Consider the following 129,324-nt stretch of genomic DNA (forward strand, 5'->3'; position numbering starts at 1 on the left):
CCAGATATTGGGGTACTATTTTCTTCCTATACCCAAGTTTTTTTTTTCAGCTCTGCTTGGCTGTTTTCTTTTCGGTATAGACATCATAAAGGCTATGTCTACACGAGCCCTCGCCTTTCAAAAGGGGGATGCTAATGAGACACTTCAGCAGATGCTAATGAGCAGCCACCATGAATATGCAGTGCCTCATTAGCATAATGGCAGCCATGGTGATTCAAAAGTGCTGCTTTGAAGTCACAAGCCGCCCATGTAGACGGGGGCCTTTCGAAAGGAACCCCCAGTCTTTGAAAGCCCCTTATTCCTATTTGGTTTTAGGAATAAGGGGCTTTCAAAGACTGGAAGGGTCCTTTTGAAAGGCCCCCAACTACACAGGTGGCGCATAATTCACAAGCGGCGCTTTCGAATTGCTGTGCCCGCCTTTATGCTAATGAGGTGCTGCATACTCATGGAAACGGCTCATTAGCATCTGCCAAAGTGTCTTATTAGCATCCCCCTTTCGGAAGGTGGGGACTAGTGTAGACACAGCCAAACAATCATAGATGTTGACACAGATCTGGAAATAAATTTTGTCAGTTAATTTATGCTCTGTCTGCTGGTTGAATACTGCTGCAATAAGACAGAATAATATAAACCTAGCTTTTAAAACTGCCTGATTAAAGTGCACAAATGAATGGGCAGCTGTACACTGATATGCCATCTATTCGGAAATTCATAAGAGTCTCTTAGCCAAAAGTTTTGAACAACTGTCCCTCTTACATTTCTCTGATCACTTTTTTTACTCACGTACTTAAAAAATAGAATGCAGACTATTAAAACAAATTTAAGGTAGATCAAATTTTGAACTTAATCTACCTGACATAAGTGTCTTTTAGAAATCAAGAAGTTTTTAAAATACAACTTTATTTCATCCTCACTTTCTTGTGGCTTCATTTGTTGACATTTTACTGTAATAGAAGACTTTGACAAATGAAAGTAGGGCATATGTGAACTGCTTATTTTATATGCTATATATTTAATATGGCACAGCATATTAAATATATCTGGGGTCTTCTGGTATGAAATTCTAAAGAGAAAATATAAAGGCTTGCATTTTAAAATATTTAAAAGTTAGATTACATTTGGTTTCACAATCTGTATGCACTCAATAATGTGAAAACAAATTAGAATTACTAATAAATATTTCCAATGACATGCAAAGTCTACAGGAATAATAGGTGAGAATAATCAACACTACATATTTTCTCTTCCTCTAGAGCAAAAACAGTATAAACCCAAATAATTTAATTTTTCATCACAAAGTTTTAGTTACCTCTATAGCAAATTTAGTATCTTACAGCACAATGTATTGTACACCTTATGTTCCAATTACAAAACAATTTGAGATTTTAGAACATTGTTAATAACTATGACTGCAAGTACTCTGTCAAAACTATCTTCATGAAAAAGAGTCACAGTGTCCTCTACCATTTAAAATCTTGCTATGTTGACATCTGTCTTAATAAAGTATGACAGGATTACCCAAGCTTGTCCAAATTTAAAAACAATAATGCCTCATGTGAGAATATAATTACTAAATTCAGAAATGAAACACTGCTCTAATACACCACTACATTAAAGCAATATATTATTCATTTGCTGAGGCACTTTTGCTCATACATTCACCATGTTGGTAAAATAACATTCTAATCACTTGACTGTAGATCTTTTTGTAATTAGGCCTACAGGCAATACCACAGTATTCTTGGTAAATTTAATGAATTGGGTAAGAAATAAAAAATGTAAAATAGTAGCTTGATTCATGATTGTATCAGTGGAATACGTATAATCCAAGTTCCTCATCTATATACCACCAATTTGAAGTTGTATCATTGTTATATGCAAACAATATAAAAGTCATTAAACTATATCTGATTGGGAAACTAAGCACTTATTCTCTATTTTTCTTCTATTTTCTTTTCTTGAAAAAAGCAACATCAACACAAATACACTGATTAATTCAGCAATCTGCAAAATGTGTTGGAATGGAAGGACAGGGACATCTCTCTAGTTAATGCTGAACAGTTTAACTTTACATTATACTAAGTTGGCAACATCCACTGCTGTAAATGCAGCTAGGTTTGTTTCAACAACCCTTTTTATAAAAAGGATAACATATCCATGAGCTTGAATAGTAAAACCAGCTGAGAACTGCTAATGCACATGTCTTCTTTTTCACGCTCTCCTAACTTCAGAAGTTTGGGTTTCATACACAGCATGGTGAAGAATTTAATTTATTCATATCTGACTTTTTTCTTCATGTCTACTTGGCTAAATGTTACATCACAAAGACACCTCTCCAATAACAATTTTAAATGCTCATTAAATCTTGAGGTAGACTGATTTCCAACAAAGCTCTTCTATACCTTGATTCTTTCATGACCAACTTCCTTTTGGACCCTTCTCCTCGGAAAAATCTTTCGTTTTAATGCTATTAGCTAAAAGATTAAAAAAAAATCATATTTATTTCTCCCAAGCATCAAAGGAGAACACAGGTTATCAAACTTTCTTTCCACAAACCCATGACCATTTCACAGCGATTAAGTATAAAAGATTATACCCTCCCATTTTTCCATTACACAAGATGAAAGCAGCAGTTACTCCACTTCTTTTCTATTAGACTTAGGAGTGTCTATAACGTTTGTCAATGTTACAGTATTGTTGACCCAGACAATACAGTGAGTGAATATCTTCCAATCCTGATCTATTTACTAAGTCTCAAAGGGCATATTTAAACTAGCTTAATAAAATAACTTGACAATTTAAAGAGGATTCTCACAAAGCTGTCTATTCTTGAATATAAAATTTAGAGCTTGTGTCTTTGCAATAATCACTTTATCATACCTTCTAAACCAATATTTTGTACTGAAGGTGTTTCCAAGGTGTTTAGGTGTTTCCATCTAAAAAAAATCTACAGTTGGAAGAGTTGGGGAGGAGCAGCACACACAAAAGTTGCAGGTGATTTTTTTAATAAGACTAAATAAAAATATTATGGACAAGCTTTCAAAAAAAAAAATCACACTCTCCTCACCAGATCATGGAAAGAGTGAACAAGAATAATGTAACAGCACAGTAGAGATATGCATGAAAAAATACTAGACTACAGACAAAAAGAAAAAAAAACTGACACTATCATAGAAATATTTTTTTCAAAAGGAAAACAACAGGAAAACAATTTTCAGTGATATGATAAGTCTGTTATCTATGGTTCTGATGCCACAAACAACATGTGATTAGCTTCACTGATTATTTTTTAGTTTAACACATAAAACAATTCTCATGGTTAAGTGTCTGCAGAACTGGAGATTTTCTTATGGAGCCCAGTCCAAAAGCCACTGAAGTCAACAGGTGTCTTTCCAATGACCTATTAAATAGGCTTTAAATCTGATTATTTCTGCCCTAACTTGGATGGTATCTGGACCAGCTAATTAGTATTTATTCAAATTTTCCTAGTATTGTCTTCGCTTTTGATGGATAAAAATATTTATAGACCAAGATTTTCAAAAGTGACTAGTAATTTCAAGGACGCAAACTGAGACACCTTAAATGGACCTGATTGTCCAAAGGTGCTCAGCACCCACCCTTTAAAAGTAAGGATCCATTAAGGAATCACAAGTCAGTCACCCAAAAAAGGAGGATTCCTATAATCACAAATCACTTCTGAAAACTTTGGTCATGGTGCCCTCCTTCTTTCTTGTTCCATACTTCTTTACTAATTTTTTTTTGTATGCCATGAACAGCTATTGCTCAAAACCCTTAAAATATTCAATTTATTTTATGGAGATGGCACTGTTTACTATTATAGTTATATATCTGAGTGAAATTATAACAGTTACCTGTTCAGCAAAAAATGAGATGACTGTAAACACAATCAATGTCACTAAAACACAATGGGTCCAAAATTTTAACTTGTCTCTGTATGCTCTCCTGTACAAAGAGAAACAGAATTGTAATGTTAGTACCTTTGCACTGACATATTATTGAGTTCCTAACATTCCATGGAGTAAACATACCCAACATGAAGAGGGAAAATATGCACTACTGTTTAATACTGTACTACTATATAACTTTGTTTAAAAGAGCAAAATGCTTATTTGTAAATGTACATCATAAGATCTGCACATATTTATCATAACAGCTCCTCTTTGGTTGCAGTGAACTGCTTTAGTAGCATGCTGGAACTGCTCTTGGGACCAGTCCTTGGTGTATCGCTTCAAATGTAAGGTCACTGTGTTTAAAAATAATTTAAATGCACGTGTAGCTAGAACTGGCTTTCTAACAGAATTTAGTCATGATAGTCTTCAACACTATGTTGTCTGAATGTACAAAAGGGTCACATGTAAGGCCTGCCACAAGGAAGCTGGGAGAGAGCAGGAGGGTGGAAGGCCCTTGGGGGACAGTTGCAAAGCCTGCCCTGCAGTCACTCCTCAACAGCTGCTCCAGTCAGGTGGGGCTGGTTGGTTGGGGCTTCCCACTTCAGGCACTTGCAATCTCCAACGTTATCATGTTTCTCGGGTTTGACCCAGCCTATTAGGACAACAGCAGGGTGGGCCAAGTGCGCGTAAATGTTGCTGCAATTCTGCATGCTCGTTTGCAATGCCATTCTCACAAACGGTCCAGGCTAAGCCAAATCTGAGCAGCATTTCCTTAGAGGCTGCTACATCCCAAGTGGGAAGTCAAGCCCAGCCCAGTCTCACTAGACAGGTGCTGCATCTGATGAAGTGAGTCTGTGCTCACGAAAGCTCATGCTCAAAACTTTTCTGTTAGTCTATAAGGTGCCACAGGACCCTTCGTTGCTGTTACAGATCCAGACTAACACGGCTACCCCTCCGATACTTGATAGTATGCACCTTGTATTTATTTAGTACTTTTTAGTCCTTACTTCTTCAATGTGTCTATTATATATCATGAGTAAAAAATATTTAATAATCCTGACGTTTTTGCACTAAAGCTATTTACAGGGTCACAACAGATCATCAAATTTACAAACAGATCCTAAGTCCTGAAAGACTGAAAAACACCACTTTAACCTGTCTACATTAGTACAAATGTTTGGAAAGAATACACTTTTAAAGCCACCACAGAGCTAAGGCCTGACTGGTCTCATCCAAAACCATCCCACAATTTGCCCCCTTCCATCTAGTCACTTCTTTCAAACAAATGTGACCGTGCAACTAACCTCCTTTTCCAGCAGCTATTACAACATATACCAACTACCTGGTTCTACTGCAGCTCAGGTCCCCTCTTCCCACAAACTTTCCAGTTCCTGGTGGGATTTCTCTCACACCAACCTTTCTTCCTTGGATGGAAAAATTTACCTAGCATCCCAGTGCATTCTCCATCACTGAGTTTTCAGGTCAAGATTTGATGCTCTTCCAAAAGATCTGCTCAAGGAATTATTTTAGGGAAGTTCTCGGACATGTGTTATACAGGAGGTAAAACTGATGATCACAGTGACCCCTTCCAGCCTTGGAATCTAGGAGCATATGCCCCCTATCACTTCTGCTCTTTCTTTTCCCCTTCTTCTGTGAAAATCTCCTCAGGCTGCCGATAGGAGGAGAGTGAGCTCTTCCTGCAGCAGCTCTAGTTTGCTGGTCTGTCTCAGTAGGCATACAAGTTGGGCAGCAGTCAATTAGAGGGTGCTCCGCTAGGGAAGGACCAAATTTGCCAGACGAATGGAGCTTCTTGCATCATCATCAGATCGGGCTCCAGCCTCAGGCAAAATCTTGTCACTCACGAAAAGTCATGAGCATTTTTAACTATTTATCTTTTGTGGGTATTTTATAATTTCCAGGTCTCATTTGAAAATAAACTTTAGACCAAGTCAGTACATTCTTTATTTGACCTTGTCTATTAATTAAAAAGTAAAGTTTAGCCTATGGCTGTTATCTGAAGGTTCAAAAAATCACTTAATGAGAAGATGTAATGTTAGTGCAACAAATATTCCTAAAAGAGAATATTCGTAAACATCTGGAGAAACAGCACTAGTACTGATACACTGACTTAGATGCTGAGACAACACCATAGTTCACATAAAATGTGGAAGAAAATCTGTAAAATTTACCATTCCTGAAGCTCATGCATATGTAGGAAGCGGTTCCGATATTCTCTTGGCAGCTCAAACTGAGATGGTATGGGAAACATTGATTCATAAAAATCCCTAAGCACTGCCTTCACTGTCTGAGCATCCTTATGTTTGTGGTCAATGTTGTCATTTAGGCAAACAAATTTTCTAGAAAAAGGAAGAATCCATGTTAACTTTGTTATTTTAGTAAACAAAATATCCTATTTGCAAAATGCATTTTGGTGGCTATACATATACTTAGATACAGATATCAGAACTCCTTATTCTTACACTATCTGATTCATCTTTCAGATGTTACAAGTCAAGGCATTCCCATCCTCTGCACACAGAGGATGGTAATGTGTCCTGTTACCTAACAACATATTATAGCTGCATCTGTCCTGTACCATGTGCCTATATTCACCTCTGCCCTCTAACGCAGTGGTGTTCAACAGAAACTGACCGGATCACCACAGCCCACCACCCGCTACCCCCAGCCAGGTGCCAACCACCCCCTCCTGATTACTCACTGGAGCTGTGTGGCAGGAGCCTCGGTGCCAGCCGTGCCAGACCCCGAGCCCATGTGCTAGCAGCTTCAGCCTGAGCCCTCCTGAGCTGCCGCACCAACCACCTAAGCCACTGCACCAGCCGCCTGAGCTCCCCAAGCTGCCTGAGCCCCTGTGCCAGCCACCTAAGTCCTCCGAGCCCCACCCCAAGCCAGCTGCCCAAGCCCCTAAGCTGCCACACTAGCAACCCAAGTCCCTAAGTCGCTGAGCCAGCCACCCGAGCCCCTGCGCCAGCCTCCCAAGCCATCCCTTCCCCCCGAGCCGTCCCAGGACTTAAGCGAGCCACAGGAGGAGCCACCTCCACCACCACCGCCATGATTGTCCCACCAAGTGGTGGGGGCGCATGTATGGAGGGGTGGAGGATGCTCCACATGTGCTGCTCTAACAAGTTGCATTCACCACATTGCCCTGTCCAATTCGCCACATGTGAATGGATAGCATATTGGACACCAAGGATCTAATGTAATTAATGGCAGATGTTTAAGAATGAGTCATCTCATAGCCCCTGTTGATTATAAACATCACAGAGAACAGAAGCCACACATTATGACACCAGCAAGACAGTTTCTTGAGTCACATTATTCTCTCAGTATCATAGGTGACACACTGAGTTCAACTTTCTTAGGTGCCATGGTACAATACTAACAATTTAAGCATTTATATTGCCTTTTTTCCCAGAGGCTCTTGGGTGAAACAATGGAAAGTAACAGTTGTACTGTGGGTAGAATTTGCCCTGAATAACCTGTACTGGTGATGACATATAACCCAGACAGAACATAACTTGACTTGCAGATCCCAGGCTGAGCTTACAGGTTTGGTAGTCAAAAACCCCCAAACTTTTATCAGTAAACCCTGTTGTTTAACAACTCATTTCTCTTACCAACAGAAATTGATCCAATAAAAGATACTACCCCACCCACCCTGTCTCTGGAATTTATAAGAAAATAAGCAATGAACCAGGAGATCCCCACAATCCCACTTGCACAGAGTCCAAATACAAAGATATTGAAACCTACATAGTGCAATTTGCTTGTAACTGAAGAAGCATACAGTGTGCCAGACAGCTGTGTACTTTTGCCACTCTGAGGTGGTGTTTGGTAGCAAAATGCCCTTTCATACATAAAGGCAAGGTTATGTGCTCTATTTATACTGCAAGACAAAAGAGCCTTACTTTTTCCCCAGAGAAAGAAATTATATCTGGTAACATGTGTCTTGTAACTGTTAACCTTTGTGAAGAAATGGGCTCAGTCAACTGCTGTGTGGTGTAAAATGTCCTTTCAAAGGGCAAAGAAATCTATTTTTCATGTATTTAGCACCTGGCCTTCCACAAGATCTCAAAATGGTTCACAAGCAATCTACATAAAGCTTCACTAGCACATGCTGTTCTCTCTGGGGTGAAGGACCAAAACAACAGTGTGCAGGAGTGGTATTTTGTCTAAGATTGAGGCAAATCAAATGGATATTTTCAAGGACAAGGAGTGCTGTGGCACATTATAGACTAACAGATATTTTGAAGCATAAGCTTTTGTGGGCAAAGACTCGCTTCATCAGATGCATGAGTGGGGGGTACATTTCAGAGAGGTGTTTAAAGAGCGGGGTCCTAGTAAATGGGAGGGCCAGAGCTCAGCTGAAACCCCTCTGAAACCACCCCCCCCCACTCATGCATCTGACGAAGTGGGTCTTTGCCCACAAAAGCTTATGCTCCAAAATATCTATTAGTCTATAAGGTGCCACAGCACTCCTTGTTGTTCTTGAAGATACAGACTAACATGGCTACCTCTCTGATACAAATGGATATTTAATATCCAACAAGAATAGAAAACACTTCTGTTCTCAAGGTTTTGTCCAACAGATTTTCGGACAGCAAACAATGACATTTTATACATTTTCCTCACAAGATGGAAGGACTAGTTCAATTCCTTCAGGATTTGACCTGCATGTCTAACAGGTCTGGGTATTTCAAAACTGATGCCTATACTGCAACACTCTTCTTTACCTGAAACACTTTGTAAAACCTATTACAGGTTGAACCGCTCTAATCCAGCACCCTCGAGACCTGAACGATGCTGGAGGAGAGAATTTGCCAGACCATGGAAGGTCAATATTGTCTAGCAGCATTATTATTTCCACTGATTACTGGGCTCTTAAGAGTACATCGAGGAATAAAATACAGCTGAAGAACAGCACAGAACACTCAGAGCCAGGACTGGTGGCTGTAAACAAACTTTATGGGACAATGGGAAAGTTGGCCACACCCATGACAAGTGGTCATCCAGCTAACTAAAATCATGCCAGGTTACGGATGTCACCAGATGAGAGAGTTACAGATTAGAAAGGTTCAACCTGTTCATGGACTAGTAAATTAGCAAATAATAATACTCTAAAGTCATTATCAGATGAAAAGCACTAAATAAGGCTCTACAAACCTGGGTAAGTGTCATCAAATCCTACACAAGCAAAGCAGGACAGGGAGAAATTAAGTGCCTTGCCCAAGCTCCCATAATGCTTTAGACTCTGCACCTCCTGTTCTGACTCATAATTCCATCTACAAGTTACCCCAGAAGCATAAGAGAAAAGGAGGAACTCTAGGTTAAGGTTCAACATTGCTATTTGCTTTCCACTCTTTGCAGAGTCAACTATAATTGAAGGTGCATCTAAACAATGAATGGTAACCCCCAAAAGTGAGTCCCAGAGCATAGGTTCACAGGGCATTATATGGTGCTACAAACAGTCGAGCAGGCTAGAGTTTGGGCTCTGTAGCCAGTCTTCCCCTTTATGCTTCAGAATCCAAGCTCCAGCCTGAGCTTCAACATCTAAACCGCTATTTGTAGCACCACAACAAAAGGCCATGTCCATCAAGCAGGGCTCTGAGACTCATTGCTACAAGCCATATAGAAATATCCTGTGGGGGTGGACAGATACAAAGTTAGCAGTGGTGAGTGAAAAAATCAGATAACAAGATGCAAGCTATTCTCCACAACCACAGGAAAGTTCTTCACAATTTTCACTACGTTTTTCAGAATAGTCAACACTTCTAGTTCATTGCAAATATGAAAACTATGTAGCAGAAAAAGTATTGAATGACAGTAAATTGCAGTGCTAATGACAGAATAGCTTTTATGATTAAGACTACAAGCTGATGTTTAAAAAATAAGTTTTATTCACAACTGCCTTACATCCTAATAAATAGTAGTAAAAGCATACTTTAAAAAAAAGATGTTTGAAACTGTCTCAAGGGAAAGTAATCAATCTCAAAACATAAAAAAATAAATGCATACCTGGGATTTTTCCTTATGTCATCTAGCTGGCCAACTACATGAGAAACGTTGGTCCGGATCATTTTGAAAGCAATTTCTTCTTCTCCCATGATTTCAAATCTTAGTATTATTAAAATAAATTTTAGATTAGCATAATAGTCAGTCAGACTGTACAAACATGACATTCTATAATGTCGTATCGCTGCACTACTCTACATCTGAATGTCCTTTTCTCCTGCTCAACAGTAGTTTAAAATTTGACTAACATCTGTCTCAATATATTTACTCAAGGAAGCTAATTTACTACAACGGGTGCTTTTCTACAGAATCTTATTTCTGTACTAACAAAAAAAAAAGTTAAACTACTGGACAATTAAGACCTGAATTCTCATACTCTCATTAGTAAACTACTAGTGTCAGGAAGAATGTTAATGAGATTTCCTGTAAACTATGTAGGTCTTCATTACTTACAATGCATGCTTTACAGTAGACAAGATACGCACTCTTGATTTGCACGTATCTCAGGTTACCATGACTTTGAGAGGTGGGAAGCTGGTGCCTCGCTCCAGGCTGCCAGGCACCAGCTCCCCGCCACTCAGAGGAGCAGGGAAACTGACCAGCTAACGCACTGGTCAGTTTTCGGCCCCTGTCAAGGGCGGCAACTGAGAGTCAGGGGACAGCGCTAGTCAGTTTCCCAGCTCCTGCCAGTAGAGGGGAGATGGGAGACAGACTGCCCCCAGGTTCCCAGCTCCCCACAATCTGGGAGCCAGGAAACTCAGCAGCGCTCCCACCAGTAGAGAAGAGCTAGGAGACAGGCTGGCGCCTGGTTCCTGGCTACTCCCAAGTTGCACAAAATTTGAGTTACGCGAGGTTGCCCAGGAACGCAACCTTCGCATAACTCGGGGTCTAGTGTATTATGTTTGCTTCATATTTCTTTACGCCACCAATCTCTCTTTATCCCTCCCTCCCTCTCTCCCCTGCACCTTCACTTCTTTTGGACTTTCAGAGCAGTAAGAAAAAAAAAAGTATTATGATTAATTCCCACAAAGACGCAGACTTCTGCTTAACTTGACAAACTGTGATTAGGTCCACTGCCTTCAGTAAAAATACTCTCAGTGTGTAAAAGTGCAGAAGTCTTCACCAGATGAGGACCATACAATTAAATGAAATAAATTACAAATATCAACAAAGTTGTATATACGGTCTCAGAGATAAATTTAGATGCTAAATGGGCCTTTGATGCCCCATTTAATGGTCCCACAAAAACTGCCATTCCTTTTTTCATGATGCTGTAGCCAGACAGCCAGCCCCCTCTCAGACCAGCATTGCTGGGAACACAAGGGAGCCAAAACAACAGGGCACTTAACATAAATTCCAGCACAGCCTTTGAAGCTGTGAGAAGCACAGGTGTGCTGCTACAATGTGCCTCTGGGAACATATACAACGATTAGGCTCACAGCAGACAGAGAAGCTGTGACAGACATGGCTCTTAGCCCCTACTAAATAACGTGATGCACACACACCCACATCCTAGGTGGGAAAATATTTACCCTAATAAAAGAATGTCCAGTAGTCGAAACTTATTGTTTCTCTCCCTTGCAAGTGTAAACTACTCTTGCGAGAGCTGGCGTCGCCCAGACAGACCAGCCCCAATTTGGCATAAGAAAGGAGAAAGAGAATAAAGGAGTACAGAGGTATAAGTATGGGACCTACAGCACCATGATTTTTGAGTGCTTTTCACTATCTATCTGCTGGTCAGATAAGTGACAGCCTCCCAAGGCTTCTGCAGCTAAGAGGGTCCCTGAGCCTTGTCCCTTATTCGTCTTTCCGCGGAATTGAGTGACCGATCCTGGCTTGGCACCGCTGGAATCGAGAGATGCAAGGAGGGTAAGAAGCACCCACACCTGATCTCCTATCTTTAGTGTACACATATTTTGAAATAGAGCTCTATACTTTGTTGTCTTTCTTTGGGATTGTGGCTTCAGCTTTGTAACTTGTTTGTGTGTGTAACATCTATACATTTAAATAAGTAGGCACTAGCAATTTTGTAACCACATGATTAGAATCTAGTTTAATAAATTTTTGGTAACCATTTGTGCATAAGCCTAACTTGTTTCTCTGGTTTACTGTAAAGCAGCCAACACAATTAAAGAACCTCAGCCATTTTGGCTATAAAGCCTGGCCATTAGGTGAGAGTACTAAGAGCCTAGCGTTGAGTTGTGCCGCCTCCACGGGGCAAACTCTTGGGGCGCCTGTCAGTCAATCCTGACTGCCCACTGCGAAGGAGCTCTGAGCTCTAGCAGTTAAAGTCACGGGTGTGGAAAGGCTCTTAGTGCTGCCATTGGGGCACCTGTCAGTCAGCGTTGACTGCCCACTGCGAAGGAGCTCTGAGCTCTAGCAGTTAAAGTCACGGGTGGTTAGGACCTTGGGGCATCCGTCAGCCTAGCCCGGGCTGCCCGCCGCGAAGGGACAGTGCGTCCTAGCGGTTAAAGTCACGGATGGTATAAAGCGGGCATAGCTGGCACCTCACCAAACATCCTTGGCCATCGGCTAACAGATGCCCACTAAGGTTGGTAAACACTTCAGGCTAACCACTAGCATCTCGTCATTTAAATGCCTCCTGAAAAATTCCCCCTTTTAACAACACCCACAATAGATTCTGCTAGATCCTGTGGCCACTTAAATAATGGGAGGCAGGTTTCACTGACCTCACAGACTTCCCTTCAAGTCTGTAACCATCTAGCTCATCTGGCATATGTGGCATTGGGGAAATGAGATCATGAGATCCATCCTGGCTGAAGGGACACCAAAGAGACTAAATAGGCTGTGTGGCTAGTCATTTTACCTGCCTACTAGATCTGAAGAGCTCAGACAGATTCCCAGCTCACCCCCAGCAGAACGACAATGACCGCTCTCTAAACCAAGAGAGGAATTCCATGCTCAATTCACCTACTTCCTTGCAGGAAATGCACAAAACTTCGTGGGCTGTAGCAGTTCTCCTTTCCCATGGAGGAAGGGAGAGAGATGAGACCACTTTAAGGGGATCTCAGATGAACATCTACCATATGCAAAGTAAAGGAAAATCCCTTCTGCACCCTTTTATGCTCTGCCTCACTATCAGTCTGTGCAGCATGTGGTCAATTTACACAGCCATCTGGAACTAATATACTCCTTAAAGCTATATATAAGGTCAGGATTTGGCATTGAGGTGAAATAATGACTATGCTCTGAAATACATGTAGCATGAAAAAAGCTTTGGCTTCCAAATAGTTGATTATCACTGAAATTAAAAAAAAAATTTTTGGGGGGTAATAAAACATAAGTAGTTATCTCAGCAAAGCACTAAATTCCTAAAAGCCTAGTGCCACAAAAAATGAAATCTAAAAAGCAACCAATATATAAAAACTGGAGCACGAACACTTTAAAGCTTGATTGCCAGGAAAAAGTTATATGCCATAACCAAAATACCAAAGAGAAAGACTCAGGCCAGGTCTACACTAGATCTGAAAGTCTATTTCCAACATGCAATTCTAGCTACAGCAACTGCATAACTAGAATCGATGAACCAGAAATCAACTTTTGTGACTGTCTTCACTAAGGAAGGTCGATGGACGCATTTTTCCCGTTGACTTCCCTTACTCCTTGTGATAGCAAGGAATACAAGGGTTGAATGCTGACCTCAGACAGATCAATTTCACGTGTCTTTACCAGACACGCAAAATCGAACTCTGGAAGATCAATCCTGACTGGGTTGATCTTCACAGAAGTGTAGACAAGCCCTTAGAGAGCCTCATATGCTTTCCCAGAAGTATCTGAAAGATATGATTAAATGGGTGGCCATAACCCCACTCTGCCCACTTGCTCTCTTCTTCTCTTTCCCCCACCTCTGAAATTTGCTTCTGTTCTTTACCTTATTCAAAAAAAAAAAAAAAAAACAAACCTTCAATTTCTCTGTACATAAAATAAGGATAAAGCAGAATAAGATTTAAAACTAACTGGACTTTTATAAACAAATACTGCCTGTTTGTAAACTGCCTTCTAAAAACATTAGTTATTTTGAACATTCATAATACAGTTCATTAAATATTTCAGTATAGTGAAGGTTAAGTAGCAAATGATCAACATATTATTAGATGTTTGTGTATAATTTCTGGTTTCATTTGTGTGTGTATAATTATTAATTCTGTTTTTTCACTAGTCTAGTTCTGTTTATCTACCACTAATACCACTGGATAAAATTTATCATGTACAATGTAGTCTATGATTAACTATGCATTTTCATCCTTTATCTTATTACTGCATGCTTACAAATATTGTAAAACAATTATAAAAATTAAAATAGTATACTTAACCTGTATTTGTTTTTGTCCTTGTATGCCTTACGAATTCTGTCAGTCACAGGTTTACAATTAGTTACTAGATTTTTAGTCACTGGAGGCTGTAATGAAATACAACCTGGGTAAACAACATCCTTACATAATTGCACTAATTATCTTTCTCCTAGAAAGAAATGCATTATAAAAAGAACAGCATTCTACAGTCTTTTGAGAAATGCATAAAACTTTGCTCCTAGGATGAAAAGCAATAAAGAATATTTATTGCTATGTATTGTGAGAAACAACCAGTTTGCTGTGGCAAAAGAAGGGAACTTACTGAGTTCTAATATTACTATTTGTTATACAGTAACAATCATTTTACCTGGCACTTCACCAACCAGCAAGCTCAATAAACTGGCATTTTTGATCTGCATAGGAAGTCCAGTTTCCAATATATTTGGTGAGGGGCCAGCAGGGAGCTGCAATATGGGAGGGGCTGTGGGACACACTCCTGAATGGTGTTTGGATCCGGAAGAGGGCTTGGGACAGGGGTTGAGTTCTAGGAGATACCTGGGGGGATAGGATCGGGGGCAGGGCATTTACCTCCAGTAGCCCCCATAGTGGCTCCCTATCCCTGCTATTGCTGGTGCAGATGTGTCCAGGCAACTCTGGACACATGCTGACTCTGTTTCTCAGCCCACTGTCCAGGAAAGGCAGCCAAAGGGAGCTGTGGAGACAGCACTTGCAGACAGAGGCAGCATGGCTGCTTGCAGCTCAGCTACTTGGCCAAGCTTCCACCAGGAATAGCAGGGACGGGGAACTGCGTGAGGAGAACACCAGAGAGGAGCAACCCCTCAACCAGCATCTCCAACCATTCTTGAACTCCCTGCTGGCCTCTCCCAGTTCTGTCCCCCACAGGCTTGCCGTGATCCTGCCGTGTACTCCACACCCCTCCCTCTTAATGAACCAGCATTTTTAATTTACCAGTGAAGTAATATGGATTACAATGGGTTGACCCCAAGTCTTGTGAAGAAAACTACCAAGAATCAGCTCCTTTAGGGCAGACTGGTCCTCTTTGTATTCAAGTTCATATTTATCAGTGGAGATATTACTCTGTGCTCCATGATTTGCTATATCAAGTTAAATTCTGAGTACAATGTACTGCAAAGTGTTGGTTTGAATCTACAAAACATTAAGGCCCCAATATTAAAAAGCAATAATGTAAATTTTTCAAACGTAACCAAATGACTTAGCAGAATGAAGGTTTATCTAAATTACAGTAGACCCTCGATTTATGCAAGGGTTACGGTCCCACGCACCCTCACGTAACCCAAATTTCACGTAACTGGGGGGGGGGCATTTTTTCCCCTGTGGCAGAATGCATGTTCTGCAGCCAGGGAAGCACCAGGAACACCTGGAGCTCCTTTTCAAACTATAAGGCCTGATGTTGGGGATGGGGGGGCAGTTGGGGAGGGTTAAGCCTGGTGGTGGGTTGGAGCCGTGGGAGGGGGGTTAATACTGGGGTGGGAGGTTGAACTGGAGCCATGCACGGAGGGTTTGAACCAGGGCCGGGAGCACCCGTAGCTGCCACTTTTCTGAGGCTCCAGGATGAAAGTGCCTGCAGCTGCCACTTCCCAGGACTCTGGGCCGAGAGCGCCCGGGACTCCGGGCTGAGAGCAGCCGGGGCTGCCACTTCCACGGGGCCTCACTGCAACCAGGAGGAGCTGCCCCCCTCCCCCCCGATGGGGAGTGAGCCAGAACCGTGCACGGGTGGTGAGCAGAGTGGGGTGTGGGGGCCAGCGGACTGAACTAGGGCTGTAAAGGTTGGAGCCAGGGCTGCGGAGGTTGAAGCCAAGGCCGCGGAGGTGGTGAGGAAGGGGCTGGAGCCCAAGCCCTTTGTGCCGCACCAGGGGCTGGAGCCCGAGCCCCATATGGGCCTGCAGTGTGCCACGGGCTGGGAGCCTCCTGTATGGGTTCCGACTGAGCGGGGACCACAGGAGGGGGCTGATCCTGGAGGGAGACAGGGGAATAAGGGGGTTTTAGCCTGAGCCTGCTGAGCTCAGATTAAAGCTTTCTCTCTACCTTTTAGTCCTCCTGGCTGCCCACAGTGGCAGGTAGCTACATGAGCTAAAAGCCTTCCCCCCTACCTTCCCAAGGTGGTGCGTAGTGCCGCTCTGGAAAGGCAGAGGGACGGGGCTCTTACCCTGCCTAGCTGTCTACAGCTGTGGGAAGATAGTCAGGCTGACAGACACGTCTTCAGGTTGTGTGAAACTCGCGTTAAAGCGAGTTTCATGCAACCTGAAAGCACATAAAGCGAGTGTTTGCTGTACAAAGTTTTTGCCAGAACAGTTACATCAGTCAAGGGGTGAACAGGTGTGACCGTTGTCCCGCATAGCTGTGCCAGAAAAAGCCTCTTGTATAGTCCACATTACACTGGCAAAATACAATTTTACTGGTATACAGACTGAACCTCTCTAAACCATAGATGTTCCTATGCTAGAAAGACCCAGAGGCTGGTAGTCTGGTGGCAATGAGTCTGATAGGCCCAGGTAGTGGCAGCAGGGGCTGAGCGTGGCCAGTGTTAGCAGGGATAATCCAGCAGGACGGAGCCAGGGTGAGGGCCCAAAATTGACCTTCCCTGATTCAGTAAAATCCCTGGTTCAGGACACCGATGCCACACCAGGGAGGTTCAACCTGTATCACATTCAACTCAGGGGGTATGGAATAAACTATACTGGCAGAAGATGAGTTCCCAGTAGGAGCAATTTACCATTATAGTATACCAGTATATCTAACCCCCAGAAGCACTCCTAGAGTAGACATGGCACAAGTTCCATTTTTAAAAGTGGTAGAGGACCCAGAAGCCTAAACAACATTAAGAGTCAATCAGTTACTAAAAGGCATCACAATTATGTGGAAAACAGATCAAGACCAGAAACAAAGAGTTGATCTCTTCACTGAATAGGAGACAGATGAAGACTTGCTTAGATAAACAAGGATAGTATAGTACATACTGCCCCTTGGGTTCAATATGCTGAACTACATGTCAAGTTTTGAAAAAGGACAACCTTAGTAATCCCACATGTATGAAAATCTGCATCATTTACATTTATGAAGAATGTTTCTTGACCTTAATAATTAGAGGTGTGGCTTATAATAGGTTTATATTAAACAGAATACTGAAATCTGCATATATGCTACATTTTGGGAATTCTTAAAATTGTGCAGGGAAAACACCATGTTCAGTAGACACAAGGTCAGGAAATGAGACAAAATGTACATCTTTTTAGATAAATATACTTTTACCAGATTAGGATCATAATAAGCTTCCTGAGTTGGAGGAATTACATCAATCTGAGTGATGTTGGCAGGAAGTGCTTTAGAGCAATTTATCAGCATTTGCTCCAGACCTGTCAAATCCTATCAGAAGAAAAAAAGAAACAAAACCATAACTTTTTTTAATCACTATCTGAGTTCTACAATTATACTGTATTTCTTCTGTATTCAGGATGTTTAAAAGTACCTTAAAAATAATAGCTACAAAACACACTCATCTATTTCTGCACAAAATCAAGTACCTCCCAAGTAGGTTGTTATTCAGCAAGGTATTAAGTATGTATAGTACCATTAAAGTCAACAGATGCAAAATCGGGAGCACATAGGCACAACCAAGCAAAGGAAATGCCCTATCAATTTAAACCTCAATAAAATTGCACTACTGATAATTTAATGTAAATTTCAAATTTGAAATGATATATTTATTTAATAATGTAAAGGAAAGGAGCAGGGAAGAATGGCACTAGCCTAGAACGCACAAGACCTCGTCTTAGCTATGTCACTGACTTCCTTCATGATCGCTGGGGCAAGTCACTTAACTAGTCTGTGCCTCAGTTCCCAATTTGTAAAGTGGAGATAACATAAACTGTCTCATTGTCTCTGTCTTTAGAACAAAAACCCCTCAGAGACTGCCTTTTTAGTTTGTACGTTGGCCAGCACAATGAAGCACTAGGCTTTTGATTGCTATGATACTATAAATATTTATTTATTACATGACTTCTTTGCTCTCACCACTTCACTTAGCTTGTCTATTTAAGTGTAAGCTCTTCCAGGCAGGGACTCACTCTTACTATGCATACACACTGAGCCTTGGACAATGGGGCCAGTCCTGGTGGTTCTGACCTTTATGCAGTACCATAATATAAACGAATAATAAATTATTTAACATTTTATTTTACAAAATCTTCATTTCTTGAACTCAAAAAAAACAGATTGCTTTTCTATTACAGCTAAAACATCAGCAGTAGTTTGCCTGAATGTTATAAAAAAAAAGTAGTATGAATTAAACTTCCATTGTATGTTTAAGATTTAAGAAATGCCTTCTATTACAGTGTTTGCTTTCTCTTGTGATAATGATCATATTGAATGTTACAGTTAAAGTAACAAAAAATGGTTTCTGAAGAAAACGTACCTGCAAACTTAAGGGCAGTTCGTGTATTCTTGTAGCTAATGTGCGAATCTCTCGGTCAGACAAAATGCCTGACTGATCTGTATCAACTTCATCAAAAACCTGGGAAATATTAAGTGGCTGAACCGCACTCATGAGATAATAGAAATATGAAAATGCAAACTGCATATCTTCCGAGTGTCTCACTTTGTGAAATGAGGTCTTGTCAAACTCCTCAGGAAACCTGTCCAGACACAATACAAATTAATTAATTTATTACTTTGGCACCTTAAAGTGAAACATACCTTACAGAAAAAAGTACCTCATCTGCAGTTCAAAAAGTTCTCCAAAAGACTGTTGTTCTAATGATGAAAAAATTCTCTCTAGCCTCTGCCCCTCAAAATACAAGTTTAATGAGCAGTCTGTCATCAACACATAGCAAGAGCATAGAATTACAACAGCTCTGGAGTTTTACCGTATTTCAAACAGTGGCATACTCACATATCTTGTAGTTCTTGCATAACAATGCGGTCGATCATGTGAGGCATATGAGCAGGGACTTTCCGAGATGTAAATCCAAATTTGGTGTTTAGAAGTTTATTTACATATCGGAGGGAATCAGCAAATGTATCTTTCAGCTGCCTGCCAATTAGTTTACCATCAGTAAAGTATGAGATCTGCTTAACTAATGCCTCTTCTTCCTAACAAAATGATAGGCATACATCATGGTTACATTACTAGAGATCCTTACATACATGCAAGCTCATAATTCGAATCAAGTACTAAGCTCTTTTCAATGTTTGTAAAACTGTAAGAAATGTTAAATATTATTGCTCAGATAGTTTTCTTAATAATTGTAATTTTATGCCTGAAACCTCACTTTTCTTAAAACTCTCAAGCACCAACAGGAAATGACATATGGAACCTCATTTATTTGTTACATTTTAAAAGGAAAATTAACTGTAGAAAGCTACTATTTGTTGTAATCTTGCATTCTCTTTCATTGCTATGCAGGCACAATTAACAAAACTGGCCTTCTGGAGCATGAACATTCCTCCTACATAGAATCCAATCAAAGATTAAGTTTAAAGAGTTAAAATATCTTACATTTTAAACGGAGCACCTCTACCACCTGAAAGCCATTAGGAGCCACCTCAGCCATATGACTCTGTGTGTTCCACCTTCCTCCATTCCAGAGACTCCCAAAACAAAAAATTTTGGCTGGACATCTGGCAGAGTGTTTCCTCCCAATCTGTTGCTATAAGCTTTTGTTGGCATAATACAATAGTAACTTATAGAACTAATTTAAATATTTCCTTGCTGAATTGTCCCAGTGCATAACAACCAAAACACAAAACTGACTAAATCCAACTAGAGAGAAAAAGTGAACTTCAACTGTTCTTTCATCACCAATGGAGACCGGCAGAAAGTAAACAAACAGTGAACATAATTAAAAGTTTAAAAAAAAACCCAAAACACCAGATTTTAAAAAATCTTGGTTTTCATAATTCCAGAGTTGTCACATAGGCAAAAAATGTTTCCCTATGATTTTCCCCTTAACAGTGTTCCACTAAGTCAAACATAAAGCAAAGATGACAAATTTTCTGAAGTGATATATTCTGTGTTATGCAGTTAGGATACTCACATCAAGAAGATCTTGGAAATACTTATTTTTTTCCCATGGCAAAAAGCCTTGATCACTTCCAGTGTAATATTGCAGTCTCCTTCCTGGCAACACTTTGCCATCTGCTGTATCTCTGTTGGCATGCTGGTTGTTCATTTCTATTCCCCCTTTACTCTCTTTCACAGCCCCCACATCTCCAATGTCTTTAGACTTAAGGTTTTGTTTTGGTATGAGAGCACTCAGTATTCTCTCTCTAGATCCATTTTTATTTCCCATGTTCTGGATTACAGGCACAGATTCTGAAACTGATTTTAGTAGGAACTGACCGTTTATGTTCATTGCCACAACAGAACTCTTTACAGCTACTGACTTTGAAGAAATTGCTTCATGTTTTTTTGTTGCAGCCTCTGTTTTGCCACCAATTAAACCTTTATAAGGGTTGTGCCAACTGGTAAGGTTCTTTTGTTCCGTGACATCATCATAGGCATCTTTCCTTTCAATGCCTGGCATTTTCTTAGTTTTTGTTCCCATAGGTAACATTTGGAAAGATCTTAGCAGAGCAGCCTTTGATAGATTATAACCCTTAAGAGTGATATCACCATTTTCTAGCTTTAAATCCAGGTTCCACAGAGCCAACTGAACATCCTCAGGAAGGAAAGACACATTTATTGGTGGCAAAACTATATCTTCAAGAAAACTCTCCTTTGTGTTATTTGGACGTTTTCTGACTCTTGGAAAACGTTTTTCTTCAGGAATATCCTCAAATATAACTTCATCTTCTGATACTAATGGTGTAGTTTTAATGGAAGTGTCCAATTTCTGGATGGAAGTTGTGTTCAATGCTGGTTCCTCTCTAGTATCAACCTCAACAGCTATCTGCATTTTAAATTCTTCATCATTTTTATTTTGAAATGTAAGATTAAAATAGATGACTGTTGCATTCATTCCACTATGCATCACCAGATGAATAGTTTTCCACTTGTTGGCAACAGAAGCATGACGTATAATTGGATTATCACTATAGGCACCCTCAATTCCCTTCTTGGCTATTTCAGCAAAGCTGAAATAGGGCAGGTATTCACCTTTTGGAATAATGTAATGGGTTTGATTCTGCTGGAGAGTCACCTTGTACAACTCGTCAAAGTGATCTGGAAAAACAAAAACAAAAAATAACTTATCTGTCACTTTTCTTCAATCCCTCGTTTTAAGCAATAAGATAATCAGCAGAGAGCGAGCTCAAAAATAATTACAGTAACTGCCAGTATTTCCAGTCATGTATCCTAACAATGGATCACCATAACATATTTCAATTTCACACATTACCAGTTTTCCTCATTTATTTCAAACTACAGATGATAACTAATATCCCCAAATTATGATTTCACCACCGTCTAATGAATAGTTTCACATTTGTCTGGATAAACTATACTGCTTTAGTGTATCTTGGCTTTAGCATATCAAAGCCAAAATGAACTTCTTCCTTTCTCCCACAACATCTGCATCACTGCAGACAAGTCTGTTATCCTCCTACTGTGCTATGCTGATGTCTTACTGTACTCCTCTCACTGTCTCCATGATCTACATTCAAGCTCTCATCAACTTCTGATGCTTCTGTCCTTTTTGCTCTGTCCCTACAACAAAAACCTTTTAGGCCTCCCTTTGTCTCAGCTCAGCCCCTCACCACTTACCTAAAAAGCTGATGGTCACATCTTCCACTTAACTACTATATGGCTATGATCTGAAGAAGTGGGTCTGTCCCACAAAAGCTCATCACCTAATAAATTATTTTGTTAGTCTTTAAAGTGCTGCTAGACTGCTTTTTTGTTTTGATACTATAACCATGTCACTCCGCTCTTTGAACTGGACCATTAGTTTCATCTGGTCTTTAATATCAAATTCTAATTTCTTGAATGAATGCTTAAGACTTTACATACCTTCACACTACCAACATCTCTATGCTCTTATTTCTTTGTACTGTTGTGTACTGCCTGAACTCCTCCCAAGCTCTTTTTGTATCTCACTCCCATTCTCACCTTCGTATTCTTTTCCATGCGATCCCTTATACTGGTAACTCACTCCTTCTAATGTCCCTGACATTTTTTCTGTTTTCAAATGATTCCTTAAAATATACTGGCAAGCCTTTCTATACTAGGTCAGAATTAAGTATCTATAAAAGCCTCACTGAGATTAGGTGTTCATATCTGGATACATGATGCTCGTGTGTCTATGCTGAATTTTCTAAATTAAAATGTAAGCTTTTTGAGGCAAAGAACTTTATCCTCTGGGTTCTATACAGCACCAAACTCGGTCTACTCTTAGATAAATTCAGCCCAAAACACTCACTGAAGTTTGGACTGATTCATGAAACAACCACCCACAAACATTTTCCCAAACTGGTAATATATTCAAGAGCTCTTTTCCCTCAGTTCTACAATGTATCTTAACATGGGACCTCACTACAGGTTGAAACCCTCTAATCCCGAATTCCCTTATCCAGCAACATCCATAACCCAGCATGATTTTATTTAGCCAGACTGTTGTTTATAGTAAACAGTCCTAGCTCTCAGTATTCTGTGCTGTTATTTAGCTATAATGTCTTCTAAGAGCCCAGTAAGCAGTGGAAGCGTAAGTAATGTGATATATTGACCTCCTGCGGTCTAGCAAAATTCTCTCATTCAGCTCCGGTCACGTCCCAGGGGTGCTGGATGAGAGAGGTTCAACATATAGCAGAACAGTAATGTACAGATCTGAAGAAGAAAAAAATGTCAAATATGTACTTTACATACCTTGCCCACAGTCACCAGCATCAAATCCACAAGAGAGGACATTGCATGCTTGGTCACAGAATTTATCTGCCAGCCAGGAATTGGCACAGCCCTGATTACAGTAAGAGACTCCATTGATTCCAGCACCAAACTGCCAGGGGGGCCCATTCGCCACTCCTCCACCTCCACCACCACCAGCAACATAGCGACTACCTCCACTGTTCCCTAAAGAAGGGTGGGGATTGAGGGGAAAGATCCATTAAAACCCTTACTTCTGACATGGATTATTCTCTGCTTCTATTGTAAACTTCCTTTGTTAAGGATAGTTTGTTAAAAAAAATTACTCTTACATACTAACAACAAATCTTAACAGTAGGGTGATTGCTAACTCATCGCATATAAGCTACTGTGAAACCTACCCCATGTTAACTTCACCTTGGATAGGAAACACCTGGGCTTAAGAAGACCAATTTCAATATTGGTAATATTACCAATATTTATTTGTCCACATTCCAATTGAAGACAAATTTATGGTGGGCATCTGATTTTTGCTACTCTGTTGCTGGTTGCCTTTGATGAGTTTTCAGGTACTTAGCACAATTAAAATATAGTTCCGTGCTGTAAAATGCCTTGTTTTCAGGATGATCTATATTTTTGTATCATGGATTTTCAGAGATTGTTTCCTCCATTCACAAACAACCATTTTTTATTCTTCTTGTAAGTACCTGTTCTGCACAAACAGCATGGGAAGTGAGATTAAAGCTGAACTCTTTCCTTCTCACACATCACTAGTAACAAGTATGACTCAAACAGTAAATCCTCTTGGGAGAGCCCAAGAGAGTCAAGACAGGACTCAACTCATGACTACACTAGGGACAAGCCCTTTAGAAGCTGTCTGCCACATCCACTGTAGTTTGTAAGGATGTTTTTGCCACTACCTTGCCTTCACTAATGAAGGACTGAAACGGGGTTCTGTCCTTGATGGGAGTTCAGTCCTTAACATCTGCCAGCCCAGATAAGCTGTTAAAATCACGTTTTGCTCACAAAGCCTAAGAGTTAGAAATATGAAATTGCAGGATCATAGGAGAGAATACTTTACTTTACAAAAGGTCCAACACACAGAAACCTTGCCAGCCAGAGTGTTGTGACTTTGCTCTTTAGATGACTGCCTGACCCACCAGCAAGTTTGGGAATTGGCTGCATGGAAAAAAAAATCATCTCTTTTGGCTTGGACAATATAGCGCCAATCAATTCTCTTATGTGTGGAAATACAGGAAGCTGCGTATGCCACACTACTGTGACTGGCTCCATGACAGCTTCACTCATCAGGTGTGCCACTTCACTAGGCCCGGCTGGTTGCAGAATCTCAAGAAGCTGGTGTTGGGAATCTGGACCTCATCCAGTGGCATCTAACAATCATCTGCTAATCTCTACAGTCAGGTACTACTTATAGCTGTCTAAGGAAAATGGAGCAATCACTTAATCCAGAGACAAGAATGAGATCCCTGTGGGTAGATGTTACTAACTATTTCCCCCTGCTATTACTCGTCTAACAAATCTGGCAGATACCATGTGGGAGAGATACAGTAGAACTTTTGGACAGATACTGAACATATGCCCTACATGTTCCACAGGCACCAACAGGCCCAATAGGAGTGGTCAACAACCTGAAAGACCACCACCATATCAGATACCAGCAGTCTCTAAGACAAGTGTGTCTGGCTCCCCTGCATTTGGTGTCAGGACTCAGCCAAATCAGAGACTTGCTCTTGTTCGACTCATAAGAGCATTTATACTGGAAGGTGAACACTCTTGCCTGTGTATTGGAACAAAGAAGGTTCCTGTGTTAACAGGGTAGTTTCATCTTCTAGTGCAGCAACATCTCTCACAAGGACTGGGTCTGAGAGAAGAGAGCTAAGGATAAGGGAAGAAGAGATCCTCTAGCAAGATTTAAGTGTCTATACATGTCAATGTTCAGGGCATTCCTACAGTCAGGAACAGTATTTCCAACATGTCCCAAGATGTTGAGGGCAGAACATTCTCCCAAGGGTGGACAGATACTGCCAAAGAGTCAGGTCCAACTTTCTGAGATTGAGCTGGAGGATGCCAGTCTTCACGTTTAGGTGCTGGAGTTAGCAATGGGACTGATGGATTGTTTTTCTTCTGCTATACTCTCTTGCCTGGGAGTCATAAGCAGGTCTGAACCTTAGAATCTGTGGGCAACTACCCACCCGACCCAGATGGAGTCGAAGGTTCCCTCCTTTAGGAAAAGACACACATGAGGATGTGTCCTTGTATCCTTGAGTGCATTTTACTCTCATGCAAAGCCCTGGATGATGATTTCTTGAGCTTGGCAACTCCAGGCCCTATACTCAAGCTCATATGCACAGAGGCACTGCTTGTCAGTTGAGGCCAATGTGCTGATAACCTCTGCAATAGCTCTGGGTACTGCTAATCCCTGGCCTGAATTAGCAGAAGGTTTTATGGCCTTCTCCATAAATTCACAAGCTTCATAAGATCACAGGGGAAAACAGCAGCAAATTCAGAACATTGCAGAAAGATGTATCTTACCCAAACAGCATTAGTTAGTGATCACTGTTCATCGAGAAAGAGCAAGAGCAAGAAACACAATTTTTAAACGCTGTGACTCTGCATATAGTTCCACATTGAGGGAAAAGATTCCCCTTATGGGAAAAATAAAGCTATTTTAACTATACAAAACTCTAACTTCACTAAATATGAAAACTATTTACGATATCTATTTGCATGCTTATAAGAAAGAAGCTGGAGAAATCTGTGCACACACAGGGTTCCAACTCAGGCCATGTAGTAGTAAGTAGAGAGACATGGATCCGCACTGCCTTTTACAATCTCACTCTGGAGTACACAGAGGACTACTGTGAACGTGTGGGCCAAAAGTCAATGCTTGTTAAGAATCTCCAGACTCAGGAGCCTGGTGCTTACAAAAAGATGAATAAATAGAATAAAATTATATTTTAAAACACTTAAAAGACGTTCGAGAAACCACTGCAACAAGAACACCTAGAATTTTTATAAAATACACAAAGGAAAAGTTCATCTTCATTCAAATGTTGTGTGTACTTATCCATGGCCCAAAACTTAAAAACAAAATTTCCCTTTCAAGAAAATGCACCAAAAGATCTTGTGTGTATTAGTACTCACTTACATAGCAGAGAAAAACAGTTCTTTCCACTGAAAGACTTACAAGTGAAATTCTGTACCCTATGTTTGGTGCGGGAAGTAAAGTTAGATGATCACAGAAGACTTTTCCAGTCTTATATAATTCTGTGAAAAACTTAAAATCACCTTCATAAAACTAAGTATCTGACAGGAAAAGACGTTGAAGGGGAAATATGTTCTCTGATGTGTTCACATCTGAAAAATATTAGCGTTCTACATGGATATCAAGACAGAGAATGCTCTAACTGTACCCTAAGTTTCACCACATCAAAGACATGATTACCTGCTAACTTCACACTGGACAGTAATTGTCCAAAACATGGATATTTGTTGAACACAAATATTCATCAAGACCAGGCTTGAGAAGGTTGTCTAAAACATAGCCAGAGCATGTTCTAGCAAGTCATTAAAACATCAAAACAAATCTGACACAGAAGTATGAATAATTGTCTTAGTAAAGGAATGAATGACAGAGTACGTAAAATTGAACAATCTAATAATATATCACACAGTACACTTAGTATTAACTACTCCGACAAACTATTCATACCTGAAATCAAAGCTCCTTCTAATTTTTCCAATCCATATGTGGAATAAATTTTGTTATATGCACTGAAGCATGTGCACATATGCACCATCAATAGAAACATATGCTGCTAGCTGTGGGTGCTCTGCTAATCAGCTGAGCTGCATTTCAATCACTTTTTGGTGGCTGCCTAAGTGCAAAGATTACTAGGAACACTGCCTGAAATCCAATTTTAATTTCAAACAAAACTATTTTACTGATTCCATGACATTGGAGGGAATACACAGGTATTAAAAGTATGTAAAATGCCATTATTCATCCTTAACCTTCCCTTAAAATGTGACTCTGGTCAGAAGAATGATTTTGAATCTGATACCTTGCTACTACAATACCTCTTTTCCCTATATATTTTCTGAGTGATGTGTGCTTTGTTCAAGTGGAAAACCAACATTTTTACTACCATCACACAAAGAGGCAGTACCCATTAAGGCTCAAAAAACTTCCATCTCATCTAGTTAGATCTGACACACACAGCAACATTTCGTTGTGTACATCTTAATTTGCAGCATCAATTATTTCCCATATAATGAAGTTTATCTTTGTATCTGTAAGCGAGACCAATTTATTTCTATTAAAAAGGAACTGATCATATATACAAGACTATCCATGAGTTACATAATTTTTGTGAGGAAAATAGGTCAATTAATTAGTTTTTCCATTTAATTCTAAATTATCTTACCAGTGCAATCCCTTCCATCCCAATCGCATGCTGAATTATTACAGGCCTTATCACAGTAGCCATCTTTTATCCATGAGCCAGGACAACCTTCAGCACAGTTTGGCACAGGCCATGTCAAGTATACCTACAGGAGTCATGTTACAAATTGGTTTTTCAGTCAAATAAGCAGATTTAACAGGTAGCTATGCATAGTGCTTTACATGCTCAAATACATTTACTAACAATAGTTAATTCTTAACTCCTATGAGGTTGGTAACTATTATCCCCTTTTACAGGTCTGGGAAACTAAGTTTCAGGTGGCCAGACAGTCAACTGATTAAAGCGCCGAGAGCAGCACACAGGGCTTCCCGACTCTCAGCCCTGGACTCATTCCCACGAAAAATATTTTTATGAAGAGTTAAACAGTGTTTAGACAATTAACAAAAGTAGCCTAAAATAACTGATTCAGGTCATGTCAGCTGACCCAAAAGCTTCCTGGTGCTGACTATCAGTCACACATGTGACAAACAGATAAAGAACTAAGATACCAGTCATTAAGCATTTTACAATCTATGAGCTAAATGTTTCCAAGAATGTCTGACGTGACACAGTGTAGAACAAAATATATTTAGCTTACAGAGTATTAAAAATTTAGCACTTTTCTATTCAAACCTTCCCCCATGCCTTCATCCCCACTCAAACCAAGCTGAAACAACTACTGATGAGATTTCATGAAAGAAAACTTCATTTGACTCCAGGGCTATGTCTACACTAGCCAAAAACTTCAAAATGGCCATGCAAATGGCCATTTCGAAGTTTACTAATGAAGTGCTGAAATATGCATTCAGCGCTTCATTAGCATGAGGGCGGCTGCAGCACTTCGAAATTGACACGGCTCACCGCCGCATGGATCGTCCAGACGGGGCTCCTTTTCAAAAGGACCCCGCCTACTTCGAAGTCCCCTTATCCCTATGAGCAGATGGGAATAAGGGGACTTCGAAGTAGGTGGGGTCCTTCTGAAAAGGAGCCCGGTCTGGACGAGCTGCACAGCGGCGAACCGCGTCAATTTCGAAGTGCTGCGACCACCTGCATGCTAATGAAGTGCTGAATATGTATTTCAGCGCTTCATTAGTAAACTTCAAAATGACCATTTGCATGGCCATTTCGAAGTTTCTGGCTAGCATAGACGCAGCCCAGGTGATCAGGAAACCTGAAAAAAACAGTAATAAAATGAAGAACTGTATGACAGCGCTTGTTGGAGACCTCAGCTGACTATATGACTGTTTACCCATCTTAAAGGCTACTGAAGCAGTTGTTTCTGCTAGTCAACAGCTGGTTTTTAATCACCCATTGTAATTCCCATTGTTCCTTGATACCACGTTACTAATCACAAAATATGCCAGAGTTCATGATTTTATGTCAGTGTAAGGCCCATCCACATTAGACTTTGAGAAGCCACCCCTACTGATGCAGCACTACACCGACATGATGGTGTGAACACTAACAAAAGCATGATTTAAATAGCTATCCATGTTTTTTAACCACAATCGCATAAAGACCTGCTCTGCCAAGGATAAAATAATACAAGGCAAATGAGATTTTTTACTCTTTACAGAAATACTTCTCATAATGCTACCAGCTGCATCAATGATACTGGAAGGGCCTGACCATATGGACACTTAGGCTACACTGGCCCCTCCCTTTCGAAAGGGGCATACAAACACGGCGGACTGAAAACGTAAATGAGGTGCTCATTTGAATAACTAGCAACTCATTTGCAAAATGGTGGCCACTCACCATTGCAGAAAAGCTTTTGAAATGCAAAACAGCCGTGTAGACAGAGTTCCCTTCGAAAGGAAGTCCCGTTTTCGAAAGCACCCTCTTCCTGAAAAAAATTACAAAGAAGGATGTGTTCAAAGGCAAGGCTTCCTTTCCAAGGAATCCCATCTACACGGCTGTTTTGCATTTGGAAAGCAGCTCTTCCCGAACAGTGAGTGTCTGCCATTATGTAAATGAGACAGTGAATATGCAAATTAGTGCCTCATTTGAATTTTGATCCACCGTATTTGCATGCCCCTTTCGAAAGGGAAGGGCGAATGTAGACATAGCCTTAGTGTACAACAAGCTACGGTGTGAACATGCAGTTCACTGGCCTACCATACATACCTTGACCACACACTGGAAGTTCCATAGTGCACTCTGATCTACTGCTGTTTCAAGCAGTAGGTCAAAGTACACTATGGAACTTTCAATGCATGGCAGCAGTAGCCACACAGCCGATCAGTATACAGCAGGCTAGTGAGCTGTATAATCACCCTCTGGCTTGCCATGCACGATGCCTCCATGAGGATGAGTGCTAGCAGTATCATAGTCTTAATGGCTAGAGCGCTGGGCTGGAAGTTGTAAGACCTGAATTTTAACAGTGTTTTGCCCTAAATTACTGTGTGACTGAGGGCAAGTCATTTCATCTTTCTCTGAAGTGTTTCCTGCCCATCCCTTGTCTTAGACTGCAAAGTCCTCAGTGCAGGGCTGTCTCTTGTACGTTTTTGTACTCGCATAATGGGACTCCCAGTCAAAGTTGGAGCCTCCAGATCATATTATTATAATATTAATAAAGAATAATACATGTAAACTAAAATGCTCCCATTAAAAGACATTACTATGGATGAAACCATTTTAGCTACTATTATGTTTAAACATTGTTGCTAATGCATTTTTAGGCTATAAACCACTACAAATTCATGAGCCGTGGTATATGAATTGGTTAGTAACTCGACACAAAGGCACCAACAGCACTATGTGTTTAAAGAGGAACTAGTTACCAGTACACCTAAACAGAGATTCAGGAGTTCTGTCTCAGGGTTATCAGGGGACATCTAAATCTACTGTATCGTATATCAAATGTTTCCCAGGAAACATAAGGAATAAGCAAGCAAAAAATGTTAACTCCTACCCCCTTTCAATGTTTATTTTTGTGAAAAAGAGCAAAGCAACATAGAAGCAATTATCTCTTACTGTCATACTTGAGGTACAGACAGTGGGCCTTCATTCAGTGCAATGACTACTTCCAAACAATCCTCGGCAAGTTTTAGTCTTTAATAATTTATTTAGATGCCATCAGCTTTCTTAAAAAGCTTCTTTAAAAAAAAAGCTGGGATCTATTATTTCCATGAGAGAGGTGGGTGTCTTTACAATCTCTCATGTTATTCCAAAGAAATAAAATAGGTTGCAGCTCTTTGGACAGGCAGGAGCAATGAAATGAATTAAATTCAGGGTACCTTCTAAGAATCCGTATGAGAAGTACCTTCAGTAATGGAAAAGGAGCTGCTCTGCAGTATTTTATTACTGTACAGTAGAACCTCAGTTACAGACACCTTGGGAATGGAGGCTGACTGTAAACCTGAAATGGTATGCCACCCTGAATGAGGCGTTATAGACTTCGGCTACAGGAGAGCTGAAGCTGGAGTTATGGGAGGGAGGTGGAATCAGGGCCCCACGCATGGGGAGTGCCAGGGAAAAGTCTCCTGACAGGCAGCTGAGATCTTCTGTCCCCAGCATGAACCAGGGCTCAGGGCTTTAGACCTGAAGGGAGTGACAAGGATCAGGGCTTCAGCCCTAAGGCAATGCTCCCAGTATTGGCAGGGGGAGGACAGGGCTTTAGTCATCAGAGGTAGCACTGGGACTGAAACCAAAGCTCCCTTCCTAACTAAAGCCCTGAGTCCCGGCACTTCCTCTGGTCCAAATCTGTGAGCCCCTGTACTCTCAAATGTCAGAGCACCCCTCTCCACCCTAGAGACTTGACCCTCAGCTCCACTGCCCAGGACAGCAGCCCCAACCCACCCCCCATGGCTGAAGCCTTGAGGAAGCACATTATTTGTTTTTTGGACTTCCTGTTTCCTATCTTTGAGTTTCTGCTGTATGTTGATCTGGTTCTTCCAACATGTAATGTAAGAATACATTGGTTTAGTTTAACAGATAACTGAAAAACAGACAAGTACACAAAAAAGAAAAATATGGCTCCAGAGAAGCCAACTTTTGGCAAACACTGATGTAGATGACAATTATCAGCAAAGTTAATAATACTGAGTACCAGAATTAGTAGCTCTGATGATAAATTGCCAAACACAGATGTTCTTAGGGAACAGCAGGACTTTTAAAAAAGAATTTTCTTAGAGGGCAGGTGCGGGGAGCTGTTTGGCAGAAATATATTGTGATACAAGCATCTGTTGGAGACTTCTAAGAAGTTAGGCCTGCCTGGGTTACCAGCAGGGGATGACAAATACTAGATGCTTTAATCCGTCTTTTGTAAATGCTTTGTTCCTATTGTTAAACCAATACTTATGAGCCTTGTGGATATGGGAGAAGCGGTAAATGTGGTATACTCAGACTTTAGTAAACCTTCTGATATGGTCTCACATGATATTCTTATCAAAAAACTAGGCAAATACAATTTAGATGAGGCTACTATAAGGTGGGTGCATAACTGGCTGTATAACCATATTCAGAGAGTAGTTCTTAATGGTTCTCAATCCTGCTGGAAAAGTATAACAAGTGGGGTTCCGCAGGGGTCTGTTTTAGGACAGGTTCTGTTCAATATCTTCATCAACGATTTAGATATTGGCATAGAAAAGAGAATTTACTCACCGTAGTAACGATGGTTCTTCGAGACGTGTCCCTGTGGGTGCTCCACAATAGGTGTCGGGCTCGCCCAGCGCCGCAGATCGGAAATCTTCCAGCAGTTTCTCCTAGATCGCACATGCGCCAGTGCGCGCCACTCCCTTGCGCGTCCCTGGCCACGTGCGCGATCTGGTCCCCGCCACTTCCTTGACCAACCGCCTCGGATGCTCCTGAAAGACACTAGACAGAGATCCGAAGCGGGGAGGATGGGCGGGTGGTGGAGCACCCACGGGGACACATCTCGAAGAACCATCGTTACTACAGTGAGTAACTTCTCTTTCTTCACCGAGTATCCCCGTGGGTGCTCCACAATAGGTGACTACCCAGCAGTAACCCAAGAAAGGAGGTGGGTAATCGGTTTATGTGCAGCTTGCCCCCGAAAGGACTGCTGTCGAGAGGCAGGTATCCTCTTGGAATACCTGATGTAGGGCATAATGCTTGGCGAAGGTGTCATAGGATGACCAGGTCGCCGCTCTACAGATGTCCTTCAACGCGATGCCCTTAAAGAAGGCTGTTGACGTCGCCACTGCCCTGGTGGAGTGAGCCCTGGGCGGGGTCAGTAAAGGAGTCTTTCGAAGCTCGTAGCACATTTTTATACAGGACACAATGTGCTTTGAGATTCTCTGTGAAGAGAGACCTTCTCCTTTTGACCTGGGAGCAAGACAGACTAGAAGCCTGTCCGTTTCCTGGAAGGACTTAGTTCTGTCTATGTAGAAGGCCAACGCCCTCCTCACATCCAGGAGATGCAGGCTTGCTTGAGTTGTGAGGCTTCGGGTAAAACGAGGGTAAAACTATTGGTTCGTCAAGATGGAACTCTGAAGAAACTTTTGGAACAAAGGCTGGGTGCAGCCGAAAGGTTACCACCTCCTTTGAGAATACTGTGCAGGGCAGCATTGCCATAACTGCTGCGAGCTCACTCACCCTGCGAGCTGACGTAATTGCAAGGAGGAAGGTTGTTTTTATCGTAAGGAGACGTAGGGGAACCATGGCTAATGGTTCAAAAGGTGGACCCGTGAGTGTGCTGAGCACCAAGTCCAGGTTCCACGATGGCGGAAGCGGTTTCCGAGGGGAGTACAGGTTTACCAACCCCTTCAAGAACCTGGTAACGATAGGATGGGCAAATACCGTGGGCCCCTCCTCTGTATGCCGAAAGGCTGATATAGCGGCAAGGTGGACTTTTAGTGAGGATAAGGAAAGTCCGCCCCTCTTGAGGTCCAATAAGTATTCAAGTATTATTGGTATAGGAACGTCAAGGGGAGCTAACTGCTTGGCGGAACACCAGGCTGTGAATCGAGTCCATTTCTGCTTATAAGTCTTCCTGGTGGCGGTCCTTCGGCTACTTTCCAGGACTTGTTGTACTCCCTCCGTGCATGTACTTTCTAAGGAGCTGAGCCATGGATTAGCCATGCTTGTAGGTGGAGACTCTGAGGGTTCGGGCGCACTATGGACCCCTGGGCCTGCGTGAGTAGGTCCGGCGCCACCGGTAGAGGGAGCGGTGGGCGGTCTGACATGCACAGAAGCAAGGGAAACCACTGCTGCCGATCCCACGTTGGGACTACTAGTATCATGCGAGCTCTCTCCCTTCTGGCTTTCTGCAAGACCTTGTGGATAAGCGCTGCGGGGGGAAAGCGTAAAGTAGGGGGCCCTTCCATGGAATCATGAATGCGTCCCCCAGGGACCCCCGCCCCACTCCTGCTCTGGAGCAGTACTAAGGACACTTCTTGTTGTGCTGGGTGGCAAACAGATCGATCTGGGGAAACCCCCATGTATGAAAGATCGGTCGTAGCAGATCGGAGCGGATCTGCCATTCGTGCATGAGTGCGAAGCGCCTGCTCAGCTGATCTGCTTTCACATTGTGAGCGCCCGGCAAGTACGAGGCTTTCAACGTTATGTTGTTGGCGATGCACCAGTTCCACAGTCAGACCGCTTCCGCACATAGGGCACGGGATCGGGCTCCTCCTTGTCGATTTATGTAAAACATAGTGGAGGTATTGTCTGTATTGATCCCGACTACTTTGCCACATATGTGGTCTCGGAAATGCTTGCAGGCGTTGAACACTGCTCTGAGCTCCAGTATGTTTATGTGCAGTGACTGTTCCGCAGGGGACCATAGCCCTTGCGTCACCTTGTCGCCAATGTGCGCTCCCCATCCTATGTGGGAGGCATCGGTAGTCAGAAAAATAGAAATTTGTGGTTGGTGAAAGGGCACCCCTGCTAGCAAGTTCTTGGGGTTTACCCACCATGCCAGGGATCTGCGCACCTCTGTCGTGGGCGACACCACCCTGTGAACAGTGTGGGATGCCGGTTTGTAGATGCTCGCCAGCTAATGCTGCATGCTTCGCATGTGCAATCTGGCATTCTGTACCACAAATGTTGCTGCCGCCATATGGCCCAGCAGCTGTAAGCACGTTAAGACCGGCACCATGGGGCTGTATGTAATGACTTGCACCAGCGAACTGATGGCGCAAAAGCGGGCGTCGAGTAGGTACACCCTTGCTGTGATAGAGTTTATGCGCGCCCCTATGAACTCTATGTCCTGTGTGGGGTCGGTCTTTGACTTTGCGAGGTTGATGACTAGGCCCAGTGAAGAAAACGTGTCCGCTGTGACGCGTATCATGCATAGGACCTCTGCCTTCGAGGCCCCTTTCAATAGGCAGTCATCCAGGTATGGAAATATGAATACCCCGTCTGTGCAAGTAGGCTCACACCACTGCCAAGGTTTTGGTAAAGACTCTGGGGGCCGAGGAGAGGCCGAACGGAAGAACCCTGTACTGGAAGCGTTCCTTGCCAACCATGAAGCAGAGGAAGCGCCTGTGTGCTGGGTGGATCATTATATGAAAGTAAGCATCTTGTAAGTCGAGGGCTGCAAACCAATCTCCATCGTCCAGTGCCATGAGTATGGAGGCAACTGTAATCATCCGAAAACGTTGCTTGTGCAAGTAGCGGTTGAGGCCCCGAAGATCTAAGATGGGCCTCCAGACTCCTGTTTTCTTCTCTGTGAGGAAGTAGTGTGAATAAAACCCTTTCCCCTGGAATTGTTCCGGCACTCTTTCCACTGCCCCTATGAACATAAGGTGGTCCACCTCCTGTTTGAGCCTCGCCTCGTGCGTAGCGTCCCGGAGGTGGGGCCTGGAGGGAGGCTTCGTCGGTGGGAGCAACTGGAAGGGGATCGCGTAACCCGTGGCTATGATCTCCAGCACCCATTTGTCTGTCGTGATCTTTTGCCATTGGGAGTGGAACGGTCTGAGGCAATGATGGAACATGAGATGAGAGTGGCATTGAGCGATGGTAGTGATAGTGCAGCCCTTGACATGCCTGTCAAGCTTGTTGCCTTTGGGCCTGTCCCGAGGGTGTACGACTTTGTTGGGAACGTAGCCTGGGAGTTCTGTACTGTTGCTGCTGTTGATGTCGCCCTTGGTCGTAGCCCCGCTGATACTGCGCACGCTGTGGTTGGTACAGGTAGTGTCTTTGATGAGGGTAATATTTTTTCTTCCTATATGGAAGGGTATAAATACCCAGGGTTCTAAGTGTAGCTCTTGAGTCCTTACTGGAGTGGAGGACCGAGTTGGTTGAGTCTGCAAACAACTTTTGCTTGTCAAAGGGAAGATCCACGATCTTCGCCTGTAGATCCCTCGGGATGCCCAATGTCTGGAGCCAGGATTCTCTACGCATGACCACTGCTGTAGCCGTTGAGCGTGCCGCCGTATCTGCCACATCCAGGGCAATCTGGACTCCCGTCCTCGAAGCTGCGTAGACCTCTTGCACAATTGCCTTTAACACTGGCTTCTTATCTTCCGGAAGTGAATCCATGAGAGAAGTAAGCCTGGAGTAATTATCAAAGTTATGGTTCTCTAGGTGTGCCGCATAATTTGCCATTCTCAATAGCAGCGTGGAAGAGGAATATACCTTCCTGCCGAACAGCTCTAGCTTCTTGATATCTTTGTCCGATCCCCCCGATTTGTACTGAGAAGCCTTTGACCTCTGCTGGGACGATTCGAACACCAACGAGTTCGGTTGTGGGTGACTGAAGAGGAACTCCATGCCCTTTGCTGGGACGAAGTATTTCTTACCCGCTCTCTTGTTCATAGGCGGAACGGAGGCCGGAGTCTGCCATATGGTAGTGGCTGACTCCATAATGGCTTCGTCCGGCGGAATAGCAATTTTGGATGAAGCTGGGGGTCTCAAATTTTTCAGGAGTTTGTGATGTTTCTCCTGCACTTCTGCTGTTTGAATGCCTTGCGTGAAAGCCACCCTTTTAAACAGCTCCTGAAACTGTTTAAGGTCATCCGGGGGCCACAGACACCCCAGGCCATGGCCTCATCTGGGGAGGATGAGGAGGAACCACTAGGGTACACCTCCCTCGAACTCTCAGGTTCCTGCGGCCGATGGTACACCTGCTCGCTGGAGGATTGCGAAGGAAAGTCTCGGGGTTCTAAAATTAAGTCCCCTTGAGATAACTGAGCTTCCATCCCCGAACGGGAGTGCCCATGGGGGTATTGGATGGCCGGGGGGGACCTGCCCCTGGGCGTAGGCCTGGGGTGTCTGTGTCCAGCATGATAAGAATGACCATGGCAGCACAGGCACGGGTCTGGGGACGGAGATCTGGACCACTCTCGGGGCGTGTACCCCCGATGTCTGGGAGAGCGAGACCTCCGCGTGACACAGATAGCGGTGACACTGGTTTGTGATAGCACTCCAATGGATCCAATCCCAGAAAGGGTGAAGGTGGCCCAAGCCATGGTGACATTGGTTGGAGGAACGGAGAAGGAGGTTCTGGATAGGCCGGTGGAGACCCAGGCCTTCTGGGCGGCGTGTGCAGCACAGGGGGAGGGCTTGTTGTTAGCAGCAGCGCAGCCCTGTCCGGAGAAGGGCTGCGGTGCCAGGCTTTTGCTTTTGCCTTTCCCCTCCCCTGCGGGGCTGGCACCGCCCCCTCCCATGCCGGGGATCACAGCCCCACTGTCGGCGCTGCGCTCGGCCCGCTCAGCTGCGGTGCTGCGCAGATAACGTCCTCTGGTGCCTGCAGGCTCCGTGCCTGTTGGCCCTGCACCGTTGGTGCTGCGGGGATCGGTGCCACCTGTGGCGGTGCCGCCGGTTCCGGTGCTTGCCTGGCCGACGCTCTAGGCGCCACGCATGCTGGCTGTTTCATAATCGGAGGCTCAGCCTCTGCCATGCGCGCTGCCGTGGTGCCGCTTGCCTGAGTGTGCGGCTGGGTGCTGTGTGCTCCGCCCGTCCCGCTCGCTGAAACCGCCGGCAGGGATCGAGCTGGGGAGAGCTTCCTCCGTTTTTGCACCGAGGGGGACAGAGAAGCTGCCTTCCTCTTGTGGAACCCAGAGGGCCCTTCCGATTGCCTCTCCGGCATGTCTGGCTGGAGGGCCTTATCAAACAAGAGCATTTTAAGACGCATTTCTCCGTCTTTCCTGGCCCTGGCTGTGAGCTTAGCACAGTGGGAACACTTCTGGGTAACGTGTGATTCCCCCAGGCATCGGATGCATTCACTATGCCCATCGGAGGCCGGCATAGCTTCATGGCAGGACTCACACTTTTTAAAGCCTGAAGAAGCCATCACAGTGAGTCTTTTACTGTTAATAGGGTACTTAGCACCTAATCCGTGCCTGTTTCCCCGAATCGCGGACACCGGCCTGCAGGGCAGCGGGCGGCCTACTGGCCTTCATGTCCACTCTTCTTCTCCACTCCTCTCTCTCTTTTTTTTTTTTTGTATTCTCTTTGTCCTTTTTTTTTTTTTTTTTTTTTTTGAAAAAAAGAAACAACAATTTACACAAGGAACACTGTCTAATCTGACTCTGGCCATAGCCTGAGCGGATTCCGTCTGCAGCCGATGGCAGCTGAGAAGGAACTGGCGGGGACCGGATCACGCACGTGGCCGGGGATGCGCAAGGGAGCAGCGCGCACCGGCGCATGCGCAATCCAGGAGAAACTGCTGGAAGATTTCCGATCTGCGGCGCCAGGCGAGCCCGACACCTATTGTGGAGCACCCACGGGGACACTCGATGAAGAAGTACACTTATTAAGTTTGCAGATGATTCCAAGGTGGGAGCGGTTGCAACTGCTTTGGGGAATAGGGTCATAATTCAAAATGATCTGAACAAATTGGAGAAATGGTCTGAGGTAAACAAGACGAAGCTTAATAAGGACAAATGCAAAGTGCTCCACTTGAAAAGGAACAATCAGTTTCACACATACAGAATGGGGAGAGACTGTCTACGAATGACTACAGCAGAAAGGGATCTAGGGTTATAGTGGACCACAAGCTAAATATGAGTCACCAGTGTGATGCTGTTACAAAAAAAGCAAACATGATTCTAGGATGCATTAACAGGTGTGTTGTGAACAAGACACGAGAAGTCATTTTTCTGCTCTACTCTGCGCTGGTTAGGCCTCAGCTGGAGCATTGCGTCCAGTTCTGGGCACCGCAGTTCAAGAAAGATGTGGAGAAATTGGAGAGGGTCCAGAAAAGAGCAACAAGAATGATTAAAGGTCTAGAGAATATGACCTATGAAGAAAGGCTGAAAGGATTGGGCTTGTTTAGTTTGGAAAAGAGAAGATTGAGGGGTGACATCATAGCTGTTTTCAGGTATCTAAAAGGGTGTCATAAGGAGGAGTGAGAAAACTTGTACTTTTTGGCCTCTGAGGATAGAACAAGAGGCAATGGACTTAAACTGCAACAAGAGAGGTTTAGGTTGGACATTAGGAAAAAGTTCCTAACTGTCAGGGTGGTCAAACAGTGGAATAAATTGCCAAGGGAGGTTGTGGAATCTCCATCACTGCAGATATTTAAGGACAGGTTAGATAGATGTCTGTCAGGGATGGTTTAGACAGTACTTGGTCCCGCCATTGGGGTGGGAGGCTGGACTCCATGGCCTCTCGAGGTCCTAGTATTCTGTGATTCTATTATTATGTTTTAGAGAGGATGTTTGTGTCTCTGAACTCACTGTCTCTGAGCCATTGGTCTCTCACTCTCAGACAAGTCTGCTGCGTAAACATGGCTCACATAGAAGGTGCTTTATGACAGCCCAGTCTAAGAGTGGGAGATTACAGAATTCCACCCAAGGCAAGGTAAAGATAAGATGCCTGACAGCTGGGGGTGGTGTGGGGACTCAGAGACCCAAAAGGTGATAAAGGTGCAACTAGTTCAGTAATTGCGACACCTATATAAACACACATGCAAAGATACGGAAAACAATGTTCTCTGCTACCAACTGCCTAAATTTTAATAATAAATATAGGTTGAAACTCTCATCCAGCAACATCCTTGACCTGGCAGTACTACAGACGTTGCTGGACCAGAGAACATCTGGACAAGAGGTCCACCGCTAGCAGGGATCCCCGCTAGCGGCCCGAGCAGGGAGCCACATCAGGGAGCACCTGGGAGGAGCCCAGCCAGGGTTGGGAGCCCAACTGCGGGGAGTCCAGCTGGCATTTCTGAAGTGGCCAGATGGGCAGGGGAGCCAAGATGGGACAGGGAGCCCTGCAAGCAGCCAGTTTGGGGAGCCCAGCTGGGGCACAGAGAGCCCTGACCCCCCAGCCCAATGTTAGAGAGCCCCGGCAAAAGTGGAAACCGCCCCCCCCCCCCCGCCCCCCCAGACAGCCAGGGAGCTAGCGATGGCCAGGAGGAGGGCCCAGCCAGCCCTGGTCTGGAAAAATCCCCTCATTTGGGACCACTCAGGTCCTAACGGTGCTGGACGAGGGAGATACAACATGTATCTTAAATCTTCTGGACTAGAATTTCTTCACTTTATATCACATTACTGCAAAAATGTTTCTGGACTATCTAATCAAGCTTTTTACCTGGTGACTTACCTTTTGACCCTTAGAGTGACTGTAAAAATCATCAGGCCATACATCCTTCCCAAACATAACATCATCATTTAGGTAAATGAATTTCTGGGAAAGGCCAGTAATACGATGAATGTGACTTTCAATGGCTGGCGAGCTAAAAGTAGGCAAGTGACTCAAATTCTGAAATATATCCTACCCCCCCAAAAATAAATAAGAAGTTAAATATTTCTTAAAAAATAATTAATCTGTCAGAAACATCAGATAATGCTTTTTACCTACTCAATGTAAAAACGAATTTAGACATGAAAAGTAAAACAAAAAATGAGAGAACGATCCAAGGACAGAGGAAATAAATAGGTTGAAAGTAGAGAAGAATTAAGTTTTACCCTCTTCTCTCCATATAGCTAACAAACCTAGAAAATTTAAAGCTCCACTATTGTTCAGAGCTTGAACATGCTACGATACCAAAGTATGTCAGAATTATTTAATCAACATCACTGTTGTTTTCTGTTGCTATTTATTTGTTTAGCAGCTCTGAAGGAACTATTAAGCCAATTTTAAAAGACAAATAATAGCTTTTTGGGTATTTATTATTTCCCATATCAATAATACTAGCGTATCCTGTCTTAATGCATTGTGTCTGTTATTGTCTTTCCAGTGAGCCTAATAAATTCTTTATGGATTATGATTCAAACAGCATTTGCTTTTCCTCATTTTTTTTAATAAACAGACTTCATAAGAACCTTAGAGACAGGACATTTAGTTGAAACCTCTGGCTACTTGAAAACAAAAAGTAAGTTAAAAGTTTGATATACCTTCGTCTTGAGAACCAACCATATGGAATGTAAAATGTAATATGCTTTAATAAAACAGAAAAAATATTAACATGGTTCATTCTACTTTTGTGATAGAATGGAAGATTTACGCAGTGGGGGTGGGGGGAGAGATGCATCTAAAATCATTATGCAATTCTTTAGAGAGCTTTACCTGATGAGTTACTATAGTTAGCCGAGGGTTATCCAGGTTAAGCCAGGATGGAATCTGCCCATTAGTGACAATGAAAATGTGTCGAACCCAAGGGGCATGCCTCTCTATTGATCGCAGGGAATATCTCAGCTCTTCATTATCTTCAAAACGGCTGGCTGAAATATCCTCATCCTGTTTTGACTGTGAAAAGAATTAGACCTATATTTATACTTAATTAGAGAGTTGAGGATCCATTTCTACTCAGGTTTATGCACTAAAGCGAGACACAGCACATAGTCTCAGTGACGTCAATGGGATACCTTACTGTGAGATGATTAAGCACGCGTCAGTGGCTGCAGGACAAGAACTTTGTCTCATAAAGAGTGAGTATAATGAAAAAATATACCATTGTTCCTTTATAAACAGTCAGGTTTCACTAAAATACAAAGATGGCATCACTGACATCAGCTGCCAAAGACTACTAGGTATCAATAGTATGTCCATGGATCAGAATAGGGGACATTCATTTATTTGAATAATGTGGCTCTTCTTCTTCAAGGTCTGAGAGATCAATTTTCTTGGCTTATGATTAGCTATATTATTCTCTTGATCTCACACTCCCTCATGTGGTGAAGTGACTCAAAGCCGCACTGTATTTCAAGTCCTTTATGCTTTGCAACATTAACTTACAGAAGGCATATTAACTATTCTAATATTAATAATATTAATATCTAATATTCTACTGTATTAGATACTGCCTACAAATACTTGTTATCCTAATGACTTGCTTCAATTGCCTTAAACAATACATACTTTATAGAAGTCAATTTAAAAAAAAACTGGGTTATTCTGTGTTAAAAACACCCAAGAAAAATATTTAATGAACAAAACTGGCACACAGGTCTCATCAAGTAAACAAATAATTCAATATTTTCATGTTAAAAAGACTTCACTCAGATCATAGCCACATTTTTAAGTTTATTAAGTACATTATGTGGTAAAGTCAATATTGCAACATATTTAATCCTTCCTCCCCAAAAACACAAGCAAACAAAACCTATGTTAAAAGGCAATTAATTTTGAATAAAGAAAATCCCTATCCTCATCATCTTTGGAAGAAATGTTCAGTTAAGGTATCTTTTTTAATGTATCTTAACTTGAATGATTACAACTTTCAATGCAGAATCTTCCACCCAGCAATGGGTTCAATACATCTGCATTACCAAACTATGTACACCTCATTCTCCATAATCATACTGGAGCTCAAAATCTTAACTCCTACTTCAACAATACCAATATACATCCCTCTGAGACATCCACATACCAACAAATTGAATAATGCATTGTTTTTCCATGAGGCAGTGAAGTCTGAGTTAAGGTTCTACGTTATAGCGAGAAAATATAAACTGTTCCTTGAAGCCAATCAAAAGTCAAGTTCACATTATTCAATTTTAATTATGTTTTAGTTGTTCATTGGTTACAGCATAAGAAAAAGAATTCAGACTACTTGCATCAGCTGTGTCTGTGTATAGTGATTTGCTATAATGCAAAAAGGCATTGAAACAAAAATTGACCTGATTTACTTCTAAACTTACTTTTAAAATAGAAGTTTCCGCACTTCATTTAACATAATTTTGATAAAAAATTGGCTATGTCATTTCTTCTGAAGCAGAAGACAGTTCTTTTTTACTGAAGTATTCTAGTTAAACAAAAAGGGACAACATTTTGAAAGCCTTTTAGATGAGATGCCATTAATATTTTGGCATTATTCTCAGCTGTGGTGTTGTTATAATTTTTTTTTAAATACCACAAGGACTAAAATGTATGTTGGTTAAAGTAAATATTTTTCCATCATGACAAATAAAGTGCTTGTCTGAAATCAGTCACTTCTGAGACATGACACTTTTGTCATACTAAACTAATCTGATTAGTTTGCAGACTATTTTATTAAAATAAGTATAGAATGGCAAACATTTTTTATTTTGTGGTTCTGAAAGATAATTTACGATCCTGTCCCTCCATACTTCTTTCCAGCTTTTAAAACTGGGAAGTTATTTTCACACAGGATGAACAGAAGATTCCTAATAAGCCTGTAATTTTGAAAGAAATCCTTGTTCTTTAACTGTATTTATTTAACCTTACTCCTTGAAAATTCTGATAGTATGGTCTCTATGCTCTTTAGTGAGATTTACCTACCTGGCTGATTGCACTGAGATCCCACAGTAAATAAGCAGGATTAAGTGTCAATTCTTTTCCATCTATAGTCATGTTCTTCTTAGCTTGCTTGTTCAATTCTTGGAAACCCTTGGGGTTATTTAGTTGCAAGAGGGCGACACTGGCTTCAGAATAAAGCTGTAACTATACAAGCAGAGAAACAATCTTTCATTTCTGGCATGTATCCACAGAAGAGAAAGCTCTCCCTTGGTAAATTTATTCTTTGTTTTTGTTGTTGTATTTCGCAGGCTAAGAAAGCCTGAATGATGAAAATTACATTGGAAGCCACGAACAGCAAAGGGCACCCAGCATGGTAAATAAAAACTGACATGGACTGCTTCAAAAAGAGGAACAGAAACACAATGCCGAGACTCTGACCTTTATTCAATAACACAATACTCAAAAATTCACTGCATCTAATGTTATTGTTTCCACCTAAGTTTCTCTTATTACATTGCAATCCAGCAGCCATGTATCTGTGCCTGTGTTAGAAATGCTTCATTATTATATTAAATAAGGCATTTTAGTTTCCCCACAATGAAATACATATTTTCCTTAAATATCAATTTTGTTTAGAATTAAAGAAACTACCTTTTTCTAAAGTAACACCTTTCTGAGGACAGAAAGGCATTGATTCAGCTATGCCTGTAACATGAGGTTCTTAGAATGATTTAAGGATCAACTTGTGATCTAGAAATTTGAGATACAAAAGGCTTTACAACTAATCCATTAGAGGGTCTCTGAGTCCACAACCGTGGTTGCCAATCTGCTGCTAAGGTCATTTGTTACAGAGGAACTGTTTGATCTGTTAGCTGTTTTTATCTCTTGCCACTAGTTATTCTATCTATCAGATTTCATAATGTGCAGGATGAGAAGGGGCTTACACTAGATGCTATATCTGACACCAAATGTGGCTTGCAAAGGGCAAGAGACTGGTATGGTTTGATAAAAGTAAAACCACTCAAATTAAATTTTATAAGGATTTATTTGCATATTGTCCTGTGATAAGATTCAAACAAGTTTAAAATTCACAGTTGTGTGCCAGTTTTCTACAAGCATAGTGTATATATTTCAAAGCTGTACTGAAAATTTAACAGCAGCAAATGTGTCATAAATCCCTTCGTGCTGTGCAAAAAAAAAAAAAAAGTTAGTGCTAATAAAAACTGTTGCGGATTAATGCATATATTTTTAGCTGGCTGAGATTTGTAAAAGTATTTTATTACTGTATATAATACCACATCAAGATAAAAAAAAAAATTAAACCATCCCACCAGATTTTTATAGGTTATTTAACTCATACTACTTTTTAATTTTTGATTAAATCTGACCTTTTCTGTCCCTTTTAAGACAACACTGATCACAGTGTTAGCACCCCATCCCTTAGCAATCAAACAAGCCCAGCTGTCCTGCCTGACATTTTAAAGCTGTCAATGGTTTGACTCATGCTATTTGATCACTTTCAATCTGACGCATGAGGTTTGCCATTAGAAAAATCTGATAAATTTCAGACCTTCCAGGGAATCATTTGAACATACTGATGAGAGGGTGGCTTCTGTAGATGTATGGATGAGGAATAGTTACGGTCTGCACAGCAAGCAATCACCAAAAATACCGATATGAAATGCTACAGATTGTAATGCTACCATTAGTGGACATGTGCTTTATTTAGGAATACTTCAACGTCATACAGTCACTGAGAATCAAATATCTAGTACATGACATGAACTGCTGAGATTCCTGTTCCACCCACTCCAAAAGGGTTTTTAAAAATATTTAATTTCTATTTGACTTGACACTACCATCTACAAAACTGGGTCAGGTATTAGAATCTGCTTCCTAGCTAGATTTGCTACCAACAGTTTCCTTTTTTCATCAGTATAGCTTTTGTGTTCTAGTTGCTACGCTGCGACAATCCAAATGAAGGTGACAAACTGTGGAGCGAAACACAGTGGAAAGAGATAAGGAATATGGCTACATGAAAAGGCAGCAGCTCAATTTGGGCATGTGGCCATGTAGGGGAGTGTAAGATTTTTCTCTTTAATGTAGCGATTCTAAAAGCTTTTAAATAAAATACCAAAAAAATGCTTAAAAGACATTTGTGTGTATTTATAGATCTACATCACATACAGGCCAAACAATCTCTTGCAAACAAAGTACCAGAGATAGGTTCTCTCAACAGATTTTTAAAAATGCAAGGTCACTTTTGGGGCTATCGACTATGACTAGTAAATTACTTATTTGGCAAACATGCAAACCAGAAAATCTCAAGGCAGTGCTGTATATTCTGCAGTTCTGATACAACAGCTTGAGTTCTGCATTCTCCCTCTCCTCCTCCAGCAGGAGTCAGAAGCATTGTGCTCACTTTCCTCTGTAGCAATCCACTCTGTCCAGTGCAAGAAGTTGGGTGAATAAACTGCAACAGGAGCAGAGTCCAAGTCTCCTATATCAAGAGCACTGGGGCAACAAGATCTGAAGTAGGAAGAAGGGGATCCCAGAAATACCCACACACCCCATCACAGACATATGCTATGCTAAAAGCAAGTTATAAACTCCATTTTTGCCAAATCTTGGCTACGTCTACACTAGCCCCAAACTTCGAAATGGCCACGCAAATGGCCATTTCGAAGTTTACTAATGAAGCGCGGAAATGCATATTCAGCGCTTCATTAGCATGCGGGCGGCCGCGGCACTTCGAAATTGACGCGCCTCGCCGCCGCGCGGCTCGTCCCGACGGGGCTCCTTTTCGAAAGGACCCCACCTACTTCGAAGTCCCCTTATTCCTATGGGAATAATTTGAACATTTTGGCATTTGAATATTTTGGCATTCCTATGGGAATAAGGGGACTTCGAAGTAGGTGGGGTCCTTTCGAAAAGGAGCCCCGTCGGGACGAGCCGCGCGGCGGCGAGGTGCGTCAATTTCGAAGTGCCGCGGCCGCCCGCATGCTAATGAAGCGCTGAATATGCATTTCCGCGCTTCATTAGTAAACTTCGAAATGGCCATTTGCGTGGCCATTTCGAAGTTTGGGGCTAGTGTAGACACGGCCCTTGTCAACATGAATGCCACCGCCTCTAACCAATGCATAGTCTTCCTTTGACTGGAAGTGTAGGCCAATGGGTTCCTTTGAGAGCTAACAACAATGCTGTTCCATAATTTTGCCCATGTCATCAGAGTCAGTCACTCAGCTATGAAGTAGCCAGATTTCAAGTGTTTTCACTCTGAATGTAGGGAGAATAGCAGAAAGCGAAGTAAGACACGGCTGGACATGACAGTGTTCCCATTGCCTTCTGTATCAGCATTTAGATATGCACATGTTGCAAATCCTGGTATGGTATGGTTGCTACTCACACCCCCATGTGCCCACTGACACAAACATCATTATCTTTATCCCCTCTCCTAAGGTAATGCCATTAAAAGCCATAACACAGCACTTAAATGCCCACAGGATTTGCACAGCATGTGTGTAGGCAGTGGACCATATACAGATTTATTCACAATTGTTTTTCATTGACAAAGTTGATTGATTTTGCTCTATTGTTTTCAAGAAAATAATTATTTTAGTAACTTATTCAATATCAAGAACACAAAGAGAATACTAAAGGATGGAGTTTTGAGATATCAGGTAAAAAGCTGAAGCTTTATGAAAAGCCTCCTTTCTCCAAAATGTTCACTAGTTATTTAAAATAAATAAGTACTAACAAAGCAAAATAACACCCAGAGTTTTAAATTCTTTCCACTCTCCATCACACAAATCAGTCCTCTTTACTCTCCTGTTCATTTGATTAGTTCCCATGTCACCATAATCTGTTCTAGGCCAGACAATACCAAGCCCAGTTTGTTTCCTTTGCAGGTGGCCTTTAAGAAACCAGGTTACTGAGTAAAAGGTGAAGCCTGAATGATAAAGAGCAGGAGCTCCATCTCGTGGCTGAATACATCCGTTTCAGCTGTAAGTGTAACAGTACAATTTGTTGAATATTAAAGCACGCTTACAAGAACATGTTCAGCGCAGCAAAACAAATGTGCTCAGTTAGCACATTAACAGCTGCAGTGGACCAATAAATTTCAAGATCATTACAACACTGATATCGTAAATATATAAATGTCACAAACAATTACCCATGTGCTTTCACGTCCCAAACATTTTTACAAATTACATAAGAAAAAATAAAATATTAATGTACCAGAATTCTTAAAAATTTAAATACACACTGTAAAATGTCCATCATTGTTTGTAGTATGAATGTGTCATCTCTCATCCTGGACTATAAGCTCTTTAAGTCCGATATCATTTTTTTTGTGTTATACAGAAATGCAGTGCCTAGTTTAAGGTGGCCTAGTCCTTGAGTGGGATCATTAGGCACTGCTACAACACAAATAAGGTTACGTAAACACTACTAAATTATGTTGGCCTATATTAGATCATCTTACAGCCACTGCAGTAATTACTGTGGTGGTTTATGTCTATACTATCCTTCATGGGTGAGTGGTACATGTCCTTGCCAGGAGTACTTCCACTGACCTAACATGGGAAGAGTCCTCTCTTAGCTTCCCCCTACCTGTTGCCCACCAAGAGAGGATGGAAGCTGCTCAGGGCTTCTCATCCCCTGTTCACTAACAGGAGTGGAGCAAAGTTGCCTGGGGCTTCTTGGCTGCCCATTGCCCATCAGGGTGAGAGGAAAGACGAGCAGCTTTGTCAATATCATGGCTCACTGAGCTGTGAAATTAAGAAGGCTCCCCTGCTCCAGGAAGAGAGCAGGCAGGAGACCCCACAGCTTCTTGTCCCAACTTCCAGCTGGGATTGGGGTCCAACGTGCCCCGTCTTCCAGCTGGAATCCAAGTCCAAAGCCATCCCAGGCTAAAGTGAAGCAGAAAGTAGAAGGTAGTTAGTAAGAAAACAATGGCATCAAACATATGTCCTGTTAGCTACACTGTATGTCACCTAACCCCCTCATCCCAGTTCCTCTTACCAGAAATCCTGAAGGCCCAAATTGTCCACACTCAACCCCTTGCTAGTCTCTATTCCATATAGTAATTCCTCCTTCTCTGCTGTCCAGCCCACACCAGAGATATAGGATTGAATGTGAGAGAGGAAAAAGAAAAAGAGCACGCAATTCAGACAAATGCATTTTAATCATGGTTTAAAATGTGAGGCAGGACTCCTGGGAAGGAAAGAAGAAAGGGTCCTCACATCCCATCCTCCCCTTGCAGTCTTGCCAGGACTTCACATGAACAATGCCAGTCTTCCAGTCAAATTTAGATACATAGGCACAAAGGAACAGTTCTGTCAGAGACCAGATTGCTGTGAACATGTCCAGGAGAAGCTGACACAGCCAGTACTTCCATTTTTTAATACCAAAAAGCTAGCAACCTAACCTCCATAGCTCAGCCAGCCATTAAACACTCAATTGTGGAAGATCAGTCTTTTGAAAGAAATTACCTGAAGCACTATCCTGAGGTACTTCATAAGACAGAAACAGAAATGGAAGAAAATAAACTTAAGAGAAGGGGAGAGAAAGCTGATGACTATCAGCGATAGTCATAGTGTAAGTCTGAAGGTCATACACTGAAGTTTTAGCATCAAACTGGCCAGAAGATCTCTCTGTAAAAAGAATTTCAAAGCAATGTAATCAAACTACTCCCCCGCACAGGCTCTTACCAGTTTTATTTTAGAAGCCAAGTTCTCTGGTAGTTTTGCTCTTAGCTGATTTGTCTCTTTGAACGTAGTTGAAAATCCACTAAGGAAAGCCAAATCTTGCATTAATACTAAACCTGGTACTTCTTTGTCTGTGGTCTACAAGAACAATACAATTTAGTTAATTCCTTTTATTTTTAAATTATGGTGACTCATTTATTCAGTCAACTCTAAAATTTTTCCAGATGAGAGAACTAATATTGACCCCTACACCAAATCTACAAACTAGAACTCAAGTTATTTTAAAAACTCTCTCTCACACTGCAACACTGAAGTTTAGACTAACAGTGGAAGAAATACCCTACGGACCTGATGGGTGTCAAAGGAGAGAATGTGTCAGATCACAGGAGGTCAATATTGTCTAGCACATTACCAACACTTCCAGTGTTTATGTGGCTCTTAGAAGACATTTAGGGGTAAATTAGAGCTAAACAACAGCACAGAACACTGAAAGTGATGACTGATGGCTATACACAAACTTTATGGGACCACAGAAAACTTGGGCACGCTCATAATAGGTGGTCATCCACCTAACTAAAATCATGCCAGATTACAGATGTTGCCAGATGAGTGTTCCGGATTAAAGAGATTCAATCGGTATATACACACCTAACAGTTTAATGAACAGACTTATGTAATTAGTTTAAACCTTAAACAAACATACCAAATAACCTCGCCATACTGTCTGTTTGCTGCTTTCTTTTAACATTGCAGAATGGGCATCTTCAGCTGGAATAAACAAATGATCACCATGTTAGCACATTCTATTAATTAAATTAAGATCTTGCAAATTAAAACTTAAAATGTGACAAAAAAGTGAATGAGTCACAGAGCCACAAGTTGTCTGCAATACTTACAAATTATTGGCAAGGCAGTGACAACTTGCTTGCACTACACATTAAGACAATGGTACCAAAACTTTTTATGCCCAAGATCATTTCTGGAATTTAAGGGGAACCCAAGATCTACCCAGTCTCTTCTCCAAGGCTCCAGTCCTTCTCATAGCCTCACTCTCATCCCACTCGCCCTCCATTGCTCACTGTCCTGCACCCTAACTCATTTTTACTGGGCTGGAGCAGGGGGGTGGGGGTCAGGAGAGAGGACTGGGGTTGTGGTTCTGAGAGGAGACTCAGGGCAGGGTGTGGAGTGCGGGCTCTGGGAGTGGGCTCAGAGCTAGGTATGTAGGAGGTGATACCAGATGTGGACTCTGGGAGGAGTTCAGAGGTGGAGTTTGGGGTGCTGGTTCTAGTAGGGGGCAAGGTGAGCAGGGGTGCAAAAAGGACATGTTGGCTCTGGAAGGGGCTCTGGTTTGTGGTGCAAACTCCCACAGGGTAGCACTTACTGCCAGGGATTCCAGGTTAGCAGCACAGAGAGGCTGAGGCCAAGAGGACCAGCAGAACTGCCAGGGCCTGAGCAAGGTGTGGGGGGATGACTCTGCACTCCCAGAAGGGGCAGAAGCTTGGACAGAAGGGAAGGGACCTGGAGACAGCCTGCTTTCAGCACCACCTGTACCATCCTGCAGCCCACCCTCAGAGCTGCGTTGGGCACATCATGTTCCTCTCCAGTCCTCAGCACTACTCAGACCATTCCACAGAGAGCTCTGGTGGCATTTTAAAGGGCATAGGGCTCTACCTGCCACAGCCACAGCAGTAGTGGTGGTGGCTGGGGCCCCCAGCCCTCCTCCTCTCTTCCTCCCCTCCTTCCCCTCTTCCCCACCCCTACCCCAACTCCTTGACAGCAGGCCTGGATGAGGCAGGCTACCCTGACTGCCCCAGCCCCAAACTATAATCCTGCACTGAGACAAATGTGTACCCATGGATAGACAGTGGTATCTGCTGATTCACACTAAGGCTAAAGAAAAAAAAACATGGGGCTGAGGCTGCCAGGAGCCAGCGCCTCGCACTGGCAGCTTCTCAGAGCCTTGCTGGTGTACTACCACCACCCCCAGTCCTGCTGCCAGTGGGTCTACATAATCCCCTCACAGGAGGTGCAGCTGGCAGATGATGTGGGACAATACAGAGGATACCAATGTCTTCCTGTGGGTAGGCAGACATTTGTATCAATGCAAGGCTCTCCTTGTCACTCCTAGAAGGGCCAATCGGCCACTGTGGCTCCGGGATGGGGGCACGTGGCTCCTTGTGCTTTCCCTCTCTGTTGGTATTGCCTCCATCAGCTGCCAATGGTCAGTTTCCCGTTCCTAGCCAATAGGAGCTGCATTAGGGCAGGGGGTGCATACACCCTGCCAAATGCTGCTTGACCAGTCAATCACGATCAACTGTTGGGTAACCACTGGATTAAGATGAAAAAGTTGGACCTGCTCTGGAAATCTATATAAATGCTACGTAACTAGATACTGCTAGTTCTAAGGTAAAGAATATTAATTTCTGGCAAGTATTTAATTTCCTGTTGTACAATATTAGCAATAACATTTAGCACAATGTACTCAAAAAGGTCTTCTAGGGCTTATTCTCCTTTATCTAAAAAATCAGTTCTCTAAGACTATAAGTAAAATATTGAAAATGTTGCCAAAATACAGCTATTTACGTGTAAAGTAACTGGTAACGTTACCTGTAATGAATAACTAATTTTAGCAGTGATATAATCCTTTTCAGCAAAGTATCCCAAAAAAAGCTTTATAGCTAAGTCTGGGAAAGTAATACTATTTATAGAGGCGTAACTTAAGGAAAAGGGGTTAAATGATTTGCCAAGGTTAAGCAGAAGTTAAACAGCAGAGAAAGACAGAGCACAGGAAACTGCATTCACAGTACTGTACAAGACAACATCAGCTGAACAAATGGCTGGAGTCTGACACTTATTTTTAAAAAAGTATCTGAATGTAAGGTTTGGCTACTAGCATAACAATGTACCTTGCATTCAGTTGGCAGCGCAACAAAGGAGATACTTCTAATGTATTGCATAATGGTCCAACATGCTCTGCTCCTAAGCATCCACAACTGTCTGGAGTTGGAAGAGGACTATGTTTTACAGGAGACAGTTTATTTTCCCCAGAGTAAGGGTCAGCAGAGTATACACCAGTGGCTCTCAACCTTTCCAGAATACGATATTCCTTTCATGAGTCTGATTTGTTTTTCACCTCACTTACAAAACACTTGCTTAACCTTGGCAAACCAGCAATTACAAAAGTGTCAACACACTACTACTGAAAAATTGATCACTTTCTCATTTTTACTATATAAATCAACTGCAATATAAATATGGTTCTTACACTTCAGTGAATAGTACACTGACTAATATAAACAAGTCATTGTCTGTCTGAAATTTTAGTTTGTTCCAACTTTGCTAGTGCTCTTCATGTAGCCTGTTGAAAAATGAGGCAAATACATAGGTGGGTTGACTTCTTCCCCACCCCCTAGAAAACAACTATGCAGGTACAGATACTCATGGGTGAAAGCCACTGACATACATAATAGTAATCTATTTGTACAAGTGTCTGAGGAAGTCTGTTTTTAAGAATTCCACATGAACCTCAATGAAATATTCCATTAACAACATAGTTACGTCAGCTTTGTCAATATGGCCTTTTTCCCCTTCAACTTTATTAAATGCAGTCTATTAGCTCAGTGGTTAAAACGCTGGCCTTTTAAACCCTGGGTTGTGAGTTCAATCGTTGAGGACACCTTTCAAGGTTCTAGGGCAGGTTAGATTGGGGGGAAAAAAAATCTTTCAGGGACAGCGATAAGCCCTGCTGTGAGTGCAGGGGATTGGACTCCATGACCTCTCAAGGTCCCTTCCAGCTCCAAGATATGTATCTATGCATTTGTTTATTGTAGTGCCCGCTACTTATTGTATGGTAGTTTCCAGACAGACAAGAAGGAACAGTCCACCAGTAGAGAGATGATGCTGCAAAACAAGAAGGTAGGCTGAGACAGGAAGGAATATTGACAAGCCATGCAATCTTCTTGGTCAGTCTGCATACAGCAGGATGCAAAACCAGGTATGGTGGTATTCACCACAAGAACTGGATAAGGAAGAGGAAGCTACTCATTTTGTGCAGTAATGATGGTTCTGCGAGATGTGTGTACCCAGGGGTGCTCAACTTTGGGTGTCAGTGCATCCTTGCACCGGCACACAGAGATTCTTCTATAGCCATGGTTTCTTGCACCGCACATGTGCAGCAACGCCTCATTGTGCTATGCGGCGCACATACAGCACAGATCCCTCCATTCCTCCTCTATCCCAGCAAATAGAGCAGGATGCTGTAAAGCAGAGGAAGGCAGGAAGGACATCAAGCACCCGCAGGGACCCACACCATGAAGAACACTTACGATTGCACACGGTGGGTAACTATTACTACGTCTTTATCCTCATCTTCTTCGAGCAGTGTCCCTGTGGGTGCTCCACTCTGGGTGACTATAAAGCAGTAGTCACACATTGGAGGTGCGCTTGGAGCCCAGTAATGATTACAGTCAGTGGAACTTCTTGACCCATTTGAATGGAGGAAGCAACCGAAAATGGAAGAGCGTAGCACAGTACAAAAGGTATTGCTCGAAGACCACGTTGCCACCTTGCATATGTCCATAAAGGGTACGTTCTTGAGAAAGGCAGTGGTGGAAGACACAGCTCTAGTAAAATGAGAGGTGATGGCACCTGGAAGGTCTTTCCAGTGAACAGAATAGCAGGTGTGCATGCACATGGAGATCCACTTGGACAGCCATTGAGATGAGATGGAATGGTCCCTGGAGCATTCCACAAAGGAGAGAAAGAGCCTAGGAGACTTGTGCCAAGGCTTCCCACAATCTATGCAGAAGGCTAATGCCTGATGAACGTCCAGATTGTGCCACGCCGTGTTCACAGAATCAGAGTTCGGCTTTGAGAAAAATGCAGGTAAGTGGATAGGCTCATTAACATGAAATGGAGAGGGAACCTTAGGTAGGCACTTAGGATGAGGGTGAAGCATGTCAGAGGATGTACTGACAGGAAGGTAGTTCTGCAGACCCATCAAAAAACATTTGGTGATAGGATGGGCGAGAAAGGAGATTCTACCTTCTGCTTGGTGGAACACCACCAAAGCTCTGGTGTGTTCCCTGACAGTGCTGAAAGCTAGGCCCAACTCATACAGGTGCAACAGGTAGTCAAAGAGGACAGGAAGGGGTGCAGTGTGAGGAGGCGTAGGATGATTTGTGTCCAACCACTGGGAGAACCTCACCCATTTGTAGAGGTAAGACTTGCGAGTGGTCTTCCATCTACTATTAACAGGAACTCACTTCACCCCCTCAGAGCATGTGATCTCAACATCCTAGAGCCAGGGAGGAGCCATGCATCAAGACAGTCTGAGTGGATCGGGGTGAACAGCGCTGCTGAAGTCCTAAGACAGAAGGTTACAACAGGGAGAAAAAAGATATGGATCCAAAATAGACAGCCTATAGAGGTAAGGATACCAAGTTTGTATCTGCCACACTGGGGCTATCAGTATGAGGCGACCCCACGCCAGTCTGACCTCAACCAGAAGCTTGTGAATCAAGGGACGGAAAGCAAACATGTAGAGGAGGGGAGGGTCCCATTAGATGGAGAAAGCGCCCCCGAGGGAATGCTTCCACCAACCAGCTCTGGAGCATTACTGATGACACTTTCTGTTGACCCAGGCTGCAAACAGATTTATGCAAGGCTGTCTCCAAAATTAGAACACATGACTGAGGGTCACTGTGTTTATCTCCCATTCGTGATGAGCACTGAACGAGCAACTGAGGGCACCCATGGTCATGTTCACTGCTCCCAGGGAAGTAGGTAGCTATCAGAGTGATGCAGTGCTGAAGGCACCAAGTCCACAGTTTTACAGCGTCTGTGCACAGGGATGGAGACCATACCCTGCCCTGTTGGTTGATGCAGTACATGCAGGTGACATCTGTCAGGATATTGACAGTCCTGCATGTGAGGTGCAGTCAGAAATGTTGGCAAGTGTGGAGGACCACCCTGAGCTTTAGCAGATTTATGTGGAGCACTTGTTCCATGAAGGACCACTTGCCCTGGGCTGTAATGGAACCCAAATGAGCCCCCCACCTGATAAGGGAGGCATCCATAGCAAGGGTAACAGACGGGGGCAGCTGGTGAAACAGCATCCCAGATAGAGAACATTGTCTGGATTCGTCTACCACTAGAGGGAGGTGAGAGTGCATGGTGGAACAGCTACTGACTTCGACAACAGGTCTACGGCCAGGGCGTAGCATGGGGCCAGCCAGGATAGGAAGCACCATATGTGAACTCTAGTCAGCTTGACCATGTACATGGTAGCCACCACGTGTCCCAGAAGCTTTAAGCAAACATGTACTGTGACAGTGGGGAACAATCACACCACCATAATGAGGTCGCAAAGACCTTGGAATATGTGAAAAGGGAGAGTGAACCTGGATATGGTAGCCTTTATGTGGGCCCCAACAAACTCTAGAGTCCAAGTGGACTTTTCGTAGTTTATGTGAAAGCTGAGGCTGAGCAGAAGGTCCATGGTAACTCAGACCATGCTAAATCCCTCCTGCAACAAAGGTCCCTTTATAAGGCAATCACCAAAGTAATGGAAGATAATGCCTCCGAGACAATGCAGATGGGCAGCCACGACCAAGAGTCTTGAAGCACACCCTCGGCATGGCTGAAAGAATCTAGTATTGATAATGATGGGACTCAACAATGAAACGTAGGAAACGTCTGTCCACCGGATGGATCATGATATGGAAATAGGCGTCATGTAGGCAGAGAGCCAAGAGACAGTCATGTTTTGTCCAGTGCTGAATAATGGTTGTCAACCATTTTGAAACATTGATAGAGGATGTATTTGTTGAGCCTCCAGAGGTTGAGGATGGACCTCCACCCCCCACTTCTTTTTCTGAGTTAGGAAGCACGTGGAGTACAACCTCCAGCCTTGAAATTCTGCTGGGAACAGCTCAACAGCGCCCAGATGCAGGAGATGCTATACCTCTTGATCGAGCAGATTCTCATGAGAAGGCTCTCTGAAGAGGGACAGGGTAGAAGACCGAGTAGAGGTAGTAGAAGGGAATGGGATAGCATACCCCAGGACCACTCGTCCTCGGACCCACACGTCTGATGTAATGGCAGCCCAGTGATGGAAAAAGGGGCAGAGGCAGTGGTAGAACTGCTGGCGACCAGGCTATGAGTTGGCCAGAGTGGGAAGCTCTCTCAGACTCCCGACCAAACCATCAAAACTGCTGCTTAGGCCACTGACGGTGGGATGCCATGGACTACTGGTGCTGTTGAGGATGGGCTAGTGCTGCTGGGGTATGTACCTCTGTCAGTTGACATACTGCTGTGGTTGCCATCGGAACTGCTCCCACGGTCTCCGGTAGGAAAAGTACAGCCCATTTGAATGTAGGGGTGGGTACATTTCCAAAGAGAGTGGAATGTAGGACCTCATCATTTTTCTCAGCGAACAGGTGACATTGGTCAAACAGAAGGTCCTCCACTTTCTTTTGAAGGTATCTGGGGACCCCTGAGGGTTAGAGCCACGAAGCGTCCCTCATGACCCTGCAGTGTCTGCCATGCCCATAGCAAAATGGAGCACCGTACGAGCAACAGCATTCCCCTCCTGGATAACATTTGTGAGAGCCGGGTGCTGCTGCTCTGGCAAGGATGGGACCACCTCCTGGAGTTTTGAGTAGTTTGAATGATTGAATGGCCACATAGTTGGCTGCCTACAGGAGGGTCCCTGAGGACTAAACTTTACATCCCATAATGTCCCTTCTTTCTTTATTGGACTTGTCTTGCAGGGTGCAGCAAAACAACTTGGAATTTTTGTAAACTGCATCAATCATGAGCAAGTTGAGATGTGGATGAGTGAACAAGCAGTCTGCATCCTTGAAGGTGACAAAATACTTCTTGTCCGCCCATTCGTCTGTGGGGGCAGTGGACACCGGGGTCTGCCAGATTAGGTCTGTGGGGGTCCATAATGGCTTCATCCATGTGCAGCATGATTCTCAAGTACATGGGTCACTGCAGAACAGAAAGAAGTCTATACTATTTGACCTGTACCTCCTGCAGGTCCTTTTCTTGAACCAATGCCACCCATTTGAAGAGCTCTTAAAAAGTCCAGGAGTTGTCTGTCAGGGAAGGTGACATGGAGATCACTGCATCATAAGAGGCAAAGAAAGAGTGGTGTACTAGGGACCTTTCCTCACCCTCAGACAGGGAGTCTTTGGCCTCTGACCACTAAAACAGGGAATATGTCGCCAACATCATGGGTTGCAGTGAAACAGAATGGCCCCTGGACATGGTTGATAGAGCCAACGGAGGATGGGACTGATGCAACCTCTACTCCCAAGGGGACCAGCGTGGAGCAGGTTCTTGAGGGGATGGGTAATGGTGCGCAAACCAGGGTGGTGGCAGCAGTGGGTAGGCCAGCATTGGCGCCACATCCTCCCAGATGGAATGTGTGGGACTAGAGTGCTATGACGACAAGACATTCTGATGATCAGAACCACCCACTCCAGTGGTGGGTGGCCTGGCATGAAAAGAAGAATCCCTGAACGGTAAATAATTTGGATAAAGGCCAGCTCAGCATGTGACACTAGTACCAAGAAAAATACCATTTTTCCTTCTTTTGATTAAAACCACAAACAAAGCATTCTTACCTTCCTTAGGACTGTCAAAAACAACTACTGTCACATTGGTAGAAGGATTTTTTGGTTTTGCTACAAAGAATATATTGTTAGCAGCTTGTAAAAAAGGATGACTTGACTGCAGGTCCTTCAAAGTGATGTTGGCAGGTACAGCAGGGTCTAAGATGAGCATTGGCACTTTAATGCAGTGTGTCAGTAAACACTCCAGTTGCTTCTCACTAGAACAAAATATTAAATGTATATTTAATGCCAACAGACAATTGACATATAGTTAATATTTGGGAGACATCATATACAGAAGTCAGCATTAGCAGCATTTCTTTCAATACTTCTGTTGCTGTTTTTGTAAAATCTGATCATTTCTACAACTGTAAGGGACTTTCCATTTAGGGAGAAGGAAAGAGGGTTGTTTTCCTAAACAAAGGCAAGAAAAGAAATCTTACTGCTATTATTTTAACTCATCCACATTATTGCTGGACTCATCTCACCACCACCACCACAAGACACGCCCCCAAAAAAAAATCTTAAAAATTCCTGTATACCATGGTAACATTTGTAAAGACTGTAACACTTAACATCCCCCCACACCTCACCCCCCTCCTTCAGTCCTATTTGATTTGTCAGTTTTTATTGCAGGTGGTTTGGTTTGGTTTGGTTTGGTTTGGTTTGGGGTTTTTTTTTTTTTGGTCCTCTGCACTTATAAATGTCAGTCTGCATTGAAAATTAGATTGATCTGAAGAAGTGGGTCTATGCCACGAAAACTCATCACTGAATAAGTCATTCTGTTAGTCTTTAAAGTGCTACATTTCTGCTGCTTTGTTTTGTTGGAGTACAAACTGACACGGCTACCTCTCTGTTACTGAAAAATGCAGCTTTCCAAACAGCTTATGAGAAATCTGGCCTGTAATATAGACTTTAACATCCAGATTTGCCATCCTGAAATGAAGAATGCTGGAGGAGTGACCTTGATAAGTATCATTTGTTCAGAGTATCAACTTTCCAGCCTCAAACTTCTGAAACATTGAATCAAGTTCATATTAGAAAGGCCATTCTTACTGGGAAACGGACAAGCTTAAAATCTTCATACAAGCAGGTACTGGTCACGAAGGACTGAACATACCACATACACTGAAAAATCAATTTCAATCAAAAATGTAAGCTTACTTCATTTTTTAGGTTGAAAAAGTTTACCTTTTCTTAGGCGGTTCTGTTGTATTTTTTCCAAGCATTTCCCTAAAGAAACAAGCAAACAAAAAAGATTACATTAAATTACACACAGTCAATTATAAAGAATTTGGGCATTCAGACATCTGGGCACAGAATGTCTTGGGAAACTGAATCACTTCCATAACAGAACACTCCACTCCAGTGGACACTGAGGAGAATTTATTTGCAGAAAAAGGAAACGTGGTCTTGTGAGTCAGGCATATGACAGGGACTCAGGCGATATGAGTGCTGTATCTGATTATGCTATAGCCTTCCTTTGGGAGCTGTAGTAAGGCCTTCAATTTACATGGTTTAGTCTCTCCATCTATAAAACTGAAATACACTAAACTCTTTCATATCTGGCAGCCCCATGACCAGGAGGTTGCCAGATACTCAAACCTTCTGGATAATAGAGAGGTATACCTACCTATTCATAACACTAAAAAAAAAAACCAAGATTAGCTATTAAGAAACAAACAAAAATGTATGCAAAATAGTATGTAGGCAAGAACAGTAGTATTGTAAACTGTAACCTCATACTGTATTTGCTGTATTTGTATTTACTTTCATTATACTGTACCTATGGAAAACGTAACTAAAATTTACTTATGGTTAAAATGCAGATTATTTGAGAGTTCCAGATGATAGAATGCTGAATATGAAAGTTTATTGTATTAATATTTGCTTACCTCACACTGGTACTGTGAAGCTAAGTTCATTAATGTTTGTAAAACACAATTCATTCTTGGAAGGAAAAACAAGGAAGACAGATATGCAAAAATTGTGAGGTTAGCAGAGCCAAGATGGTGCCTGCATTTGGAAAGCAACCAGCACATTTTGTCTAGTATTTCTATGTAAACAATAATAAGTACGATTAATAAAATAACACCACATGCACACTGAATTTCACTTGCCAATTGGATCATTATAACAGCTTAGCTACAGACTATAAGATATAAAAATGGATTAAAATATCACCTTTTATTTACTTTTTTTGTTGCTGCTTTTAATTAACACTGTACACTGTAACAGCTTGAATAACAGAATGAGATCATTTTTAGGAAGTGAACAGATTAGGGTAAAAGCCTAAAGCGTTGCTCACCAAGAACTGAATCAACTGTTTTAGGACAATATCCAAATAACCTGCAGCAGCATATGTTCTACGAATAGTAGGTTGCTTAGGATTTGAAGTTTGGGTAATTTTATAACAATATAGTAACGTTTATATAATTACCTCCAGAACAAGTTAATTCCTAAAAAAGAGAAGCCTTGAATTTTGCAATACACTCATTCCTCACTATACGAGCACAATTGGTTCCTAACTTTTTGCTTGTAGTTGAAAATTTGTAAGAGGGACAATAATTCCTACTAAAAATCAAGTAAAAGTCTCTGATTGCTTCCAAGTGCTCGGAGTGGCAGCAGGTGGCGCTGCTTTTGAAAGGTAAGTGAACCTGGCGTTGTGGGGGATTAAAGGTTGGGAGCAGTTTGGGGACATGAGTGGGAGGGAGGGTTAAAACAAGGTGGCGGGTTGGGTCCGTGGGGGCTGGGGGTGGGGTTCAGGCTGCTGGAGGTTGGGTCTGTGGGGCCTGCGGGGGGCGGGGGGTTAAGGCTGCACTAGTATGGGTGCACGGGGCCAGCGGGGGGTTAAGTTTTGGCAGTTTGGGTGTGGGGGGGTTAAGTTTTGGTGGTTCGGGTGTGCAGGGGCCTGCAGGAGGTTTAAGTTGAGGTGGTTCAGGTATGCGGGGACTGGCGGGGGAGTTAAATTTTGGTGGTTCGAGTGTGTGGGGAGCTGGTGAGGGGGTTTAAATTGTGGCGGTTCAGGTGCATGGGGGCGGTGGGGGGGTTAAGTTGCGGCGGTTTGGAGGTGTGGGAGTGGTACGGGGTTTTAAGTTGTGGCAGTTCAGATGTGTGGGGGTGGAGGTGGTTTAAGTTGTGGCGGTTCAGGTGCGTGGGGGCGGTGGGGGGGTTAAGTTGCAGCGGTTCGGGTGCGTGGGGTGGGAGGGGTTTAAGTTGTGGAAGTTCAGGTGAATGGGGTGGGGGGGTTAAGCTGCAGCGGTTCAGGTGCGTGGGCGTGGGGGAGGTTTAAGTTGTGACGGTTCAGGTGCACGGTGTGGGGGGGGTTTAAGTTGCGGCGGTTCGAGTGCGTGGGGGTGGGGGGGTTAAGCTGCAGCGGTTCAGGTGCGTGGGTGTGGGGGGAGGTTTAAGTTGTGATGGTTCAGGTGCACGGTGTGGGGGGGGTTTAAGTTGCGGCGGTTCGAGTGCGTGGGGGTGGGGGGGGTTAAGTTGCAGCGGTTCAGGTGCGTGGGAGTGGGGGGGGTTAAATTGCACCAGTTCAGGTGCACAGGGCAGTGGGGGGTTTAAGTTGCGGTGGTTCAGGTGCGTGGGGGTGGGGAGGGCTTAAGTTGTTGCAGTTCAGGTGCGTGGGGGTGGGGGGCTTAAGTTGCAGCGGTTCAGGTGCGTGGGGGTGGGGGGGTTAAATTGCACCAGTTCGGGTGCATGGGGGGGTTTAAGTTGTGGCAGTTCAGGTACATGGGGTGGAGGGGGTTTAAGTTGCAGCAGTTCAGGTGTGTGGGGTGGTTTAAGTTGTGGCAGTTCAGGTACATGGGGTGGAGGGGGTTTAAGTTGTGGCGGTTCGGGTGCATGGGGGCAGTGGGGGATTTAAGCTGCGGCAGTTCGGGTGCGTGGGGGTGGGGGTGGGTTTAAGTTGTTGCGGTTTGGGTGTATGGGGGTGGGGTGGGGTTTAAGTTGAGGCAGTTTGGGTGCACAGGGGCCGGCAGAAGGTTTAGGTTTCAACGGTTCAGGTGTGCAGGGGCCAGTGGGGGGTTTAGGTTTGGGCGGTTTGGGTGCGTGGGGCCAGCGGGCGGGTTTAGGTTTGGGCAGTTTGGTGTCTGTGGGGCTGGTGGGGTGGGGGGTCAGGCTGCGGCGTGTTGGAGCCACGGGGAGGGGGGTAAGTCTCATATTAGCAGGGGGAGTTCACTCGTCCAGTGAACAAAAGGTAGGTGTGTGTGTCCCTTGCTTAAGCGAGTACTCATAAATAAAGTACTTGTTTAATGAGGGATGCGTGTACACTCATTCCTCACTATATGCGCGCAATTGGTTCCCAACTTTCTGCTCGCAGGTGTAAAGAGGGACACTAAATTCCCACTAAAACACATGTAAAAGTCTCTGATTGATTGCAAGTGCTCCGAATTTGGCGAAGGAGTGGCAGCATGTGGTGCTGCTTTTCAAAGGTCAGTGAACTTTGGGTTTAGGGATTGGGGGGTGGGGTTGGAGAGGGTTAAAGGCTGAGGGCAGTTTGGGGCCATCAGCGGGAGGGAGGGTTAAAACCTGGTGGTGGGTTGGGTCTGTGGGGCAGACACGGCGCGTTAAGACTGCAGTGGTTTGGGTCCGTGGGGCGGGCGGGGGGTTCAAGCTGCTGCACGTTGGGTCTGTAGGACGGGCGGGTGGGGTGTTTAGGCTGCAGTAGGTTGCATCTGCGGGCTGCAGGGAGAGGTCAGGCTGTGGGGGGTTGGGGCTACAGGGCTGACAGGGGGGTTCAGGCTGCTGCAAGTTGGGTCCATGGGTTAAGGCTGCAGTAGGTTGTATCTGCAGGCCATGGGGAGGGGTCAAGCTGTGGGGGGTTGGAGCTGCAGGGCCGACGAGGGGGTCAGGCTGCAGAGGGTTTGGGCTGCGGAGGTGGCAGGTTGGAGCCACGGAGTCAGTGGGGGGTGGGGAGAAATCAGGCTGTGGCAGGTTGGAGCTATGGAGCTGGGGGCGTGGGGTCAGGCTGCAGCAGATTAGAGCTGCGGAGCCGGGGGAGGCGGAGGGGAGGAGTCAGGCTGCAGTGGGTTGGGGCTGCGGAGCTGGTGGGCTATTCAGGCTGCAGCAAGTTGGAGCCACAGAGCCAGCAGGGGGTAGGGGTCAGGCTGTGGCAGGTTGCTGCCGCAGAGCCAGCAGGGGTTGGGGGTCAGGCGGCAGCAGGTGGGAGCTGCAGAGCCAGCGGGGGTTGGGGGTCAGGCTGCGGCAGGTGGGAGCCACAAAGCCAGTGGTGGTTGGAGGTCAGCCTGCGGCAGGTTGAGCCGTGGAGCTGGCGGGGGTGGGGGTGGGGCATCAGGCTGCAGTGGGTTGGAGCCGTGGGGAGGGAGGGTAAGGCTCCTATTAGCCAGGGGAGTTCACTCATCTAGTGAACAAAGGTAGGTATATATGTACCTTTTTTTAGCGAGTATTCATAAGTAAAGTACTCAATTAACAAGGGATGAGTGTACATATTTTCGCAGTTCCCTTGCTGTGTAAAGCTAAACTCATTTATTTTAGATCTTCAACTGAAGCATATCCTCCTTTGCGTAGTCTTGGCTTTTATGATACTCAGAACCAACCTTTCAAAGAGACACTCAAGCACAGGTTTTAATGAAAGGTTCTACCAAGTCCAAATAAAAAGAAATATTTAATTATGCTTTCAAAAAGTTGGGCATAAATAAGACTTGCCTCCTATTTAGAAACTCTTTCACAAAGTTGTGAAACCAAACCAGAATTAGTTATTTGCAGAGAGCCTTTTGTGCATGGCACTTTAACCCCAAAAGGTCATAATAAATTAGCATTTTCTTTGATGCCTGAATAGTCAGCTGTTCACTGCTGGAAGGAATTATGAAGGAAGTTCATTTTGATGAAGGCCAAGTGTAAAAGAACAAGGAAATGAACCTGACAAGTCTTAGGCTGGCTATCCATACACAGTAACATGAAAAAAGGAAAAAAGAAAATGAATAGTATCCAATAAGCATTACCGCAGCCAGCTAGAAAACGGTGTTACATCTCCATTCAACAGATTCTTACCTCATTATTTTCTGTTCTTCCTCCATCTGTTCTCTCACCTGTTGCAATTCTTTGATCAACTCAACATCTGTGCCATTCACCCAGGTGTACACAACATCAATTGGCATGGGCAAACAAAGTCTACATAAACCACAAGAAAGAGCAGTGTATCTTGTTTATAAATGCATGATAGTATCACGGATTACCTTGTGATACAAAATACAGTTGAAACTATGGCTATGTCTCCCAAGAGAAGTCTGCCACATCAGGAGCCTTCTGCTCACATCCTAGTCAGACCAAGAAGGATGTGATGTGTCAGCAGAGGGGGTTTTCCTGACATTTGGCCCCATGTGAATGGGCCAAATGCCAGGAAAGCCTCTCCCGACAGAAGTGTGGGCAGAAGATACATAACGCTTCTAATAAGACAATACTGCAGAAATAAAACTACGACAAAGTGATCTTCTGCATCTAATTTAACTAGTGCTCAAAATGTTTGTTGCATTACACAAGTGAGCGATTTAACATATTCAGATTTCACTCCAACTTTTATTCAATGACTTTGAGTAACTTCCTGTAAAAATAAGCATCTTTCAAATTTTTTCATACAAAGATCCAAGCACAGTCTTAGTACACAGACTATTCAAATGAGGACAAAACAGTCTGAAATATAGAGCCAATTTTAAATCGCACCTTTATTATTGATAAATTATATAGAACAAGAGAAAAGCTCAGACAAGGGATGAAATTCTGGTGCCACTAACTGAAACATGAATAGGAGTTTATTCCAGGGCTGGGTCTACATTTGCCCCCAACTTCGAAGGGGGCATGTTAATCAGGGCCACAGGAGATTACTAATAAAGTGCAACACTGCAGTGAACATGAAGCACTTCATTAGGCTAATTTTCCCCTGCGGCAGCTTCAAAAATTCAAACTTCGAAGTGTCAGCATGCGTGTAACCATAGGCACTTCGAAGTCCCCACGCCACTTTGAAGTCCCTTTACTCTTCCGTATGCTAGCATATTTGAAGTTTGAAGCTTCAAAGCTGCCACAGGGGGAGATTAGCCTAATGAAGTGCTGTGTATTCACTGCTGCACTTCATTAGTAATTTCCTGTGGCCCTGACTAACATGCCCACTTTCAAAGTTGGAGGCAAGTGTAGACAAGCCCCAGGAGTCTCACTTGGGGATCAACACTGGGTTTAATTAACCAACAACTACAGCAGTGTCCACAATATAGACTCTAGATAACAGTGGCCAAATTCATCTTTAGTCCAATAACTATTTCTTGAGTTGCACTCCCATAAGGCATCTGGAGAGATTTCAGACCTTCTAGCAAACTTGGTTCAGAAGCAACAATAGCGGTTCAGAAACAACAACAGCAGTTCAGAATAAATGACAGTAAACCCTCGATTTAACAGACTAATGGGGGGAAGGGAAGTCCACTAATGCCAAAAGTTCATTGTATCCAAATGCGTATATACTGTATGATGATGCACTCACCTTCCAGCCCATCACTCACTCCTGTCCTCTGCCTCACCTTCCCCTCACCCCTCCTGCCCCATTCGTATCATCACAGGTCCTAACCACATCAACCACACCATCGGGGGCTCTTTCACCTGAATTAATATAATATATACCATCATGTGCAGCAATGCCCCACTGCAATATATGTTAACCAAACTGGACAGTCTCTATGTAAAAGAATAAATGGACACAAATCAGATATCAGGAACAGTAACATACAAAACCCTGTAGAACACTTCAATCTCCCTGGACACTCAGTAACAGATTTAAAAGTAGCAGTCCTTCAACAAAAAAAACTTCAAAAACAGACTCCAAAGAGAAACTGCAGAGGTGCAATTCATTTGCAAATTTGATACCATCAACCAAAGATTAAACAGAGACTGGGAGTGGCTGGCCAATTACAAAAGCAGTTTCTTCCGTCTTGATGTTCACACCTCCACATTAGCTACCGATAATGGGCCACATCCTCCTTGACTGAACAGACCTGGTTTCTCCTCTCTTGATATTCACACCTCCACATCAACTGCTGATAATGGGCCACATCCTCCGTGACTGACCCAACCTTGTCAACTCGGGCCCTCCTCTTGACGGGGACTCCCTCCTTTTCATAACCACACATATCTAAACCCGCCTCTGGAACCCCTACTCATGCATCTGATGAAGCGGATCTTCGCCCACAAAAGCTTATGCTCCAAAATATTTGTTAGTCTATAAGGTGCCATAGGACTTCTTGTTGTTTTTGAAGATACAGACTAACTCAGCTAGCCCTCTGACACTTGCTGTTTTTGAAGATACAGACTAACTTGGCTACCCCATGCAACTATTCTACCACAGTTATTTGTGCTTTTGTTACCTTTAGAATAGCTTACCATAATGCACTCTGCAAGAGCTACTCCTGAACCACACAAAGAAAGCTCTATTTTTGGGAAAATACACATTTTCACTCTGCAGTGTACCACATGGAGTATATTTCACCTTTGTTTCATAGAATTACACTGGCTTCTGCTATAATTATTAATAGGTATCATTTAAAATATTTTTGACCAATCAGATCTGTCAATGGTTATAGAATTTAGGTAACAAGAGCTTTTTTGTGGATTATCTGTCTGGATGAAGCAGGTCTTTGCCCACAAAAGCTTATGCTTCAAAATATCTGTTAGTCTATAACGTACCACAGGACTTCTTGTTGTTTTTGAAGATGCACATTAACCCCTCTGATAAATGTCTATATCCTGGGAGTTTTAAGCAGAAGGGCCTTGACTCTGGAATTTGTTTTCCTCCTTAGTCCAACAAAGGCCAAGTATGTTGACTTTCTGGGTGTAGTGGAAGGCCTATTAACTTACTCTTCTTTTTGAGGAGCTGAGTTGAAAAATAAATAATCTCAACTCCAATTGAGTGCCAATTTTGACTGTTACATTGTATTGTTTTTAAATGATCATTAATACTAGATATTAATAGATCACATCAAAAGTAGAGTATAGACATATTTAAAATGTGCTTATTTCAGTCACATAATTTTAAATAAAACTAAGCAAAGAAACATTTTATGATTACATATATTTGGCTCTAAAAATATTATGTCTTGGTTATAATGCTGGTTTGACAAATTTGTTCACCAGTGACAGGATAAAACAATGCAGCAGATTAGAAAAATATCAACACAATTTCACTTAACTGTTTATATGTGCATAATCTAAATGTTGTTCTTAAAATTGTTTCCAAGCTCTCATCTATAGGTATTTTTATAACAATTCTGTTTAAAACTAACATTGCTTTGGGATTGTTACTAGCAAACCCTAATAAAATTATGCATCTTACAGAGGTTATACATAATACAGCACAGTGATTAACTATCACTGGAATTTTTCAATAGCATTGAGAAAATTTGTTCTTCAGTTTTTTTCTTAATTTTTAGTAATTACTGCATTCAAAAATAACATACTCTTACCTCTTCAAGGACATGCTATTGTATTATTTCACTTTAAATTTATAAGAGAAAAAAAAAAAGTTACTTCAGCATTTTCCCTCCTCAAAGGCTCAATATAAGTCTCTCCAGCTCTACACCTGCATTCCTTTTTCGAAAGAGGCACACAAATAAGGGAAATCGAAAATTCAAACAAGGTGCAGATTTACATATCAAGCACCTCATTTGCATAGTCTTTCAAAAGAAAAGCAGTATAGATGCAGCTTTTTCTAAAGTAAACCCCATATTTGAAAGAACCCTTTTCCCCATTTTTTTAAAATGGGAAGAAGAGTTCTTTCAAAGATGGAGTTTACTTTTGAAAGATCCACGTCTACACTGCTTTTCTTTTTTTGAAAGAATATGCAAACAAGGCACCAGATAATTTGCATTTCTATTTCCCTTATTTGCATGCCTCTTTTGAAAGAGGAATGCAAGTGTAGACACAGCCTCCATGAGGCGTGAAGTTAGAAAAAATTAAAATCTTTTTGCTTTCAAATTCCAATGTTTTCTTTTTTCATACAGACTGATGGATTCGCTCTCTGTTCCAGACACCACAGAAAGAAACTAGTAATCCCCTCTCCCATAAATGGAATTCTATAACATCTTTCTGCATAAAGAGGATTAACTTATACATGTGAAATTTGAGAGATTTCCAGACAATAATACTATTGCCTTATTTTTAACAAAGTGCTATTTTTACCATATCTTCCCTCACTTTCCCTGCCCCGCCCCACCCCCCACCACACACAGTGGCAGCACTTCCTGGTTGCAAACATAGAACATTGAGAGTTGGATCTTGTTTGACCAGGAAAGAGGAGCCAATAGCTCTGAGAGGGCACTTAACTGCAGCTATGGAAATTCATCGCTTCTTCCACAGGCAGTCCAGAATCTGCCAGGCTCACTTCCTACAACTGGTTCTATCTTTGTGTGCAGAGGCTCAGAGAGTAGATAAGAGCTCTGTTAATCACCATTACCTTCTTACGTGGTCTTATTACAATCCCTACCTCTTCTTCCCATCTCCTGTCCCCTTCCACATCAGCTTTCCAATTTTTCCCCTCTTTTTGGGCCCAGATGACAACTTTGCTATTCCATTGCCTAGTTCCAGAACCCCGTTCTGTTCTTTTATGGCCCCCCATCTCCTGCATCTTTTTCCCTCCCCAGCTTCACTTAGTTTCTTCTTCCTTCACATCTATTCTCACATGCAAGACCAAAGCAGCAAGTATTTAAGATTAATAATGAGAGGAGGAAGCTGACCTGATGAACAGTTTCAAGATAAGCATTACCCGTCACATGAAAAGAAGACAAAGAGAAGGCAGTGAGGAGGTATTCAGGCTAATGTGTCTCATGCAAATGCTGAAAGATAACATAATGGAGAGGAAAGAAAAGCTGCAATGTTGATCTTTAAAGGAAAGAACAAGGCATTTTCTTCATCCTTATAAATATTGAATACCATTTCTTATTAATGATAAAATCACCAATTTTTATAATCACTTACAATATAAATATTTATACTGGGTTTTTAACCATAAGTATGTGTCCCTATGTGGGCTTTTTTTTTGTGCCTGTACTGAGTACCGGTACCTCAGCAGCCCCAGCCCAGCACTGTGTACGTATATAGATTATATACTATGTATAAATACATTCCTATGCATACGAGTCAAATTTCAATCCCCCCTCCACACCCAATTTCTTGTTGACCCCTCCTTTTCATTCAGTTTCATTTCAAAGCATAGGCACAGAAAGGCTAATAAGTATCAAAATCAGAACTCCTCCAGCTACAGATTACGTAAAAGACTCATTATCTCTGTAACACCTCACCAAAAGGTGCCACCAGCTCCACAATGATTCAGTTTATGTGGCAAGAATATCACTTTAATCATATTCCCACAGTTAGAAAAAGTAGAATTGAACTACCATAGGTGACAAATGCAAGAAAAATACATTCCTAAACTGAAGTTATTTCTGATATGCCAAGTCCAGGAGAACTCCAAGATGTGGTGGTCAAGTGTGTAAAGATCTCCTGACAAACAACCCAATACTCCACACCCCCTTCTGATCACACTGAATAAAGCAAGTACAAAGACCAGAAAATGAACTCAACATATTGAGCACGTCTGGTGTTTACAACGAAAATTTTAGGACTTGCCCAATCAAGAGTTCCACTCATTCATGGATCCTTCAAGTGCAAGAGCGACAAAAGTCTATACAAGGAAGCATTTCCTGAAGAACCAAAGCAGAAAAGAATTAGGCTGAACATGGCAAAACAGAAAACTAATTATATCTACATAACAGTGCTGAGATCTGCATACCCTTTTTGGAAAGGCTCCACTGTTTTATCTAAATCCCTGCACCTGACTCCACAGCAACACACATTTTAGAAATGGGTAGGGACAGATAGGCCAACAGCTCCGCTGCATAGTTCTGCAGAAACATTTCAGCTCTAAACTAACAATGATTATCAACTATATGTTGAACCTCTCTAGTCCGGCACTCTTGGGACCGGTGTTGAATGAGAGAATTTGCTGGACCACGGGAGATCAATATTGTCTGGCAGCGTTGCCAACACTTGCACTGCTTACTGGTCTCTTAGAAGACATTTAGGGGTAAATTACAGCTAAATAACAGCACAGAGCATTGAGAGACAGGACTGATGGCTGTAAACTAACTTCACGGGACCATGGGAAACTTGGCCTCATTCATGATAAGTGGTCATCTGCTAACTAAAAGCATGCCAGATTACAAATGTTGCCGGACTAGAGAGGTTAAACCTGCATAAGAGCGACAGAAGTGTCCACTTTCATCTAGCTACTGATATTTTTGAGGGTGGGGAGGAAAGCAGAAGCAGTAGGTGATCAAAATCACAACAACAAAAAGCAATCTTGCACTAGCAGGGGGACAGACTACATGACCTAACTATTCCCCTCCCAACCCACGACTAATTTATATGGTCTTATGAACCAATAATTTTTAACTTGTCTTCAGCATCTGGTTTTCAGTAAGGGCCTCTTTTTACAGAAAGTTTCCAGCTGAGTTTACTGAGGTTAAAAGAAACCAAACTAACCCTAAGCAGCTCCCCCCACATCAGAGTAGGCTTATGGGCTGATTTCCTGAACAGTAAACCCCATGATTATTCAAAATGTGAAATACAACACCACAAGAAGCCTCCTGAGAGTTCTCACAAATGAAGAATAACTATTCATATGACTCAGGCTTGACTATGATGTGACCAGCTTCTGTGATTTAAAGTTATTCAGTTTAAAAGGTCCTCTTTCTCAATGCCTTGTGACATTTTCCACTTAATAAGGATTGCCATATAAGATAAAGGAAAAATTACATTATATGGAAAACACAACTTCCTGAGATATCAAAATAAACCACACTGCCACGTTACTTATATTTATATGTACGGACTTTAATATGGAAAACTGGTCACTTTTCTCATCTGTAATGCTAAAAAGAACTATTTTGTTCAGTCCAGACTGAAGTGCTAATGCAGTGTAAACATTGCTAGTAAACAAGTTTAAAATCTGAGTTCTCATGAATACATAATACATGAAGCATAAAATCAAATACGATTTTAGTACAGACTGTGAAAACTTGTAGGAGGAAAATAAAACATACAGTTACACAGCATGTTACTGCATCTTAAACATGTTACTGCATCTTAAACACATAGCAGCTAACTAGGCAACACTGTAACCACCAAAAGCATAATGCTTACCTATTCTGAAATGATTTGCCAGCAATGTTGTCTCTATAAGAATCAAAGAGAACATGATACTGGTCTCGACTCCACTCCAGGACAACCTACAAAGAAAGAAAACTTGGAGTCACATTCTTTTTAAATTACAGCTATAATTTACTTCTTTTCATTCAACTCCTTTATTATTTTAAGATAGATAGATATGTATGTCAATATACACAAGCTGGAAATTAACCAAAGTAAAAATGTAACATTTAGCCTACAAAGACAGATAAAAATGAAAACCAGGACACACAAAGGGGAAATGCCCATAGACTGTAATTCAACTAGGAGGCCTAAGGATTGCAATACTAGGTCAGACCAACGGTCTATCATTCTAGTCCATTACCCTAGTTCTGACAGTGACAAAAACACAACAGTTGATAACTAAGGAACAACGTGCCAGAAAGGTAAATTTACAGCTAACTCCACCAGTTACAAGTTGGCATTTATTCTGAAGGATAAAAGTTTATATCTCTTCTGAAAAAACATAAATAAATAATCCATGCATCTGACGAATCAGGTTCCAGCCCATGAAATCTTATGCCCAAGTATATTTGTCTGTCTGTAAGATGCCACAGGACTCTTCTGTTTATGTGCAAACAGTCTAACACAGCCAGCTCTCTAATAAATATCTTTTTTCATATTACCGCATGAAACTCTGCCCGCATTAAAGTCTGCAGACATTCCTCTTTTTCCCCTTACTATATTCCTAGATGAATAATATACACCCTTTCTGCCCAATCACATTAACACCACTGAGTGATCACAATATGCTGAAAAGCCCCACTCAGATGCAGGCTAGCATTAGAAGCTGTGTTAGCTGAATCTTAGATGGGGCTTTATTTTTTTCACCATTGTTAAACTGAGTAGAACTAAAAAGACATGCAAAACATGATGGGGTTTTTTGGTCAAATCAGGGTCTTATAGTTTACAGGTACTCTTAGTACTACACTCATCCCTCACTCTACGAGTGCAATTGGTTCCAAAGCTTGCGCTCATAGGTGCAAACTTGTAAGAGGGACACTAAATTCTCATTAAAATACACATAAAAGTCTCTGATTTGTTCTTAGAGCTCAGCGAAGGAGTGGCAGCAAGTGGTGCTGCTTTTGAAAAGTAGGTGACCCTTGGGTTAGGGGGCTGGAAAAGGTTAAAGGCTGGGGGCAGTTTGGGGCCATGAGTAGGAGGGAGGGTTAAAACCTGGTGGCTGATTGGGTCCGTGGGGGGTTCAGACTGCTGAAGGTTGAGTGTGTGGTCCAGCTGGGAGTGGGGTCAGGCTGCGGCAGGTTAGGTCTACCAGGCTGGCAGGGAGGAGAGGAGGGGAGTCAGGCTGCTGAGGGGCTGGCTTAGGTGCAGGCGTGAGGCTGCTGCGGGGCCGGCAGAGGGTGCATCAGGCCGCCGAGGAGCCAGCAAGAGGGGGGAGATCAGGTCACCGCAGGGCCAGCGGGGTGGTGGTGGGGGGGGCACGCGTCAGGCTGGTGTGGGGCCAGCGGGGAGCGTAAGGCTGCAGCAGGGCCAGTCTGCAGGCCTGCACGGGTATTAAGGCTGCTACAGGTTGGGGCCGCGAGGCTGGCAGCAGGGGTCAAGCTGCTGTGGGGCCAAGGGGTGGGGGCAGGCTGCTGCGGGTTGGGGTTGTAAGGCGGGGGGAGGTCAGGCTGCGGGAGGTTGGAACAGCAGGGAGGGGGTAAGGCTCGTATTAGCAGGGGAGGAGTTTACTCGTAGAGTGAACAAAGGTAAGCAAACATGTCCCTCGTTTAAGCACGTACTCGTCAGTAAAGTACTCGTTTAAAGAGGGATGATCGTATTACATTGAACTAAATGCACTGGGATGGAGCGCTGGTGTTCAGAAGCGTTGATTCTTCACACCCGCAAATGGAGTAGTTATGTCCACCTAAGTTGTATGTTTAGACCAAGTCTTACTCCTTTTGGTTATCTTTCCCCCATAAGACACACACTAAAAATATGCTGTTCCTCATAGTGAGCCCATTAATTCAGAGTTCAGGGTGGTAACACCTTCATCCGAATGAAAACAGAATCTAAAGTTTTGCAAGATTCGCTTATTTACTCTTACACAGGACATGCTAAGATTCTAATTCATTTATAAAATCTAAATTTAGTAAACAGAGATCAAATCCAGACTAATACTCAAGCAACTGAAACAGCCAAGAACTAATGCTGTGTTTCTCAGAGTGACTGGTAATTTATATGTTGTGTACCAATCAGCACATTTGCAGCCATATTCACAAGTTATCTGTAATAAAGAAAACCAATCACAATTTTTCAAAATTATGCTAGTTTACTGGTTTACAGACTTCTTAATTAACCCATCTGTTTGTTGTTTTACTTTAAAAAGCTTGTTTTATGTATGAAGTGCAAGCATTCCCCTTCTCCATCACTAAAATTAAGCAAGCAGGCCTGTAGCACCTTAAAGACTAACAATTTTATTAATTAGGTAAAGAGCTTTTGTGAGTAAGTCCCACTTCTTCAGGTAATCTTCAGAAAATCTTGTGGGACTGTGTTTAAAGCCTTACACCAAAACCAATATAAATAACACCTACCACTTTCCTTATCTACTTAGCCCACTATGATGTCAAAGAAGGAATTTATGTTGATTCTGCATGATTTGTTCCTGCCAAATCCATGCTGGCAATTACTTCTAAACACATTCATTCTTAATAATGTGTTCTAGTATATTTCCAAGTACTCAAGTTAGACTGAGTGGTTTATAACTCCCCAAGTCCTCTTTATTCCCCTTTTTAGAGACAGATACTATGTTTGGCCTTCTCCAGCTCGCTGGGACTTCACGCATACTTCAGAAGTTCTTGAAAATAATTGCTAACTGTTCTGAGATTGCTTCAGCTACGTTCCGTAACTACCTCAGTGCAAACTTCAGCAGGCCCTGCCAACTTGAATATACCTGTCAATATTTTTAGCTTATTCTTTCCCTTGTCTGGTTTGTGGTCCTTTCCTCTGTGTTGTCTATGTTAACTGTGTTCAGTATCTGGTCACAATTTACCTATTTAGGGAAAAATTAAGCAAAATGGGCATTAAATACATGCTTGATATCAGTTCTTTTCCCACCTATGCTTTCCTTAGTCATGCTCCCAAAGTATTTTCTTACTGCTTTTTTGCTAGGTGTAACCCATTTTGTGCCTTAGCCTTTCTCATTTTGTCCTTGATAGCTTGGACTAGTCTTTTGTACTTCATCTTACCAATTTGTCCATGTTTCACTTTTCATAGAATACTTTTTTTGAGTTTCAGTTTCATCAAGAGCTCCTGATGGAGCCATGTTGTCCTCTTTTTATTCTTCCTATCAGATCAATTTGCTGTTGAAATTTTAATGCAGTCTCTTTAAGAAACTTCAAACTCTCTTGCAATCCTTTCCCCCTTAGATTTTCTCCCTATGGGACTTCACCTACCAGTCGTCAGGGTTTACTAAATAATTATCACAAAAGGAGATTATTTCCTTCCCCCATGAACATTTACTTTTTATATAACATAATACTTTATGTGAATTATTCACCAGGCTGATTGTCACTTAAATGGTTGCTTTTTCTTTGCATTACAAAAGAAACTACTATATATAAAAAACTATATAACACAGTCACTCTAACTCAGGGACCCATCCATGCAACAAACCTCGTTGCCAGCTCCGCCCACATATCTACACCAGCAGCACCATTTCAGGACCTAACCAGATCAGCCACACCATCGTGGGTTCATTCAGCTGTACATCTACCAATATAATTTATGCCATCACGTGCCAGCAATACCCCTCTGCTATATACATCGGACAAACTGGACAGTATCTACGTAAAAGAATAAACGCACACAAATCAGATATCAGAAATGCAATATACAAAAACCTGTAGGAGAGCACTTCAATCTCCCAGGCCACACAGTAGCAGACTTAAAAGTAGCTATCCTACAGCAAAGAAATTTCAGGACCAGACTCCAAAGAGAAATTTCTGAGCTACAATTCACCTGCAAATTCAACGCCCTCAGCTCAGGTTTAAACAAAGACTGTGAATGGCTGGCTAAATACAAAAGCAGCTTCCCCTCCCTTGGTGTTCACACCTCCAGATCAACTGCTGGTAGTAAGCCTCACCCTTGCTGACTGAGCTAACCTTGTTATCCCCACCCTTGCTCTGGCTTATTTATACCTGGCCCTGCAGATTTCCAAGACCAGCATCTGATGAAGTGAGTCTGTGCTCATGAAAGCTCATGCTCAAAACTTTTCTGTTAGTCTATAAGGTACCACAGGACCCTTCGTTGCTGTTGCTATATAACTTATTTCTCCATGTTAGCATTCACAGAATACACCTTTTTTAAAGCCACCTCCACAATGAGCATCATCATTCACCCACCAAAGTCAACAAGGAGCTTTCTATTGACTTAGATAAGTGCAGAACTGGACCTTACATGGGCCTACCACAAGCACACACAAAAAACATCCACATTCTTCAAAAAAGGCTCTTCGCAACCACAAATATGTGATGCAGTCTCCCACAATATTCTTGCCCTTAAGTTAAGGAAGTATGGATTGGATACATGGACTGTAAAATGGATAGAAAACTGGCTTCACAGACAGGCCCAACGGGTAGTGGTCAATGGGTCAGTGTCTGGTTGGTAGTCGGTTTTAAATGGAGTGTCCCAAGGATCAGTTCTAGGGCCAGTACTGTTCAACATCTTTATTAATGACATGGATGAGGGGATGGATTGCACCCTCAGCAAATGTGCAGATGACAGACACTAAGGTAGGGGAGTCAGGTAGATATATTGGAGGGTAGGGATACAGTCCACAGTGACCTAGACAAATTGGAGGATTGGGACAAAAGAAATGTGATGAGGTTCAACAAGGACAAGTGCAGAGTCCTGCACTTGGGACAGAATAATCCCAAGCACCATTACAGGCTGGGGACCGACTGGCTAAGTAGTAGTGCAGCAGAAAAGGACCTGGAGATTACAGTGAATGAGAGGCCGGATATGTTAAAAGTGTGCCCTTGTAGCCAAGAAAGCTAACTGCATATTGAGGTGCTTTACGAAAAGTATTTCCAGCAGATCTAGAGAAGTTGATATTCCCCTCTGCATGGCTCTGGTGAGTCCTCATCCGGAGTATTGCATCCAGTTCTGGTGTCCCCAGTACAGAAAGGATGTGGACGCATTGGAGAGGGATCAGTGGAGGGCAATGAAAATGATTAGGGGTCTGGAGCACATGACCTATGAGGAGAGACTGAGAGACTTGGGCTTATTTAGTTGGCAGAAGAGAAGACTGGTGGGAGATTTGATAGCAGTCTTCAACTTTCTGAAACGGGGCTCTGAAGAGGATGGAGAGACACTGTTCTCAGTGAAGACAGAACAAGGAGCAACGGTTAGAAGTTACGGAGGTAGAGGTGTAGGTTGGATATTAGGAAAAGCTTTTTCACAGGGAGGGTGGTGAAGGACTGGAATGTGTTAGCAAGAGAGGTGGTGGAATCTCCATCCCTAGAGGTTTTCATGTCCTGGCTTGACATAGTCATGGCTGGGAAGATTTAGATGGGGTTGATCCTGCATTAGGCAGGGGGCTGGACTAGATGACCTCCTGAGGTCCCTTCCAGCCATAAAATTCTAGGATTGCATGTCCATCAATTCTCTTCCTTCTTGCAGAAGGAGACAGACCTTACAACATGAGCATGAATTACTCATTGCTATGTCAATGTGAAGGTAAATAAATTATTATCCAAAAATACAATGTAACAAAATTGTTTTTCATCTAAGTCTCTTTCCTCTTTCTCTGGCAGACATTCTAGCCTCTTCAAAATACCAGAAACTATTTTAACATAGAACTAAGATGGCAAACAATACTCTTCTTACCTGATTAATTCAAACACAACTTACTCTCTGGAATTCTGAGACAATAAAATCTCACTTTGAATTATGAATACAAATTTTGAGAAGGAAGAGGGTTAATTCTGGAAATATGCCCTTTACAATGATTAAATTACAAGGACCTACGTAAGTGTCACCTTACAAAAAACAAGATTTATGAACTTCCCATGCCAACTTCACTAAATGCTAAAGCAATAAAGTTAACAGCAAGACTAGGCACTAAGAGAAATATGGGTGACTTTTTCTTTCACAAACAGTAGTAGATATAAGTATAATGTGTGCCTTGACACAAGGGAAATGGCATTATTCAACCAACTACATAAGGATACCACCACTACAAGCAAATATGCAGTAACTGAAAATACTCTAAATCACAATCTGTGCAATCTGGATCACATTCTGTAAATAAAGAACTAATCACTGTACTGTATGACGGCAGCAATACCACATTTTTAGATAAATACCATATGTTTCATTCCTTCACCCTTTTTTCTATGATCATAGTCCACTACCTGTACTATAGTAATACATAAGTATTCTACATTAGGACCCCACTGTACTAAGTGCCATATCAACAGCTAGAAAGAAACTCTCTACCCCAAAGCTACTATATGAGTAACACAAATACATGTTTATCACATATTCTGTCCACAAAGGGCTTTGAATAAAGCGGAATCACCAAAAGCACCTCAGTCAAAAATTGTTTATAATCAAACTACCATAAATGAAATTCAACAACCACATTCCAACCTAAACATAGGCTACAGTGCTGGTTTTAGATACAAAGAAGTTTTAACTATGCTTTAACAGCACTGGCCTTCAATTCATAGATGGGGTTTGATGCCAACAAGCCAGAGTTTCATATATTGTTGCTACCAGTGTATTGCCACTTTTGAACAGTTTGCCTTATCTACCCATTTTACTGGCAGCACTAATGCCTGCTACAGTGGATTTATAGCAGACAACGCCAATTTTGCTAAACTGCTGGTGCCACTCTGACAACCTACTAGGAGCACACATGTTTCTGTGTGGCATCAATATGAAGTTCTGCAATAGGATAGCAGCCTCCCTCTGTTTTATAATTGGATCACAAGCAACAGCTACAATTGAAGTACAATTGCCCCAGTTCTGATTGCTTATAATCTTCTATATCTTTTTATGCCTGGTCTCTGCCCAATGGCAAATTATTCTGGAAACTTTACTTGAACACAAATAAAGAGAAGAGTCACAAAAATACACTCTTGCATTAAAATATATGTGACTGTTTATGAACAGCTTTACTGCTTAAATGGCTGGGGAGAGGCGAAGTAATGAACTGAAATGTGGCAAGGAGACAAGTAGTGCCTTTGAGTGATCTCATGAAGATCTCTTGTGACTTGAACAAACAATGAAAGAAAAGCACATTTCAGACAGGTGAAATAGATTTTGCATTATTTTTCAGCCTGTTTTACAGTACAGGATGCATCTTTGCAAACCGGCACTCTCCGGTCTGGCAACATCCATCATCCAGAAAGATCACAGATGCTCCTTGACCAGACAGCCCAGAAGCCTAAGGGCAGGAGGGCCAGTCACAACACGGTGGGCAGCCCAGGGCTGAAGCCAGAGCCCTGGGACAACACAGGGTCAAACCAGCAGCCCTGCAGCACGACGCTGAAGCATGGGATCAGAGCGCAAGCCCTGCAGCGCCCCTGTAGCGGCAGGGCTGGCTGAAGTCCCACAGCAGCCCAAGGTTGGGGCTGGAACCCTCCAGCAGTGTGGGGCCAGGACTGAACTGGAGCCCCCGGGAAGGAAGTCAGAGCCTGGGCTACCCAGGACACCAGCAGTAGTTCGGCAAGGAGGCCAGCGGGGGGGCAAGGAAGGAAGTAAGATACCTGCAGGCACTCGGGGATTGGTGGCTGGAGACCTCCTCTGGTCCCACAAATTGTCTCCTTCAAGACCAGTCAGATCCCAACAGTGCTGGACCAGGAGGTGCAATTGGTACAGGTGGTACCTCCCTCACCCGGCAACCTTGGGACCTGAGTGGCCCCGAACAAAGAGATTTGTCAGGTGTGAACCGATGCCCAGGTGCCAGCTAAAGGTCTGGTGGGGCAAAGGGGGTGATGCCACACCAGCAGCTACACTAAGCAGCCAGGGCAGGCTGGGTTCTTTGGTTTGTGTTTAGTTCGGGTACAGCAGCAAGAGGAAAATTACACTTAGAGAGGCTTTAACAGTTACTTTTTATTTATACAAAGATAGAAACAATTTAACGAAGACAAATGATTAAAGTACAAGTTAGTACTCGCAGTTTTTAAAGGGGAAACAACACAATTTAACTTAAGAAAAGTTTTAGACAAACTAGCTAGCTTAAACTAATATAAGTAATGTGTACGCAAGAAAGGCAAGTTGCAGGTGTGATTTTCACCCCTGCCTCTCAGACCTGGTAGAACAAGAGTCCTTCCCTCAATTCCTATAGGAAAGAAGTGTAATACAGGTGTAATTCTTACCCCGGCTTCCTAGATCTAGTGTGACCCAGAATCTTTCTCTCAATCCCTCGGGAAGAAGTAGATACGAACCAGGCGTCCCCAGTCTCGGGAGTTAATTCCAGACCTGGCCAGCAGGTGTAGTTGATTGAAACTCAAAGGGAGGGGGTGTCTGCCAAGCCCCTTTATACTGCTTTTGTCACGTACGCTTCTTCCTGGTCTCAAGTGGCCAATTGGGAGGAATATGTTTTGAACCCCAGGTTTCCCAGGGAAGATGCAAGGCTCAATTCGCACCTGTGAATTGTGGACAATTGGGCACCTTTGGAGGTAATAGGCGGGGTTCCCCGTTCTTCCTGGGGAAGTGACCAAGGCGTGTCAATTACCGAGATCAGCCAGAAGGGCGGCCATTAGCTAGCCCATTCACTGTCTGGTTTGTGTGTATAGTAGAGAGGCTGGGCGAGACAGCACACCTGCGTTCCCAGGACATCAAAGGCTACCTGTCTCCCCTGCTTATTTCTCTCTCTGTCTCTCCCAGTTGGGGGGGGGGAGAAGAAGAAAAGGCCAAATGGGGGGTTCATGTCTGGCTACATTCCACGCCCTTGACACGCCTTATTACGTCCCAGGAAGCAAGGTGGTGGTGATGCCAGCACCTCTTGCCCTCCTTGGAGGAAGCTAAAACCACCCTATTGGCAGGGTCTGATTAGGTAATTTTGGATCAAGGGATTCATTAGGATCACTTGCCAATGCCATATACTGGATTTGTGCAGAGGAGACAGCTGTGCACACAAAATGCCTAACAATACATAGAAGTATACAGCAAGCAATTACAATGAGTAAAATGGTTAATATAGTATTTACAATAGAGTGAAGGAATGGAGTTAATGAAAGTCCTAAGTGTTGGGCTAGCCAATCTAGCCATGAGATTTTCCCATCCTCAGTTACAGCATGTAGTACCTTAATAGCACGCTTTATAGCAAGTACATCTTGTTCAATTTGTCCTGATTTATTTACATAAAAACAGCAAGACTGGTTAATTACTGCACATACTCCCCCTTGTTGGGCTAAAACTGCATCTAAGGCTATTCTGTTTTGTAGGGCATAACGGGCTACTGATTGTATTTGCTCATTAAGCAAGCCTAGGGCATCTGCAGTGAGGTTGAGAGCCTGCTCTATTTGCCCAGATACATTCACTAGTGCCTTTTCCAGCTCAGCTACTCCAAACCAGGGCAGGAATGCACGGGTGAACTGGTGGAAACCTGTAGGACGTTCTGTAAGGGGGTTTGTGGTAAATCTTCTTGGTATTTGGTGCAAGAAACTTCCAAGGTTAGTGACACCTGGAGCCATAATGTGGGGGTGTATAATAAGACCCCCAGGGGCAGCGTGCCCTAGTGAGCAGCGCCCTATCCAGTTTAGTGGTAGATACTTGTAGGCTTGCTGCCCACAGATGAAAAACAGTCCTGGCTCTTTCTTTAGGATAGGGGAATAGGGTCCCTTATACCACCCTGTTCCAGCGGGTCCTTTCTTTGGAACATGGTGGGTAGCACAGTGGCTGTCATTAGCAGTTGTGCAATGCAAGGCAAACAGCAGGTCCTGTATGACTTGGTCTGCAGCAAAAAGGTCTGCTCTGGCACACTGGTTTGAGAGTAGGGTATTACTGGTTACCAGTGTGCGGTTGTATATTTGTCCAGTGGTGGGAATTATGAATAGGGAATGACTGTACCAGGCTTTTCCCTTAGGGTACTGACTAAAGTTTAGGGGAATAACAGCGACATCCCTCTGCAATAATGTGCCAGCGTGGGAGATGTTATATCCCCAGCACCGTAAGGGTTTTTGGGGGGTTGTACTGGGATAGACATCCCAGATTTTTAATTTCTCATTAAAACTTACAATGTGGGTGCACTGCTGATCCCTTAACCACCCGAGGTGGGGTCCTGTGCCATTTTTATTCTCAAAGCAGATGGGGTACACTTCCCTGGAGGTTCCTGTTATATATTCCAAAGGTTGACCCCACAGTGTAGGTCTCCATTGTCCATGCCACCCCCAAGTTCCCTTCCCAGAGTCATTTCAAAAGGTTGTGATCGCTGGGGTTGCTGTCATCAAACCAGGCTGGTCCCCACTGGAAAAAGTCGCTTTTGTTCCACCAGTCATTTAAGTTTAAAGAAACAAATTCAACTCCAAGTCCTGTGGAGGAATTTAGCAGGGTGCACATCCAGCAGTTTGTAGCACCGGCAGCAGAGGCAATGGTTTGGATGGCGTTTTTGAGTGGGTGCTCAGGTGCAGCTGAGATCACAGTGATCAGGAGGAACATTGCGGCTAATTCGGGTGTCATGCTATTGTGTGCGTTGGGATCAGCTCAGGCTGATAAGTGAAGAGCCCTTAAGGTGTATTTGCAAGTCCTGTGTGGGTTGTTGTCTTGTTAACTCTCTTCCTGAAAGAAAGCACAAAGTCAGCAGGTCTTGGATACAATCCAAGCCTCAGAAGTGGTTAGTGGCAGCTTGTGGGGGTTTGCAATAATCCAAACTCCCTTTCCTTTGTACGACTGGAGTATACAAGTGTGTGTGCCCAAGCTGGGGTGCTTAACTACCACAGCATCCCCAGGGGCATATTTGGAGCTTGCTACTGGTGCTGCTGGAGTCAGAGAGGCTTTTCTTGTAGGGGAGAATCCCTTGTTAATTGGGCTACCTGTAGGGGTCTGCCGGTTGTTAAGCCTCTGGACCACAGTATCTAATCTGTCTCCCCAGGTACGGTCTGTAGGCTTCAGGTGGTATTTTAGCAGTCCACTCCATCGCTCAGCTATGCCATTGGACTGAGGTCAGTATGGGAGGTGAAAGGTCCATTGAATTCCATTCTGGAGAGCCCACTCCTGGACAGGCTTGTTTTTAAAGTGTGAGCCATTGTCAGACTGAATTTCCTGGGGTGTTGGGACAAGTGCTATTGGGCGGTTTAGTCCGATAATTGTGGACAGTCCTGTTGCTAAATGAGTAGGGTAAGCAAACCCTATTCCTGAGATGACTTCCACCCGTCAGAATGTATTTCCACCTTTGTCTGGTGCCAGGCAATGGTCCCACATAATCAACCTGCCAGGTTCCCCATAGTGTCTCCCCATCCCTTAGTGTGGCAAACCGTTGTCCCTCAGTGCTATGCCTCCTGGTCTCAGCACATGTAGTGCAGGCTCGTACCAAGTCCCTAGCCTGTTGGTGGGTGAGGGGCCACCCCCTGATATGTGCCTGCCTTACCAGCTCCCCACTTCCTGTGTGTCCCAGAGTTTCATGCAGCCAGATATATAGGCATTCCCAATCCACCTGGGTAACAGAGATCTGAGCTGCTGCATCAGCCAGGTTATTCAGATGTGCAGCTGGAGTGCTAGTCTTTTGGTGGGCTGACACATGTCCTATGCTTATGGGTTGCTGAGTGGCATGATTATAAAGCCATTTCCAGTATTCCAGTGCCCATACAGGCTTTCCTCCTATTTCCCAGTTGTTATTTTTCCAGTTAGTGATCCACTGGGTGGCACCTGCCCATACAGCATATGAATCAGCGTATACAGTGTGAGCACCAGCTTCACAAGCAAGTCTAATTGCTACCAGCTCTGCAAGTTGGGCAGAGCCGTCAATCTCAGCAGTTAAGGGTGTGGTAGAATTGTCTGCTGGGACGGCTGCAGCTTTTCCCTTCCACTTTCCTTTGATTAATTTAGCAATGCCGTCTGTGAACCACACTCCCTCAGGGTGAGATGAGTCAAATGGAGCAGCATCTCGGATAGGAGATGGTTGTGGGGGTAGGTGGTATTCCTCGGGCATGCCCACCTTCCATAAAGATTCCTTAATCATGGTGGGGTTTTGTGTAGTGTCTGCACCACCTACCCTGTGGTGTATGTACAGTGCCCACCTTTGAATTGTCATTCTCTGTGTCACACCTGGTGGTAGCTCCTTTCCTTCCAATATGGGTTTAATAATTGGAAGAGGGGTGTGAATAGTTATGTTTCGAGTTTGAGTCAGTTCCTCAGTTTCCCTTAAAGCTGTGTAGGCTGCCAGGAGCACTTTCTCATATGGAGTGGAATTTGCCTGTGACCCTTGCCATGACTTTGAACCGAATTGAATGTGGCGTCGGGGTGCAGTGTCACTCTCTTGCCATAGGGCATAAGATATTCCTGTGGCTCCTACAGTAAGATACAAATGAAATGGGGCATCAGGGTGGATTGGACCCATGGCTTGATAAGTATGAATTTCACTTATCAATTGCCTTAATGCCTCCTCATGAGCGGAGGTCCATTCCCAAGTGACACTTTTCTTTAACAGATTGTATAGTGGCCAGGCAATTACAGCAAAGCCTGGCACATGTTTTCTCCAAAACCCCAAAGTTCCTAGAATCTGTCTCAGTTGAACCTTATTTTCAGGTGACAGTGCCTGGCTGAGTTCTTTTAAAGTTTCATCAGGCACTGACCTTCTCCCTCCCATCCAGACAGTGCCTAGGAATTTTACCTCCTGGGAGGGACCTTGGCACTTATCTGGAGGTAAATCTAATCCAAGGTTTTCTAGTGCTGTCTTTACCCTGTCCATGGCTTCCTGTACTTTCTCACATGAATCCCCACCAATCAAAATGTCATCAATATACTGTAATATTTGGACATTATGTGGCATGGTCAAACCATCTAGGACTTTTGATAATGCACCGTGGCATATTGTAGGTGAATGTTTGAATCCCTGTGGCATCCTAGTGAAAGTATATTGGACGCCTTGCCAGGTGAAAGCAAATCTGTCCTGATCTGCAGGCTGTAGGGGGACCATGAAAAACATGTCTTTTACATCCAGTACAGCTAGCCACTGTTTGTTCCAGGTTTGTATGTTATTTACAATGTCTACTATACTGGGGACTGCTGCAGTTAGGGGTCCAGTGTTGCTATTCAGTTTGCGGTACTCTACAGTGAGCCAGAACATCAAAGGCTACCTGTGTCCCCTGCTTATTTCTCTCTCTGTCTCTCCCAGTGGGGGGGGGAGAAGAAGAAAAGGCCAAATGGGGGGTTCATGTCTGGCTACATCAGGTGAGCAGATGAGCCACTACCAGCCATGGGGCTGCAGGGGTCCCCAAGTTCAGACAGGGTTCCCACAACTGGGGCTGCTGGCAGGGCTGGGTGCCAGACCCCAGCTCTCCCCTCACCCCTGCCAGCAAGGATCCTGGTGGGGCTCCAGTAGTGGGGCTCCCCACCCTGAAGCTGCCCCTGGCACCATCCAGAATGGGGTGTCAGTGGGGCTTTCTGTGCCAGGCACAGCTGGAGCTCTCTGTTCCAGGTGCTCTCTCCTCCAGCAACATCCACTGTCCTGCGGGACAAGAGTGCCAGATGAGGGAGTTTCAACCTGTATTCTGGACTCCAACAATCGCCATCAAATAAAAATGACAATGAAAAACACAAAAATTTGTTCAGACTTTCACCACTTTGTTTTTCAGTCTGCTCTGGTTCTAAATGAAAACTCAGGACTTGTTTCCACAGTCTCACTTTCTAGACAATGGAGAGTCTCAATAGCCATGGACACCAAAGTTCTGCACTGTATTTTCCCTGTGTGGACAGTGCAGCCACAAACTAAGTGGTTCCTAGTTCACAGTAATGTAATCCTGTTTTAGGACGACTAAATTTAAAAGGTAACTAGTTCGCATTAACATAGTCTTCCTAATACAGAATTACATTAATACATACCATGGAAACCTTTTAGTTCATGCCTGGATAGTTCACTCATGAGGGTTACAGCACAGCACAGTTTAGCGCCCATTATGATCCAGCCCTCTATAATCCAAATCACAGGGAAGAGTAGACAAATACTTGGTTATGCATAAATAGGTGATCAAATGCATTGAATATCTTCCCAAGGCATCCATCATACCAAAGTGGAAGGAGCAATGAGCAACTATGAATCCTGAATGGGCTTAATGAGCTGCTGGCCCTCCTCAACTTCAGTGGGCTGCAGCAGCCTGTGGTTCACTGGGGTTCTACCTGTGGCTCTGCATGCCTCTTGCGCACCCGGGCAGCAGAGCCCTGCACTTACTTGCTCCTCCCCAGCCCACCCAGCACTTTTGGAGGGCGCATATTGCCTGAGTCGTGCTCTGTCTCCACTCCTCTCCCTCAGTTCCAGAGCTGGAACAGCTGCAATCAGCTGATTGACAGCATTCCAGCTCTGGTGGAGAGGGAGAAGAGCAGAGACAGTGTGTAACTCAGGCAATTCCTACACTCCAAAAGTGCTGTGAGGGACAAGACTAAGTGTGGGGCTCCACTGCCTGGGGGTGTGAGGGAGGGGATAGTGAGGGGATCTGCAGGCTGTGGATAGAAGACCCGCGGGCCACATGCAGGCCACAGATTGGCACCACTGAATCAAAAGCTGCATGTCCAACCTCATCTTTGGAATGTCCTTATTTTTCAGTGTAATTCAACTTCAGCATTACTAGAAGTAGCTTATTCTAGTGAAATTTTATTTAAGATTAATGCCTCCATTAATAGAATTAATTTTGTTTAATCTTATAAACTGATGATTAATATATCTAAGTTTATAAATCTCAAATATGTGCCAATTTGAGGGAGATTTTTTATCTTGTATTAGGCATCCACATTGGATTTGTGGTTTCTAACTCCATATCACATGCCAACAAGTATATGTTTTGGTTTATTTTTAGATATGATTTTATCACCAGCAGCACAAAGGACAATATAACATATACATTGCACAATCACTAGTCAGTTTCTGAACACAGGAAAATTAGTGGTAAGATACTGCGGTAAATGGAATGAATGATGAAATAACAGAATCCCCAATATGGGCTCTTGGCAGGCATTTTACAAAAAGGCACACGTACTCTACAAACATTCTGTTTGATAAAATCTGAAGAAATCCTCTCTACAGATACTAAGATACAGTTGAGAAATTGCTAGAGGATTGGGATCTTCAAGATCTATAGAGTATTAGCCGTTTGGAATAGAGTATTTCTATGTTGCATTTGCAGCTCAGTGTTCCCTCTGAGTCCATTGATTTTGACCCTGCAGCTGGCATTTTCAAAACACCTGTGTTTATTTCTTTCTTGACTGTGCTGACCTATTATTGGCTACAGATGTATCAACAAAAGTGTTTACAGCAGCGATAGGCAAACTAGGCTACGGAGGATATGGCTATGTCCTACGCTACAAGATAATATTGATTTTAAGTCAATTAGCCCAATTTTTCCAAGTGTCTGTCTTTATTGTAAATTCCATTAGCTTGATTTATGGAGCACTAAAATCAACATTATATCAAAATCATAAAACTGTAGTAACCTGACGGGTGCAGCGTTCAGTTCAAATTTAAAATTCCAAATGAGGGTAGCGAGGAAGCACCATGCATTTAATTTGAATTTATTAGTCTCCAGAGATGTCCCATATGTACCCCAGTTCTCCACTCTGGCCTCTTCCATCTCCACTGCTCTCAGGTGCAGAGGTCAGAGAATAGGAAAACTATTTCAATTAGGCACCTGGAAGCCCGTGACTGTAGAGTCATGAGAGACTGAAAAATCTTTTTTTTTTTTTTGCTAGTAGCATGGCTGTGGGGTCTATGGTTCTGTGTATACCCCTGCCAGCTGCCTTTTCTTTCCGTGCGGCATGGCACCAGCCGCTGCCCCACTGGTACCATGTGACAGGTAGGCTGTGGGTGGGGGTCATCCTTGTCCAATAGGATGAGGAACTTCTTTTCAGACATTTACATATTGTCCCACCCCCACATCCTCTCTCTTCCCTCCCCTAGAGGCGCCACACATTCTGGAACTTTTCCTTGCGCACATCACATAGCAGATAGTCTGTGGGTGGGGGTTGTGCTTGGATGAGAAACTTCTTTTCAGCCACCTACATTTGTCCTGACCCTCACAGCCCCTCCCTTCCCTCTCCCCAGAGGCGCTACACAGTCTGTAACTTTCTCATGCTCAGCCACATCACGTGACTTGACCCCAAACTAATAAAAGGACGTGCTGCACAAGGTCCAGGCAGCTTGCACATGGTCAGGGTCACGATTTTCAGGTGCTGGCTGTAGTCTAGGGTCTTTTAAACACCTGGGGAATGTCTCCCTCCACGGTCACGATTTTCGTGGCTGGCTGTTTTCTGCGGTCTTTCAGCCACTTGGGAAGTCCCTCACAGCTATCACAATTTTCAGGTGCTGGTATAGCCTGGGGTCTTTTAGTCGCCCAGGGGAAGTCTCCCTCAGCAGTCATGATTTTCGGGCGCTGGCTGTAGCCAGGGGTCTTTTAGCCATCCTGAGCTGTACCTGTTTCAATGAAGGCAATGTACTAGCTATACAACTACCACAGTTCTCAAAGTAAGGCTTGCAGTGAGAAATATTCTTGTTCTGAGGGTCTTTTTTGGCAGGTCCAAACCTGGCTATAGCCTGGGGTCTTTTAGCTGCCTGAGGGATGTCTCCCTTAGCAGTCACAATTTTTGGGGCTGGCTATCGCTTACGGTCTTTTAGCCGCCCCGAGGCATAATTGTTTCAATGACTCATTCAAGTTCCAGTGTAGCACCCATGTCTATTTAAACATATTCTTCTTCTCAGGGTCTTTTTTGGCAGAAGGCCTAAATCCAGATTCAGGTTCAGACATAATCAAAGGGTCTCCCTGGGCAGTCATGATTTTTGGGGCTGGCTATAGTCTGCCGTCTGTTAGCCACCCTGAGCTATTACTGTTTCAATGATTCATTCAAGTTTCAGTGTAGCATCCCTGTTTACTTAGGGTCTTTTTTTCCAGGAGGCCTAAATCCAGATCCAGGTCTAAACACAATCAAAGCCTAGGCACACAGCTAATAAGCACCTGTGTCTACTTAAACATATTCTTCTCAAGGGTCTTCTTTTCCAGGAGGTCTCAATCCAGATCCAAGCCTACAAAGACCCAGTGCTTTGCATCCCATTTTCAAAAACTTGTCGGTTGGGACAAGTTTACTACTCCTCTCCTCCCCTCAATTATAAAATTATCTCTCTTATAAAGGCAAGTGAGACCCCCATCTGGAAAAAAGGACGTTTGTTTAACACAGCAGGGGAAAGAGGGGAATGAAATGTGGGAAGATGTCATCAGATAACCACATCTACTTGCGGGATATTTTTTCCCATGCTGCACCAGTGAAAATAGCTAGAATGCTACGGGGCTCAGGGAACTGTGGGATAGCTTGCCACAATATACCACTGCAGCACTCAATTTCAGCTACTTGTTGCTGCCACAAACAAGTCACTTTTGTGGGGAGCATGTGGGAAGGTGAGGATACTCAAAATCAAATGGATAAAACCCAGCATTAAGAAATCGATTTTAATACACATTTGATTTTATCTCATAGCATAGACACAGCCCATGTCTACACTAGGAAATAAAGCTGAATTTATTGAAGTTGACTTTATACCACTAGATTTTATAAAGCCAATGGTGAGTGCCCCCACGTTCAGAAAATCAACATAGTGTGTCCCCATTATCTTTGCTAAGTCTGACTGTGTCAACAGTGCACTGTGAGTGCCTGTCCCACCGTTCCTGCACCCTCATTGCATTCTGGGTTTCTGTGCCAGTGCGTTATGAGAAAAAAATGTGCCACAAGTAGTTGTGGGTGTCTGATATCATCCCAGAGCATACTGCCCTCACTCCTCGCTCCCGTTGAAAACTGACAAATACATTTTCATGCCACGTTTCTATACCCTGCCCTGTCACATACCATTACAAGGCTAGCAGACCAGTCCTGAGAAATGTAAAAGGCAGAAATAAAAATCTGAAAAGTTCCAATTTGGAGCTATTGGAAAGTTGATTTTTAGAATTTCTGACATGTTTCATTTAGATAGTGTTATTTTGATTCATTTCATTTTGACCCAGCAGTTGTGTGGTGGGGAGGGTGTCAAGCTGGAGAGCTGATTCCTGCTTAGTTTCCCACTTCCTGTTCACCTGGAGAGCAGCAGAGGTGAAAGCAATGGCCAGACTGGACATACTGGGGACAATGTGTGAGCCTTCTGAACCGAAGTAAATAGTACTGTGTCTACACTAGCATTAAGTCAACCTTGTAAATTTGAATTTGATGTTACTCCTCGTGAAAAGGCTGGAGTAGAAAAGTCGACCTTAGGACCTCTTAAAATTCACCTAACGATATTTGTAGTGAAGATAGGTACATTATAAAATTAACCTAACTCACTTAAAATAGACTTTGCACTGTAGTGTAGACATAACCTCAGAGCTTCATGAGTGCCTGTCTTTTATTTCAATGGGTCGCAAGATTGTTGTAAACAAGTAACCAACATAACTGAACCATAGCAGTGCTTTCACTGGATGCAGAGGGAGGTCCATGGCTCTTACAGTCAATATTCTGTGCAATCAGCATGCACTTCATGTGCCCTTGCTTCACATGCATGTCACTTTAATAATACCCGTGGGGGGGGGGAAGTATGCAAATTGGAGCCAACAAAATCTGGCAACTTTGTGCATGAGCAACAATAAACCACATGTCTTGTGGACCCCACACATAGAACCCAATATGCAACCCATGAGCCTTAGATTGCCCGTCACTGGCTTAGGGCATCTGTGCATTAATGTGCAACTGATTCCAAGGGTCAATCCATTTGTTACGGAAAAATTAAGTGGCATGTTATTTTCTGAATATACTAAAAACAGGAAGAGCATGCCAGTCAAAATACTGATGATACTGCTGAGCAGCAGGAGGTTGGAAATACTGCAGTTAGCTCTCCAGGCTGCAGGAGGAGAGAACTCTGACTCTCCCTATTTTGGCAACACTTGGTCATTCAAAATCAGCATAAACAGAGCTTTAAAGAAAATTTGGATCATCCTAGCCTGATTAAAAAAAACAGTGATAAGAAGTCATCTGATGAGGAATGTGACAAATTATGTAAAGAAAGAAACAAAGGCTTTTGATAAAGTGTAGATTGTACCCAGTCCCCTGACCGCCCAGGTCTGCTGAGACCATTTGGAAGTGAAAGGCCTTTTTCTTGACATTTAAAATCCACATTGTAATTCCTAAATGGACCAAAAGAAGAATATATGAGTTCCCTCTGCTCTTCTGCAAAACAAAATTGCATATGCTACTTGATTATAAATCTGTTTCAATTTTCAAAAATCACTACTACTTCACCTTAAAATACTAAACTGCAATACAAATTGCTTTCATGCTGCAGGAGTACTAATCAAATTGAGGTGCAGTCAACAAATGCTAATCACATGAAAAATCTAAGTTTTGGCATCTGTTGGGTTGGGGTTTCTTAAACATGTGATCCTTTTGCAAGCTCACGAGTCAACAAGAAATCACACCTCACACAGATAAACTATTCACTTCATACTGTCAGCAATATCACTTCATTATCATACATCTTTTCCTTCATCTTGGTATCAAAATAGAAATTTCATAGCAAGTAAGTTGGCTTACAAAACAAGCAGTATAGAGCAAGATTGTAAGACCAGGGTTCCATTCCCTAACTTTTCACCAATCTACTGTCTGATCTTGGTCAAGATACTTCATTCATTCCTCTATATCTCTGTCACCCTTCCCCCACCCCCATTTCTCATCTGTTTACAGTGTAAGCTCTTTGAGCAAAGATGCCCTTCACTGCACTGGAAAAGATGTGTGTTTTTAACATACTAGCTGTTTTGATGCATGTGAAGATCTGTATGTAGACTAGACAACTGTATTTTGACATGTTAACTGATGCAGATGAACCCTGAGACTTAAACATATGAACCAACTTTAAGAAAATCTCTAGTGAACACAAGTTGTGTTTGTACAGGCTGAACCTCTCCAATCCAAAAAACTCTCATTGAGCAACATCCGTAATCTGGCATGATTTTAGTTAGTCGGACAGACATTTACCATGGTTGTAGCCACGCTTCCTGTGGTCCCACAGACTGCGTCTCGATTGTAAAGAACCGTTGGCAAAAGATACGCAAATTGCACAACGTACTTGCATATCTTTTGCCAACAGTTCTGTCAGGAGAGGCTTTTCCCACATTTGGCCTATCCACACAGGGCCAAATGTCGGGAAGAAACCCTCTGTCGAGATATCCCTTCTTCTTCGTGGAATGAGGTGTACAGGGATGTTGACAGAATGCCCCCAACCAGCAGGTCTCTCCCAAGAGATCTGAAGTTTGGATGTGTGCTCTGTTGACATAACTTCTGTTGACAGAAATCTGCAGTCTAAATGAGTGGTTCCCAAACTTTTTTGGCATCACACCCCCTTTTGATTTTTGAGAAACCCTCAGGCCCCTCCCCACACACACCTCTTTTTTCACAGAATCATAGGACTGGAAGGGACCTCAGGAGGTCATCTAGTCCAGCCCCCTGCTTCAAGCAGGATGTACCCCCACTAAGTCATCACAGCCAGGACCTTGTCAAGCCAGGACTTAAAAGCCTCAAGGATGGAGAACCCACCACCTCTCTAGGCAACTCATTCCAATGCTTCACCACCCTCCTTATGAAGTAGTTTTTTCTAATATCCACCCTACACCTCTCCCTCTTCAACTTCAGACCATTACTCCTTGTTCTGCCATCTGACACCATTGAGAACAGTTTCTCACCCTCCTCTTTAGAGCTCCTCCTCAATCTACTCTTCTGTAAACTAAACAAGCCCAAATCCCCCAGCCTATCCTCACAGGTCTTGTGCTCCAGCCCCTTAATCATTTTTGTTGCCATTGTTTTTTTTTTACCATGGGCCAGCCACCTGTGAGCTGCCTCCCTGAGCACCTCCCATCTCCCAAAGCCAGGCACCACCAGCCCCTCATCTAACCCCATCTTCCTCCTCGGCCACATCACACACTCACTCACCTTTTCAGGAGGCAGCTGGCTCCACATGGGTGTTTGCTGGCTGCCTGCTTTTTACAGAGGCTGCGCCAGGTCACCCATGTGAAGGTGGCAGGGGCTGAGAGCCGGAAGCAAGGGCTGGCTTTTTCTTCGGGGGGGCGGGGCTGGGTTGCCTCGTGCTCCCCCTGGAATTTCTTCACACACACCCCAGTTTGGGAAGCCATGGTCTAGACATAACCATGGAGTTTGCTTACAGCCACCAGTCCTGGCTCTCAGTGTTTTGTGCTGTTATTCAGCTACAATTCAGCAATAACAGCTTCTAAGAGCCCAGTAAGCAGTGCAAGTGTTGGTAATCTTGCTAGACGATATTGACCGCTTGTGGTTTGGCAAAATCTCTCATTTGGCACCAGTCAGGTACTGATGGTGCCGGACTAGAGAAATACAACCTGTAGCATGTTTAGTAAACAGGACAAGGATCTCAGCTGAGGCCTGTAGACTGTATTGAAATACGTTCAATAACAAATTATTGATGCTGTGCTTAGAGATATTTTCTGTTTACCATATTTAAAAAAACAGTCTTACATACAAACTGGTAGTAAAAGAAAGAATTTAAAACTAAGCTGCCCGAGTCCACTTTCCAAAATAAAAGTTATCTTGCAAGGAGTTTTACATAAATATGATCATAATCTACCTTAATTTATATGTGCAATAACATGATATTAATATGTACCATGGATACAACTAGGGACATAACCTGGCCGTACAAAGAAAGTAAAACATCAAAAATAGAAGTAAATACGATCATATTGAGTAGTTCTCCACAACTGAAGGGTTATTTGACAATTCCTCAGTCCCTGCCTTGTGATAAGATAAAGGGGATCCAATCTGTATTATACACAAATCCCTGTACTCTGAATATACATCACAATTCCACATGCTGTTCCCCACAGTAAATATGGCTGTCTCAGCAAGCAAGAGGAAACCAGAAATATTTCAGAGGAAGAGAGTGAGAATTGCTTACAAGAAAAGCAGCATTTGGTAGAATTATAAGTTCAAGAGATCAAAACAGAGCATCTGTCGGTGGAAATACTACAAGGTTTAAAACATGGGCACTGGACAGGAGTGGAACAAGAGAAGTGCTGATTTTTGCTGGGCTAGAGAGAAGACCTGTGTGCAAGTACATTCAAGGGCACTGAAGAGATGTGTTGCAAACTTCAGCAGAAGGCCAGGCTGTATGGTAACAGTAGCACTTTTCAGGTGCAACAGATAGCCACTGAATTTTGATTCTGAAGGGGGTTCTATGATGCTACTACCCAGACTCTGAAGAAAATGTTGCATGCCAGGGAACTGCCAGTGCACTGGGCAGGGGGGACACAGGGAGGAAAGCCACAGAGGGGAGCAGTAGTCAGAAGGGAGGCCAAGCGCTGGAGAAGGGTATTATGGCAACAAGTTATAGCAGGGATTGGGGCGAGGGTGTTTCCGCATAAGCAAAGAGAACCCACCATACTGGAACAGACGCTTTGGAAGCACAGGGCATGACAGTGGAGACAGGGCATTGTGTTACAGTCACTGCTAGAAGGTGTGAGGGGGTAGGGGGCTCTGCAGAAGATGGGTGCTGCGGGGGGGGGAGTGCAGGGTGCGCACGAGGGTGGGTGCTGCGGGGGGAGGGGAGAACCGCGCGGTAGGGTGATGGGGGGAGTAGCGCGCGCGGACGTGGGGGAGGGGCCAGCGCAGCGCGCACCGGCCGTTACTGACCTCTCCGAACTGCAGGGCGGAGACGAGGACGAGCACCAGGCCCCCGAGGCAGAGGCAGGGCCCATACCTGTGCGACAGGCAGGTGTAGGTCTGTCTCTGCAGGAGCTTCAGCAGCATGGCCCGCCGGCCACCATCACCCTGCGCCGCCGGGACGGGACGGGGCGGGCCGGGTCCCCGCTGCTGCCTGCCAGCGCCACCCACCGCCTCCGCCTCCGCCTCCCGCCCCGCTCATCGCCGCCGTCGCCGCTTCCGGGTGCAGCGGCAGCCTCGCGAGACTCGCCTGCGCCACCTAGCGGGGCCGGCGCTCAGCGCCTGGGCCGCACCCTGCCCCCACCTCCTCCGATTGCGGCGGGGCCTTAATCGTGGCCGCCCTTGCGCCGCTTCCAGCATTGCGGGGTGTCTCGTCTCCTAGAGCCCGCCTCGAGCCTCAGCCGACCCAAGGCCTCTGGTCGGCAGCACTTCTCCCCCCTCCCCGCCACACTCTGCAAGTCCAGTTAGATGCCCCCCACCCATGTCATTTGTGACAGTTCACTGGGTTGGAGTGCAGGAGTTGGTGATTTTTTAAAGGCACGGGGTTTTCGTAGGCCCGGGGTCTGCAACCTGCAACTCCGGAGCCAGGTGCGGCTTCTTTGTGGCTCCTGACGGTATAATTGCAAAGTAACCCTCCCCGCCCTGCCACCAAAAAAAACCCACCTGAATATTTTAGATAAATGGTGAAGGTCTAGAAGCCCAAAAATGAACAACTCATGTTTAAATAGCAAAGGATAAGTGATCTCAAAGTGTTGGATAACTCCCCCAGTGCCCCCCAGGGAGAGAGAAGGTTGGGGTATTATAAACAGGCCCATAAAGTGTAAGGTAATACAACATGTGAAAAGTTTGTGAGCCTCCTGCTGTAAACATGTATCACGTTACAAATCGTGTGTGTGCACTTCTTAAAATAGGGGTCACAAAACGTCTGGTTTGGTGTTAGTTATTAAGGACCATCTCATATTCATGTGCATTGTGGCTCTTGAATTATTGAGTGTTTTACCAAATTGGAAAAAATGGCTCTTCCAGCTATTACGGTTGCCAACTCTATCATAGGGAATCACTCCAAGGCTACGTCAACACAGCAGCGTTATTTCCAAATAAGCCATTCCAGAATAGCTATCCAAAATAACTTATTTCAAAATAACACAGCTACATACAAGAGCGACATCCACACTCCACAAAAGAAGCCTTTCTGGAAAATCTCTTCCAAAAGAACTTTTTTCAAAAGAATACAGCCACACACAAAAAAGCGGATCAAAAGAGCGATCTGCTCTTTTGAAAGAGAGCATCCACACAGCCCCCACTCTTTCAAAAGAACAGGCCAGGGACAGAAAAATCAGGTCCCATGGGGACTGCTCTTTCAAAAACAGGACCCATGGGGTGTATACACACACATTTTCTTTTGAAAGAAGATTTCGAAAGAAGGCGTTCTTTCCGAAACGGGAGTGGAAGAACGCTTTCGAAAGGAGTGCTGGATTTTTTCAATTTACTTTTGAAAGAATGCTTTTTGTCTGTAGACACCCTGTAGGATATGTCAAAAGAACCCCCTCTTTCAAGAAATATTTCTAGTACAGATACAGGTAGGAATGCATTTTGAAATAGTATGTCTGAATACATAGGCTAGGGCCACAATGTATCCCTCTGTCAAACTAACCCATGCAAATTGCCTAAATTATTTTGAGGTAACTTATTTCAAACTCAAAATTTTAAATAAGTGCCTATTTTGAACTTCCCACTGTGTCTCTTACAACAAGAGCTGCATCTACACGTGCACGCTACTTCGAAGTAGCGGCACTAACTTCGAAATAGTGCCCGTCACGTCTACACGCGTCGGGCGCTATTTCGAAGTTGAAATCGACGTTAGGCGGCGAGACGTCGAAGTCGCTAACCCCATGAGGGGATGGGAATAGCGCCCTACTTCGACGTTCAACATCGAAGTAGGGACGTGTAGACGATCCGCGTCCCGCAACATCGAAATAGCGGGGTCCTCCATGGCGGCCATCAGCTGGGGGGTTGAGAGATACTCTCTCTCCAGCCCTTGCGGGGCTCTGTGGTCACCGTGGGCAGCAGCCCTTAGCCCAGGGCTTCTGGCTGCTGCTGCTGCAGCTGGGGGTCCGTGCTGCATATACAGGGTCTGCAACTAGTTGTTGGCTCTGTGTATCTTGCACTGTTTAATGAAAGTGTGTCTGGGAGGGGCCCTTTAAGGGAGCGACTTGATAGGAAAACCCCACAAGAGTTGAACCCGGCCCTTCTGGCAGGCATCTGGCGTTAACAGAAGGGTTACTTTGCTTCATAGTCATAACCCAAGTGATGCCAATAGTCAGAGCCAGCCCAAGTATTTTTGGTGACCCCTGCTCCTCACACACACACACTTTCCACATACAGAGAAAGGTGATGTCTAGAATGCTCCCTCAACTCAAACCACTGCAATGAATCATTAAAGACCTACAACCTATCATAAATCACTTTGTCCACATATCTATTATGAAGATACCATCACTGGACCTAACCATGTGTAGGGAATGTGGCAGAAGGAATGCAGTGCTGCTGAAGGCTGGGAGGAATGAGTCTCCCAGAGGTCATCTGCATGAGAATGCAAAAGGTGTGCATGTGTGATACCTTTTCAGGCAAAGCCTAATGGGTAGCAAGTAAGCCATGAGATTTGGTCTATTGTAAACATGTAGTTGTAAAATCACAATTTAAGCTGACACTTAATGCGGGAGTTGTGAGATCTCACCAATGCTCTGGGTTGTTGTGGGGGACAGGGCAGTCGCCTTAGCTGTGGAAGACATTGATTACACAGGGCTCCCTGGTTTAAAGCATTGTGAGAGACAGGGAAGGGGTATTGGTTAAGTCAGCTTGTTGAGTGCCTTGGCTCTGCCTATGCCTTGGCTATAAAGTTATAAGCTTGGCTTGACTAACTGTTCTCACCTGTTAAAAGATAGAGCTGGATACTAGGGTGTTTGTGAAACCCCACACTAGAGGTACCAAGAGCTGAAATCACAGAGTAGCAGCTGAGGCTACACAGAGCTGAAGTCACTGGGTTGTGCCTTAGGGCAGTCCCGAGCAGTGGGGTTAGGACTGGCAGACAACAGCAGGACCAGCGGGCGGCCGGTAGGAGCGGCAGATGATGACAACGACGGGCAGCCGGTAGGAGCGGTGGTGGATGATGGTGACTGGCAGACGGCTGGTGACAGCAAGGGGAGGCTACAGACCAGTGGACAGCTAGTATTGCCCTGGGCTACGTCTACACATGAAGCCTACATCGAAGTAGCCTATTTCGATGTGGCGACATTGAAATAGGCTATTTCGATGAATAACGTCTACACATCCTCCAGGGCTGGCAACGTCGATGTTCAACATCGACGTTGCGCAGCACCACATCGAAATAGGCGCTGCGAGGGAACGTCTACACGCCACAGTAGCACACATCGAAATAAGGGTGCCAGGCACAGCTGCAGACAGGGTCAGAGGGCGGACTCAACAGCCAGCCGCTCCCTTAAAGGGCCCCTCCCAGACACACTTGCACTAAACAGCACAAGATCCACAGAGCCGACAACGAGTTGCAGACCCTGTGCATGCAGCATGAATCCCCCGCTGCAGCAGCAGCAGCCAGAAGCCCTGGGCTAAGGGCTGCTGCACACGGTGACCATAGAGCCCCGCACGGGCTGGAGAGACAGCGTCTCTCAACCCCCCAGCTGATGGCTGCCATGGAGGACCCCACAATTTCGACGTTGGGGGATGCGGATCGTCTACACGGTCCCTACTTCGATGTTGAACGTCGAAGTAGGGCGCTATTCCGATCCCCTCATGGGGTTAGCGACTTCGACGTCTCGCCGCCTAACGTCGAAGTTAACTTCGAAATAGCGCCCGACGCGTGTAGCCGCGACGGGTGCTATTTCGAAGTTAGTGCCGCTACTTCGAAGTAGCGTGCACGTGTAGACACAGCCCTGGTGATGTATCTGTGGGCTTTGAGTTTGGGACTGCACCGCAGAGGGTACACCCTGTAACTGTGTGTGTGTGGAAAAGGGCCAAGAGCCCCAGCAAGAGACTGGGTTCTACTGCATATGGGGATGGTATCTGGGTAAAAGGGATTTTGTCTCTTCTGGGCTGAGATATACTGCATCTGTCGCTGTAACCTCGGGGTAGGTTACGGTCATTAAACAAGCCATTTCTATCTCAGACTCTGTGCTTGCGAGGAGGGGGGAGAACCACCTTACAGGCACCCAGCACGGGAGTGAAATTGTCCCAGGCCACTGGGTGGGGGCTCGAGCCGGTTGGTTGTATCCTTGATAGGAAAACCCCACAAGAGTTGAACCCGGCCCTTCTGGCAGGCATCTGGCGTTAACAGAAGGGTTACTTTGCTTCATAGTCATAACCCAAGTGATGCCAATAGTCAGAGCCAGCCCAAGTATTTTTGGTGACCCCTGCTCCCCACACACACACACTTTCCACATACAGAGAAAGGTGATGTCTAGAATGCTCCCTCAACTCAAACCACTGCAATGAATCATTAAAGACCTACAACCTATCATAAATCACTTTGTCCACATATCTATTATGAAGATACCATCACTGGACCTAACCATGTTATTCACAGAATCACGGGCACATTCTCCCATAAGTATCGCAGTCAGTGGGTTTACACTAGCATGTGGTATTGATCAGGCCATCCTTGATTTGTACTGTCGTGTCCAGGAAATGTATCTCTCACGTGGAGTGGTCGAGGCATAAGTTGATGGTGGCGTGCAGGTTGCTAAAGTCTCTGTGGAATTCTCCTAGAGTCTCTATACCATGGGTCCAAATCATAAAGATGTCATTGATGTATCATAAGTAAAGGTGGGGTAATAGCGGACAAGAGCTGAGGAATCATTGTTCCAGATCAGGCATAAATATTTTAGCATATTGTGGGGCCATGCAGCAGCTGCAAGTCAGGTTGCTGTCCCTAAAAGGAGCAGGGAAACTCCCCCTGGTTCCTGGCTCCCCTCCACTGGCTAGAGTCAGGAAACTGACCAAGGCTGCTGCCCTGCTCAGTTTCCCTGCTCTGCAAGTGGTGGGGAGCCAGGAGCCAGGCTGCTGCCTGGTTCCCATCTCCCCACCGCTTGCAGGACCCAGGGAACTGACCAGCTGACCAACTGCCCCCTGGTTTCCCAGCTCCTGCCCGCCCAGGGGAGCCACAAACCAGACAGCAGCCTGGTTCCCATCTCCCCTCGACTTGGGTGAAATTTGAGTTATGCAGGGGTTGTACAAATGCAACCCCCATGTAACTCAACAGTTTACTGTATAGAGTAAGTTGCCCAGTAGCCGACAATTTAAAGTTTTAATCTTCTTGAGCTGTACACAGGGTTTCTGGCCAGCACTACAAGCAGTTGCATTTCAAGTTGCAACTATCTTCCTTCCAAAGGAAGTGATATTAGGGAAGCTATGAAAATCCTTATTCCTGATATTGTACAAAGTCTGTTGTCGAATTTTAACCCTTTTGTCCTGGGCCAGCCATTTGGGTAAACGTTTAGACCTTTGTTTTCATGCTTTTGCTTTTACAAATTGGGCAATAAGTTGTTTGAGGCACAAATCTGAAACTATTTCTTGTTCTGTTGAGATGCTGGCCTGTCCAATAAGTCTCTTTCAGCATGGAAGAAAGATATGTCTTTATCAATGTTAACTTTGAAAAGCTACACTCTCCCTAGCTACAGAAACTGGAAGAGTCAAGATAATTTGAAGTACTGTGAAGATGTTGGGAAAGTTGCCTCTGAGTTTGTGTTCAGAAATAAACTTCAGTACATCCTGAGGATCAGAACATTTTGCAAGTTGCTGGCCACAGCTGCACAGGTGGCTTTTCCCAGCAAAACCAGGCTTTTGTCAGAAAAACCCATGGAGTATCCATGCGGGCAAAGCGCTAAGTTGGGAGTTTTCCGACAAAACCCAGCAGATCAGCTGACAGCGTTACACCTCTCCCCAGTTAGGTATAGTGCCTCTCTCAACAGTGTTCCGTCAACAGAGTGCCTGTGTAAATGCTCCAGGACACCTTCTGTGGACTGAGCACCAGCCAGCTGGAGCTGGGATGCATCCTCTCCATCATGAGCAGGTCTCTATGATCAGTGCCTCCAGCCCCGTTCAGCAGCACACAGAGCCTTGAAAGCCCTGTGCAGGAAGCCAGAGGCATGGTTGCAGGCCGGCAGCATGTGGCCAGCACCACACCCTGGCAGCCACTCCCTGCACTTGAAAAAGATGTCACAGGCTGCCAGAGACTGGCCTGGCCACTCCCAAGACTCTGGTGAGGGATCCCAGGAAGAATGCCCCTTTCTGGTCTGGCCCGGAGCTCTGGGACCTGCTAGCCCTCTCAGTGGATGAGCCCGTTTTGCTGGACACCAGTGCCAAGTAACACCCGCAGCTACAGCCAGATTGCCAGAGCTCTGGTGGAGCACTGCCACTCCGCCCTTACCCTTGAGCAGGAACAGGCAAAGGTCAAAGAGCTCCACCAGGGCTATACGCGAGCCAGAGATGCCCGGCAGAGATTGGGAGGAGGAGTGGCTACCTGCCCCTACTACAAGGAGCTGGACCACATGCAGGGGGGAATAATGGCACAACCAGCCAGGACACCCTGGACACCAGGGAGGAGGTCCCCCTGACTGAGGTGATGCCCCAGGAGCCAGGATCCCCACTGGAGCCAGCCAAGGACCCACCCTCCAACCCCAACTTCAGCCAGGGCACCCTTGTATACACCCTGTCCTCCGGCCCCTTCAGTGCCATGGCATCTGCATGGGCATCCCCGGACCTGTTCGCTAGACCATCAAGTGAGTCCCCCATGGATCATGTATACCCAGGCTGGAAGAGGGGAGGGAGGCGGGGTGTACCACAGGCCCTGCTGGAATGGCCCAGGTGGGAACCCATGGCCCAGGCCGGGCACGTGTGCCATATACATGGCTGGGGGTCCCACCCAGACTCTGTGGACAGCCCCGGGCATGGCTGCTGGCCCTCTGACAGCCTCACGAGGGGCCGCACAACCCCACAAACCCTGGTGGGGGAGACTGCCTGCCAGAATGCCAGCCACACAGGTGACAGGCCCACCCCACACACCCCACCACAGAGTTCAGCCCTCCACTACCTGCCATGTCTGCAGGCAATAGGCAGCCCCCAGCCCCATGGACAGCGCTATGAGCTGCATGTATGTGCACTCGGCTTGCCTGCCACCCAGGAGAGGACCCCTCCATGGCCAGCTCCCCCTTCCAGGCCACTAGTCCTTAGGGCTGGCCCAATGGGGAGGAGGGGCTGCACTCAGGCTGGTCCCCATGACACCACAGTGTCCCCATGCAGCAGGGCCTGCCGTTCAGGGAGCATAGGCGTGCACACCCCGGATGGACCCATCTCACGCCTGAGTGTGCAGACTGCTGCTCACAGGGTATGGGGCAGGGCCTTGCGGGCTGTGCTGCAGGAAGGACTCGCTGTCCGTCCTTGCCTCCCTACGACTGTACTATCCAAGGGCCAGGCCAGCCACACTGCCCAGCCAGGAGCCCCAGGGTGGAACCAGGACTGGCATCACAGAGGGAGGTCACCCCACCACCCCTGCTGCATGCCTGTAGCCTGAGGGTCCATCACTGCCTGGATGAAGATGGCCAATGGGTGGTTGCACCTGCCAACTGGCAGCAGACTGAGCTCACTTGGCAGCAGCTCCGGCACGAAGGAGGGTGGCACCGAGACTGGGTGCGGGCCTCGGACCAGTGGCTGGTCAGGGTCAACTCTGCCCTAGACCTTGTGGAGGCCCGCCTGGCCCAGGGTGCCGTGCCCATGCTCACTGCTGCCCCCTTTCCCACACTGCCGATGTCCCCCCGCATCCCTGCTCGCCCGACCTCATGCCCCAGGTGCTGTTGCAGACCCTGCGGTGGTCTGTGGACATGACCTGCAACCCTGCTTCTCCTGCCCGCCCTGCTCCCCCACCAAGACCAACCCTGCAGCAGCCTCCCCACAGTCATATCTCCCTGTGATCCCAGAGCAGATGGGGATCCTGAAGCCAGCAGGGCTCACGGCTGTCTACTCCCTCCCTGGAGCAATGCACCTCCAGTTGAGATGCCCCTCCCAATTAGTTGCATCACAACTAGTTCTAATGCAAATGTTTATTTTCCACTGAGTTCTATTTTGGGTTTGTAGAAAGTTATATTTTGTTACGTACATGTTTTAACTACCAGAGCAAAGGGAGTTTTTTAAAGAACACACCCGCCTCCTTCCTTGTGGGGTGAGGGTCCTGGGGGAAGCGGGGGGTTGTATCATGCAAGCAAGATACTCGCAAAAAGCAAAGGTGCTCACAAATTTCAACAGGACTTCATTTACAAACCTGAAACTATTTACTATTTACAAAGCTGCTGCATCATTCTGTAGCTCTCCTAAGCCCCCGGCTAAACTCCTCTCTTCTCCTTCCTGCTTCCTGGGCTTCCAGACTCCCAGCAGCCATGGCTCTCAGTTCCAGCAATTACAAACAGTATTACATCTAAACACTACATTCCCTCCTCTCTTCAGAAGCACTCTTAATTATAAAAGAAACATTGTTCTCACTACAGCAACAAATATGGAACAAGCAACTATACTGTTGGGAGAAATATTACATTGAAAACACTGTAAATACTACATAACATAGTCTCTAGTCCAGAGAAGTGGTTGTCTGGATCTGTCAGATGGTCTTTCAAACCAGTTTCTAGTGCACTGTCTTGTTGTGTTGGTACTACAGTGAAGTGGTCCAACATGGGCTAGGTGTTGGCATAATCTCCTCTTGGTACCTAGGCAGGTGCAAGATAAGAAGCATTCCATACATGCCCATCAGAAAATCAATAGGTGCAAGGTCCCCTTTTCTCAATGATTTTAAAAGGAGGTGTGAATTTATGGTCCCCTTTACGCAGAATTCCAGGTTTCCTTACTCTAACAAAGGAACCACACTCAAACTTTGTTTCCTTAGCAGCCTGCCGTTTGTCTGTGTAAGACTTACACTTTTCCTGTTTCTGTTCAACTGTTTTTCTCACATCATCCTCATCTGGTGCATCACGTCTTGATTTTAACAATCTAGCAATGTTCAGTTTAGTATTCCATCTGTTTCCCATGCACTAACTCTGCAGGTGATCTTTGTGTTGTGGCATGTCGTGTAGCCCTGTATGCTTGCAAGAAATCAGTAGTGAACATTATCCATGACTGCCCTTCCAGTTTAGCTGTTTGCAAACTCTCTTTCAAGCTTCTGTTAAACCTTTCAATTTCCCCATTGGCTTCAGGATAATACACAGATGATCTTCTATGTAAATTGTTCTTCTCTGCTAGAAAAGTTTCCAACTCCAGGGAAGTAAATTGACTACCATTATCCGAAACCAGTTCTTTGGGATTACCTTCCCTGCTAAAAACCATAGAGAGGAATTTAATCACTGTAGCAGAAGAGATTTGTGATGTAAACACTATGTCAGGCCATTTAATGAAATAATCTATTAAAGTGGTGGCATAACAACAGTCAATTGGAGCAGTATCAAAGGGTCCTACGATGTTAATCACAACCTTGTCCCATGCCAAATCTGGGAGAGGAACAGGCTGTAGTGTTGGAATACATGTCACTGCTGTCTTATCATGAGTTTTGGCACAACTACTTCGTCCTCATCCTCCAGTGAACCATCTGGTAAAGGCAACGGCAGGCAAGAAAGGCAATCAGTTGTCACATTTTTTTTCCTGGCTTATGTACCATTTCATAAGTGAAAGAGAGTAGTTGTGTAGACCATTGAGCAATACAGTATCTTGCTCTGGCTCGTCCTTTTGTAGTTAGTAAGTTGTCAAAGGGCTGTGGTCTGTGCGCAGCTTGAATGTGTGACCCCATAGGTAAGTTCTCCATTTTTCAGTAGCCCAGACACAAGCAAGTGCTGCATTTTCAACTGTAGAATATTTTCTCTCAGCATCACTAAGTGTCCTTGAAGCAAATGCAATGGTCCTCTCCATGTTGTGCTCATGGCATTGTGTGAGGACAGCCCCAAGTCCACAATCAGAAGCATCAGTACTCACAATTGTGGGCAATGCAGGATTGAATAGTGCAAGTAATGGACTGTATACAATCCTACCAAAGCAGCAGAAATGTAGCACTTTAAACACTAACAAAATGTTTGAAGTGTTCACTGACCAGCTTATGTGTATTGAGTTTCTTGATGTCTGCTCTGTTCTGTGTCCATTTATTCTTTGGCGAAGGTTTTGCTCAGTCTGTCCAATGTACATGGTGTCAGTGCATTGTTGGAACATAATAGCATATATAATGTTGTTGGAAGTGCACAAGAATGTGCCTTTGATCTTGTAATTAACATGGTTAGGTCCAGTGATGGTATCCCCAGAATAAGTATGTGGACAAAGTTGGTAGCGGGGTTTGTTGCAAGGAAAAGTTCCAAAATTAGTATTACTGTGGTGTAGCCTGTGGTTGCTGGTGAGAATCCTTCTCCAGTTAGGAGGTTGTCTGTAGGAAAAGACAGGCCTCATTACACATAAGCTGGTCAGTGAACACATAATGGACTGGGCCATTCTGTTAAAGACCTGAGAATTTGTGTTCTGGAACACAGAGAATTTGGCAACAGATTAGAGCAAAAAATTTGTGAGTCAGAGTACATATTCAAATTTGACACATTAACACGTGGTATGAACAGAGACATCAACTACCTCACTCATTACAAGGAATGCTTCCTTTCCTTTGATGCTCGTAATTATCTCAGACAGGACAATTAACATCCCCCCACCTCTTACCCTCTTTCCTTCAATCCTATTTATTTACTCAGTTTTTATTGCAATTTTTTTTCAGTTCTCTGTACTTATAAATGTGAGTCTGTATTGGAAATAAAATCGATCTGATGAAGTGGGTCTGTCCCATGAAAGCTCATCACTGAATAAATCATTTTGTTAGTCTTTAAAGTGCTACATTTCTGCTGCTTTGGTTTATTGGAGTACATACTACCTTGGCTACCTCTCTGTTACTATATACAATGAAGTCTGTCACAGCTTCCAAACCACCTTGTGCATCTGTTGTCTACACCAAGCTTGAACTTCTCTGTAGTAATGCTCATGATGGTTCAACGACAGAAGCATAATTGGGAATAAATTTTGCATACCAGGAGGTAAGACCCAAGAAGGAACATGGGGTTTGCAAATCTGTTGGAGGAGAAGCCTTTGAAAATGCTAGGATATGGTCTGGATCAGGTTTTAATCCAGCCAGTGAAACTGTATTCCCCAGAAAGGAGAGTTCTGTTTGTCTAAATGAAATTTAGACAAGTTGCACTTGAGGTCTGCTGCACTGATACAGTTTAGTACAGACTGCAGATTATTTTGATGCTCCTCAGAAGTATTTCCAAACACAATCATATCATCCAGATAGCACTGAACTCCATGCTGACACTTCAGAATAAATGACATCATTTTTGGAAGGCACTTAGCGGAGTTGCAAGACTGTATGGAACACGTTTAAAATGAAACAGTCCCTCATGTGTAATAAATGCTGCAAGGTCTCAGCTGTTTTCATGCAGCACAACCTGGCGGTATGCACTCTGCAAATCAAGAGTAGAAAACATCTTTGCTCCATGGAGTTCTGCAAATACTTCTATGTGAGAGAGTGGGTGGCTGTCAATCACAACAGCTTTGTTTGATTCCCTTAAGTCCACACAAAAGCGGATACCTCCATCCTTCTCCTGCGTCACCTCTATTGGTGAAACCCATTCAGATGAGTCAATTTCTTCAATAATGTCCTTTTGTACAAGTTTTTTAAGTTCCTCTGAAACTGTTTCCCTGACTGAAAATGGTAAGTGCTGTAATTTCTGTTGTACAGGCATCACATTAAAGCTGCGTCTACACGTGCACGCTACTTCGAAGTAGCGGCACCAACTTCGAAATAGCGCCCGTCACGTCTACACGCGTCGGGCGCTATTTCGAAGTTAACTTCGACGTTAGGCGGTGAGACGTCGAAGTCGCTAACCTCATGAGGGCTACGTCTACACGTGCACCCAACTTCGAAATAGCTTATTTCGATGTTGCGACATCAAAATAGGCTATTTCGATGAATAACGTCTACACGTCCTCCAGGGCTGGCAACGTCGATGTTCAACTTCGACGTTGCTCAGCCCAACATCGAAATAGGCACAGCGAGGGAACGTCTACACGCCAAAGTAGCACACATCGAAATAAGGGAGCCAGGCACAGCTGCAGACAGGGTCACGGGGCGGACTCAACAGCAAGTCGCTCCCTTAAAGGGCCCCTCCCAGACACACTTTCATTAAACAGTGCAAGATACACAGAGCCAACAACTAGTTGCAGACCCTGTATACGCAGCACGGACCCCCAGCTGCAGCAGCAGCAGCCAGAAGCCCTGGGCTAAGGGCTGCTGCCCACGGTGACCACAGAGCCCCGCAAGGGCTGGAGAGAGAGTATCTCTCAACCCCCCAGCTGATGGCCGCCATGGAGGACCCCGCTATTTCGATGTTGCGGGACGCGGATCGTCTACACGTCCCTACTTCGATGTTGAACGTCGAAGTAGGGCGCTATTCCCATCCCCTCATGGGGTTAGCGACTTCGACGTCTCGCCGCCTAACGTTGATTTCAACTTCGAAATAGCGCCCGACGCGTGTAGACGTGACGGGCGCTATTTCGAAGTTAGTGCCGCTACTTCGAAGTAGTGTGCACGTGTAGACGCAGCTGAGGAGATAGGAATAGCGCCCTACTTCGACGTTCAACGTCGAAGTAGGGACCGTGTAGACGATCCGCGTCCTGCAACGTCGAAATTGCCGGGTCCTCCATGGCGGCCATCAGCTGGGGGGTTGAGAGATGCTCTCTCTCCAGCCCCTGCGGGGCTCTATGGTCACCGTGGGCAGCAGCCCTTAGCCCAGGGCTTCTGGCTGCTTCTGCGGCAGCTGGGGATCTATGCTGCAGGCACAGGGTCTGCAACCAGTTGTCAGCTCTGTGGATCTTGTGTTGTTTAGTGCAACTGTGTCTGGGAGGGGCCCTTTAAGGGAGCGGCTGGCTGTTGAGTCCGCCCTGTGACCCTGTCTGCAGCTGTGCCTGGCATCCCTATTTCGATGTGTGCTACTTTGACGTGTAGACGTTCCCTCGCTGCGCCTATTTCGATGTTGGGCTGAGCAACGTCGAAGTTGAACATCGACGTTGCCGGCCCTGGAGGACGTGTAGACGTTATTCATCGAAATAGACTATTTCGATGTTGGCTGCACGTGTAGACGTAGCCTAAGTTGCATTTTCATTTTGTGCACAAACCCATAAGCACAGCCAAGTTTCTCCTCACCTTGGTGTTAGGTCCCAGCTGAAACTGGAGTGTGCACTTCAAGAATGCTTTGCTGAGGAAGATCAATTCATCCATTAACCACCCCGAGGCTTAAAGCAGCAAAGAAATCTCTGCCAAGGATACGAGTACCTTTATGGACAATGTAGAACTCTGCCGTTACACAGCAATCACCAAAAGCCGCCATTGCTGGCAGGCAGCCACACACTGGAATTTGGTTTTTCAGACAGCACACCAAATGAAATTTGGGTTCAGTAAGAGGTACATCTTTAAAGTAATGCAAATAGATGGAATCAGATAGCCTAGATACTGCTAAGCCAGTGTCCAACATTAGCTGAACAGTATGTGATTTGCCTGAAGATGTGGCAGAAGTATTTACAGTGTGCGTGATCTGTTCTGGAATATGTTCAGCAGTGATGTTTGTTCACACTCAGCTCGGTAACATCTAAAAATACATGTTACCGAGCTGAGTGTGAACAAACATCACTGCTGGACATATTCCAGAACAGATCACGCACACTGTGAAGGATGCCTACTACTACTACTACTACGGTAACATCTGGTGTTGTAACTGCATGCACCTGTTGATTGGCCTGGCTACTGCGGCATACCTTAGCAAAATGCCCAGTCTTTTCGCAGTGATTGCACTAATCTACTTTTGCAGGACATCTTGTGTAGCTTGTGAGGTGTTGTGGGCATCCACAGCAAAAGCATGTTTTTGCTGTGCTTAGAATTTTCTGATTCTGTGGTTTTTCATTAGCTTTCTCCTTGTAAATGTTTGTCTGCAGTGAGAGTGGACTTTTCTGCAAAGGAGTCAAAGCCTGGACTAAGCCCCCTATATTTAAGCTCATTATTTTAGCCTCTGCTATAGATGATTCAATCTGGATAGCAATAGTTATTACTTTCTTCGGTGTAAGTTGTGGTTCTAGAAGTAAGCGTTCTCTTAACACAAAGCATGATTGTTTTTTTTAATGAGCTGGGCTCTAATCATCTCATCTTCCTTGTTCGCAAAATTGTAAGTCACAATCAGACTTCTCAGAGAAGCAATATACTGCATTATAGCTTCCCCTGGTTTGTGCTCACACCGGTTAAATTAGTAGCAATTAGCTACTATATTCACTTTAGGCACAAAAAAGTTCTTTAATTCAGTGAGTGCAATCTCCTATTTATCATCTGCAAAGGGGACAGTGTAAAATATATGCTGCCCTTCTGCTTAAAGGCAGTGCATTAGCAGATCACGTTTTCTCACTTCAGAAATCTCTGTAGCACTGATTGCTAGCATATAAGTCTCATACATCTGAATCCAGTCAGTAAAAGCAATTGGAGGCTCACTTGGACTTTGAAGAAAGGGTGCAGGTGGGTTGAGGCAGAAGTTGCCAAAATGTTGTATTGTACAAGCAAGGTACTCCCAAATATCAACAAGACTTTATTTGCAATCATGAAACTATTTACAAAGCTGCTGCATCATTCTGTAGCTCTCCTAAGCCTCATGCTAATCTTCTTCCTTCTCCTTCCTGTTTCCTGTACTTCTAGACTCCCAGCAGCCAGTGCTCTCAGTCCCAGCAATTGCAAACAGTATTACATCTAAACACCACAGGGTGGGGAGAAAGGAGGAGTGGTGGTGGGAACAAAGAAGGGCTGCAGGCCCAGGGCACCCCCCGCCCAGTGGTGACCTGTGGAGGGTTATTGGGGGCTGTGGGTGAGGTACTCCTGCAGGGCCACTTGGATGTTCACCTTGTCTGAATCTGCTTGGTGGCTGGGGGTGGCACCCAACTGCTTGTAGGGGCCTCCACCCTCTGGCACCCAACCCTGGAGGAAGTCTTCCCCTTCCGCTCCACTATGTTATGGAGGGTGGAACAGGTGGCCACAACATTTGGTTCATTCTGTTCCCCCACTTCCCAGCTGATTCAGGAGGCACCGGAACCTCCCCTTTAAGCGTCCAAAGGTGAAGTCTACCTGGTTCTGTGCCCAGGTCAGCCGGGTGTTAAATAGGTCCTGTGCAGGGTCCAGGTACCCGTGTAGGGCCTCATTAGCCATGGGAGGAATGGGCAGACCCCATTGCCCACCATGCACAGGGGCATCTGTGTGTTCCCGATGGCCAGCTCCCAGCAGGGGACACAGGTACCTGCCTTAATCCTCCACTACAGGCTGGAGTCCTGGAACACCCTGGCGTTATAGCTCTGGCCCAACATACATGTCAAGGAATTGTCCTTGGTGATCCACCAGGGCCTGCACGACCACAAGTGGGAACCTCTTCTATTTACATATTATGTGGAGCTGGAGTCCGGGGCCGGGATCAGGATGTGAGTCCTGTCCAGTGCCCCATAGCAATTGGGGAAGCCAAGGCACTCAAAGCCAGCCATGAGGGCATCCACATCACTGATCCGGACGAGCTTCTGCAGCAGAATGGCCTTGATGGCTTGCACCAAATGCAGGGGGAGGAGACCAGACATGCCTGTGAGGGTCCAGAGGGAATAGCACCCCTGGTCTCCAGCAAGCCTTGCAGCTGTCAGCCCCCTCCTCCCTCCTCTCTTCCCTCTCTCCCATGCAGGGCTTGGGGCCAGAGGGTGCCTTACCGGCATTAATATGGCCCCTATGGTGGACCTCCCAATGCTGAACTGGTGGCCCACAGAGCGGTACCTGTTGGGGGTGATCAGCTTCCATTGGGTGAAAGCAACCCACTTCTCAATGGGGATGGTGGCCCATATATTGGGGCCATATTGTCAGAGGGCAGGGGTGAGCCAGGTGCACAATTCAAGGAATGTCTCTGTAGGATGGAAATTTCTGAGGCAAGTTATGGTATTTTGTTAAGATCCCCTATTCAGATCCTAAAGTGTGGAGTAGGCCTATAATCCTACAGTTCAGAAACCCAGTTAGCATGAGTGGAAGGTTATCCTGGCTTGCCCCCCCTCCCCACATCTCACTCACAAGACCCAGAGAAGGTTATCCCAACCTGGACAGGGCCTTGGAGTTTGGAGGGAGGGATAGTTGCCCCAGCAAGCGCATACCAAGAAGAGGCCATGCAAGTGAGAACCAGGATATAGCACCATCCCATTTGCTATCCCAGGCTGGTATTCAAAACAAATATGTCATTGCTCTATGCTGTTACTGTCTCTTTTGCTCTAATCTTCTAGATAAGCACCCCTAAATGTGCCCCTGTAAAGGTGCCATCATTACTCTTGTAAATGCATCATCCATCCAATCAGACACTTAGATGTTATTGCATATCTGCTTTGTTTAAATAAAGTGTTAAGGAAAACCATTTGTACTAGAGATAAGACATTCTATAAGCTATGGGCGGGGATACTCTGTAACCTTTTTAGATTATTGGCTTATTGTGCTCATTTGGTCTTGCTGCTAGGACCTATCCAGGCTTGGGTAACACCCATGCTGTAGTTTCCCCCCGCCCATCAATAATCTATATAATCAATTGAGTCCTGATGAGCAAAGTGGGACTGCACCAGTGCATTGTGTAATAAACCTTCCTGCTTGCTTCATACACTGTGTCCAGACTTTGTTCCAACAACTGGGGGCTTGTCCGGTATCCAAGCTTATGAGCTGCATGGGAGCCAGAGACTGATGTCCAATGAGGGGTGAGTATGTTTACTTTACCACCTCACTAGGCCAGGACAGAAGTCTCTCTCTCCCTGCCAACACATCTTGATTCTGCTTTTCTAAATTTGAATCAGAATGAACCTGGATGTGTGTGAGACAAGCACAGAGTGAGAAGAGGGTGAAGGGAATAGCCATTAAATGGGGGATGAGTACAAGAGGAATGTATACCATTGAAGCTAAGGGGTTTGTTACAGAGGGGCTGGATAAACCACCAAGGATCAGTTGAGCCGTACGTTAAGCCCAGGACTGGCTGGGTATGCAAGGCAGCAGGCAGTGTGAACTGGTGGTCCCTTCCTCATTGCATGTAACATTGCAAGTCCTGGAGGAAGCCCCTGACAGGCACATAATGTATACACCTTCGAATAGTACAAGTCCTATTAAGGCATTTGTGGGTATTAAGACCACAGTAAGCTGTATACAGAGGTGAAGGGAGAAGACGTACTTTCCCAGTTAAGGCTGGCCCAAGACTGTGGGACTTGAGAACACGGTACCAGAGGGGGGAATGTGTATCCCCATCCTGGTCAGCAAAGCTGTATACAGAAGGGGAAGACGCACGTTCTCAAATAAGCTGGCAACTGATACGTGGGACTTGAGACCTTGGTATCCAAGTGGGGAGACGTGCATCTTCAGGCAGCAATTAGGACAAGAAATCTCCATCTAAACCAGGAAGCCTGAGCTCACGTGACCCTGAAAGGGAAAGTAACACACGTCCCCAGACAACTGCCAAGACAGGCAGAAGTCATGGCATCTCACGGGGGAACAGGAGCTGACCCATGAGATTATTTAGAGTACAAACACATACATACTCGACAAGTGGCAGTTAAGAAAGCATGACACGCCAGCTGGAACTGAGGAGGATTTGATCAAGTGGTGGACTAATCAAAAAGGGGACAAAACAGATAAGGCAGTAATAATATTATTGGGCATCCTAAAATTACAGGAGAAAGAAATTGAAAACTTGAAAGATTAAAACAATGCTCTGAAAAGTAAATGCCTACCTCAGAGTGAGAAAATCAAACCACAAGAATCACAGCCTCTGTGCCGGGGGAAACACCAGAGTCAGGGGAGAGGGAACTCTTGGTCAGTGCTTCCCCACCAACTGTACCATCACTTCATTACCCATGGGAAGATTTGGTAACCTGAGCTGAACCTCTTCCCCTGTACCCACCCCCTATGAGCCAGAACCAGTTCTAAATCCTGCCAGAAATGACAGTGAGGAGACACAGAAGATAGCAACAGTGGGGGATTATGTACAGCATATGGCCTCTATTTAAACACATACTAGGAGAATTAGGAATGTTGGGGAAGAAGGCACAGCTGATCGAGGATTCTGCACAGAGATAGTGAGCAGGGCAAAAGGATAGTTTGGCAGCAGCAGTTTTACTCATGTATGCTGCAGAAAGGAAGGATTTCAGCACAAACAGCCTGAGGAGGCATAAGCCAAACAGCTTCGGGCTGATTCAGAAACATGTAAACAAAAGTATGTACATGAAAAAAAAAGACATTATGTGAAGGAGGAAATTCAAGCTAAGGCTTTGCAACCAGCACGTATGATAATGGAGGGAAGATCGCTGTAATGGGTTTAACTAAGATTCAGTTTGCTGTAGTGGTCTGGACAGACACAAGGAGAGAAAGGAGTTGTGACTTTATGTTATAAAGACAGGAGATAAGTAAAATAAGTTCAGCAAACAGAGCTGTGAGAAATAGTTTTCTGGACAGATGCCCAGACTATAAGACCTTGAAGGAACTGCCCAGCTCTGAAAGCTGCTTGTCCGAGTTCTTTTTCCAACTCATTAACTCTTTGTGGTATAGAGTATACTCTTACAAGCATTAAGGTTGTGGAGTCTTAATTTAAATTAATTGTCTTGCTAACATAAGAACATAAGAATGGCCATACTGGGTCAGACCAAAGGTCCATCCAGCCCAGCATCCCATCTGCCGATGGTGGCCAATGCCAGGTGCCCCAGAGAAGGAGAACAGAAGACAATGATCAAGTGATTTATCTCCTGCCATCCATCTCCTGCCCTTGTTCTGAAGGCTAGGGCACCATACTTTATCCCTGGCTAATAGCCATTTATGGACCTAACCTGCAAAAATTTATCAAGCTCTTTTTTAAACCCTAATAGAGTCCTGGCCTTCACAGCCTCCTCGGGCAAGGAGTTCCACAGGTTGACTGTGCGCTGTGTGAAGAAAAATTTCCTTTTATTAGTTTTGAACCTACTACCCATCAATTTCATTTGGTGTCCCCTAGTTCTTGTATTATGGGAAAAGGTAAATAATTTTTCTATATTCACTTTCTCCACACCATTCATGATTTTATATACCTCTATCATATCGCCCCTCAATTGCCTCTTTTCCAAACTGAAAAGTCCCAGTCTCTCTAGCCTCTCCCCAAATGGGACCCGTTCCAAGCCCCTAATCATCTTAGTCGCCCTTTTCTGAACCTTTTCTAATGCCAATATATCTTTTTTGAGGTGAGGAGACCACATCTGCACGCAGTACTCAAGATGTGGGTGTACCATAGTTTTATATAGGGGAAGTATGATATCTTTTGTCTTATTATCGATCCCTTTTTTAATAATTCCTAACATCCTATTTGCTTTACTAACTGCTGCTGCACACTGCATGGATGTCTTCAGAGAACTATCCACTATAACTCCAAGATCCCTTTCCTGATCTGTCGTAGCTAAATTTGACCCCATCATGTAGTACGTGTAATTTGGGTTATTTTTTCCAACATGCATTACCTGACGCTTACCCACATTAAATTTCATTTGCCATTTTGCTGCCCAATCACTCAGTTTGCTGAGATCTTTTTGTAGTTCTTCACAATCTGTTTTGGTTTTGACTGTCCTGAACAACTTGGTGTCATCTGCAAACTTTGCCACCTCACTGCTTACCTCATTTTCTAGATCATTGATGAACAAGTTGAACAGGATCGGTCCCAGGACTGACCCCTGGGGAACACCACTAGTTACCCTCCTCCATTGTGAAAATTTACCATTTATTCCAACCCTTTGTTTTCTGTCTTTTAACCAATTCCCGATCCATGAAAGGATCTTTCCTCCTATCCCATGACCACCTAATTTACATAAAAGCCTTTGGTGTGGGACCGTGTCAAAGGCTTTCTGGAAATCTAGGTATATTACGTCCACTGGGTGCCCCTTGTCCGCATGTTTATTAACCCCTTCAAAGAATTCTAATAGATTAGTTAGACACGACTTCCCTCTGCAGAAACCATGCTGACTTTTGCCCAACAATTCGTGCTCTTCTACGTGCCTTCTACAAGTGTTTGTGTCAGAATCTGACAACTTACCCTTGTGGTGACAAGGTGTTTTTGGTTTTTGTGCTGCCAAGTGCCTGGCAATTAGAATCTGTACTAATCCATACTCCTCCTCCCTTGTGTTTGGAGTTTCTTTGCTTTGTGACCAGTCTGGGGTAAATTTGTTTGTCTGTCTGTTTGTCTGTTTGTTTGTCTTGTTGGTGTATCCGTAAGGACGGAATGCCTTCCAATCTGGACACCATCCAATACCAGAGAACATAAATTGCATAAAACCTAAAAAGGCTCACATGGTTAAGTTTTCTCTTCTGTTGTAAAATTAAGTAAATTATAGAGGTAACATCAATATACAAAAACAATGGGTGAAATGTATTTGGAATCAGCTGCTAAGGGTTATGCCCAAAGGGAACACAGGGATCTGTGGGGTCTGATGAGTCAAATATGTAAGTTAGGAGAAGGGTTTAATACTCATCTGCCAACAACTCTCAGCCTTCAGGTTAATCCTGGCTATCCCTACCCTGCCAAAGTGGAGGCAGGAACAGAGGGAATCAGACAAGATTTACTTAAGAAAGGGGTCCTAATTAAGACCCAGAGCCCCTTCAATAGCCCAAATTTGGCCAGTTCTAAAGGTGGATGAAAGGTCCTGGTGGCTCACTGTGAATTATGAAACACAGCAATCCCTGCTATGACTCCTGTAGTCACTTTATGTCTAATGGTCTATCCTGGATACCAAAAAAAAAAAAACCAAAGAAAGTGAACTATTTGCTAAAAGTCCACAGCAGGAGTATAGTGATAAAAAAAAAAGGAAAAGCAAAAAAAAAAACAAAAAACCCTAAGTCCAGGCATAAAAGATCCAAATCCCTGCTGTAGTACTTAAAATGGTAATATCCAATAAAATGTCATTTTAGGAAATAAGCAAGTAATTCAAGGAAAGAGTAAATTAACTTTGCAGAGTCAGGAGGAAACTAAGCACTTAAACTTTGTAAATTAACTTTGTAAAATGCTATAAAGAACAATTCTTGGTTTCTTTGCAGGCATCCTAGAGGAAAAATGGGCCATTTTTCCAAAGGAGTGTCTGTAAATAAGCCAGGCAAAGAGACAATCAAATTTAAACCTCTATAATTCAATAAAACTTGCTAAAAGAAGATAAGGGGTTTCTATTTGAATTTAACTGCCCCAAATTTATAAAACTATGTACATGGACCAGCAGATTATAAAAGGATCCACATAAAGTCATATACTGATGCCCACATAAACAGGAAAACAAGAAACATCTCCATTAACATAACATCTGAATGCCCAGTCATTCACTGCTGCCGAGTGCCAGAGAATTCTGCCATGAAGCCTCTACGAGCTCCATGCCATTCCCAAACCTGGATGAAGGAGGAGGGTTGGTCAGATGAGCGTTGATGTGCTGACCATCAAACAACAATACAAATGAAATCTGATGCCAGTACGACTAAATAATAAAAGATGCTGGCTCAGACATCGCCCAGATAAACAAGGTCCACAACACCAAGCAAGTGATCAGGATTGGGTCGATAAATTGGCTACCAAAAGAAAATTACAACTAACACATATGCTATCAATTGGAACATGGAATGTCTGAACAGTGTGGGCAACTGGAAAATCAGAGCTGCTTCGGAAGGAGATGGAGAGATACCAATGTGATATTCTTGGACTGGCAGAGATGCATTGGACAGCATCAGGAGAGATGTGTGATTGCAAAGTCATTTGGTCAGGAAATGAAATGAAGCATAATGCAGGAGTCAGATTCCTTCTTAGCAAAACAGCAAGAAGAGAATTATTAGGATACAAACCAGTGAGTGCAAGAATGATGGTAGTGAGATTCGAAGCAAAACTGTTCAACATCTCAGTCATTCAGGCGTATGCACCCACATCGGACATTATGGAGAAAGAGAATGGGCTATTCTATAAAGACTTGACAAAGACAGTGGAGGAGATACTGAAGAAAGATGCATGGATCATTGGAGGAGATTGGAATGCGAAGGTTGGAACAGATAATGAAGGTTGGGAGAGAGTAATGGGAAGGTTTGGATATGGAGAAATAAACGAATGAGGTGAGAAACTAGCAGAGTTTGCTTCGGAGCATGAGATGGTGATCTGCAACATGAGATTCCAACAAAAGGACTGTAGGAAGTGGACATGGCGATCGAATGATGGGAAGTCCAAAAACATGATAGATATGACTTTGATAAGAAGAAGATGGGTAACATCAGTACAGCAGTGCCAAACTTTCCAAGGAGTGGATATAGACTCACACCACAGTCTAGTGATCGCAAACATCAAGATAAAACTCAAAAGAAAGTGTAAGACACAGTTTAAGAAAAGAATAGATGTGGTGAGGCTAGGTGAGGAAGGAACAGGGAATGCATACAGAGCAGCGCTCAAAGAAAAAATTAAGAATATCACCACAGAGAAAGACCTAGATAAGAGAGTCGCAGGGATAACTACCGGGATAGAAGAAGCAATTGAGCAGACTGTTCCAGAAGAAGAGAAGATCAATAAGAAGTAGATTACTCAGGAGACACTGAAGTTGGTTCAAGAGAAGAGAGCGCTGAAGATCAGAACAGATGTTTCCGAGTTGGCGGAACAGCAATATAGGGTAAAATGCAATGAGGTAAGAAAAGCAGCCAGAAAGGACAAGGAGAAATGGTTAGAGGAGTAATGTGAAGATATAGAGAGGTATTGCGGTGAATGTAAGACCAGAGAGGTGTATAAGACAATTTGGAATATTAATAGGAAATGGCAACTTAAGTAGATGGTGATCAAAGATGAGAACAAAGAAGTGCTCATGAACAGGGAGAAGATTGTGCAGCGATGGACAAGGTATTGCACTGAGCTATACAAAGCACAGTTGGACCCGAGTGTCTCAGAGAGACTGACTGAAGAACTGAAAGAGATATCTCCACCGAGCATAGAAAGCGAGAGCGATATTTCTAAGGAGGAAGTAGAAAAAGCGGTAAAACAACTAAAGAGAACAAGAGCCCTGGAAATGATAAGATCACGGGACAGATGATCAAATACAGTGGAAAAAGCATGATTCAGGAAATACACCGACTATGTAATATAGCATGGAAAGAAGGGAAGGCACCTAAGGAATGGACAAAATCTGTGCTAGTGACAATACACAAGAAAGGAAGTACATTGGAGTACGAGAACTACAGAACAATTGCCCTAATGAATCATCTAGGCAAGATGCTGATGATGATACTGACAGAAAGACCAAGATTCAATAGAAGAACATATAGCAGATGAGCAAGCAGGGTTCACAAAGGGTAGAAGTACTATACAGCAGATATTGTTACTAAGACTGATAGTGGAGAAAGCTCGACGAAAGAACACAAGAACATATACACTTGCTTCCTTGATTTTCAAAAGGCATTTGACAGTATAGATCAGAAAGTGACTTGGATGGTGTTGGAGTCAGACGGAGTGGACAGCAGACTGATATGGCTGTTGAAAGATATCAATGACAATGCGGAGGCGCGGTGAGAACATGAAGGGAGTTGGGAAGTTGGTTTAAAACAAGTAGAGGTACGAGACAAGGAGATCCAATAATGCCAAGTATCTTCATCACGCATCTGGAGAGAGCGATGGACAAGATCAAAGAAGAGGTAGAAGGGATATCTGTGCACGGGAAAAGAACTAACAACTGGAGGTTTGTGGATTATATAATTATCACTGCAGAAGATGAGAAGCTAGCAAAAACGGTGCAGGTGCTAAACAAAGAAAGGAAGCAGTACGGACCGATTATGAACATTGATAAAACAAAAACAATGGTATTTGGAGATAAGGAAACAGGAAAAAAGATCACTGTAGATCATATTCAACTAGAAAACGTAGAGAAGTTCACATATCTGGGGAGCAACATAAAGTGATCTAGACTGTAAGAAGGAATTAGTGACTAGAATAGCAAAAGCAAGAGCGAGTTTGAAGTTGATGGATAAGATCTGAAAAAACGAAGAGATTAGCTTAGGAATGAAGCTGGGCATTTTGAAAATGTGTGTATTAAGCAGCATGTTGTACAGATGTGAGACATGGGTGATAATGAAAGATTCAAAAAGAAGAATATTGGCGTTCAAAAGGAGTTGTTATAGAAAGATTCTGAGAATAGGATGAATGCAGATGGTCACCAATGAGGAATTATATAGAAAGATACAGCCAAAAAAGAACCTGCTGCAGAAGGTTACAAAATGGAAGCTGCAACTATTTGGGCATATTTTCAGAATGAACGACGAACAAAAAATCAAGACCCTAGTATTCACCATAATGGACCGTTTGAATAGGAGAGGCAAACCCCACAGAGAATGGGTAGATGACATAGTAGATTGGTGCGGAGCTAGTCTACAGAAACTAAGCCACTCCACACTGAACAGGGAAAGATGGAAAGGAATAGTGAGAGAGGCATCAGACATCAACGGGTGCTGAGCCCACAGTTATTGATGATGACGATGATGACGAACTGCCAGAAGTTATGAGACATGATGGGGATACACGGGAGGAGTCATGGCATTGCACTGGCCCTCCATTTAAAAGGAAGGATACTGTTGAACCCTGCTGTGGTCCCATAAGGGGAACCGTAACCTCAGTCAATGCAACCAGCCTCCAAATCTCCTACATGGGTAAACAAATGTGCACTAACAGTGATGGGAAATACAAGGCCCTGGGCCACCCCTCATTCAAACATAATTACTTTGCACATTGTAACAACACAGGGACTGGGAGAAATACACAGTTGTCAGTATTGGAGTTTGTGTGGGATGTTGTGGGGAAAAAGCAAAATACCAACATCAGGTCATGCACCAACTATACTAGCATGGTGCCTGTACAAATAGGGCCTACAAACTCCCACTGGTGTTTACCACTCAAGGCCCAAACAGAGGTAACTCCAGACGCATGGCAACTTTTTGTTAAACAATAGCCTACATTGGCATGCCCTCAGTTGGAAACCATCAATCAAGTCCTGAAGGATAGGGTAGAACCCCCTGATTGTGTATCATGCCCTGAGCAAATCCCTGTCCCAGAACAAGAACTAGTAATGATAGGACCAGTATTACTGGTCCTCACGTTGGTGGTATTCTACACCTACAGGGTTGAGGTGTGCATCACCCTACAGCATATAAGCCAGCAATGTGCTAATGTTACCAGACTGACTAACCAAATTGGTGAGTGCATAGTTTGGCAGAAACGGGGCTTAGGAGATACCATCACAGGCTGGTTTGGCGCCGGGAACTCTGTCAGCCATACCTATGTTACAGCACAAGAAAAGGGACCGTATTGAATGAAGGCTGGCAGATGCAGTAATATTAAATACCATGGAGGATTAGACACCAGCCAGGCCAACCTACTGATCCTGAATATCCTGAAGGATCTGTCAGATTTGGTGTCTTCCTCACTGGGTATACCAGATTACCTAGACCGAAGGGTGGTGCCCTATTATTGAATGGCACTAAGGAAGAGGTACTGGAAAGGAATTGTTAGTGAATAGGACAGACTCTAGCCATTACCACCCAGGGTATTGTAACAGATCTCTTAGGTGCCTGGGTCCCCCCAGCCCTTATGAAGGTGGTCAGTCCCCTTCTCCCCACTACCCCCACCATGGGAATGGAGACACAGAGAATCAATGAGAGTCCAACAGCCAATGTGAACAAGGCATAGCATAACCTTCAGCCTCCTGGCATCCTTGGGCATCCCCCACTCACAGTGGGCTAAAATGGTAACCTTGCCTGTAAGGAGATAGAGCCATATCACTAGACTAGCAGGCACTGCATTTTCTGAGGGCGCTGGAGGCACTTTGTACCCTGATGAATGCTGCACCCATTCCAATAGGGAGATTTTGTGTGCATGCCCCATATAATGTCTTGACAAATCTGTCTAGGTTTGAAGTAGTCATCACCAAGAACCGAATGCACACAAAGCTGGTCCAAATGAATGGTACCTACTGGTGTCTGACTGCCCAGACTGACCACTCCATCAAATTGAATGGAAAGCCCGGCCCCTCCACATACCCGTCCATGTGCATGATGGTCCCTCGCAGGGCAACCCTGACTATTGACAGGATGCAGCTCCACCATACTCCGGCAATGATGGGTAACTGATCATGGGATCCTGAGTGGCACAATGGAAGTAAGTACCTAGAGGAGGGTCTAGTGGCCCTGCAGGCAAAGATCGAGGGGTTGGTGGCTGAAGCCCAAAAGCACATCGGGATTGGCTGTCTGAGGTACACGCAGATAGGGGAAACCATGGACCAAGACAAAACCCATACTCTGCGATACACAACAAGGCAGTAGAAGTCAAGCCAATTACTATGGGCAGCACCTTTACTGGCAGCAAAATCCCATGGAGATGGATTTGGGTGATGTTCTGCCAAGTTATGTGGAAAGTAGCTATCACTACATTCTAGCAGTACTGGTGCTGTACCTGCACCTCCAGAACAAATTTAAAACTAAATAGTTGTACCTAACCTGGCGGGTTCATGAACCCTGTAGTTAAGAGGAGGGAATGTAGGATGGAAACTTCTGAGGCAGGTTATGGCATTTTGTAAAGACCCCCCATTCAGATCCTAAAGTGTGGAGTAGGCCTATAATTCTACAGTTCAGAAACCCAGTTAGCATGAGTGGAAGGTTATCCTGGCTTGCCCCCATCTCCCTGCATCTCACTCACAAGACCCAGTGAAGGTCGCCCCAACTTGGATAGAGCCTTGGAATTTGGAAGGAGCGACAGTTGCCCTGGCAACCACATACCAAGAAGAGGCCATGCAAATGAGAACCAGGATATAGCACCATCCCATTTGCTATCCCAGGCTGGTACTCAAAACAAATATGTTATTGCTCTACGCTGTTACTGTCTCTTTTACTTTAATCTTCTAGATAAGCACCCCAAAATGTGCCCATGTAAAGGTGCCATCATTACTCTTGTAGCCACGTCATCCATCCAGTCAGACACACAGATGTTATTGCATGTCTGCTTTGCTTAACTTGTTAAGAAAAAACACTTGTACTAGAGATAGAATGTTCTATAAGCTATGGGCGGGGATACTCTGTAACCTTTTTAGATTATTGGCTTATAGTGCTCATTTCGTCTTGCTGCTAAGACCTATCCAAGCTTGGGTAACACCCACGCTGTAGTTTCCCCCCGCCCATCAATAATCTACATAATCAATTGTAACCTATTGTCTGGCAGCGCTCCATTGAGTGCTGATGGGCGAAGTGGCACTCCATCAGTGCGTTGTGTAATAAACCCTCCTGCTTGCTCCATACACTGTGTCCAGACTTTGTTCCAACATTCTCCTTGTGCATCCGAAAGTTCTGGGTCCATTGCTGGTCACCCCATAGTCCCATGACCAGCTGGTCCCACCAATTGGACTTGGTGGAGTACTGCCAGACTTGCCTGGGCACCCGAGTGGGCAAGGGCAGGGGGGCACTGTGACACTGTGGGCCTAATACACAGGCTGCCTGTCAGGGTCGTCCCTCCAGATGCGGTGGAAAAGACTGATGATCTTCAATGGCAAAGCCAGCAGGACCTTGTTCTCGGTCCAGGGCAAGCCCAGGGGCTGCTCTGGTATGTCAGCCATTTGGAAAGACCTGACTCTCTCTCAAACAGCAAGAGAGCCATGCAGCAGCTTTGCTTTCCCTCAACGAGGTAGGCAAGCCTCAGCATGGGCAGGGAGCACTGGGGGGTCAGGGGGCCTTCAAGGGCGTGCGAGGCCAGTGGTCCTGGAAGGGCTTTCCCTCCATGTACCTGCTTTCCAGGGTTACAAGGCCAGTTCAACAGAACTGCTGGAGTGTGTGGCCACTCTGTCGAGAAAGCAGATCGCTGTTCTGCTCTGCTTTTTGTGTAGATGTGATCTGTTGACAGAGGTACTGCTAGGAAATCCCTTCGGACAATGACATCTGTCGAGAGAGGCTTCCCATGCAGACAAGTCCATTGTGAGATAGTTTTCAGTTCACTGCACAAATCTACTGCATCAATATCTTTTGACTTTCCATGTTGTAATGTGGACTTCCTTCAATGTTATAATGTTTATTTTTAAGTCTTATTTTGCAAGCTGTGTACATCTTTGAGGAAAACAAATATTGAATCAAGCTGCTGTATATACTCACATCAGTCTTGAACTGACTGGACTGCAGTATGTAGGACTGAAAAACAGAAGGTGACTCTTACTGATAACTATTAACCAGGGGGGCTGGAGCAGCCTGCCATGGGAATGGAGCTGCTCCAGTGCAGCAGAGCCCACCACAGGCCAGGGGCTTTCCTACCTGGCTTGAGTAGCCCTTGTCCACATCGGGCCCAGGCTGCACCATTGGCAGCAGCACTCCAACCCAGCCAGAGCAGATCCTGTGCACAGCAGAGTACACCTTACATTCTTCCCCTGCCACCCCCAGTGTGGGCTTCCCATTTAATCTGTGAACTAGTTAAACTTAACATTTAACTGGTTAACTAATTAAACAGGATTTTACATCCCTAGTTCTGGTTCAAAGTCTGTTGATAATTCAGATAAAGTTCACAAGCATATACTAATGTATTTTCAAACGCTTCATCACTCCAGAAACTTTCTGGTCTGTTGTAGCTGTTGTAAAGCCGAATGTATGTTGAAGTCCTCTGCCTGATGTTTCTTACTGGTAAAGTTAATCTCACACAAGATATCATGCCACAAAATGAAACAACAAATTTAAACTTTCAAAGGAAATTTGCAAGAGCTTCTGGATCTCCACATGTCATATTGCCAGATGATTCTGTTGGACTGGTATCAGAAAGTTCAATTAGCGCATCATAGATATTGCTAAGCCCATACCTAAGAGGATTCAAGGCATTAATTCAACTCTCCCATCTTGTTTGACTCAACAGTTTCAAAGTTAGAGAAAACACATGGGCACAAAGCACTTCTCAATAGTGCTTTGAACTTGAAAAATATGCATATATGCTTTGCACCAGGTCAAAGAAAGTATTTGCCTCCGAACAGCATCTGACAACATCATGGATAAACAAATTTAGGGAATATGTACTGCAAGGAAAAAAAACTCCAAAGAATGTATTTCTATTATTCTTTTTTACACCATTGTCTTTGCCCTTCATATTACTTTCATTGTCATAGCGCTGGCCATGTAAGTCTCAATGATATTTCTTCATGTTCTTGTAGAATATATTCAAGTCACAAAAGCATGTTGTCTTCTGCAATGGCACAAATTCTAAAAAAATTTCCCTTATGATTACTTCAGGATTATCCTCAACTGCAGATTTTGACACATCTACAAAGCAAATGATCATTGTCATCTGCTCAATATGACTCACTTCTGGTGTACAGCCCCGAATTAGTTTGCAGAATGGGCAGCTTCTAAAATGTTATCATTAGTAGCATAGAATCATAGAATACTAGGACTGGAAGGGACCTCGAGAGGCCATCGAGTCCAGCTCCCTACCCCAATAGCAGAATCTCCATCACTGGAGATATTTAAGAAGAGGTTAGATAGATGGCTTTCAGGGGTGGTCTAGAAAGTGCTTGGTCCTGCCATGAGGGCGGGGGGCTGGACTCGAAGGCCTCTCGAGGTCCCTTCCAGTCCTACTCTTCTATGATTCTAAGTACTGTCTAAACCATCCCTGATAGATATCTGTCTAACTTCCAGCATTTGCTATAAGTTAAATCAGCTCATTCTGCAGAGATTTTCCAGGGTAATGAACATGAGCTTCATGGTCACTTATTTTATGCAGATGCTCCTTCATGACTGGATCAAATACAGCTAGGCATTCAATAAATTTTAAGAAGTTTCATTACTTTCACTGTATAATTTTTCATTTGTCCTATGGAATGCCAGGTTTCACCCTCTGAGAACTCTCACTAAGGCAACCAAACTCTCCAGTATTTCACTCCATTGGGCAACTGAGAATGACTGAAATACCAGACCATGCCCAAAGGCAGCTCTCTTTTGAAGCTGTGCTATGACAGCTTTTAACTGTATTTACATACACATCCATCTTCCACAATGTGAAGTAAATAATGGGCTGTATACAGCAAACCAAAAGGGGGGAATAGTATATGACTAGAGTTTATTCAGACTCACAAATTATTTTAAAAGGAATTCAGTAAATATGAATCTTATAGAATATAATATACAATAAGATAGTGTTAAGAGGAAATGCAAAGCACTTAGTGATACAGCTGTTTAGATCCTGTGTAATTTTGAATACCTGGAGGATTCAAAACTGAGTGGAGGAGTGACAGATGACTGCTCTTATTCCAGGGATGCAGTATTGCTAACTCATGTCTCTTGATATCTAGTCTTTTTTTCCTAGAGCCTCAGGGTCTGAAGTCAGGTCATAACCTGAGAACAAGGTAAATTTTATTTCTCTAGAGTGTTGGATTATTTAAGAGCTAATAAGGGAGCATACTAATTAATTACTGCTAATCATTGCTTTATAACACTTGAGTGAGGCTTTGTGGAGATGGATCCTATTCATGCAGGATGGCTCCATGCCTTCTTTTTGGGCATAACAAACCTGATAACTGATTGGCTGAACTGAGCTGTGGGTTGGAATGTGCACAATATTGTATACTTGCTCAAGAGAACACTGGGCTCAAAGAACATGAGAATGCCCTATAAAAACCAGCACTGGTCAGAAAGATTTTGTCCATGTGGTCAAATATATGATTTCTAAAGCATAATAATATGGCATTAATGTCATCAAGAAGACATAAGCAAAATTATGACAAAATAAAATTAAAAAAATAAGTCAGGGGTTCTTATTTGCTATCAGGTTCCAGCCTTTAATTTAGGAGGGTAAACTCTGGTTATGTTTTCAAGTCTTTCTCTGCAACCATGAGCTGGAAACTTTCTTTTAAACCCAAACTGAGGCTGTACTGTGAGCACTTGAGGTTAGGAGCTGGGACAGTAGTCAGCTTTTATGTTCATAAGCCCTATGAACATTCAAAGAAGAGTTTCTAGAACCAAATATTTTCCACTTTGAGGCAATTGCACATTTCTAACCACTGGGTGGTACCAAAACTAGAATATTACTCTCCCACTAAGCTATTGAAGGCACTACATTTCTCCAACATGGGACAAAAATTGTACAGTTCTTTTCAACATTCTCAATGTCCTGTTTAACTAAAGCCTTATCACTATTAGAGCCAAAATGCTTATATTCTGAGTATGCAGTAATTCATATCAGGCTCTTGCACTGATTCCTGCGTATTAACCTTTGTAGCCAAAATAAACATCTCTGGCCTTAAGTGACATTTGTAGGACAGTTCCTGAGTGACATGATAGATCTATACAACCTGCTATTAGTAAAAATAGATGTCAGTATTTGCAAAGTTATTACTAAATGGGGGAAATTATTAACTAGAAACAAGAACCACATACATTTTATAATTTCCGCACTTTTATCTTTTCCTTGCTTTAGCGCTGAAGAGAAAAAAAGTGGTACTCTGTTCTCACCCCAGTCATGGCACCCACAATATGAGCATGCTTCAGACATGCAAGTATTAAAATGTACAGCTGTTTGAGTCTGTTCACATAAGTATTATTGCATGGCCTTCAAAAGGGAACAATCCTCTTATATTTGCTTCAAATTCTCAGTCTTATCCAAGCTGCTTGTGTGATGAAGAGAGAAGCATAGAGAACATTGACAAATATGAATAAACAGTGAAATGGCAAGTATAACCCAGATGACATCAGGTCAGATTTGGCCTAATATTTAGGTTTTGTAAAAGTTAGTTTTTACTAAACTTTAGTTCAATAGAAATGTATATAAATATGAAATAAAGTTATAATAGAGAGATATACCTATCTCATAGAGCTGGAAGGGACCTTCAGTGGTCATTAAGTCCAGTCCTCTACCCTCATAGCAGGACCTATCACCATCCCCTGACAGGTTTTTTTTTTTTTTTAAAACTATTTGCCCCAGATCCCTAAATGGCCCCCTCAAGGATTGAGCTGATAACCCAGAGTTTAACAGGCCAATATGCAAACCACCGAGCTATCCCACCCCTCCAACAGAAAGAGTTTAACAAATAAGTCATTGTTTGCAGCTTACTCATTATTGTATTGTATCAATGCATTAAAACCTGAATTTGAAGATGACTAAACATATGCAAGAAATAAAGTCTTCAGAGTGTAAGTCTTACAGACAGTGGCTCAGATTCTCAAAAAATAATGATTCTATGTGCTTCAGTTTTTGGGTCTCCAGCTTAATAGACCTTAAACAGATATGATATGCAAACTGTGGGTGCTCAACACTTTCTGCAAACCAGGCCCCTTTCAAGTGCTGAGCCATGAAAAATCACTAGTCCTCTTCAAAAGTCTTGGCCACTTCTTGAAACTCCCTGACTGTACTGGGGAGAATGGAATGCTGAACCATATAAGATAGGTCCAAAACCTCATTCAGTGGACCTACCAACAGAACTGGAGTTTACATTAAGGAGCAAAGGTCATAGCTACTCCTTATTCCTTCCTGATCCCTTGTCAGCAAGTTGATTCTGGAGAGGAGCAACTGAGTAACAGCCCTGTGCTCCCCTGAGTGCCAGGGCTATGATCCTGTTCCACCTTTTGCATACCAGTGTAAGGTATGGAGGCTCTTTCTTTGCTCCCCCATACTGTGTGCCCACAAAGAAAAGCACAGGTTAGCACTAAGTGAGTGATTAGCTGAGGATATAAATAAAATATTATTCTTCCCAAACATTTGTTTGTTCAACAATCTGGTAAACAACAGTGTGTCAAAGCAAAATGATTACCAAGCCCATTTCATTCCCCAGGGGTCAAATTGAGCCCAGGGGCTAGTCTGGTACAGAGGGCTGGTTATATGGCTGGGAGAGTCACATAGTTAGGGATACCCAACCCAACACCATGCACAAGTAGGAAAAGGATGCACAGTTACTCTTCGCTGCTTATGCAGCTGTGAGGAAACCATCCTTCCTTCCAGTCTTCCACCCATCTGCATCCATAGTTCACTAAATTATGCTGTGCTTAGGAAAGCGGTTTATCCTATTAGGTCTTTCCTTTGAATGCTGTCATCTGAAAGTACCATATTGAAAACAAAATAATCTGGGGTAACAATCTCCATTAAGGGTTAATCATCCCTGAATTTGGTTGGGATTAAGTTATTTAGAGCTCAGCAGTACTACTAGCTATTCATGTCAGTCCCACTTAAACCACGAGAGATTATTCCCATTTGGATAGAAAAATAGCCCACAATTTAAACTCAGTTCTGAAGGAGCATGATGAGGAGCATTCATGTGGTCTACTTCTGTTGAAAGCTGAGACTCATTTAATAGAACCCATGGGAAGCAAAACACTCTAGACAACATAAACAATCTTTTCTTTTGAATATTATCAACTGTTACTGTGAAAAAGTACTACTATTTAACAGAAATGTCTTTTTCCCCAATTGAATTTAGCTACTTGCCTGTGATTTTCACGATAATGTAATGTACAACATAGGTCAAAACTGTTGTATTTTAAAATCTTGTGATTTAAGGGTTTTTTCCCCCTTTGACAAAAGGGAGTGCTGATGACTGATTTTTGATTGCTTGTGGTAGGCGTCAACTTCACGCATGGATTAGTCCCATTAAGGTTAATTGGGCAGTGGTAATTATGTGTTTAAATGTAAGCATGTGTGTAAGTCTTTGTACTGGAACCTTACTGATCTCTCTCTCCTCTTCACATCAGCAAATGTGAACAGTGTCTTGTATTTTGATGGCACAGATGACAGACTCCATTCACAGCTCCCATCTGATCAGAAGCAGGAACAATAAGAGGAGCATGTGAGAGGCAGAACTGGGCCAAGGTTGAGGGTGCAGAAGGCAGCTCAAGGGAGGGAAGGCAGGCTCAAGTTCTGGGGTACGTTTGAGGAATTTGGGGTACAAGCACCATTCTTGAGGCTGAGGCTAAAGAAGGACTGCTCCCAATCCTCTCCCTGCTGGCAGAAGCGAGCTCTGGGGGAGGCCCCTGACGTCACTGGCCAGGTCCACCGACATGGGTGGAAAGAAAAACCGACAATTGCCCAGGGGCCCAGGCAATTCAAAATGGTCCAGTGGCCATGGACACTGCTGCCATAGCTCTGCCTGCCCTGGGGAAGAGTGTCTTTTGATACTCGAATATGCCCCAGGCAGGTTCTGAGGCCACTGAAGCAATGTAGTAGCAAATAACGCTGCCTCAGCCACCCCAGAATCTGCCTGGAGGCATAAGCAAAATATCTTTGAATCAAGAGATACCACAGCTTTTTCCCCACAGCTGGTTTGGTTGGTGCAGCTGCAGCTGCCCTGGGGCTCCTCTGGGCAAGTGGGCTTCCAACCCTGGCCCAGTGTGAGGGTGGAGAGCAGCAGCCAGTTGCTGCCCAGGGCAGAGAGATGGTGCCACAAGCCAGGAGTGCACTGCCACATATTGTCAGGGATTGTGATGTGAACCATCTGATCTCGCAGCTAGAGCCTGAAAAATGAACTAGAGTTCTGCACCGAAGTTCAGAGCTAGACTCAGAAAACAGAGAAAAGTACAGAGCTGGAGCAGACTGGAGCTGGACAAGGAGGCAAAACCACTGTTCCCTCTAATTTTTTCCATGTATGGGCAAAATAAATTTTTTTACGTGCAGCAAGGCTTGTGTGGATATACACCACCAATAGAAACACACGCTGCCCACCGTGCGTGGCTGTGTGCACTCTTCTAATCAGCTAGGCAGCACCTGAATCTCTTCTGGGCCAGCGCTCAAGTGCTCAGCTGACAGGGAACACTGACCAAGATTGGGAACAAAGGACACAGTGTTGATTACAGCAGTGCGGCATAACTATTGAACTGCAGCTCTTAAATGGAGACCAGTTGGCTCCCTGCAGTCCTCAGGAAAGCTGGCCAGGCAATCAGGTGATTCTGCTGCAGCCCAGCTGGCTCATTACCTGAGCTGAGCTACCTAGCCTAGACTCACTTAAGGGAACTCTGACAAGGACTGCTTCCGTTTCTTTGCTGTTCATAATCATCTCAGGCACGACACTTAACGCCCCCAATCCCTCTCCTTCAGTTCATGTGTTTGATTTGTTAGTTTTTATTGCAATATTTTTGGACCTCTGTGCTATACAACTGGGTCTGGACTGGAAATGCTAGAGATCTGAAGAAGTGGGTCTGTCCCTGGAAAGTTCATCACCTAATCAGTCATTTTGTCTTGAAAGTGCTACATGACTGCTGGTTTGTTTTGTTTCAACCCAGCCAGTGGTCCTTATCAGCACCTGACTTCCTCTGAGCCCCAGCCAGGGGTGAAAGTGACTTAAATTTCTTACAGGTACACTGACCTATCGCAACCCAGGTCCCTGCCAGCTTTCAAAATAGCTCCCTGCTGGCTTTTACTGGAGCTCACTCAGCCAGCTCTTGCAGCAGCTGCACTGGGGGCATATCCCCCTTACTTTACCTTCTGCCCCCAGCATAGTTGGTGAGCATCAATTACAGCAACGGACCTCTAAGTCTGGCTGCTCTCCATCAGAAGGGACTAGCAGAAGGCAAACGATGTTAAATATGGAAATACACATCTCATAGAACTAGAAGGGACCTCAGGAGAATAGAATCCTAGGGCTGGAAGGGACCTGAAGAGGTCATCTAGTCCAGCCCCGC

At 44.1% G+C, this 129,324-nt stretch overlaps 1 protein-coding gene across 1 annotated transcript; it reads right to left on the reverse strand.

Annotated features, from left to right (window-relative positions):
• Nucleotides 1–467: 467 nt before the first annotated feature.
• On the reverse strand, nucleotides 468–93,695 carry GNPTAB (N-acetylglucosamine-1-phosphate transferase subunits alpha and beta). Its single transcript, XM_075007586.1, has 21 exons — nucleotides 93,513–93,695; nucleotides 70,644–70,729; nucleotides 63,459–63,578; nucleotides 58,635–58,676; nucleotides 57,456–57,661; nucleotides 49,526–49,590; nucleotides 48,826–48,960; nucleotides 43,154–43,315; nucleotides 40,979–41,158; nucleotides 40,013–40,183; nucleotides 27,539–27,662; nucleotides 23,094–23,297; nucleotides 20,329–21,455; nucleotides 19,185–19,384; nucleotides 18,708–18,927; nucleotides 17,546–17,659; nucleotides 14,276–14,361; nucleotides 9,945–10,043; nucleotides 6,101–6,268; nucleotides 3,873–3,963; nucleotides 468–2,474 (listed from the first exon to the last, which is right to left on the reverse strand). Exons 1-21 carry the CDS (start codon nucleotides 93,627–93,629, stop codon nucleotides 2,397–2,399), a joined length of 3,795 nt encoding a protein of 1,264 aa, XP_074863687.1. The 5' UTR covers nucleotides 93,630–93,695; the 3' UTR covers nucleotides 468–2,396.
• Nucleotides 93,696–129,324: the final 35,629 nt, after the last annotated feature.

The sequence above is a fragment of the Carettochelys insculpta genome, chromosome 1 (assembly GCF_033958435.1).
Source record: "Carettochelys insculpta isolate YL-2023 chromosome 1, ASM3395843v1, whole genome shotgun sequence".
NCBI classification, from domain to species: Eukaryota; Metazoa; Chordata; order Testudines; family Carettochelyidae; genus Carettochelys; species Carettochelys insculpta.

What these genes read in the sequence shown, in the direction of transcription:
- GNPTAB (XM_075007586.1), bottom strand. Translation starts at nt 93,629, where the DNA reads ATGCTGCTGAAGCTCCTGCAGAGACAGACCTACACCTGCCTGTCGCAC. An exon ending in GAAGAACAGAAAATAATGAG is followed by an intron (nt 58,677 to 63,458) that starts GTAAGAATCTGT and finishes TTGTTTCTTTAG; the next exon opens with GGAAATGCTTGGAAAAAATA. An exon ending in GTCACTCTAAGGGTCAAAAG is followed by an intron (nt 27,663 to 40,012) that starts GTAAGTCACCAG and finishes TGACTCCTGTAG; the next exon opens with GTATACTTGACATGGCCTGT.